The sequence below is a fragment of the Anarhichas minor genome, unplaced genomic scaffold (assembly GCF_050575085.1).
Source record: "Anarhichas minor isolate MPS153535 unplaced genomic scaffold, ASM5057508v1 ptg000030l, whole genome shotgun sequence".
Classification (NCBI taxonomy): Eukaryota; Metazoa; Chordata; class Actinopteri; order Perciformes; family Anarhichadidae; genus Anarhichas; species Anarhichas minor.
The window spans coordinates 3,591,160-3,713,055 of record NW_027466476.1 but is presented as its reverse complement, the minus strand read 5'-3'; the positions used below and the strand labels follow the sequence as shown (position 1 = coordinate 3,713,055).

The following is a 121,896-nucleotide window of genomic DNA, read 5'->3' as shown; positions in this document are numbered from 1 at the left end:
GGTGACTGGATGTGAAAATAATCATTTTCCTGAAAGTGACAAAATTAGAATTAATCAAGCCTTGATTAAATTACTGCATTCTGTTTTCCACTTCAGAGGAGAAGCTCTGAGTATGGAGAACAGATTCTCCCAGGACTGTTTGTTTGCATTTTTGCCCATGTTTACATGAGGGCTTGTGCATGTGCTGTACAAATGTGTACCACTGATTCCAAGCTCAGAGACCTGTGTAGGCCAGTGATGCACTGCTGCCACCTAAAGACTGTTTGAATCAACCATTTTTTGGTCTGCAATCATACAGAATACTGTACTTTACCTCACATAATACACACACAACTGCAGTAAAAGCATTGAAATGATTCCCATCGTATGTATTTGTTCATCATAATTTTAATACATTTTACACACAGAATCTCTAGTTTGCATGTATTATTAATACAATAGGTACAGTAGGAGCTTCACATAAAGCGCTATCATTAAGGGTACCAAAATAGCTGTAAACAGAAACTGCATATTCAGATTTTCTTGTTACTGAACATTGCTTTTTCATTAAAGTCAGTTCAAAAATATCCATTGTACAATGGCATTACCATATGATGTGTTCAAAATTAGACACACAGATGTGTTAAAAATGATGTCTTTTGTAAGAGAGCATATAATTCAACAGCTCTCATAGCGAGCCATCTGTCACCAAACCCAGACACGGCAGGGGTTTGTTTGCTAACAGGACAAAGGCGACTGTTACCAACCAGATGCTGTCAGAATAATGAAGTAGTTGTCAAAAAAAAAAATGCTGCTGTCTTAGACGAATGTGCCATATGGACAAAGTAAAACAAAGGACGAACTGTAATTGGTTGGTAAAATATTTTGTTGGTCACATTTTGTCTGTAAGAACATCAAACAAAAATGCCAAATGGTAATCAGTGTCTTTATCTCTGGAAGAAGCAGACCTAATGAAAATGGTCTGTTATTATGGTTTGTCAAATACATGACGGGACATGTTAGTAGACTGGGAATTATGATCTGTGAACAGTGTTGCCAGATCAGATTGACAGTTTCCTGCACAATCACAACTTAAAACCCTCCCAATTCAATTAAAGTCCTAACCTTTCTTGAAACCTGTAAAGCCATTACGTGCTCAATAGAAAACACATCATAAGCACACAAAGCTTCATATCTGCACCAAATAACTAAATTATCTTTGTTGCAAATAGTTTACAAATTTTTAAAAAATCTATATATAATTCCGATACCCCGTTATGCCTCAATAACAAACTACTGTTCAAAGAAAGAAGAAAAAAGCCTCTGCATCAAGCTTACCAATCTCTATCATTGTTTATTTAGTAACTGAGTGATACGCTTGCTTGTTCATTTATTCATTCATCTTTTTTTTGAGTTCTAAACTGGATAAATCTTGTTTTGTTCATTACATTGTAGCTGCAGGTTAAGGACAGAGCGTCAAGAGGAACCATCGTTGCCCTCTTGTGCTTTAACGGGGAACGAAAACACCGTCGGACTGACGCGAATGACGTCGGCGTGCGGGAGGCTTCCGGTTTTACGATCGTACAACTGGCGTGAGTGTCTGAGTGAGTTTATAACGATTTACCTTGTTAGTAATTTATCTCAAAGACTTGAATTCATGATTTAGGAAACGAAATGAGTGATACATTTAGCCACCCATGCTAGCGTCCACTGCGACGTTTAACATGTGCCTGCTAAGTTAGCTCGCCAGCGTTACAATATGACGAGTAACGTTTGTCTTAGAACATAAAGTTAGCTAACGTTGGCCAAATGTAACGTTAACTAACGTTAAGAAGAGAGTTGAACGGTGCTTGAGCAGAAGTTACAAAATACATTCATTAAGATTATAAAATATTGTTTGCAGAGTTGCAACGTGCAAGTTAGCGTGAAGTGTCGAAAAACATTTGTCAGCTGACATCGACATCCTACCAACTAGGATAACTAGACTCCAGAGGTACATTTATTTTTTTGTCAAATCTGATGCTTTATTCTATCAATTCTATATTTAATGTATTTGTCAATTTGTTCCAAATTACTTCATATCATTGCTTTCTTTTCTACAAAAAATATATGTCTGCTTCAACACTTGCAGGGGGGTTGGAGCACTTTAGAAGTAGACAGATTAACTGTGCTGTTTTCCTTTTACACAATATGCAAATTATTTGTAATAGTTTTTTTCCTCCAGATTATATAAATTACATAACTAGTAATGTTTTGAGCAGAAGTTAACATTTCCTATGATGGCTGTTTCTTACAGTAGTTTCTTCCTGTGTTCCCCGGTCAGTTGTCGCTCTGTGTTAAATATGTTGGCAGGATGAGGGTTAAGCATGTTGATCTGAAGAGAAGCCTTCGATATGACTTGTGTTCTCTTGTACATTTGTGCTCCAGGTATAGAGTGGAGGAGCCATGCCTTTCCTCCATGGGTTTCGTAGGATCATATATGAGTACCAGCCGCTGGTAGATGCTGTCCTGTGTGTTGTTGGACTGGAGGAAGGAGACGGTACTCACGAGGACAGGTAAAGCGAAGTTTAAACAATCGTCCTGTTTAAATTGTTTGTAGCGGTGTATTTTACTCCAGCTGTAGTACCATAACCGCTGTAACTTCAGAATGCATTGGATAGAAACACAGTTTGTCTGAATCAGTGCTACTTTCTGCTCTTGTGTCCAGAGTCCGAAGCCCCGAGGATCCGTCTGGCGCTTGTGGCTCTCTAGCGGAGCTTCTGGAGCGGGAGTCCCAGTCGGACGTGTTTGTGGAAGGCATCAGCTATGCCCTGTTTAAGGTGGCAGAGCGGGGACTGGTGAACGCAGCGGAAATCCTTCTACGCTATGGAGCTCATCTAAATTTTGAAGGTGAGAAATAATTTGTGAGGGGGCTGTAAATACATAGTACAAAGTTTTAGTAAAATAACCAAGCACCTAAAATAGGATTAGCCATCCAGAGAAACCAACACACTGATATTGGTTACTCTGGCTATTGCACTCCATCCTACTTGACCAATATATGCCGTGTTGGCTAGAGTAGCTTTCATCTTGCTCCAGTTTTAATGGGTGATTGTTAGTCTCTGCTACATTGTCAGTTGAATTCATTACAAACATTTAAAGACAGATTTTTACTTCGAAACATACGTAGACCTGCCATTTTTACTTCTTCCGGCATATTGTAAATTGAGTGAGTTGCCGTCCATATGCACTTGAGAGAATAAGTCTGCCTTTAGCAAATTGCAACGGAAAGTGCGGCATGTCTTGCAGCAGTGATGAAACCTGCCAGGGCTCAGCCAGACTTTGCTATGGTGACCTCTAGTGGGAGTGAAAATGTCTTTCCCTCGGGACATAATTAGGGAAACCTGGCAGAGGCTGCTTCATTCATCTTTTTCATTTCTTGAATGTCTTTTTCAAGAAAGTTAACACTGACAAATTCTCCCTTGTAGCATGCAGAAATGTTCGAGTTTCTCTATTCATTTTCAACTATTTGTCATCCTTTTCCTTCCTGTTTAAGAATAGCTTGTGCCAGTTATCTGACAGGCACTGTGCTGAAGCAAGAGCATATATAGTTAGGATAGCTACTAGTCACATATGTGGAATTTAATCATCTTGACACCTATTATAATGTATACATAAAATAGAATTTGTTGTATAAAGATGCACGCAGGAAGAAACAATCAGTCTGTGTTCCACTGAGAAACCTCAGTCACGTGCAGGTGCAGTTCTGTTGCATGTAAAACTGAGAATTACCTTTTTATTATGTGCTTTTATACTGGATGTAGTATTGTCAGAAATCTTTATCCGTCTGACTTCTATATTTAATCTCTGTGATAAAGAATCATTGTGTTAATATGAATGTGTGTGTCTACCCTCCAGACCCAGTCTCTTACTACAATCCTCTACACATAGCTATTTTGAGGAACAAGCCAAACATGGTGAGGCTGCTGGTCGGGCACGGAGCGAGTGTTGAAAAGAGAGACAGGGTGAGGCGACGGTCAAACTTGGATTCATGTCCTCTCTTGTTGTCGTGGTACCCCGTCTGTTTTCTTAGTATTCCATGTGAATAATATACATTTTACTCTGTAGATCCATGAGAGCAGTCCTTTGGATCTTGCCAGCGAGGAGTCAGAGAGGCTCGCCTGCCTGCTCACCCTGCTGGACCTGGGTGCTGATGTGAATGCAATGGATAAACATGGTACATTTACATTGCTCGGCCGATTTAAACAATATTAATTCTGCTACTGATTCTTTCATTCTGAAAACCGATTGGTTTGCTCTTGTCTCCAAAGGAAAAAGCCCTTTGCTCCATGCATTGGCCAGCAGCGATGGCCTCACTGTGCATAACACAGAGAACATCCAGCTTCTACTTCAGAGAGGTACTGACTGTAAAACACCCTTCATCTTCACTTTGTCCACTTTCAAATACTCTCTCAAACAGGATCGTGGTTAAACCACAACTTGTGTTAGTGTGCATACCTGCCTGCCCACCTGTATGCATTTTGAGATCAAAGTAAACTGTCAGTGGTTGTCAGGCTAAAAAAATGGACATCATGTAGACGTCATGGTCTTGTCTCTTTTAGGTAATTACAACCAGGTCTCGGGTCTTTTCTTTTTCCAAAGCCAGCTCTTTTATGGACAATTTTTCTCAAAAGTTTTTAATTGTTGATCCAGATTTCCAGTCCTTCAAGATACGTCTCTTGACTGTGACCATTTCAAACATAACTGCCTACTGAACATTAGAATCATACACATGCATCTATCTGTCGGTAATGGAAGATATTGTTAAAATATCTAACAGGAGTAAGTGCACCGTCATCTCTCAGCCAGGTGAAATCATTTTATTCCAATGTTCTCAGTATGCCAGTTAAAGGAGGTCAGTAGTGAGTGTGGAACATTCTGAGAAGAGAGACGCAGTTTGGGATACTGGCGTCCTGCCTACTGATGACTGACACCACATGATACTATATCATTTTATTGTCATTTGATGACAATAAAATTAGAACGTCATTGATATTTATTAGTTGTAGATTTGGAAAATAAGGACATCAGGATACCTTCTTCAATTGTTACCTTTTATTTTACCTGTTTCACAAGTCCACCAACTTTATGGAAGTACTACATTGCTGGAGTACCCCTTAAAAAAGGCTCATTAATTATTAAAGCTGTAACCAGTGAAAGCTCTCTGAGCTATCCTCACTAGTTTTGTGAGTTTCATAAAGGTCCGAAACATTTACTTTGTTGTCAAACGAGTCATTGATAAATATCTACGGTACCTATGCTAAGGCGCATATGCTCTAATGTGCATGTAACAGATTTGTTCTGAGTGACGCTTTCTTCACTACAGGTGCCGACGTTAATGCTGCGACTGTAGAAGGTGAAACAGTTGAGTCCTCCTTGGTGTTTCTGGTGAAGGAGGCTCTGGAGGCCAACGAGGAGGACGCTGCCGAGATCGGTAACTTCTGCTTGAAAACCACGCAGCTCCTGCTGGCTCACGGTGTGGACCCCAGCTGCTGTGTGAATGAGGATGGCGAGCCGTCCCTGACGCAGACGAGCCTGGAGCACTTTGACCTGCTCTTCCCTCTGGCTGTGCTCTTAATCCAAAGAGGGGCCTCTTTGGTTTGCTCCTATCACGGCGAGTCCTGTTGGTCAGGTTACAGCCTTCTTTTCCAGCGGCTGCAAACGGCCCTGCTGCAGTGCTCTGATCAAAGTCGCAATTCTGAGCTTCTGGAGCAAGCTGAGGCGTTGCTCGACTTAGCGAGGGTAGACGTCCCCATGCTGCATCTGCCTCTCAGGCTGGAGCTCCCTGTGCCCGGTCGGGACCCTCACCCTTACGCTCAGGCTCTGGTAGACCTGCACGACCGTGTGGTACAGCACGAAGCGAGCCCTCCCGCTCTTCGATGCCTTTGTAGGGCATTCATAAGGAGCCAGCTACAGCCTTGGCCCCTGGCAGACAGAGTCAAAGCCTTGCCGTTACCCGATAGACTGAAAGACTTTATTCTTCCTGAACGCACATATATCCCAAAGCCTGGCTGGGACCGCTTCAAGCCCCAACATAGCCAGCGCTGACAATATAAGCTACTGACTACTTTGTGTTCTACCTAAAACCCAAATCTAATGAATGAACAGGCCTGTAATAATTTATATAACATGTCTGAGCATAAATTAACCTAAACCTAACAAACCATTGAGGCCTTTGTTTAATTATTGTTGTTGTTTGTACCAAATTAACAGACGCATGTTGGTATGTTTACTTTAAGACACAAAGGTATGTCTGTAAAAATGACCCTGTGGCATTTAACAAAGTTCTCACTGTTATGATTAAACAGCTGTACAGTTGAGGGATGTGTAAAGGGATGTGCAATACAAAATAAAAGCCACCAGATGGCAGTGTTGCTCTTGCGTCTCAAAAGCAACTCATGCCGGGGTCAAAGATTTAGTTATTCACAGTGCAGCCTACTTAAGTTGTTCCAGCGCAGTAGGCTCCATCTATATTTCATCTCCCCAACGTGATGGTGGTGTATTGTGGAATTAGTGTATCCCCTGCTTAATATGAAGTTGGACCAATAAAACAAGGCATGCGTCTCACCAACATGTGTCCCGGAAGCCTTATTCTATCCAGAAATACCTGTTAGCCATTATTTTATGTTTGTCAACATGTTACAGCTCGACACTGACCAGGTAGTGGCAGTGCAGCGCTGAATGTGACTCAAACTCTCTGGCTACTTGTTTGGAGGGAAATAATTGTTTCTATATTTACCTCTGCGGTTGTGTTCATACACCAAGCATCAGTTGAGTGAACGCTAAAATAAAGAAGCAGGAATATAAAGCTGCCACACGGCAGGAAGCCTGTAGATGTTTTGACATGGTGTTGCTGTGACATCATGTAGCTGCAGTGGCTGCTGGCGTGGAAAGTTTTGCCAAGCATTCTTAATGCTTATGTTTAAATTCAAATGAATGTAGGGACCCCCGTCCTCTTTTTTTTAAATTTTTTTTTTTTTTTTTTTTTTTTTTTTTTTTTTTTTTTTGCTCTCAAATATTTACAAAACCCATTCTGCACATCCCGTCTTTGGTAATAAACAAACATTGGCTGAGAGAAACATACTATTAATGTACAGGAACACCATAGAGTACATGTTTGCGTCCGTGTGTGTGTGACGAGCAAACGAAATAGGACATTGTGTTACACAACTAACCCCTTCCTGACATTGCTGAAGCTGGAGTGGCTCCAAGGCTTGCAAGCGCTCCAGCTCCTCTTGGTTATCTAGGTCACAGCCTCTGAGGAGAAGAGCCTCCGCAGCAGTAGCAGCAGCAGCAGCCCTGCATGACACACGCTTCACTCTCCTGTCTGTCTCGATCTCTTGACAAAACCTCAACCCTGGTCGAATGAGAAAAGGGGGGGGGGGGGGGGTGTTTGCAGGAGGAAGAGCAGTAACAAAAAAAAAAAAAAAAAAGTTACAGAGACGACATGTGTGGAGTGGTTGTGGGAGCACTCATGGAGGACGCATGGAAATGAAAATGGCAACGTTGGATTACATCTATACAATGCAGTAGCTGTAGGCACATAATCCACCCAACCAACAACCACAACAGTGGAAAAAAACAGCCTCCTTCTGTAGGGTCCAATCCCTGCCTACAGAGGGGGGGAGGGCTGAGGCAGTTCCCTCCATCCAGCATTTATTGGAAAACAGTGCGAGTGAAGCTCGGTACTGAAATTAGTTATTGATCCATTCTCTCCCTGAAGCCCATGGGTCTTTCCCACCACACCTGCTCATTCTCTCATAGCCTTTTCTTTCACTGCAACCCATTGTGTCTTTCAGCCGTTGCTTAGACCTTCTGCGCCTTTTTTTTGATTTTTTTTTTTGCTGGTGCTAGTGTAGATCTTTTATTTTCTTACAATCACATTGTCGTACGGAGAAGTCGTTCCAAAATATGATCCCGATAATCTACTAGAAAGTTTGATATTTACAAACAAAAAAAAATGGATGTGTTTTGGTTGACAAAGTAACACGTTTAAATGCTTCTAAGTTAACAAAGTTTACACAATATTTCTAAAATGTCATTTTGAAATGAAAACCTTATATAACATGCTCGCAGAAGCGTGGACTCGAGTCACCTCTCGAGTCAGACTCGAGTCACAAATTGGATTACTTTAGACTCGGCTTCACAAAATACAGAAAAGACACAACTCGACCTGGACTTTAACACCAATAACACTTGGACTCTACACTTTTGACTTAAAAATACTTGATTCCTTTCCCCAATCCCAAAGATGAAAAAGTACGTTTATGTAATTTAAAGTGTGATAACAATCAATTCGTATCACAAAACGATTCATTCCCAGCAAATCAACACCAGATCTTTGTTTCTATAAGTTCAGTCACGCTTATTATAACAAACTTGTTTTCACAAATGCATTTTAAAAAGCATTCATCATTTGTATATATTAATAGTGTTGGTTAAATTGCATTATATTTGGGGAAGAGCGCATTATGACTTTTTTAAACTTAAAAACTCAAAGTTTAGGACTTGGACTTGAGTGCAAAGACTTAATTGTGACTTCAAAACAATGACCTGGTCCCAACTCTCCATGTTTGGTATGTTGCCCTCTTTATTTGAAAGTCTTTCTGTCAATCAGTTATTTCTTCAAATAACCTGTTTCCATGTTAGAACAACCAAGTATTTCTTATTTTTCATCCCCAATTCTTGGTCTTAGCCGCAGTCCCTGACACCATCATCACCTTCAGCTCTACAGACTATGAAAGCTTCACAGACTATGAACAAAAGAATAATACGCAGTACAAGGACTTTTAATACCACATTTTGAAGGATAGAACCACACAACTCATTTCACTGATATGAATTCATTAAAATAAGAGACACTGGGCTCTTTTGTGAGATAAAAATGAGCTACTGCAAAGCAGCTATGAGCATAAAACCTGCAAAGTGAATTTGGGCAATAACGGCTTTGATTTGAAATTCGCTGGAATTTTTCCCAAATGATGCTGTTTTTGTTGTTGTTCATGTTGTCGGCTGAGTTCCTAGTCTGGCCTTAACCTTTTCATTAACCACTGTGTCACCAACTGAAAGACATCGTGGTCTGTCGCAGGCCTTTTCTTCTATTGAGCGCAGCCTGTGCAGAGTATGTATCTCCTTGTCTTCCAGTAGACATTGTCTAGACACGGGTTGATTGCAGACATCACTGAACACTCAGCTGCTGCCTGAAACCTCATGGGAGTTGTGGTGGACTTTGGAGGGAAATGGCCAGCATCAGTGTGGGGGTGGGGGGGTCACACACACTACCCTTTTAGATTGTGTATTTATGTGTTTGCCCATACATCTACGTGCTCTATGTGTTTGTTGGTGTGGAGGCAAGCGTGGATTCAGACGTGAGTGGGAGAGAGAAGAAGAAAGAGCGAAAGAGAGCGTAGACATTGAAACACAGTGTTCATAACTGCAGATGTGGTGACTTCATCTGAAAGAAATGTGCCCCGTCCTAGTGCTCTGCTTGCGTTGATGGAGCTCACCAAAATCAATCGCTGTTAATGTTAAGGCGAATAAAAAGCAAACTCTCACTTGACATCAACTGCACTTATGCACTCTCCATACAGCATATTTGATCTCACGTAAGATGATTGTTGTTTGGCTCAGGCACTGGTAAATGTAAAGCTGTGACTGGGTGTGGGGATGTGTGTGCGTGGGTTGTGGGGGGTGGGGGGTGTCGGTTGGTCTCTGAGAGATGGTCGCAGGTCGCCGGGCTCTCTCAGGACTAATCTCAGTGTGGTTGGATTGGATGCCGGATAAGTGAATCCTGTTGGGACAGGCCACCTTCTCATTCTGCTCCAGGTGTTGGTTCCTCCTTTAATCTGACACATGCTGACTGTTGTGCTCACCAGCCTTTATAGTTCTCATTTAGCTTTAACGCTTTATTGAGGTTTTTTTTCTAAATATGTTTTTTTATTCTCTCTATTCTGTTGAGGGAAAATATGTCAAGATTCAAATTCAATACTGAGAGATTGTCTTTTCCACAACTACTTTATTTTATTCACTGTTTTACTGTTTCATACAACTCTTCCAGAATGTGTTTTCCTACTTTCCTAGTTCCTTGTTAAACTTAGATTCTGTTCACAATTCTTTATAAAACTCTTTCAACGAGTAAAGTAACCATAGTGCTACACGCTACCTTTAACACAAAGCTGTTCTTGCTCTTTTAAGGGGAATAATTTGAAAGTGTAGCGCACCAAAAAGTTACACTTCCATACTTCGACTCCTATTTTAGAAGCACACAAATCCACCACCCTCTACACTTCTACAACTGACGCCATTTCACAGAAATTCCAGACAGCTGGCGCCTGAGCTCTGCCTCAAGAAGGACATGATGAATAGGACACACCCTTGGTATGCTAGTGAATGGTAGACTATATGGCACACTGCAGTGTTACGGCCTAGATTCACGACAGCCTCTCTCGTCCAGACTCTTTGGAGTGTCGTTTTCTCTGCTTTTCTCCCCCTGCGTTTCAAGCTGCTCGCCTATTTTTAAAAGCTTGAATTTGAGTGAAATGCACTGAGGCACCAGTAAGGCGAGCTACAGCTCTTTCTAGCGCTGGTTTTCTGATCCACCTCTTTGTTGTGGTCTATGCATGCCTGCTCTAGTCACATGACTGCGTTTCTATGGCAACTCGGGTTTGAGTAATCATTTGCGTTACGACCTTTATTCCCTTGAGGAAAGGGGAGGGGGAGGTTAGACTGAGCCTGTAGAAAGAGGGAGCAAGAGGAAAGAGAAAAAAGACAGGCAGAAGGGGAGCGGCGGAGAGGCACAGGGAGAGAAAATAGGCAGAAACAGCGGCTGTGGAGGGGAATTTTTTTGGTTTTTCTCGCCTTTATATTTTGTGTTTTATCTTTTTCTCTTCATACCACGCATGCAACCTCTACCTCACCGTATTCAGTAGTCTGGGAGGGGTGGGGGGGAGGGAAGAAAGCCTGCCACTAAACACTGGGTGTTGTGTGCTTCAGTTTCACCATAATATCTTTTGTGTTGTTGTGACTCACTCAGTGACTAGGACGGGCCAGTGAGCTTGGTTGGAGAGGCAGCAGGCATGTATGTTTCATAAGGGCTTACATACACACACACAGACACACACACTCACACACACTCCTCCCCTTCACTTCTTCTAGGAGGAGAAGCAGTACTGTGCCACATGTGCAAGTCTCAGCAGAAACAGATTCTGTATGTTCCTGTTTCTTGCTCTCCCGGCTGCGTTTCCATGGTTACCGAGCTAGTCCACCAAGGCACACAGCTCCCCTCTCCCTCTCTTCCTCTCCCCTCTCCTCTCTCCCTCTCACCTCTCCCTCTCTCCCTCTCCCCTCTCCCTCCCTCTCTCCCTCCCTCTCCCCCGCTCTCCCTCTCTCTCTCTCCCTCTCTTGCCACCGTTGGCTGATTTAACCCATCAGTTGGGTTGTGTCATCTCCTAGATGGAGTTTCTAGCTCCCACATCTCCTAAATGGAGTTTTTCAGTTTGGATGTGTGTTCCAATTGGATTGTAGTTTAAGAAAATGGAGAAAGCGTGTGTGTGTGTGTTTGTGTGTGTGTGTGTGTGTGTGTGGGAGAGGGTAAATGGGTGTCTTTTGCGGGTGTTTTTTTTTTTTTACCAGCAGTAAGGGGGATCCAGCATTGACAGGCGGTGGGCTTGACCAGGGGGGCTGGTGATAGACACTATGGGGGGTTGTGTAGTGGTTGTGAAGGTGGTTGCTGGCTGCTTCCAGGTGCCTGCGACTGGGGCTGAATATGAATGAGGGGCCCCGGTTCTCCAGAGATGGCGGCTGGGGAGAGAGCTGCTAAAACCAGAGACCGGTGGAGCCTGCCTGGTTGAGAGGCCCCCACAAGCTGCTGACAGGAGCTGGAGCTAGCCATCACGTTAATTAGCGTTTTTACTCTAGCAGCGCAAATAGGGGGAGTGGGTTAGAGAGGGACGTGGGGGTGGTACATGACTCATAGACACAGTATGGTTTATTCATGATGGAGGAAGGGGATGTGTGTGTGTGTGTGTGTGTGTGTGTGTGTGTGTGTGTGTGTGTGTGTGTGTGTGTGTGTGTGTGTGTGTGTGTGTGTGTGTGTGTGTGTGTTATTGAGAGAGAGAGAGAGAGAGAGAGAGAGAGAGAGAGGAAGGAAACACATTTGATTTGCACACAGTTCTCTCTCTCTCTGTGTGCGTGTGTGTGTGTGTTGCCTAAGTAGATCATTGATTGGCACCAAGCCAAGATACTATTATGCCTTGAACATAATACCAGACATTCATTGTTATTTTCATTTAATTTTTCTTCTTTAATTTTAAAATACACACCAAAATCAGATAAGACTAGATATTTCCTGTGCTTTTGTAATACATACATGTAACAGGAAATTGTTACATGCTAAAATAAAGACGATGCGAGCTACAGAACTAGGAGCCGTTGTATTGTTGATTTATTTCAGTTTCTACTGTTACCGAGACATTATTGATCACAGGCTTTTGAGGCCTGTCTGGGGAGTATCAGACTGATGAAATGGGTTAAAGGTGCCTCTCTCATAGGTGACCTGACCTTGTCTCCACTGCCTCAGCCCCTGACAGTGATCCTCACCCCCCTGAGGGATGCTCTTGATCGATAGATTGGTCTTTTACCCACACCAATCACCCACGACTCCCGATCCAGATCGAGGAGAGCTGAGAAGAGCTGCTGCAGTATAAAGAACATTCCAGAAGAAGCGTCTCCTCCTCAGTCTGTTCTTGCTCGCTTCATGCCAGAGCAGGGATGCGAGAGGCTTGTGCGTTTGTTTGTAAGTGTGAGAGCGAGTGTGTGTGTGTGTGTGTGTGTGTGTGTGTGTGTGTGTGTGTGTGTGTGTGTGTGTGTGTGTGTGTGTGTGTGTGTGTGTGTGTGTGTGTGTGTGTGTGTGTGTGTGTGTGTGTGTGTATAAGAGGGTGTAAGGGGGGGGTTACATTACAGCTATGCTATTGTCTAATTGTCTCCTCTTATCATTAGTGACAACCATGAACTCTGTTATTGGCATATCTGCATTCTGCCTGCACTGCAGAGCCTCCACCACACTACTCGCAGCGTTTTCTCTCCCAAGAGCGGCAGGGCCCATGCCTCATAAATACAAACACAATCTCTCCTACACCTCCTGACTGCAGGACAGGACTCCACACATATCTGCCCGTGGAGCGCAGCCCATTTGCATACATATTAAAGTGACGCCTCAGAAAAAAGGAAGAGAGAGAAAGATGGGGGGGAAGGAGGGGAGGGGTGGAGAGAGAGAGCGGGTATATGCAAACAAGGCTTTCATCTAATATGCAAGAACCGGCATTGCTCTGGCATAAATCTGCATCTGAGCTCAGGCAAAGAGAGCGGAGCCCATTTGACAGTAAATGGGCTAGGGATGGCTGTCAGATGCACTGGGGAACATTGTGTTACCCCACTGAGTACAGGGGCGATTGATCAGTATGGCATGGCACATATAGCAAGAACTACAAAGTAACAATAGTACATGCTAAATAAAACCGCTGGAAGGTATTCGAGGAAAGAAATGGGGGATAGGCAATAGAGTACGTCAGAAAAATATGGAATGCTTAAAGGAAAAGTTAAATATTAGCTGTGCTGCTATATGCTTCTTTGGTGTTTGGTGTTTGTACGGAGTAAACAAACAAGTTAATTATTGAACTTTAGAGGTGCTGGTAGTCGCATTTTGTTACCTTTGGACAGAGCTAGCTGTTTCCCCCTGTTTCAACTCTTTATGCTAAGCTAAGCTAACTGGCAGCTGGCTCCAGCATCATATTTACAAGATGAGATTTACAGAGATGAGAGTGGTATTGATCTGATAACAGCAAAACAGCATAATCCCCTATGTCAATAGAAAACATTAGCATGCTGGCATGCTAAACTAATATGATTCACCTCTAAACCGCATAATTATACATATATTAGAATATTAGCATTGTCATTGTTAGCATTTTAGCATGCTAAAATTAGCATTTAGTGAAAAAGCATTGACCTTTGGACACAGCCAATGCCATTAGCTTTGTTTCTTGTCTTTATGCTAAGCTAAGCTAACTGGCTGTTAGTACAGCAACATATTCACCATGAAGACTTTAGAGTGGTATAGATCTTCTCATCTAACTTTCGACAAGAAAGCAATAAAAAAGTGTTTCCCAAACTGTTGAACTGTTCCTTTAAAAAGGCCACACATTTGTTCCAAAGGTATACCGTAGGCCTAATGCATGTACGCTGCATGATCCCATTAACATGCACTGAAATGTATGTATTGTCCTTCAACAGCCAGTTGTTAAGTCCTTCGAGAACAAAAGTAGATCGCATGATGGCAGTGCTAAAGCAAAAAACAAAAACAAAAGTGCACTTGTGAAACTTTACTTACTTTCTGTAAGAAACTGAAGTGCTGCCGTGAGCTCTGGGTTTTCCCCTAACTGTGAGTATTTCATGTTGGACACCCTTGAACTCCCTTTCCTGTTTTCCTGCCTGAGCATGTCGCATTGAAGCCCGCCATTCTGTCTGTACAGGTGATCTTACGCACAGGAAATGGAAACTCTGAATGTGCACGTGTATTATATATATGTGTGTGTGTGTGCAGTGTTAGTGCGTGCATGTATAAGAGCGTTGGAATGGGGGTGGAAGGGGTGGGGGGAGGAGGGGTGAAACAGGATATGTTGGGAATAACACAAAGCACAAAAAGTGTCACATGATCTGAAGCACAGGGTTGATTTATTTGGCTTCAGAAAGAATCTGTTGCATGTGGTTTGGAGGAGAGAATGTTTTCCTTCTTTGCTCTCAGTGTGCTCAGACACAACACATGGAAACATTTTCAGAGAGGCCATGGGTCTGTGAAAAAAAAAAAAGCGCTAGACATTTTATTTCTTCTCTCTCTCTTTTCATAGCTCTTTCGGTTCCTTTTTTTCTTTTTCTTCACTGATTGAATTACATACATCTGCTTGCCACATGTAGAAATATCCCCCTAATGAATATATGTAATGCACTCAGGGGTTGTGACGTGCAATTACTAGATATGTTAATAGTTTATTTTGGTAAGAATCAACTGTCAGAGTGGTGTACCAAGTAGTGGGCTCTTCACTTATTCCCTGCAAGTGTGGCAGGGATATATCAATGAACATCCTATTTACAGCCTCTATTTCAGTCTGTAATAAATACTCTTCCACTCACATGAGACAGTTGCAGGTCTGCTCTATTGTCTGCCATAAATATGCTGGAAGGGTTGGTTAAATATTGATAACACCAATTTTCTGCCTCCCCCCCTCGCCCCACACACCCTCTCTCCATCACCACCACACACACAAACACGTACACACACACATCACACACTCAAACCCCTCCTTTCTCTCCTTCTATCTCGCGGTTATTTCACCCTCACAGTAACCTTGCTTATGCATATTGCATATGTAAATAAAGCACCGCGCCTCTGAAGTAATTGTGTGCATCTTCTACTGAGCTGCATATCTCAGCTCTGTGTTTAAGAGGACGCACTATGGAAAGACTCAATTCTTTGTTTAGCAGGTGATTATTTTCTGTTTGGACTCATCCACCAACTCAGAACTATAGATTTATTGACAAGAAAAGTGCTGGAAGTACAATTTTTACAACTCTTCTTCTCAATTTTGGGTTAAGTAGGAGTTGGTTATGGGCGGGGCTGAGTCCCTTGTCCGGGATTTCAGGCAGATTACTTAAAACACTTCAAATTTTTAGTATGAAGTAACTTTACTATGTCATATTTAGGTTTAACACCAATAAAGAAACATTGCTAAAGAGTTAATTGTTTATATATGAGAATATATAGCCTATATAGTTTTTGAGTTATCAAATTGGCATTATTCTTAATTAATATTGTTTGTTTCAGCTCATAACAAATTGTTTATCAGATGTTCATTTCAAAGTTACAGTGGTATTTTTCCTGTCTTTAAAAAACTCTTTGTCACAAGTGTGAGACAGAAAAAATGTTCAGTGGCCGATGCTGGAACAGTTTGTTGTCCTAACAAAGGCTCACATAAGCCTAAAACATATTCAAATCTAAACAGGCTTTCTCTTTGTCAGTTGTATGTGTGGTTCATTTGTGGTTAAAAAAAAAAAAGATAAGTGTTCTCTTCTTAAAATAGAATATGTGAATACAGCAAGTCTTTGTTATAAAGATCATTTTCTTTATTAAGCAAAAATGTACTGCAAAAATAGAAACGCCTGCACAATGTCATTCATGCATGAAGTACTGCCTACATTACGTTCACTTTTTGGTGAGAATTATACTTTACTTGTTTGTGTATCAACTCCACTCTGTGGTGCGTTATGAGGGTGTCATTGGTGGTGATGCTATATTGAACTACGTTATATTGAAGGTGTTTTAGAAATCTGAAAGCATGAAAAGAATCACAACAAAAGCAGGATTTATTACAGCCTGTTTGTATTGAATATACTTATTATGCAAAAGGTAGTTTTGTGGAAATTACTAGTATAACTATACTATCTGAATTGTACTCTACTTAATATAAATTCTTCTTTGTTTTCTTTGTGAAAACACATCTCTTCTCTTTTATCTAGAAGTTGAAATCAAAGTCTTAGTTTCAGTTTCAGGTGTGTTGTGTGTGGTAATGGGATTGGAATGAAGCAGTACAGAGAGAAAATAAATAAACAAGAACAAACCACCATTAAAATAAAGAACACTATATGTTTAATCTCCCTCAGTTAACATCAAATTGTATTCAAGACATTCAGCTTGACACTTACCTCGTCCCAACAGTGAGACTGTAGACATAGTGTACTATACCAACACTGTACTAAATGGTATAATTCAATTTGTTAGCATCTTGCTGTATTTAAGATTTCATAGAGACCATGACCATATTTGTTTCAGAGATTAAGAATCATGCACCATTTTATTATTGTATTATTATTGTATCGTTTTGCTATGTATAGGTCTGTGCATTGTCTGTTTATGAACCAACGCCATGTTTTAGTTCATGCATAATATGTTCAGTTTATTCAAATTGTCCAAAAAGCATATATGATTTAAGATTAAACACGATTCATCATTAAAATAGCATGTTCATTTCTCTACAAGTATTTTTGTTATGCACACTGAGGTCCATGTGATTAGTAATAAAAGACTGGTAAACATGAATACCTGTATTCTTTCCATTCTTACTGGATGTGTTTTAATATTTAACCAGCAAAGCCTTCTCTGTTTTATAAGCTGGGTAGGATTACTTAAATCAACATAAGTGTGGAAGTAGCCTACAGCAGTGTCTTCAAAACTGAAACTTGATCCATTTGACATTAGGTCTGACCTTTGCCTCTGTCTCTCACAAATTGTAAGTTTTGCTTTTTCTCCAGTGATGCTCAATAAAATGTTCGTCACGGTTATTATTTTTTTCACTGTGACATTTGGCACCTACCTTCATTTTGTCACATTTGCATGCCAGTGGCTTTAACATTTAGCCACCCATAATGCAACACTTAATCCAGACCATGATATACAAAACGTGCATTCTTTTTGCTCTCAAGGTTCTTGTTCCCACAAAAACAAACCAAACCAACATGTTAATATATTTTACCCAAAATGTCACTTTCCCCCTATTATACTTTATTGTACGATACTATGCTATACTTTACTACATAATCTCATATGTCAAACAGTGCTAATAATCCAGAATCTCTATTCCAGTGTGATTTAGATAGTGATAGTAGTGTTACAATATTACCATTAAAGGTGCAAGATCCGAGATTGGGAACATTTTGATTTCCTCTCAACGGCTCTCAACATGGGCAGCTGCTCACAGCTAACAGTGCTAACAGTGCAAACTACAGCGAAAGTACTGACCGAGCAAATAGTTTACCTGAGGGGTAATCTGAGGCTGGGCCCTACACTTCAGCAACAATACTGTCAGTTGCGATGGCATTATCAGCTGTAACCTCTGTATGAGAGCAGGGACGAGTGCCTGCAATGAGCTAACCAGTGGGGCATGTCTACATGCACTAAAAGCAGGAGCTGCCAGCCCGACTATGTCAACAAAGCAAGGAGAAGCTCTGATAATTACTCCACTTTATCTTTACATAGCAAAAAGCTGTTTGCTGCTATATTAATGCTCTAAATGTTAAATGCAACACCTTCAAAGGTACTTGAAATGAAAGTGAACAAATCTATCTATTGTTGTTGTATTTGTGTTTGTTGCTATATGGACTCATGAGCCTTAAATAAAAGTTGAATATCCACTACTACTATACTACAAATTGCTGAACTATACCATAAAATATAATGCTATACCATACCATCCCACGCTGTACCATAAAATATGATATCAATCTGCTCTCTGCCATTTAAACTATCCCAGAGAGAGCACACATGTCAGACTCCAATTTACACCATTATCAGAGCATGATAACCATAATAGTGGCTGTCCTCCTGATTCACGCATTTGGCAGGAAATCAAAGTCTCATCCAGGTGTTCAGGATGATGTCAGCCATCTGTGTGTGTACACACAAACAGATGTGGGGCACGGATGACAGATAATCTCTCTACAAAGAGCTTTTACCCCACACACGTGAGTGCGGTGACACTATTTCTATTGTCAGAGGCAGTCCTAATGACATCATTGTCACATCCAAACAGTACATTCTTAATAATCAACTCTGTGTGTGTGAATTAAACCTATGTACTCTGCATGAGTATTATGTGATTTGGCTTCTGAGGAAAGATTTGTTTCGGAAACAGGTATATTACAGTACAGTACAGCACAGTACAGTACAGCACAGTATAGTATAGAAGGGTATTATCGTACATAATTGTATAGTATTGTGTAGAAGTGAATATTGTTTTCTCCACAGTTTTCCTCTATCTGTTCTGTTCTATTTTGGGGTTGGGGTTTACAGAGTGCTTCTTCATGTGCAATCCCAACCTACCATTTTCAGTCTGCCTTTATGCTGGCTTCTTGTTTCTCCGTTGTTTATACTCTTGTATCCTTCCAGTTTTAAGATCTTGTCGGTGACATATTTGACTTGGCCTTTCTTTCATTCATGGCTCTGAGAAGCTTATTTGAACTGCATGTACTTCTACAAAAATAGGTCTATTAATAATTTTTGTATTATATGCTATTCTTTTACTCTCTGCAAGTCTATTGCATTACTCTTTGTATGTTCTAATCTACTCTATTACTCTCTACAATTCTTTATCTAATTCTTTTCCATCACTCTTTCATGTGGCACGTTCTATTCTGCTCTACATTAGTTTGTGGCACTTATTGTATTTGTATTAGTTTGTTTCACTGTACTTTTGCTCTGGTTTATGCTCTGGTTTATGCTCTTAGATGCATGTTTAAAAAAGGAGATGCACTTATGACTTCTGGTGACTAGTAGTTCTCTTGAATACCGATGTTGAATACACTTATTGTAAGTCGCTTTGGATAAAAGCGTCTGCTAAATGACTGTAATGTAATGTAAAATGTAATGTATTGGTTACTCTTTACTATTATTCTATTTGACTCTGTTCTATCTCTCTCTATGTACTACTGTTATTTTCTATTCTATTGTTCTCTACGCTATTCTATTTTCCATCACTCTCTACTTTGTTTCCATTCTATTTCTTTCTTTTCTGTTCTATTCTATTTCTATTACTCTCAGGGATATTCTATTCTGTCTCTCTACTATATTCTATTCTATTGCCATTACTAACTACTATATTCTGTCTCTATGCTATTACTCTCTACTCTGTTCCATTCTATTGTAATTATTAACTGCTATATTCTACTCTATTCTTGTCTATTCTCTCTCTCTCTTTATATTCTATTTCATTCTACTCAAATCTACTTTATTACTCTCTACTATTCAATTATCTTCCATTCTATTACTCTCTAATACTGCATGTTCTATTCTGCTCTACTGGTTACTCTTTACTGTATTCTATTTAACTCTATTCCATCACTCTTTACTGTGTTGTATTCTATTCTATTAGCTTATCTTGTATGTTCCGTTGTATTCTATTATATTACTCTCTATTGTATTGTATCCTATTACTCATTACTCTAATATGTTCTTTTCTACTATTCTCTTTTATGTTATATTCTATTACTCTCTATTCTATTCTATTACTTTCGACACTATTCTATTATATTCTATTGCTATCTATTCGATTATATTACTCTCTACTCTATTCCATTCTATTGTAATTACTAACTGCTATATTCAACTATGTTATACTTCTCTCTTTCCATTCTGTTTTGTTATCCTCCAGTCCACTCTCTAATATTGTTGTTTTAATATATTCTATAACTCTGTACAAGTCTTTATTCAAATCAATTATATTCTATTACTCTTTACTGTATGTTGTATTCTGCTCTATTGGTTACTCTTTTAGAAATTCTATTCTATCATTATCTACTATGATGGTACTACTGTTGTTTTCTATTATATTAAACTGCTATCCTGTATGCTCTGTTGTATTCTAATTGCTCTATTCTGTTCTTTTCTATTATGTCATTCTCTACTGTACTCTATTATATTACTCGCTATTCTATTATGTTTTATTTCTCTCAACTTGATTATATTGTTTTCTATTACTCTCCATTCTATTATATTCCATTCTATTGCTCTCGACTCTATCCTGTTCTTTTCTATTACTCTATATTATGTTCTATTGTATTATATTACTCTCTATTATATTCCTTTTAGTTACTTTCTGTTATGTTCTATTCTAGTCTATTACTCTCAAGGACCTTCTATTCTATTCTATTGTAATTATAACTGCTATGATCTACTCTAATCTACTCTTATTCCACTATACCCTCTACTACTGTAGGTTATATTATATTATTTTCGTATGTGTTATTTTACTCTATAAAATTATACTCTAGCATGTCCTTCTATTCTATTACTCCCATGCTATTTTATTATATTCTGTCACTCTCTATTCTATTCTATTGTAACTACCAACTGGGTTCTATCTCTTTGCTTTCACTCTCTACTCTATTCCATTCTATTGTAATTACTAACTGCTTTATTCTACTCTATTTGGCTCCTCTGTTTCTATTGTGTTTTGTTCTATTCCACTCTGTAACTCTTTACTATTGTATATGCTGATCTTGTTTGTTTATATTACTCTCTAATATGCTCTATTGTATTCAGTTTGTTCGTTACCACATTATTTTCTTTTCTAATATATTATATTACCCTCTATTATATTCTAATGCAATTACTAACTATGTTCTATCTATTCTGTCCCACTCCTCTTTTTCTATTCTATTCTACTCTGCTCTTTTCTACATGGACAATAATTGTGGTGATTTTTGTCTGCGCCGAGATTTAAAAAGCACAGAACACATTTAGTGAAATGCAGCATGCCCGCTCCTACGTGCATTCTGAATGAGGCTGGTAGTGATATTTGCGTATAACAGAAGCACCGCCTCCCTCCCATTGGACAATGTCTATGTGAGGGCGTGGCAAGGAAAGATGAGAGTTGCAAATCCATGCCCTTACTGGGGAGACATGGAGCGCTATGGACACAGTCTCTACACGAATCCAGTAGGAATCTCAACTAAAGACACATTTCTTCAGTGAAGAAACAACCGATTTGAGAGACTTAGAGGAAAGAACGGCTGGCCCGGTTGAGGATGGAGTGTGCATTTGAAGCACAGAACCTGATCTCCATTTCTTTGAGGAAAATCCAAAGCTCCAGGACGCAGAGAGGAGGCATCAAGCTCCACAAGAACTTACTGGTAACGTACGTACTGAGAAACGCCAGGCAGCTTTACATGAGCAAAAACGTGTCGCAAACGCAAAGGACGCATCAATATGAGGATGTAGCGGCAGTCCGTGAAAGGCAAGACTATTTTGAATTGAGCGGGAGCCTAACGGAGTTGGCTGATGACTTCTACTGCAACTTTACTGGGGTTGAGTCGGAGACTTGGCACTGCGGAGCGCACCAGCCCAACGGCCAGCCAGCAGAAGTGGCGCACCAAGATGCATCTGCCTGCGCAATGCTTTCACCAAGTGACTCTGACCTCATGGTTTCGGAAGCCTGTTGGAGTTGTGCAGACAAATCCTCCTGGGAGTTACCTATCCCAAACCTACAAGCCAACCAAAAGACTGTCCTGGACTTGGACACGCATGTGGTGACTACTGTCACGAATGGATACTTCCACTCAGACTGTTGCGCGCAGTCTAAACAGCCGCAGGGCGCGCAGTGCTACACTAAAAAGCGAAAGATGGACACAAGTTATCATATTGTTGATCCAGAGTTTTACTTGCCAGACTTTGGGCCAGTGCCATGTAAAAGGATGAGAACTGAGGATGATTTTCATTCAGACTCGGACCAGTTGGACAACACAAACATCTCCAACCTGATCTCAGTGCTGGGTTCAGGTGGACTATCTGAGTTTGTGAGTTGGCAGCAGACGGACCTTGAACAAATATTCGCCGCTCAAACAATTTCTTTAAAACATACACTGTTAACAGGCAGTGGGTGGACCAGAGCAATTGAAGCATTTTGATTTGTATGATTGTTTTTCTTTGTATTGTTTTATTTTATTGCTTCTCAAATAAACCATGACACGACTGCAATCCCCTCTCTCCTCTGTTATTGAAAAATGTTGATGAAATGTGATTTTAAAGAGCAATCATGTTCATATTGGAATACTTTTGGACAGTAACATTTCTCGTGCCAATGATATACTTTCTTCACACGGTATACATGAATTGTACCTTTCATTTAAACCTTATTTTCTGGTGATTCATTTGGGCTACTGGAGTCAGTCTTTGGTTTGTAGCCTATTTCCTGAAGAAATTAGTTAACGCTCAGTTTCTCTGGAAAGACGTTGGACGAGCTCCATCATGTGGCCAGAAAAGATCTGTGCAGCCTCGTGCACCATCTCAACGCAGAATATCATTCTGTAAATGTATTATTCATTTCAGAGCTTGCTTTTATTAATCAATAAAACTTACATTATTTAAAAAACATTGATGTATTGGCTTTAAATCGTGACTTCAACTCCTGATGATAATCACTATGCACTTGTTATGTGTGCACAAGAGTAGGTTTATGATAGATACATTTAGGGTGATAGTGACCTTGTATTTTTTATATTGCTATCATTTTACCAGTCGTGTGGGACGTCATACAGGTTGTCTCTATTTCATGACAATGCATTGACTAAAACTAGAAGATAAACACTAATAAGTATTATGGATTACTGGAATTATATACAATTAGGGATTTTTCTTCTCATAAAATAAATACAATGATGAAATAATGCAGCTTGTCACAGCTGAACGATTTTGTGTACAATATTTGGAAACGGCAGGCACGCTTGTGCCTCACTCCACATGGAAAAAAACAGGACTTTCAGTGGAGAGCTCGCTGTTATGTTGGCTCGGTGGGTCCGGTGAGGGGGCGGGTCTCCGAGAATACGCACCGAGCTTGTCCTTGAGACATGACTGCCCGAGGGTCTCCCTGCTATATTCCCGGGACAGCCAAAGACTTTAACGCGTCTGTTTGACAAGATGTTGGGTGTTTTTGTCAAGGCCGCGGTGAGTCTATTGCTTTTTTTTCCATCCTAACTACATGTAGTTTAAGTGCGTATCAACAAACGCAGTAACGTTACGTTTAGCTTTACGGCATCAGACAGAGTGACGGGGGTGGGGCGCTGTACGGGACAGCAACAAGGTGACAATATAAGTTAAATATAACTCATGTTTCACCATGGTTTACTGGCCTGGTACGATATTTATTGTGGAATAGTGTTGATTTAGAGCGTCATTTAGCAGCCCCGCATTTAAACGTTAGCGTTACGCATAACATTAGCTTAGCTTAAGGTTAGCTGATAGCACAACCTCGACTTGTGGCGTATGCCGACATAGTTTTATTGACGACATAGTCATCTTCAGTATTGCCCCTCTATTTATATTCTCTACACAACAACAACACTGCAACACACGGGCTTCATATCGATTTTATTTTGAAAGCGTCTACCGGAAGTTCTTTATTGTACGCCCGTAGACTTGGCACAGATGAACACGAAGCCCGTCATTATTTCTGAATATTCCCACTGTTACTTAATTTATAAACACCCATTTATAAATGGATCATCTTATCATCAATATACCGGATAACTATTGGTCACCACCAGTGAGCACGAGGGCACAGATAGGCCTAGACAACTTGCTCTCATGTGTGTTTTGATGTAGCTAACATTTCAAAGGTTCAACTGTGTCACTCTTCTATTTATAACCTGGCAGAGCTGACGCCACTGGGTCCAAAGAACCAGTTTAGCTGTTTTGCAGTTGTTTTGGTGTCCGTTTTCACAGTTTAAATCACCTCACTGTGGAGTATGTGCCTTTGAAAAATAATTAGAAAAGTTGTTCACAACACTTAATCCTGTTCTTACTTGGAACCATCGAGTCATTTACTATTTGAGGCTTTGATTGCATGCACTTAATATTTTACAACATGTTGACACCTGGATTTGTGAGGCAGCAACTCTTTAGTCCAATTAATGTTAAGGTTCAACTAGAGAGATTATCACTAAACTCTTTGATTATTATATCAAGGCAGCACGTCTACAGTATGGTCACGTGGGCAGTTGAACTATTTGAACAAAGAGCAGTTCTGACAATTATGGATGAGGAGAGTTTGTGCTCATTAAGTCCGTGTCTTCCAGCTGCGGCCCGGCCTGGTGAAGCCATGTCGCCTGGTCAGACCAGTAACACAGATCCCAGAGAGGTCCCTGGTGCACCAGGAGGGTTTGCCTAAGCTGCCCGTGCCGCCCTTGAAGCAGACATGTGAGCAGTACCTGGCTGCTCTGGAGCCCATCGTCAGCGAGGAGGAGCTGGAACACACCCGGCAGCTGGTGAAGGAGTTCCTCACGGGTGGTGTTGGGGAAAGGCTGCAGAAAGGCCTGGAGCGACGGGCACACAAGACAGACAACTGGGTAGATATCCGGGAGTATTTAGCTGAATATTTTGGTGTGTAAGACATCTATATGTCTGAAGTCTGTAGTCTAAACAAGCAATGGAGAACTGTAAAGAAGCATTTTTTTATTCTGCTTTCTGACCACTGCTTTTTTTAGTTGTCAGAATGGTGGATGCAGTCAGCCTATCTAGACTGCCGTATGCCGGTGGCGGTCTACACCAGCCCCGGGGTTGTCCTGCCTCGCATGCACTTCCACGATCGACAAGGACAGATGAGGTGAGAAACCAGGATCCACTGCAAAACCACAGTAACTAAGCTCTTTGTCTTACAAAACAAATCAAATGGTCTTATTCTATGCACACAGTTGTTTCCAAAAAAAAATGATTTCCATTGTGTTGAAGTGCAGTGTAAACGGGCTCGTATTAAACTGGAGTTTCAAGCCGACCTTTGCGCAGGATTCCCTCCACATGCTAGCTATTTAAAGCCCTTTAGCCACTCATAGCATTGCTCAGCTGTTTTTGTCTACCGTGACCTATGGGATACGCCATGGACACAGTGGCCCCAAAGACAAATACTCCAGTGAAGCCAATGGCTTAGGACGAGCCAGGTACAGTAGGCCCACAATTTGTCAGCCAGTGACACTAGTAGGTCATATGGAATGACATGTACTTGTAAATGTCTCCATTCAGAGCTAACTGCTGATAATTGATGTTGAGAATCACCATATTTGTCAGTAACACAATGACGTCTTCTGTGCAGGTTTGCTGCCAAGCTGATTGCAGGAGTTTTGGAGTTTAAAAAAATGATTGACACGTGAGTTTGCCTGAAACTAATGCAAATATCAGACTGCTGATCAGAGCTCCTTATTACCATGACTTTCAGTTGGTTTACAGAACTGCAGATGTATAATGTGAGCTGCTGTGTCGTAGTGACACCCTGCCTATAGAGTACCTGAGTGGGAAGCCGCTGTGTATGGACCAGTATTACCAGATCCTGTCCTCCTGTCGTATCCCTGGTCCAAAGAGAGACACTGTTGTTAATCACAGCATCGGGAAAACACCTCTCACTCATATCACTGTGGTCCACAACTTCCAGGTACTCTAGAATGCACTGTTGTTCTTCTCCTTCATGCAACTCATTTTGTAATATAATCATCACTGGTCCAGTGGCTAAAGAAATACTGGAGCTATGGCTGAATTAACCTGACCTGGTCTTTCCCCCCCAGTTCTTTGTCCTGGATGTGTACCACAGCGATGGCACCCCGCTGACCGTAGACCAGATTTACATGCAGTTGGAGAAGATCTGGAACTCCTCTTTGCAGACTAACAAGGAGCCTATTGGCATCCTCACATCACAGCACCGCAACACCTGGGGAAAAGCCTATAACAATCTGATTAAGGGTGAGCAGAGAAACCAAAACCTCAAGAGCCTGTGTCGAAACGCTGTGTATCGATAGATTTGTTATTTTATTTAGAATAAATCAAGTCAATGAATCTAGGTGAGTATTTGAGAGAAAATATGTCACGGGAAATGTTTATCTTAAAGGCGGTTATATTCCTCCTCAGATAAAACAAATAAGGAGTCGGTCCGTGCCATCCAGAAAAGCATCTTCACGGTTTGTCTGGACGCTCCGATGCCGCGGGTGTCAGACGAGCTGTATCGGAGTCGCGTGGCTGCCCAGATGCTGCATGGAGGCGGAGCTCGCTGGAACAGCGGCAACCGCTGGTTTGACAAGACATTACAGGTGTGAGTGAGACAAATGACTTGACATTCAAAGTGATCAGCTGCACTGTGGTAACGGGTGAGAATTTGAATGTGCTTGTCAATCCTCCTCAGTTCATTGTTGGTGAAGACGGCACAAGTGGACTAGTGTATGAACACGCACCTGCTGAGGGTCCACCCATTGTGTTCCTCATCGATTTCGTTGTTCGATACATGTAAGTTTCTTTCAATTCTTAGATGAGAGTCAGACGTTTTTGAAATGAACTCAAACGGACAAAATGTTTCATATCTTCTCAACAGGTCGAGGAGTGAAATAGTTCGCACTCCTATGGTTCCCCTGCCCATGCCTCTGAAACTACGTTTTAACATCACACCTGAGGTCAAGAGAGACATTGAGAACGCCAAACAAAATATGAACATGTATGTAAAGTGCAGTTATGATTGTTAATATTATTGTCTCATCTTTGATGTCAGTCATTTTGTTTAACTCACGCTTTTCTTTGTTTCATCAGAATGGTTCATGACTTGGATGTGAAGGTGCTTATGTTTTCTCATTTTGGAAGAAAACTGCCACAAAAACATAAGCTGAGTCCAGATGCCTTTGTGCAAATGTCTCTTCAACTGGCCTACTTCAGGTAAGAAATCCCTTTTCAAATGATGCTGGACATGAACATTAAAGGGACACATCATGAAAAACACACTTTTTCAGTGCTTGTGCACACACATCTGGATATCTGGTGTGCCTTCCAACCCACAAACTGTGAAATAGGACAACCCAGTCAGTTGTTTGTGGGCTGTCTAGATCAGAAAACATGTGATTCAACAAGCCATTCAGAACTGGCTTCCCATCCTATCGTACTTGCAGGCTCATTAGAACATAGACTCACACACACACACACACACACACACTCATAGAGTATCTCCACCCTCGGCTTGAGAAATAACTTTGCAAATGTGCGCCATATTTTTCTCGCAAGCCAATCAGAACAGACTGGGTTTATCAGGGGGGTTCAATAAGACAGGTGCTAAAATCAGACAGAGGGTGATATACAGGTATATTCAGGCATATAATCCTGTTCTAGTAGAAACCCCAAAATACGGGTATGAACCTGGAAATGAGCATGATGTGTCCCCTTTTATGTATTAAATCAAATATTCTGTGTCCTGTTTTTGAATCCCAGGATGTATAATATTTGCTGCTCCACCTATGAGAGCGCATCGCTACGGATGTTTAAATATGGGCGAACAGATGCAATTCGTGCAACTACTACAGACTCGTTTAAATTTGTCCAGGCACTGCAAGACCCGGCCAAACAGGTACTGTTGAACCACCAGAATTCTCAATAAATGTATTGAATATGAAGCCGTCTGACTGAACAGAAAATACTGTCAACAGAACACAGAGAGGCTGGCGCTGCTGCAGGCGGCCGCTCGGACACATAAGGACAACATGTACAAAGTGAGAACTGGAGTTTATCAACATAAAAAAAACAACTTAGTTTTTCAATTCATCATCTGATTAACGACAGCTCTACACATTCAACTCTATTTCAGGCAATTCATGGACAAGCCATCGACAGACACCTCCTCGGACTGAAGATGCTGAGTATTAACGAGCTGACCTCCATGCCTGAGATATTCATGGATACCTCGTTTGCTGTGGCTCAGCATTATAATCTCTCCACCAGCCAGGTACATCTGTCCCTAAGACAACCAACAGTCTATTATTACTGAGCAAATGATTGTTTGTCGTCGTGTTTGTTTGCTTGCCCTCATCTTTCCCGTCTCTGTGTCCAGGTTGGCTCCAAGACAGACTGTGTGATGTGCTTCGGTCCAATGGTGCCAGATGGCTATGGAGTGTGTTACAATCCCATGGATGAGCACATCAACATCGCCATCACGGCCTTCAACAGCTGTGACGAGACGAACGCGGCCAAGTTTGCCCAGGCTGTAGAGGATGCTCTGTTGGACATGAGAGCTCTCCTGGAAGACACAGCTACAGCCGAGCAGTGATCCCACACTGGGGCCTGGCATGGTGCTTTTGTCCTGGCGGGCTGTGCGGGAGCTGGAACTGAACCGGTGCGGCGACGTCGCTGGCAGAAAGCCACGCCGACACAGACGCACAATGTACTGAGTGTGCTGGAGCTGAGGGGGGGAACCTGTTATCGAAGGGTTGTGGGAAGTGCAATGCGTGACTGCCTTTGTGATGTGAAGTCATTCTTTATAATGGAAATTCTATATTTTAATACATTGTGTTTCACCTCATTTTACATTAACATAAGTTGTTGATTGTAATGGTAGAATATTTATTCTTGATTTATACTTTACAAGTCTCTAGTGCAGTCTTTAGAATAATACTGTCCTCACTTGACTTTGGTTTGGTTTGTTTATTAGTTATTTCGGGTCAAAATAATTACCACAAATGAAAACTAAACAAGAGAATGTTTTTATTTTTTATTTTAAGTCTTTCCATGAACAAAATAGAAGTTAATATTTGTTGAAAGAATATGTGAGTATTGTAAACTAAAGAAATGTTGAATGTAAATTCCAAAACTCCTCATGCAATAATAGTTAATATTTATTATCAAAGACGAATAAAGGAATATTTGGCTCTGAAGCTCCCTTTGGAATGCAGGTATTCTCCATGAAATTCAATCTCAGCCATATTTCCAGAGGAGTGCCACTGAAACAGCTGTCGGCCTTTAAACACGTTGGTCGCTAAGACGTCCATGTCCCGGATCTGAGCAAGTAACACAAGGCAGTCGTTATTATACTGTAACATACAAACAAACCATTTTGAAACAATAGCAAACAAAGCATGTCCGCACCATGATGTATGTAGACTGGGAGTTGGTGGCGTTCAACACTGCTCCGATGTGTAGCGCTTGGATTCTGATCTTCACTGAGGGAGGGGCGTTGATGAGCACTCGACAGGTGTGGTTCGTGTTGGACGTTGTTGGATTCTCAAAGACGCCGGTTGGCGAAAACAGCTGAATGTCGCAATCTGTGGGGCAAAAGCCATAATACATTTCATCTCAACAAAATATTATGAACACCTGTCAAGTCAAATGCAATCCAATGCAATGGCCAGGCTGTGAGTAGTTCATTTGAGAAGCCCAAAGATGTGAGTTTTAGTTGAGACTGTGTCAGGTGCTGGTTCAAGTCATTCTTTAGGCAGATAAAAGTGCTAAAAGGTTAACAAATCAAAATCCATAGGGGAGGTGAGAGGACACAATAGAAGTACAATACAACACAAACCTTTGCAGCTGTATTATATTGTTATTACGATATTTTCGGCTTCACTGTACTTATTGCAGGGCTTTTGTATTGGATTGCATTAGACTGTGCAAGTGTTCACAATATTGCGTACTCTCTCTAGTTATAGTTTTCAACCTTTATGTTGCAACATTGGGCTCAATTGACTTATAGCTGCAACTATTCCAAAAAGCAAGTAAAGCCTCCTCTCATCCGGTCTTTTAAAATAAAGGAAAGCCTTTTTGGATAGCAAAGGAAAACGAATCGTGCTGAACACACAAGCACTCTTACCCTGATGGTGGCTCTTCTTCGTGTTTTTCTGTGAATTGTAGGTAAACACAACCCCGTTCCCAGGGGTCAGCAGTTTTTGACGCACCAGCAGGATGTTGGTTCTGGTTGTCAGTTCGCTACCCGCTACCCGCTCGCACTTCTTCACAAGTACCAGTCGGTCAAAAAATGCAACAGATTCCTCTGTAAAAGAAAACAACACATTCACAGAGTGACAGTCGTTTATTTAGCTGCAATAGTCACGACATAGGACATATCATTTTATAAAGTAGATAAAACTTACTCTTTTTGCAGTTCAAAGAGCCAGATTCCACTTTAATGTGAATGACCTCATCAAGGGGTCGACCTATGAATACTGTGCAGCGGCCGGTCACGTCTTTCAAATCCACCGTGCCTGATTCCTCCAGGAGTAGCTGTCCACATGCACCTGGTCAAAAGCAGACACTGTAATGATACTCCTGCAGCTGCCTGCAGCGCTCACTGAGAACGGGTAGTTTATGTGTACTCACTGGGTTTAGGTGCTGGGATTGTTGTTGTGGAACGTGGAACGGGGCTTGGCTCTGTTGGACTTGGTGAAAGACGGTCCAATGGGTGCTGTGGCGTAACTTTAGTGGTGACATCTGAGGTGGGCAGAACGCAGCCGCCCAAATAGCAGCCCTGGATGGTTATGGGTTTAGGCATGTGCATACAAAACGGAGGGCTGAGGGGCTCCGCCTTAGAGGGGCCCATGCAGGGCACGGCTCTGGACTGGATCCCGTATCCACACGGTACTGAACACTGGATTGGCAAGATATCACAAAAAAAAACTGATTCACATTAAACATGACTGGGAACAAGAAGAGGAGTTCTGTGTCCTGGGAAATAAATTGCTCTTAAAGGGCCATACCACTGTGTTTGCTGGTACATTTCCATAATAGGCAGCTATTCATATTCTGCATTTTCAATGCACAGATTTTAAGATTTGGATGTTGTTGTTTTCCCGACAATTCCAGATAGCAATTATGGTTATATATGGTTATTAGTTATTTTCATACAATATGAAAATCATTTGGTGTTGCAATATTATTTCATGGTAATGCAGTTTAAGTGCAGACTGATTTGAAAAGTCTTGCATGGTCCTTTAAAATAGATTATTATTTCTGCTTGAAAAATAATTTAGATGTTTAATAGATTGTCAAAAAGTCCCATTCATTGTATGTCAATTGACTTGATGGTTGATCAACTGATTGTTTCATCTTGAGTCTAATCTCGTCTTCACAGTCCAGTCCATGTACCTGGCTCCATGGTTTCGCCTCCCATCTCAAGGTGCAGATCTGCACCAGGCAGGGCACTGTGGTGGCTGGTTTCACAGCTGCACGGCAGCTTTCCTCCGGCACCACACTCTCCTTGCCGTGAACAGATTGGACACAAGACACAGTCCTCTGAGCTACACCCAAATCACAGGACGCCGAGCAGGGCGATGCGCTGAATACCTTCCACCTGGATAAATGGCAGTATTTAAAATAATTTTGCCTTTGCAAAAAAATATATATTTAGACGATGTGTGTTTGTGTGTGATTCACCTTGCTGGGCAGCTGTGGTCGTTACATGAAACCACTGCTGTGGGTTTGAGAAGCACACTGCACTCTGAATCCTCCACCACCTCCTCCTCCCCTTCTGTTTCTACAGCACAGTACAGCACCCTGTTGGCCACCCCTCCTCCACACGTTACACTGCAGACTCCTTGCTTAGAGCGCCACCTGGTTGTTACAAAAGATATTTTGCTGCTGTCCCTATTTTAAACAACATCATTTCTTTCTCTAACATGGATACACAGCAGACTACATACTGAAGACACATAAGAGATTCACTTCATTATATTATACATAAATACTGCATGTGGATGTCAAGTATAGTGTCTCACATGGGGGGGCAGGGAAACGTGTTGCAGGTCTCAGACTGAGGAGGAGGCTTTGTAGAAGCATCACAGTGGATGTCTGTCACCCTGAGTCTGGTCTGGTGGTCCACACAGGAGAACCAGACCTGCAGGGTTCCTACACAAGCATCAAGCTTTGGTTGACCTTATCTGATGAGGCTGTTTCTGAGTGAAGGTGAGCACATGGTTCACTTACCATTATCACAGGTCTTTGAGCACTGGCTGATAACAGGACTCCAGACATACACATGAGCCTGTTTAGAGCGTGGCGACACACCAGACGTTAGTACTGGTTGTTCCTGGTCAAGAAAGACAATGTTTAGACACCCTTCACCTTTTGAAATAAGAGAGAGATTTTAGTCATGTTCTACTTTACCTCTCCCTTAGATTGCCATCCAATGGGACAAACATCTACCACACAGGGCACAGAATCAGTCGGTTTAATCTGCAAAGAACAAACACTTTGATCCACTTCAACATCTTGACCATCTTCTGGCCGGACACATGACACGTTGCGTTTTGCTTCTCCTGGCCCGCACAGTGCTGAACACTCCCCTGGCTCTGACACTCGCCATCTGTAATCACACATAAATGGATTTCTCTTTAAAAAAACAAAAAAAGAAAAACTAACACCGGAAAGCCTTCATACTCTGTGGTCATATGACGTTATTTGACCCATGAACATAATGATCAACAGTACAGTGTAGACTTCATACCTAGCAGGACAGTGTTGCAGGTTACATTTTTCAACAGTATCTGGAGCCGTATCAGGTGGGCATTCAGAATCTGAAACCTTTACCACATTGGCTCCATGTATCTGAACACATCTTACGGGACGCACTCTCTCTCCTCCACCACAGGAGGCACTACAAGACCCAAACGTCCCTGTGTCCCAGCTGTAAAACAGTAAATTATTAATGTATAACCATTTGTGCTGAGCACAGAAGGACATAAAACAGTGTTGAGTATGAACCAAACCTGGGGGGACAGCGGGACAGCTGACAGGTTGTGTGGAGCGGTACGGGTGGAGGAGGTGTTTCACAATTGTGTTCCTCCAAATGGTTGTTGGTGTCTTCATCTACACAGACATATACATGCTTCTCTACACCTGTTAAGAAAGTTAATATGTGTAGAGAGAAATAATTACTTAATGAACACCTTCAATGAAGTTAGCAAGATTAAGGGGGATTTTTAAACCTAAAATATTTCATATTATTGCATTTGTTGCATTGTATGTGACCATTTAGTTAATCAGTTCAGCTGACATTTCATGGTATTTGCTTCTGAAAACATGTGCGATCAGAACAATGACAAATGAATTTGGCATATTCAACACTGCCTGTCCGTATAATAGACAGACACTGTAAGTGTGGGATAAAAGCTGGCTCGAAAAGGTCAATTCTGCTGCACATTATCATACAAATGCCTCGTCTCATTTGTAAAACCCATCGGCTCCTAAAACAAGAGGGCGAAGACTATAATGTGCAATCAGCCTGTGAATTTATAATGACATCTATCATCAAATACATTATTATGCTGGTTTTCTTTTGGTGCTTTTCAATAGTGATTAACAGTTCGTTACCTGATCCACAGGAGACAGAGCAGGGTGTTGTGACGACAGCCCACTTTCCGTTAGGTGAGATGACTGTCAAGTTGCTGTTTCTGATAGGTACATAGAAGTGGTAGCTAATGTTTGGATTAGTCTTCACTCCGTATTCTTTTCCATATTTGCGATAGACCTTTAAAGAAAAACACTCAGATGTTGAACACAAAGTTTTTTCCCATTTTAGTCCTGCAAGTATTTCTTTCTTAACGTTGTTGAATGTTTCTCTCTCCTGACCTGTACTCTTATTTCGTCTGACAGTGGTCCTGGCAACAGCAGCTCTTCCATCTTGGGCAAAAGGTCAGGGGTCAGGTGGAGGTGGTACTCTAGGCGGTTATCATCCAGCGGGGAAGGGTGGGTCGTAGTCAGTGCCATGCTGCCCATCCCGGAAACAATGTACCGATCCCCAACCATTACAGCTGGAGACATAAACGCCAAAAACAATTCCCAGTTTTAGTACCTGTTAATCCTGGTGTAGAAATCTCTTGTAAAGTGATGAGGCGCACCCATGTGAGTGAAGAGAGGTGCCCGGTTGACAATATGAACCTGCGTGGCATTCACTGGCAGAGACAGGAAAGTGGTATACTCTGAATAAGAAAGAAATAAGAAAACATGTCTTACTTAAATGAGTAATAGATTACCAAATTAGTTCTCAATTCATTGAATGTGTTCATTAGCTGTACACTGTTGTTTGTTACCTCTGGCCTGACCGCCCGTGTAGGAGTCAGAGGTCAGGCTGCAGGATGATGCATCTCCACCACACACCCCGCACACATCACTCACTTTCCCAGATTGCAGCATACCATCACAGCCAAACAGCTGATCAGAGACAAACAGTGCATTTAAAAAGCTGTTAGATTGAATGCGAAAAAAATAAAGTGTGAAAGAGTAAGATTGCATCTGCTTTGTCATCTACTCAGTCTTTTTTACCTGGCATTTCCCTCTTAAGCAAGCAGCTGTGGATCCAAAGTGAGGCGGGCTGTCTGACTCACAGCGAGTCCCATCAACAAACTGAGAGCCGCGGCTCACTATGAAGTTTTCTCCTTTTGACTGGCACACATATCTGCACTGCTCATCCCCTGGTTATGTTGAGAAGAGTTCACATTAAAACAAATGTTTAGTTTTGTTTCTTTACGTAGGGAAAAATGAATATGCAGGCCCACCTTGTGCAAAGCCTACAGCAGGGATCCAGGTGTAGAAAGTGGCAGTGTTTGGTAACAGGTAGAGGGGGTTGAGGTCTGTTTGGGAACACTGCTCTGCCATGAAATCCAGCTGAGTGTGCTTACATGGCTGCAACAACATGTGTGGTATGACAAAGAAAATCATTTTTTCTACCTTGATAATGGTGTCTGTTTGCCTTTTCAACCCCCAAACCACTGTAGAGGTATTCGTGGCTCACTTTGACCCAAGCTCAATTACTTTGCCTCTAATTCTCCAAGTTGTCCCCTCAGTACTTGTGTTTTTGGAGGCTTGTTATGGGGGCACAGGCTGCAAACTTCTAACAAAAGATCAACAAACAGTGGGACGATTCTGGGTACAATGATCCACTGAGTAAATAGCATTGACCTACTGTATGGAGGCCCAATGTAAATAGTCAGAAGCTCAGAACGTACTTGCTGGTGACAAAGTTCAGCCTCAATATCCGATTCCTCACAATCATTCCCTCCAAAAGCAGGTCTGAAAAATTAGACATGATACACTTTCAGAAAGTCATCAATAAGCTGTTCACTTTCAAACATCAATATCACATAAAGTACACGGGATGGTCAGCTCCGACTATGACTGATGCTTGCATCACATTTGTTACCTTGGGTTATTGCATTTCCGTGTGCGGTGAGTGACTCCCCCTCCACATGTCCGTGAGCAAGGGGAGAACTCAGACCAGCTGGACCAGGAGCCATGAACCACCACAGAAGAGCTGAGCTCATCTAAGGAAACGCAACGCCCCTTCAGACACCACTGGAGGAGAGGAATGCACCCCATGAACAAACATGCATGGGCCTACTTTTTGGTTCAATGGGAGAACGGTTGCACCTAAATGACTCACTAATAACAGAGCAGTACCTGATAAGGTGCACACTCTGTCCCGTCCAGCAGTGGGACGAGGAGACGTTTGCAGGAGCTGTGATCATCAGGGTTAATGTGACAGGACAGGACACGACAAGCTGGCTGATGGAAAAGAAGACCAAAAAGGACTAAAAATTGGGTGGTGGTGTGTTTATTTTTGATGTGAAATGCCACCTGGTGGTATCAAGCTGCTATTACAGGTGACTAACCAGGTCAGGATTGGTGAAAGAGCAGGCTCTTGCAGTGCTACCAAAGGCTATACGGCACTGGTCATCAACTCCGTAGTATAGACCAGGCTTCCAGTCTTGTAGGGAGCCTTCCAGTGCAGGCAGGTCCTTTACACACTCAGCTTTACCTTGACTGGGAACATGAGTACAAGTGACATCTCATTACCATGTCCAGACGATGGCAGATTTGTATCTAATAATCTTATAAACGAGTCCCAGGTCTGCATGGTGAATGAGAGGCACTTACAAGCACAGCTGCTCTGAACTGGTTGACCCACCTGAAGAATGTGAGCAGCTGCTGTCTGCTGCAGGGAGACCAGGTCAGATCCACACTGTTGTAGCCGCCATCGGAGGCCATCATGAACCCACTCCTGCCGCAGGTGTTTCCTACTCCGTCATGGTTGATTCCAAAACTGGGTGAAAGAAAATTGACACCTTCAATCAGAACACACCTATATTATTGAGTATGCTAATTATAAGGAAAATAGGAATGTCCTTGAAGGAAAAACTTTAAAAACAAAAGTAACATGAATTCATTATTTATCTATTATTGGACATATATGTGTAATTGTATGTTTGCCTGTGATCAAATATTACATCGTTGCATGTTTATCTAACTTGATGTGAACTGACTTAAAGACTGACCAAGTTAAGGCAGCAATTATGTTGAATTAATTAATTGAAAGTGTACCAATTGAATACTGTCTCTTCTTTCCCTATAGTGCCAAATTACATACTTCTTTCTCGGAAATTTCTTTGAAATTATTTTTGAAATTACAGACCTTCAAAAGAAAGTGTTACCTAATAAGATTTAATAGCCGTGATGTAAACTTAAAACCTATATTATAGATATTGCAGATTCCCTGATGATCATGTGTGTGACTCTGCTTTACCTGTGGCCAATCTCATGAGTGATGGTGATCCCCAGGTCAAAGCCCGTGTCCTCTGTGATCACACAGCTCCAGTCACTGGAGCAAGCCCCACCCAGCTGCGCTACACCCCTGACCTGATTGTTCCCATCGGGCAACACCAGGTCGTACCTGTTAGTGATGGTTAGACATAAAACATGGCTTCATAAAATATCAAGAGAACATCTCCTCGCAATACAGCCAGCTACATGTAACACACCGTGTAATGTACAACAGAAGATCAGCGTGTAGTGGGTCTGTATCGTTTGAGGGGTTTATCCTTCGGCCCCAGTCACACACACTTCTGAGAGAGGAGGTGATGTTGGGAGACATTTGGATCTCTGGCTAGAAGAGTGACCACAATAACAAAAGAAAGGTGGTGATAATAAAACATAAAGACGCTGAATTTATGGTCATTTTTACCATTGCTCACACTTAAAGTCAGCCTGGATAACATGAAAGGTACACATCTTGTATGTAGCTACTACTTGATTAATTGAGCTTATAACAGGGAGCCAGTTACCTCTGGCTCTGACAGGATGATCATGCGGACCAGGTGCACCCTCATATTGGCACCCAGGGCCATGTCTCTCAACAGCTCTGAGGCCTGGGTGGAAATTGGAAAAAAAGTCAGATGAATACACAGTATTTCAGCAGGATGTTCAGAGTGTAATGGGACTATAGTATAGCAGTGCACTTTAAACGTCTGGCTATGTAAACATTTCAAGACCTGAACTGATTTTTCTCTTCATCATTTATTCATTGATCTTCATTCAGCCCAACAGTGGTGTAAATTATGTTGGTTTAGGTTTGTTCTACTCAGGGGTGGAAGTAACAAATTCGTTTTTTTGTGTGCGTGTACTTTTTCAAGTATAGTCATTTTGTAGCCTAAATACATTATTTGATTTGATAGATATAAATATTTGTTTCCCCTTTCAAATATGTAAGACAGTAACATAAACGTAGTACATTTTACAATTAATTTCCCCTTTTTACATAAATACATTTTACACAAGTTACTTGAGTAAAACATTCTGGGACTCTTTCCTGCTGTGGTTCCAGTACATGTCCCCATACATTTATTTAAGGCATAGAAACGGCTATCGATAAAAAGTAAAGGCTGTTGTGCTCAGTCTTACAATGTTGAGGTTGGTGAGGATGTATCGTTCTGTGTCCTGCTTGTGGACCTGCTGGACCTCAGGCCCGACCACTACCAGCAGTTCCAGATGTGTGATATCAGGCATCTGAGCCCAGCGACGCAGCCGCCCATTCACTGTCAGCAAGGAGAAGGAGACACAGTATGGACAGACACCAGTAATTACAGTATCACAGAGAGAACACATTCATTGCATTATGTATTGCATTATTTTACAATTCAGCCATAGAGAGACATACCTGAGGCGTCAGAAGATGAAACTATGTCTCTTTGACTGGGGGAGTGATGAAAATGCTTTAAGAGGACACAAACGTTCGTTTTTAGGTTATTTTTAAGCACCACTTTTAGGTTCTTTAGAAACTACAGCTTCAAACCTGTGTAACCAAATTTAGATCCGTCTGCCCAAACACTGAATGAAAACACAAAAGTATTTTAGAGCTTTTGTTTTTTAGTGACTGTAAATCCAGTTATGACAGCTGGTCGTGGGTTTTCACAGGATGATAAGCAGTTTAAAGTTGAAGAGTTCAATGTACTTTGCAGAAGTCCCGAGCAGTGGAATCACTAACCGCCGTGCTCCTGTTCACTCACAGCTTTCCACCTACCTCGTCCAATGGAGAACTCATTAGAGCGGCTAAGCCAGGCCACAGTGACAGCAGACAGAGCACGGTCGTAAAAAACATGTTTCCTATCTTCCTGTGCGTCTACCTGCTCTGCTTTAATACCAGGACAATATGTGATCCTCCTCTTCAGCAGGACAGAGCCCAGCTAAGAGGGTATGAGTGACGTGTGTTTATGTAAACATTAGGGACAAAGTTGATAGGTGGCATACGTCACTAGTTTTTCCCCCCTTTGGGGCCAAGAGGACAGATCTCATTGGTTGGGTTTTTCCTTTTTTGTACTGTGACTAATGTGTACATTCTAGCATTTCGTAACTGAACAATGAAAAGTATTACAATCCGTCAGACTTTTTGTTGTTTAAAACATTTTGATGATAAGAGATCGTCAGCGATGGCAGCTGCATGCTTTATTTAGTAACAAAAATCCACTTTTGGATACAAGCCCTATTTATATTTAGTCCTTTCACAGCTGCAATCACTGCTGAATTAATCCCAATTATCATAAATAATGTTGTGTGCTGTTTCTTGTCTTAGCCATTAGAGGGCAGACATGATCCTGTGGTTGGACTGAATAAGAAATTGGGAGGGAACAGAAGCACATCCTCCACAAGAGTGTAAATATCATCCCTTATGTCCCTTATGTCCATGGCAGACACAAAACCTTGTCTAAAGCTCATTTCTTTATTTCGAAGGCATAAGACTCATAGTGGAAACAATTAAACAAAAACAATAAAGCTTAAACTGACCAGCTTTATCCTTTGGGTCATGGTGAAAATAATTTCCCTGTATTCCTTAATCTGGGCCAGATGATGGTCTATTCCCTCTAGATTAAACAATTTGTAGAGATTTCATTTTAATAACTTGTTGACGGGGAAGTTATTTTAAATATATCATTATACTTTACTTCTTTATTTGCTTTTGATGATACAAACACTGTAAAAATGGGCCCTACAGCTTGAAAACATTTCCCCCCCCCTGCTATGATTATAAATGCTCATAAATAACCAGAATATTTCCACCTTTCAGGAAAAAAAATTCCAATGTTGTTTCACCATACTACAAAACGTGTTTGACCCTCCTTCTGCTCCTCTCCATCCCCTTCCTTCCCGAGCAGGGATAGTTTATCTCCACAGAGCTAGGATTCAAGCCCCATCTGCCGTTAGTCTGCCAGATATCTGCCTGTTGTCAGTCTGAACTAACAGCTGGGTGTCACAGGCATTACACCAGCATCGCTGCTCCACTAAAACCTCAATGTCCTGCTGGATTTATGGAGCACAACAGACTGTGATAAGTGTTGTTGGATCCTCATTACCCATGTCTGTTCAGAGGAGGGTAGGGATTGTATATTTATGGTCCTAAATTATATATATCTAGCCATATGGGATACTCAAGTGGGTACAACAGATGACGCCTCGGGAAAGTGTTGTTTGGTTGTGGTTATCGAAGAAGGAGGAAGTTGCCCATGGAATAAAGTTAATTGTTGAAAACCTTTGATCTCAGTTACTCTGTTAGATACGGCCACATTTTTGTCGTCCTTTCCATTTTTAACATACGTACATTATTGTTAATCTACAATTCAAATTCTTTAAAACCTTCCAATTGTATGCTACTTTTTATAACCTTTTGGATAGACATCAGGCAAACTACATTTTTTATTGTGAAGCCTATTGTCTCAGTGTTTCCTTTTGAGATGCATTTAAGTAGAGTGGCACATGAAAGGATTCTTGTTCATCTGCTGCCCTTCGCCGTCCTTCCATCTGTCACACTGTTGTAAATGATTCATGTGGGCAAAAACTATAAATGTTCACCTGCCTCTTTCTGACAGCCCATCACTTAAACTTTCTTTGTTCAGATAATGTATGGAGGACAAGCATCCTGCTAGAATGTTACTGGTTTGAAAGACAAGTATAAAAAATGTTAATTTCAGTAGCTGGCATAGAAATCTTGCTTTCTAAGCACAGAGTGACAGACTGCTTCTTCTTATCTTGCAAAATATCAATTGTCTTGGTTAAATCTAGCACGCCTTTCATGTGTGACTCATTGAAGCTGCATTTCTGTTAGGTATGTGACTATTTATAAAACTGCTAGAGTGATGGATCAGGTGTTGAACAGAAGTTGCAGCCATACATAAAAATATCACCACTAAATGGTCAAAACATCCGTTTTTCAAATGTATGGATGTTCCCCTCGTTATCTTGCTTTGTTTATGTATGAATGTCTCTGTCTTCAGGTTGTATAAGAAAACCAGTAAACTCAAGAATACGTCCTCTTGCTGATGGAGATTTTACTACCTTCTTGTGTTTTTGCTGCTAATGAAGACAAATATCGTGTTGATGGTACTGTATATTGTCAACCCTGAGGTGTTGACTTTCCAGCCTGTAATGCAATACCTAAGGTGCTAAAACTCAGTGGCACAACAAAATATACAGATATTTTCCAGGAAGTGGTTTCCTCCCAGTAGGCCCCCAGCTGTTTTAGCACATGTCAGCACATCATGGTGATGCAAAGACGCTGCAGGGGAATTTATGATGCCCCTGTGCTGATTATGATTTAATGATCACGGTGTCGGGTTTCTAATAAATGGACAAATATCTCCAAGTAATTGATCTGAATTGTTGAAGGGGAAAGTGCCTTTGTAATGTGCATTTGAATGATAGGAGAGAAAAAAAAGGTAAATATGTGTTTGATGCTCTGCAGTGGAAATTCCACATTTTCTGATGTATATGACTCTTGGATACTAAGCTAAAAAGACTAAAAAAAGGGATTAATGGCAACTTTGACATTTTGTAAATGTGGATCTTTTGGACTCTAGAAACTGTGAAATATGTTGCATTTAGTGATAAAGCTTTAAGCAAACACTTAGAAAACAGCACCTTGAAACACCCTCTGTAGTGACATATAGTTAATTTGGTTGATAATGCAAATATTGTCCAAATTTGTGGAATTAAGATAGATATTGGACATGTTTGGTGGTAAACTGCAAATAAAGTGAGTAATCTATAGTTTAGCTGAGGTTACCCACTGTTTTTGACAACAACCCACAGAGCTGGAGTTGAAGATAACTTATGTTCCTATAAAGATTCACGACTTCTCTCAGGTCTACAGCATAAAACGATTAGAAACCTTCCATTCATTTACCTCATTTTGTTCTGGCCTCTTTCTCCTGTGCTCAGCCTTGTTCTCTCTAATCCTATGAGACATAACTGCAGTTGACTGTAATAAGGGACTGCAGGGAAGGGCACTGAATACCAAGATGGCTAAGCCACACAGCCCACAGTACATTTCGATCCAGCCCTCCCATGACTGGGCAGAGAGCTCCTACTGGGCTGTAGAATGATCGTGTAGCAGCCATTAGTGGACAAATGCTATTACTGAACATCTGTCGGCATGCAGCTGATGGGACCAGAATTTTAATATGCTGCACATGAAAAGGTCTGATTGCAAAGTTTGGACTCGAGCACAAGTAACATGAGTAACAAGCGTGAGTAACCAATGAGACTCGAGGGAAAATGACTTGTCCTTGCCTTCCTCATGTAGCCTAATGAGCAATCAATACCTGTGGAGACTGCAGAACATTCATCTTTTGCTTTGAACCAATCTGAATTACTTTCCTTCTCCTTCAGCAGATGCAGTATCTGAAATCATTTTTCCTCATTCCCATGCTGCAATGTTTTTCAGCTGGCCTTGTGCTCTCTAAATCAGTAATTATAGCAGGCTATGTTTAGATAAACTCAACCTGAATATTATTGCTATGCTTTCTCAATTTGATATCCCACTCTCAAGCGTTTTAGACTTCTCTTTCAGTCTGCAGACTTGCAAGATACCTGATAGATTTTTCGAATGGGAAACAAAGTTATTTACAGCAAACCTCTGAAATAACTTAAATTACGTAATACTCTTAAACCTTACACATCAGTTTAATTGTACTGTAGAGTACAACTCAGCCTGCGACGACAGATGAAAAATGTCTTTTGTAGCTTTTTAAGGTCTGAGAAAATGACACTGATGATGCCATTGTGTGGAGATAATGATGTCATCAGGGGCAGTCTGTGTTAAGACCTTGTGGGTTGAGTTTGAAAGACCTGGGAATTTTACAAACTGGGGGTCTGCTTTAAATTGCATACTAACACAATATTTTGGACGCCAGAAATGACCAGATGTTATATTGGCAAGAATTTGTGAGTGTGAAACGTCAGCTTAGTAGACATAATCAACCGCTCCAAATTGCATTGCGACTCCTCAAACTGTCCAATGACCTTTTTAAAACAATTAACTCTTGGATACATGTATTCAACACAAAAATATTGAATGATTTGAATTTGCCCTTAAAATAATACTGGAAAATATTGAATTGAGTGGAAGTGGTCATTTGAATTTACAATTGCGATAAACGATTTTCATTCAACAGTAGCTCGGACCGGTACAGTCGTGCTGATACTGTCATGTGATGTAGAGAAGACTTATTGCTTGAGTATACTTCAGTGTGAACAGTCTGCTGGTAATGGCATACTTGAAATTGGAATGGAATTTTGAACACAGTCAGGGTCTAACTGAAGATTATTGTGTTGCATTATGGGAATTGTAGTGTTTTGTTGGAGCTTGACCCTCACTATGGACTACAACTCAGGATATCTTGGCTTCTGCTGAATCAATTTAAGCGTTTTAAAGAAAATCTCTTATCTCTTGTGAGAGTTCCCCAATGCTACATTGACAAATAATCCCTTTAAAAGCAGCTTCTAATGAATAAAGAAAGAAAACATGTGAAGTCAACAATCATTATACCTTATGCCCTATAAGGATAACAATTAGTTGTTTTTAGTTTTTACATTAATATGGCTGTCCTCAACCCGAGTCGAATAACACTCATACGATTTTGTGAACTAATCGATAAGTTGATTTCATTGACAGATCTGTAAAACTGAGTTTCTCCACCAAGAAACACTCAGATGTACCACTTTGAATATTGTGTTTGCCAGAGATGTGAGCCTAAGTTTCTTGGAAATGAGTCATCCAGATGGAAAAAGAAGCATAAAAAAATGACCAATCAACTAAAGAGATCTTAGTCGACTAAGGCAAAAAGACCAATTAGTCGACTAATGTTCAAAGAGGGAGGGGGGGCAGCCCTAGACATTAGGCCACAGACCCTAATAATACAGGCCAACTTGTAAAAAAGATGAATAGGTTAATCATACAAATAAATACACACGCTGGTGCTGTGATTTGCTATGTAAAAAAAATAACTCAAGTCTTAACATAATGATGAACAAAAATAAGCTATTTATTAGTGTACTCCCGTCGAAAGACTATCCCAGAACTTACTTACTAAAGACATCAATGTTACACAGGGCACACCAGCTATACCTAAAGTGCCATTTCTGCCTTTAAACTGTCCCGAAAACTGAAACCGAGACTGTGCGTCAAAAAAAAAGTGAGTTTGGGTACATTAATCCTTCACTGCATTACCAGATGACACGTGTAAAGGCTCTTAAAGCATACAAAGAGGCCTTGTATGACCGATGGTACAGCGACGTCAGTGTCTCTCTCCCGGCACTGAGCGGAGTTGGTCGGGGCCAGCAGCAACGTCACTCCCTGACGGCGGCATCAGAGCAGCACGCACGGGGGCCATCCGCGCAGCAGCGAGTCGCTCCGGAACTCGGCGGAGGAAGACTGCGTTGCTCAACGGCTCTGCGCTTTGGGAACTGCCTGGGCGGGCTGAGACTTCCCCGCTATTATAGCTCAGGTAAACCGAAGTTTTATTCATGTCGAGGACAGTTTTATGTGTGTTTTTGTCGTTACAAGGAACAGCGTGGGTGCCAAAACGTTGCGAGTACAAGGACTAAGCGAGCTCCGCGCACGGTAGCTGTTTGTACTGTAGCCATACACTGTGTGTTGCTATGGTACTGCCAGGCAACGTCCCACCTGCTGCTGCGACTCTTGTTTCTTCACTCCTGTCAACCAAAACAAATGTGAAAACATGGAAACGGAGCGCTCCTTCATATGCGTTAATTCAGCCATTCATTTGCCATGAATTCATGTGTGCGTGCGTATGTGTTTTCAGCTGCGCTGTTTTCTCCGAGCCAACTGTTTTTCACAAGACTTGCATGGAGTCGATCGTTCTTCAGACTTAGGCTAGAGTCATTTACATTGTGCTTATTCACAACATTTGATAACAGACATTACCAACACTCCACCCTGTGCCCTGTCTGTAGGATATATTCAGCTGCTTTGGCAAACAGTTTTTCCAGTCAAGTGCCCATGCGTCTGTGGCTCTAGGTGACCACACACTCCATTTCCACTAGAACACAGTAAATGCTTGTCATTCCCTTTGTGACTGCTGTCTGTCTGTTTACTTTCATAGTGTCTAAGTAACACCCAGGACCACAAGGCTTGAGCAAACACAAGATGGTGATTACCAGTGTGGCATCTCTCAGAAGGACATCACTGGCCATGGACACAGAGAACAGATGTTTGCAGTGAAGGTGCCTAGTGCCTAGTTTCCTATTTCGTGGCTTAGACAGCTGCTGCGGTTAGGCGTCGGTGCATGCCAGCGCTAGGCTGGTGGTACAAAGAAATTCCATTATCCCTCATCTCCTGTCTGCTGTGACAGAGAGGAGGAAATCACCATGCCACGCTGTTGTGAGGCCAGGAAGAAGGAGGGGGGGGGGGGGGAATTATGAGTCAGAATGGAGAAGAAAAGAAAACTGCCACTCTTCAAATCCGCCTCTAAGCTTGGTAGACAGCACGCACACTTATTTTAAGACCACGACCAGATCCTTTTTCAGCTGGCATCTAGAACTGTAGAACTACGTGGAGACCTTGCTTCTATTTTGGCCTTCCATCAATTATTGCTGAAACCTTTTTTTTACCTTTTCTTAAACTGTTATGTCTGTATACATTCCAGGGAGTAGAGGTAACGCGTTGAATGCAAAGTGCAGCGGGGTGCATCCAAGGCGAGCTCTGTTCATTGTATTTTAGTGAACACGCATCCTTATCTCAGCTGTCAAGAGGGAGGATTCTTTTCCACAGTAACTTACTCTGAGCAATCGAGATAGTGGTGGGAAAGGAGGGGTGGGAGGAGTGAGAAGAACAGAGGATGACTGTGAACGTGCTTAACCCAGCCGCTGAGTGACTCTTGTTTCCAAGGACGAAGGTAGCAACGCATCCAAACGCCACTCTGCGCCCACGGACTGCTGTGGAGATATGAGGCGCACACATAGGCACTCAGCAGCGCTCATATAGACGTAAGAACCTACCAGCCCTTCTTCACAGGGCCCCTGGGGTCTGACTTGCCTGTCTGGAGTGCCGGGGCTGATGACTGAGCGGATCATGACAGCAGCTAGAGGGAACTACACAGAATGTTAGACTCGTTTAGCTTGAAAGGGAGTTTCCTGCTCTTATTTCACCGGTGTCTTTGCACCTAAACTGGCCCACTTTTGTGTATGTTTTTGGCCGAGGAGCAGACTGGAGAGGAGGTAGTAACAGGTGCTGCGTGCCAAGGTGGACGTGGAGGTGTGGAGGAGAGCTGAAGATCATGGGTAAATCAAACAGCAAGCTTAAACCAGAGGTGGTGGAGGAGTTGACAAGGAAAACCTACTGTGAGTACCTTCACGTCTTTTTCTTTTTGCTTGCCTTTGCTTGACACAAACTCTTTTTTTAGCTGGCCTGTATGAGAATAAAAAAACATTCTGGCCAAACGTAAAAGACTATATATTGTGTGAGGAATCCCTAAGTTTAATAATCCTATTTTCCACCCTGTTCCATATAGGCTGTATAGTATATAACGCTGCCTGCTGGGATATAATGGGATTCTAAACCAGTTTCTCGTCGTCGAGAAAACAGAGCTACAACTACATGTCAGCTGGAATAAGCTCCACCTTTTATTTCAATTTACATTTAAATGTTTTGTCGCGAATTTTGATTGGTTAAGGTCTGGCAGAAGTTGCAATCAGCATCTTTAAATCATGCTGAAGGGATATATGAATATGGAGTTGCTTAGTTTGTTAGCGGCTATCGGAGCTGGGGGGGGGGGGGCGTTTGAGATGAGGATGTGGGGTTTATACGCTGATCATGGATCCTCTGTATTATGTGAATGCAGATATATATATATATATATATATATATATATATATATATATATATATATATATATATATATATATATGATATATAAACAGTCTCAAGTGAAATGGTGTGATCGGATCTGCAACATTGCAAGTACACGGATTTGTGTTGTTCTTGTCGACTTGTCAGGACATTGCAAATTAACAGCATTTGCTTTTCTCACCTTGCTAGCACTAATTCAGTTGACGATCTTTTGCTTAACAAAAGAAATATTTCCTTCCCCCACCGTTTTCCATCAAATTTGAGCAGAGATCACATTTGTACTTACCACAATGATGTCTGCTCGTAAGACACTATATTTATCATTTGTGTGTTATTTCTGGCATGCAGAATTATTATTATTATTTGAGCAGTACAGTGTGCAGGTGTGGGTGGGAGTTAACATTCATTGGCTGCCTAATGACAGTGTTATTTGTGTGATGGGTCTCTCCACAGCAGAACCACGGAAGACTGTTGTGGCAGGAAATTGCTGTGGAGGAAGATTGGGCTTCGTGCTGGGCTGGGCTGCTTGCTACTGTCCTCTACTCCCTCTCTCACTCTCTCACCCTTTTGCCCCGTCTTCTTCGCTTTATCCCCTAATTGCCCTCTTTGAGCTGGGAATGGAATAGTGTAATTAGTATGTTATCTGGTTAGCATCGCTGAGAGGGGCACCAAGCTTCTCTCCCAGCATGATCATTCTCCCTTTCTCTGTCGTTGCCTGACTTGAGACTCTATCATTTCTGCTTCCCTTCATTCTCTTGCCTCTTTCTCTTTCTCTCCCATGAGAAGCTTTTTCTGCCATTGTAGTCTGCGCTTACCTACTCTTCTTGACAGATTGGGGACTACGTACATTTCTCTGTGCCTATGTGTCTTTTTCTTTCTTTCAGTGGAAGAAGAGTTTGGGTGGTTTTTTTCCCCCCAGCAAATTATGCCGTCTGTGTTGACAGGCAGCTGACAAGGCCAGGCCCCGAAATAAGACCTGTTCAGTTCATAAGATGTCTGCCTTCCGCTTCGTTGTAGGTTTGAAAATGCGTCCTCTTCAGAAGAACAATTTTATGACTTTGTATTTCAGATAAAACCCTTTCTGGTCAAAGACAGCATTGAGCTGTACCAAGGCTCTGGCTAGCTGCTGTTTTTCCTGTTCTTAGTGAAACCTGTGAAAAATGGTTGCAGCCTCACTTGTACTTAATTCAAACCAGAAAGCTTTCTGTTCTGGCATCACACGGAAATGCCAGCAGTCCTACTAAAATGTCTGCAGGATGTTGGCTAGGTCCATGTGATGGCAGGAGGATTTTGTAAGTTGTCAAAGCAGTGAAGGGGATCACAGTGAGCAGTGTTGCAGAGTGCAAGCTGGATGTGTTCTTGCAGACCCTGCAGGATCAACCAGCAGAGTTTGCCCCGCACTCTCCTGCAATGCTCGGATTGTATTATTGCCCATCGCTTCCGACTTACTTATGTAATAAAATATTTTATTAACTCGAAGCCATGAAAAATGGCCTCAATTTTTGACTACATTGACTTTTGTGGCCAATTTAATGGTTGCTTGGCTTGGTTGACAGTCATGAGATTGACCCTGACATTCATTGCCCAGGAAATGGTCACATGATGGGTTTTCTCGGTGAAATGATGAGCAGAACAAATTGAGGCCGAGCTATATGCAGGCGAGGGCTACCTGACCTGGCCTTCTCATCGATGGCCTCTGTATGATTCTGCTCCAGCGCTGCAGTAGTCACATTAGGGAATACACATGTGGATTTCATGGCAAAGAACATATTTGTCGTTAGTATATATTTTCATTTCCCGACCAGTCTTCTGCAATATCAGGATGTTTGATAATGCCACAGTTTAATCACCTAAAACGTTTTATTTGTAACAAGTGCATGACATGAAGCTCCCTTTGGTTCCTCTGGTTGTATACCTTTGCAGTAACCATGACTATGAGCTGCTCAAGATTAAACATTACAGTAGAAGACATTATCGATTAACTAACTAGCTGTTTATTGTACAAATGAGGCTATTGCTTTGCCCCAGGCTTAACAGAAGCGGTACAATAGTAGTCAGCATCTATCCTCAGACTTAACGTGGTATGAATCCAGAAAGTCTCTCTCAACCTGGTTCAACTAATGCTATTGATTTTCAGCCCTTGTTTTCATTAGCTATCCCAGGTGCCGAGAGGCTGAAAATTGCTGTGGTTAAAAGTACAGAGTCAAGGGAAAGCCATAAGGGATTGGTTGATTAGATACTGGCAGAGAATGGTGTTTGTGTGGGAATGATAACACATCCTGCCTCCTAAACTCTTCTCTATGGCTGACCTTCATTCCCTCAGTCTTGTTTTATCTTTCCGTGGCTCCCCGGAGGTTTACTCCTACTTGTCCTCTACTATCCTGGCCAGCAGATATCATTAGTCGTCTCCTCTGATCGTATGCTAGAATCGATGAAAACATTACAATTGCACGTTGACACTGTTGAGTGTGAATGTGTGAGAGGATTGGGCCATAATGATTAACGATGCAACTACTTGGCTCCTCTAACGGCATGCTACTTTTTTTTTTTTTTTTTATAGGACAGCCAAAGTTTTCCTTTTAAGCTAATGTCACTCTTTTTTTCTCTTACAGTCACAGAGAAAGAGGTGCAGCAGTGGTAAGTGTGTGCACTCATTTCTAATTCGATGTGTTTTCCATTCGTGATGTGAAGCTAGTCATATATTAGCTATTGTGTTTTTAGTGGCAAACTTAACAGGAATCAGAGGTGGGGGTCTTTTCTTGTCTAAAAACTTGCAAAACCCACGTTGACATACTTGGTTCCTTGAGTCGATGGATATTGTATTAACATTTGGTTTCATGGTTGATTTAAAGCCATCTCTCTCCCTATAGAGAGATGGCTTCTGAAAATAGAGTGACTTGGAAGCATTACTGAGACCGAATGACTTTGAAGGCTGATAACACTGATGCAAACATATCCACGATGCATTCCTCAACCTCTCTTCATCTAAATGCGAAAAGGATGTCTGATAACAAAAGAATGGCCTGATGCATAAGGTTGTTTCACTTTCAGGCACTTAATCACTACATGGCCACAGCGCCGCCATAAGGTTGCCGATTAGTAATCCTCCCTGTCGGATTCTGTACCTATTATTCATTGTGACCAGCACCGGCATCATCTTGCAGAGGTCTCACCTTTTGTCTGATCCCAGCCTGAACTCCCAGCGCTCTAACACGTACTTACATACATCAAAATGAAGCGTATTCATGAAAGCGAGACGCCTCAGACCATGATAAGTTGCAGAACTGAGGTGAGAGGGATCATTACTGCTAAGATGTGAATTTCTGAATGTCTTTCTGAAGGCACAATTTTAAAGTCGCTGGCACACTGACAAGAGACAATGCATCTTCATTTACAGAGACGATTCGAGCATGAGCGTCGTCATCGCCTGTGTTTGCTGCATGCGGTTTCTTTGGAAATTAAAAGCAAAGAATAGTGTATATCAGAGGAGGGAGTGCTGCAATAAAGCGATCACTCTTCCATGTTCACACTTCAGTCCTCCTGCTTTGGTTTTGCATTTTATGGCCTAATTCTGCATGCATGAAAAGAGCTCTGTCTCCGGAGCTAGTCGCTGTCTTTGTCCCCTGTTAGGGTGTTGAATGTTTACGTGGGCAAGGAGCCACCTTCGCAGCCATTCAGCAGCAGCAGCAGCAGCAGTAGTAGCTGCAGCATTAGATATCCCTGAGCATCGGCAGGTCAAGAGCCTCCAAGGTGGCCTGTCTCTGGAGCTGACTGAGTGCACTGGGGCGGAATACCCCCCACCTCCCTTAAACCTCCACCCCTCCTCCGGCTGTGCAGCCAGCTAACTCACCATCACTCACGCTGTCTTTCACAGCAAAGTTTGCATGAGTCCTCACTTGAAGATCAGCAGCAATCAACACGGCTGAGTGTGAGGGATGAAAGGGAATTTTACCAGGGGAAATGCCAGATGGCGTGTAATTAGAGCACAGACATAGAAGAATTAGCGGGGTTAGATAAATGCCCGTGTTGTGCATTAAATTTGTCCCCCTTTCTAATTCTCCTCTAAGGAAACGTCATTAGTATGCTCGAGGCTCACCTGAAATCAATAACAAAATGCCATAGCTCAGTGATGTCCCTGCCAGAAAAGGCAGTAGCAAGAGAGACATCCTGCGCAACTCTTTAGCAAACCACCATGGCAGATGCCAATGAGTAGGTTGCCAGTGCCAGTAATACATACTTCATGCTAATCTTCATGCTGGCCCCCCACTGTGGTCTGATGCACGATGTCACGTCTGCTATGTTCCTGCAAGTACAGTGTGTAGTTGAACTATTGCACTACTTAGAGTTCAGTGTGTATGTGTCTTAGCACCAGTGTCACTAAGTCAGATTTCTTGAACATGGTGTGTTCTTGGCAAATGAAGGTGATTCTGATTATGACTCTGACGAATAGCTGACACTGGGCAAACATGTTTACACGAGGGCAGTAGCTTTGTACTGTAGATGTGTCTCCTGCTTATGTAACTCCACTGGTAGTATGTTAGATGTGGTAGTCAGCCTGACATGTTTATTACTGTATGCCCAATAAACCACATTCATTCGACCGTCGGCTGGCTGATGAGGGAAAATAAGTATCCGAGTCAAAACTCAGTGCGCATATTGAAGAATTTGACTGGAGCCCTAGCCCCATATTGAGATTTGGGGTCGGTGAGTCTAGTTGCATTGTGGGTAATGTATGCGCCAGGTTTTGAGAAGTAGGAAGAATGTGTGGAATCACTTTTTTTAAAAGTCTCCATCGGGAGTCTGACAGATATAGAAGTGCAATGCGAAAATGATGAGCTCTCTTTCATCATTTTTAAGTCCTTAAGGGGGTCTTAAATTAGACTAATATTCAGGCACTCTCAGGCAAGGAAAAAAGTCATATTAAGTGATCTAGTATTGAACCATAATGTTCTATGACGCATAAGAAGCAGATTAAAAAGCGGTCATAATCAAAGCAGCAGAGGCCAAGATTTCCTTTTTTTGTCTTTTTAACCTGAACATTTACCATTATGCAACTCAAGAGTGTCGGCCATAGACCTAAATGCCCACTCCCAGTGTCACTCCTCATGACAAGTAAAAAAAAAAATGTGCTGATATTTGACCCACCTGAAAGTATTGAATAAGACAAAGATAGCCTGTCCTCGTAAACCTAAAAGTTAGCAGCTAGAAGTAATGAATTTGGATCAATATTCCCCCATTTGATGACAGCTTTTTGTTCACTGTGACTGTACCTGCGACACAAAGAATGTCTTTAAATACTATATAGATACACTGTTCTGTTTTTTCAGTAAACAATCCATACTCGTTACAGTACAGCTGTTACAGTAGCCTTTTATGTTGGTTGCTGGATATAATATCCCATAGTGGCACATTAAAATGACTGAAGAATTCAGGTGAAATGGGTCTGCGTTGGATTATTATATGCATTGTGTGCTCTGCACTTTGAATACCAATTAGATTGTATTATGCATTGTAGTGGTTAAGGCTTTCATTTTACAGCATATCTTCAGATAATGCAAATGTGGCAATCGGATGGTTTTGCTTTCTTCTTGCTGAACTTCTTCTCAGCTTCTCCTCAAAGCGTCTCTCCATCTCTTTAACTATTTGGAGCTGGCTTCATTATCTCGAAGGCAGATTAAAAGTAAAGCGTTTTAAGAGGAGTGAGGAGCCAGAGAGTGAGTGGAAAAGATCTGTCCTGGCCTTCATTCCTCACCAGAGCACTCTGTCTCTCTTTATCACTGGCCGTAATTACAGCCCAGCCTTATTCTGAATCAGAGACGAACATGCAGTGCTCCCTTGTGTGAACGTGCGTCATTTTTGCCGTTGATCAAGAGCAAAAGCTTTTTGCAATTCTTTTTATAAATAGAGTGTTATTATTTCTCTGCTATTTCCTCCTACTTCTCATCTAGCATTTATTTTTATAAAGGCTTCCTAGCTCACTTCCTAACTCCCTGACCTGTTACAGTCTAGTTAGACTTTGTGGCTGCTGTGTTCCTTTTATGAAGACATACAAGGAAACTGCCTACGTGTGAGTGACTGCGCTTGAAATTGCTTATGAGATGCTTCTATATATAGGCTAATAGAGGTATTAAGTCACTCTCTAGATGTGTCATTTCTAGGGGCAAGAGGAAGCTCACAGACTTATCCATCAGCCTAGCATATTATCAAAAGAGACTAGAGAGTAATTTGATTAGAGTTAACCACTCGTGGCTTGCTATTAGATTAGGGCGATCGTTTTATCTGTGAATGAGGCGAATAGCTTTGCCCTTTACCTTTTTGATCTTGCATGCTGTAGAGGTGACTTCAGTCTGTCATTGTTTTCCAGTCTTGTCTTGATTATGTATTCTCATCCCATTATTAATGCTATTTTAACAATCTAAATACTCTATCTGTGCTTTATTTTGCAGGTACAAAGGCTTCATTAAAGATTGTCCCAGTGGGCAGCTGGATGCCGTGGGCTTTCAGAAGATATATAAGCAGTTCTTTCCTTTTGGAGATCCCACAAAGTTTGCCTCCTTTGTCTTCAATGTCTTTGATGAAAATAAGGTTTGTAATCAATTTCGTATGTTTAATTGTCCTATGACGAGGCAGAACAAATATTATAATAATAATAATAATACAATATAATTTAAAATGAAAATAGTCAATTGACTTTGTTACTTTGTAAAATGACAAAGAAATAGTTTGACAGTGGCCTTTTGTCTGGCATTGCTGCTAGATAAGTAATATGATGTTAAAAGCGACAGAGGATGGAGCTAATCTATTTATCTCAGCCAGGGGTTACACAGAAGAGCAGAGCAACGTGGTATAGGGATCCTATTAATGTTTCTGCTTTTATTATTCCATAGCCCTTTTTGCTTTTTTGAAAGAAGGAAATTGCCTGCTATCAGGTTCGTATACAGAAAATGATTTATTCAATCTCTTTTGAATGAAAGCTGTTTCAGACATTTAAATTGTATTGAAATTCTTCGCCAAAGTGTTACAGTAAACGGACATGTTTGACATTCCATGTTTCGTAAACTGTGTTTCGTGGAGTGGTCAAATTTACAGAAGGATTACGCGGCTTTTGTGGCCGCTAAACCTGCACATGACAGAAAGAAGCTGTGTCATTTTTAAAAGAACCCACAAACGGTGAAATGCACCCGTAACTGTGCAGCCAAGCAAATAGCGTCTCAGTGCTCCTTTGCTATATACACTTGTTTAAATTTGGTAAAATGCATATTTGGCACATAATTGGCCCCTTTCTATGCAAATGAGCCTCAAAAGCCTCCAATTCACAAAGTCCAGTGCTAATGTTAGCCACACTCAGTTACAGTGAAATTAGTAACGTTTTTAAAGAGTTGGTGGTAACTGAAGGACTGACAAACTGGGAAAATAAAAAATGTTGACCATGTTTGCGCTGTAATATTATTAGCGCAATAAAAAAATATAATATTTCTGACCTTGAGATGGGGGTAGATATTGGTAGGTGATGGTGCCATCAGCGGCCATCAGTGCCCGTCAGTGTGTAGCTAAATGATTGCCATATTTTTGTGCATGTATTTTTTATTGCCTGTAAGGTTAGTAGACAAAACCCTATTATATTTCTCAAGTGTTAAAGGATTTTTACATCAAAACACTTCATAGATCTTTTGAAATAATTCTCTGCTCACAAATTGTCAGTCAGTATTTCAACAGCGCAAATGATTCAGTCCCATAAAAAAGATGAGTCATTACATTAATAGTAACACATAATCGTAACTCTTAGTTTTGTGCCAGAAATCAGTTTCCAAGAGTGTACATGCATCTTTTTTTTTTTTTTTAATGAAATCCTGTCTCTGTTATGTGGGCACATCTTCTAAGGATTTGAAGATATGATGAGAAAGCATGTTTGAATGAGGCCTGTTAAAACTGTTAAAAGCAACATTTGTATGGAGTAATCCACCCCATTGCAGCTGTACGAGATTATTCAAATTGTGTTTAGGAAGACAAACTATGGATGAACGGCTCCTGGGATGGTGGTGAGCCCCTGGAGGTTTATTGACTCAGTTAAGAGGCTTTGTGTCAGGAAGATCAGACAACCCCTCCGTCTGATGTTTATCTGTAACCTTCATTAGCGTTAGGCACCCCGTAGTTAGTGAATGCATTGATCTTAACAGTATTTATGACTTATATAATCAGCAATGCATGACTTCAGCATTGTCTGGCTGGTCAGATGTCTTGTAGATAAAGATAAATTTGGCTGACCCCAGGGCCATGAAAAGCTCTCGTCTGTCTTCTGTAAGTAGAGCTGTGGCTGACCGTTACAGGTAGGCAGCTGCTGTAGCAGAATGTCGGAAAAACCTTTTTGATGCAACACAATCCTTTAGTATCTGATGAACTGACCAAAGCCTGAAGGCTCCACTACCAGGGCGTCGCTTTATAAACATTTCTTGTTGTCCAGAAGCTGTTGTTTTCACTGTGTCAATGGCACGTCTTTCATGCAGAGCCTCTTAAGCATTTAATTTGAGTACGTCTCATGCAGTTGATGATGGCTGGAGGTCATAACTTGGTGAGTCGGTCTGAATTGGCAGCGTTTGACCCACTTCAAGCCTTTCTTTATCCATGTTGGCAGACATTTCTCTCTGCCGCACAGAGTGTGGCCTCACAGAGGAACGCTGAAGGCCACAATTTTGGGAGGGTAATTGGAAATTGCGAGCTGCTGTGGTTATATGCAGAGCATGAGATTCTAACAAAGCTAAGAGGAAAAGAAGAGTATTTTCTACCTTGTCAGACAGAATTATCTGCCATGCCCATTCGCGATGTGGAATCGTTGAGAAAATGTGAAATATTAGTTCATTAATTCACAGTGGTTGTTTGTGTGCTGTAACTTTTGGACGATGAGCCAGTCGCATCCATCTCACTAATGACCAGAGGGGACATGTTTCTGCCTCAGGAGAGAGCCAGGTGTAGGGCTAAAATAGCAGCTGACGTGGAGCAAACGTCTGGCCCCGTTTTTCAGAAGAATACAGCAAGGACTTCATGAAAGAACAGCAAGGAAATCATGAAAGAACTACAGCAAGTGTGAAGCAAGATCCTCATCTTGTCTCTGGGCCATTTTCTCTCTCTCTCTCTCTCTCTTTCTCTCTCCCCCCCCCCCCCCCCCCCCCCCTCCCTCTTTCCACCCTCCCTCCTTTTTTCTCACTGTAGGATGGACGCATCGAGTTCTCTGAGTTCATCCAGGCCTTGTCAGTGACTTCCCGTGGGACTCTTGATGAAAAGTTGAGATGTAAGAAGAGATGTTTTTGACATTTAATTGACAGGATTTGCTAAACAGCAGCAAATAGGAGATTATTATGAATATACAGTAGGCATGAAACCTGGGGGTCAATATGTTGCCAATCTTTTTCTGAAAATACAACACCAGAGAAAACTTGCAACTTTAGCTGTAACCATAAGTTTTAAACCTGAAACAAAGTGTATTCAAATATGCAATTACTGCTGTCACTTTTGAACTGGTAACCACCAAACTTCACTCAGTTTTCACCACTTCCGAAGTCATTTTGAACATGTGTGCTTTGTAATCCATGAAAAATATATAATTTAATGAAGTCACAGTAGCTTCCTGATCACAGTATGTGCTCAACTACCAAAATGTATTGTAACATCTTTCTCTATACAGGGGCTTTTAAACTCTATGACCTTGATAATGATGGCTACATCACCCGAGATGAGATGTTGAACATCGTAGATGCCATATATCAGATGGTGGTAAGTTTTATCAGACATCAGACGTATAAATCAGAATTGTTTGAATGGTACAAAGTGTTATGAGTTGATATTGCAGGGGAACACCGTGGAGCTGCCAGAAGAAGAAAACACACCAGAAAAGCGAGTGGACCGCATCTTTGCAATGATGGACAAGGTTAGTGTTTTATTATTCATAAGGCTTTTATACGAGCAGCAGGAGAATGACAGGAAGTGGGGGGGGGGGGGGGGGGGGGGGGAGGGGGGAGAGAGTTGGGATGGCACGCAGTATAGTGTCATAATTTAAACTGGGCCGTTGTCAAGGACTCAGCCTAAATTGGGCGCCCTCTACCAGGTGAGCTAGAGGTCACCCTAACATTAGTATTTTAATATCAAAATAATATCAACAGACTGATGTGATAGAAAGTGATAATGCCCAAGTTTCTGTACCATTTGATGTTGCTGTAGTATAACATCAAAGTTTGACTGACACTGATACAAAGTGCAGCAATGATTATTAGTTTACCTTTAAGAGGACTGAGTCGGCCTTTGTTGCCACCCTCAGGGCTTTGACATGGACACTGTTAACTTTAGAGCTGTTAGCTGCGACCATCACAGCGTCACTAACACCGCCTGCAGTCTATAAACATCATATATATAGTCTCCTCCACCACTAGCCCTCGGTGCTAATGCCTTTCCCCGCAGCTCCAAGAATCTACTCGGCTTTAGTGAAAGATGAGATGCAGCCTGCATGGGTGTGTTTGTCAGCCCACCACTGCCAAGATCAGACCGTTGGTCTAGCTGTGCAGCACAGCAGCACTTAGTGATTTGTATTGGCAGAGAGTGGCTACCATCCAAGTGCACTGAACCAAAGATCAGTATAGAACAGGAGTAACATGATTTAGCTTTAGAGCCTGTTTTGCCCCCTGCTGGTAACTCCGTATTAAAGCATTGAGGGGCTTCAGTTTCATCTTGTCTCATGTTCCTCTTCCAGAATGCAGATGGGAAGCTGACTCTGCAGGAGTTTCAGGAGGGTTCAAAGGCAGACCCTTCTATTGTTCAGGCATTGTCTCTCTATGATGGACTTGTATAGGAATGTAAGGTGAGTGGGTATTAATGAGCTAGTACATGCATGCTTCTCTGCTTGGGCGATTTTCAATCCCAGGTCATGCTTCAACTCAAGATAATACTGTCTAATTCTTAGTTCATCAGAGGAAAGAATAAAAAAGGAAAATTCAGTCTGTGGGCTGTAACCAAAGTGAAGAAACCACTTTCTGCTCACAGTTTGTTTCTATGAATTATTCAAATGGCCCACTTGTTTGCTGGCAATCAACTTGTCTTGGAGTGCTGAGTGAAGAGCGAAAAAGCTCTCACTGCTTAATGTAATGCACCGGCCACTGCCAATTGTTGCTGACATCCTGCTCAGCGTTTTGTCAACTGCGAAGTGAGCTCGCAAAGACATATTTTAGTCATGCAGTAGCTGTTAGGGGATTTATCTTGCATGAACACACCCACGTGTCATGACACCACTTACTGTCATCTATTCAGTGGTGATCATTCTTATGACTTCTCAGATGGATCCATCTCTGCATCCACACGCCAATCCAACACCATCACACCTGCCAGGGGAGGAAGCCACATTTAACTCGCTTCATCCAGATGTGGACTACGAACTTTTTGTTGCACGGCCGTACGGCATTCGTGTCAAGTAGCTGTTAATCTACATTTCCCGTTCGGATTATAAACAAATATATCCTCTGATGTGACGAAGAAGTCGAACATGTCAGCAAAGCCCTCATTTATCCGTGCTTCACTTGGTGCCGCGTACACCCTTGAGTGTTGTGGACTGTGTCCGAGCATTTCTGCAAACGCAGTGTTGTGGTTTCCCCATGGACAGTCAAAGGGACTGAATTCCCCCTGAGATGTTCGCGTGTGCGTCTTGTTCACATATTGTAAACCAGGGATGCACATAAACCGCTCAGAGGAACTGTGCTGCTGCTTCACCACCAGATGCAGAGACTCTAAACCCGGGAGAATCTGGAAAAATGTGTGACTTGGTGATAATGTGAACTCTAATTTAAAGTTACGAAGCAGTATAGTGTACATTGTATAATGTAAATAGAATGGTAATTTATTTTCTGCTTTGCTGCGTTTATGGGACTTTCCTCATAAGAACGGAATGAAGTTTTATTTTTTAATCAAGTGTTAAAATGTATTGCACTGTATTTGTCCTTATTGTGGGATTGTTTTTTTCTCACATGCTGAGGTTTCCTTTTCCTGAGAGAACAGGTTTTTATTTGAAGAAGAGTGTTGAAGGAGCCGGGAGTCTTCTATGGATCATTTTACTATGTTTGCACTCTCTGCATCCTATTGTGTTTTCACTTCCCCGTTAGCACTAGCGCCTAGTGTTGCACATCCTGAACGACATGACCAAGCAACACAGCGACTTCTCACAGCTTGCATCTGAACCGAGGCTCATTATTTCTTTTGAGAGCATCGAACTCCACCCTCAGTCAGCACACACACTAAGGCCCTGGTCATTGAGAGGCACAAACAGACATCAATTCTGCTTGTAAAACTTTTTTGCGAGCTCTGTGGTTGCAATTGTTTACTTTTTTTTTTGTCCTGTGTGAGGCCAAAGCATGTGATGCCACTTCTTTCAGTCTTGAATTGTTTTAGTTTCAGCATTGAGATGTTTTATCAGCTTTACTGATTTTATGCCTGATGCAAATGCTAATTTACTGAATGATAAATGTAATTTACCTGTTGATTAACAGTATAAGAGCACAGAATAAAATGCATTTAAGTGGCAAGCTTTTCTATTACTGCATTCTTGGTCTTTGTACTTGAAACTGATTAAAAAAAGACTAATGTGGTTTATATATCACTTCTCAAGACAACAATCACACACCTGGTTGCATAGTATTCATAAAAGATGATCCCTCCAGGATTGCACAGAGTTGCTTCACTAATATAGAATACTGTCTTGTTGAGTGTGTGTGTGTCATACTTTAAAACACAGCATCTTAAACTTGCTCTTTGATGTAAGTCTGCACTTTTTGTTGTGTAATGAAGTGCATAAAACGGTGATGTCTTGGCATTGATTGGTGGGTTAATGAGGCTCAGTGGCTTTTGTGTAGAAGCCTCTGGGTCTGTCTGCTCACTGGGCCTGCTCAGACCTGCTTTCTGTTTTCTACTCGAGGACGGATTCAAGTGATATCAAGAGGAGGTCAGGAGGGTCCAGAGCATTGATCCAAGTCGTATTTGAAAGAAGTAATATCTGTTTACTTATTGCAGCAAATGGAGAAGTTTTGAAGTTAACATCCATCTTCTAATCTCAAATACTCTGGGGCCCCTGCCACTTAAACTTTGGAAGAAAATACTGAATTATTTACATTAATACAATCTAGGCTGGATTCCTCTGTGAGGTCTGATCTCATATGCCATAGCTAGACATAGAGTGAATACAATTGAATCATCAATAACCCATTTATATCCAGATTAGCAACACCGTAAAAAGTGTGACACCTCAAGCTTTTCCACCCATTCATATGCCAATGGGAGATTTCTCAGGGTGGGCTATGTATAAAATTAGATTGGTGTCAGCTGAATATAAACGATGGCTATTTATAAAAACGAGGCTGTTACTGAGACAATGTTCTCGGCGTGTCCAAAATACAGGCTCCAGACTTCGCTGGTAATGTGCGCAAAGCTGTTAAAAACCGCGTCTCTAGGGGCCCACATCGATTACGGAGAAAATTGGATTGAAGGGGGAGCGCTGGATAGGGTTAAAGTCTGGAAGTCACCGTGGGGTCGAGGTAGACTCACACAAGCACGCGGTCTCACAAAAAAAAAAAAATCAGGTTGAGTCTCGGGAACCTTATAATACCCATCCCGCCCCCGTTTGAAGCGTCAGAGCACCAGCTCTCCAGGGGCACTCCAACACAGAGCCAGTCCACACGCTCCTTCAAACTTTACGCACGGATGTACTCCTGTGGAAGTATTTTACTCTGGATTTGCAAGTGTTTCAGCTGAGCCGTATTGTTCCACATATCGTTTCTACCGATTGGAAGCAGTCCCAGACTTAGAATAGTTTTGAAGTCTAAACTTTTAAAAAGTTTACAAAACTTTTTTTTTTTTTTTTATGTGATTCGCCTTATTCCGGCAGACAGATGCAGTAAATCTATAACCAAAATGACCGGTGTCTTATTAAAGTGCCTAGTCTTGGCGCTGTGTATCGGCGCGCACAGGCTCTTGGCAGTCCCCCGGGCTGAGGAGGATGATGGATCCGGTGACAGCGCCTCGACCCTGGCCTTTGTGTTCGATGTTACCGGCTCCATGTACGACGATCTAAAACAGGTGATAGACGGCGCCTCGCGGATCCTGGAGAAGACCCTCAACCGGAGGACCAGACCCATCAAAAACTTTGTCCTGGTCCCCTTCCATGACCCAGGTACTTTTTGACCAAACACACTTTGTTCTCAAAATAATCAGCTGCACAATAGGCACCTATTGCTGTAAGTGTTTAATCTTGATTTTTAATATGTTTCTGAATTAATGCATGGAATAAAGATGTTTGCTTTTAACAAATCAGCCAAGAATGGCCAGAGTGTCTTACCAGGTCCAGGCAACACAGCAGCCTGTAGCCTTCTTTTTGCATTATAAGCAAACTCAGCACGTAGGGTACATTGCCCCCGATTCGTTTGTAGCTATCATTTATATAGATTTACTTGGAAAAGATCACAGCAAACTGCAACACATCTCAGGACCTGTTACACATGTTGTTAGCTGTTTCAGAAGAAGTCCATTTGGACACAGAGCAGCACATTGAAGTCAAAGACATCAAGCAGGAATATATACAGTATATGTGAGCTTTTAGAATGAGGAGTCTGTGGGACAGGTAAGGCTCTTCACCCCCGGCATCTACCCTCATGAGAAAGCTGCAGCTTGAAAATAAGAGTGCTCTAATGGGGGAGGGTGTTTGAGCACTGATGAGAAGCATATGCTGTCTGCTTGTGTGTAATTACCCCACTCACCCCACCCCTCCAGTTTAGCCAGTCAGGGGGTGTTAGGGGGCTGCACTAACACCACACATTTTGTCTGTGTTTAATGTGCCCTGCCCTTGGGTACCTTGTAAACCTCCAAGATTGCAAAGAAGCCACGGTGGCTGACGAAGAGGCGTGACAGTGCTGTCAGTGTTTTACAGTCACTCATGACGAGGAGACAAGGACTTAAAAGCCTCCCCTATTGGAAAATAGATGAATGAGTTAGAAATGTCATCAACTTGACGCATTGTCTGCAAGCTCAGTATCATTAGTCTCACAAAGATACTTCAGAATAGTATTTCGGCAGTCGGAATAACAAGCGCAGACACACACAGAAATCATGATGCTCCACCCTACCTGATAAGGGTCTAAAATGAAAGACTTGTGTTTATAGACAGCAGTGTTCTATAGCTAAATCAATGCGTCCTCTGTGTATTGGTTAATGTTTACTGTTCCAGCATTTGGCCCCAGAAGGCATCCAAGTAAGTGTCAGGCCCTGGCAGGTTCTTATCCATCATACTGGAGTCTACTGCTGCTTGAAGAACTCTAAAGATGCTGACTACAGCTGCAGAAAATTGTTATCCGAACTTTGGCCAGATTGTAGTGATTTGTGTGAAAGAAAACCTGAACATTGTAATTTTGTCAGTGCACCAATTTAGCCACTCTTGTGCTGTGTGTGATTGATATTCATGTCTCGCACGAAAGCTACATGGCATCACTCTGGTTCTGATAAAGTAGACTAGTCTGTGGCTTATTTGGGCTTTTGATGCTGTAGATGCTTTGTCTCTGGTCACAGAGGCAGAACAACTGCATCCTTTGTTCTCATATAGTTGATTTGTTTGAAGAAACATTCAGAAGAGTAGACCTAAGCCCTTACTCTGTTGGGATGAATATTTTCTGGCATACGGTATTGTATTGCAACCAAAACATCTCTCTTAAGCTGACCAGATTCAATGTTGTTAGAGTCTCTTTCACGATATACGATATTTCTAATTTCGCAGATATCGGCCCTGTGTCCATCACCACCGACCCAAAGAAGTTCCAGCAGGATCTGCAAGAGCTGTTTGTCCAGGTGGGAACCAGAACACATGACATGATTATTATATTGGACCTGGGACCATTGTATTGTTCCACACTAATCCAAGCTACAGCTGTGTGAACTGCCATTGCTTAAAGCAAGCCTATGTAACCTCTACCGAACAGCAGCAACTGTGGCCACAAGGGACAATAATGTAATAACGGTATAACGTAGTGAAGAGGAGAGTCATAATGTCAGCAAACTGGCTCAGGATTATCAGTTACACAGCAACATGTATCTTAAGTTTGGTAACATTAGCCATCATACGCCACTGGTCACACCAGACCAAGTAAGGCTGTAGTGGTAAAACCCCTAAGTGAATTGAGCAAGAGTGTGTTTTTTTTTTTTTATTGTGTATATGAATCCAAGTTTTCATTTCTAAAAGGCATATTGTCATATTTCTTCTTTCAGAAGTTACTTAGTGTTGCTTAAATTAGTATGTTTTTTAAATATGTGTCAATGTTAGCCAACGCTGCGTCCCGCTTAAATGGGACACTATTCCAAAAACTGAGGTATGATAGAATTGTTTGAGTATAAAATCAGTATGAATGCAGTTTAAAATAAGATATTTAGACTTTATTTCTTCCAGCAGTATTTGATCATGTGTGATTCACTCATCCAGGGTGGGGGTGACTGCCCCGAGATGAGCATAGGAGCCATAAAGAAAGCCTTGGAGGTTTCCCTGCCTGGATCCTTCATCTACGTGTTCACAGACGCCAGAGCCAAAGACTACCGCCTAAAGAGAGATGTTCTGCAGCTGGTGCAGCTCCGGCAATCGCAGGTGCAGTCCTAGAAAGTGGACCGGGCTGTGAGCGTCTCACGAACCAGGGCTGTAGAGATAATGTTGGCAGTTTACTGTCATTTATCCCACATATGAGGGAGGTTCAATACAAAAACATGTATTCAAACATTTCATTAGTGTTGTTTAACTCTCCCATAATGATCTCAATGCTGTTTAGGTGATGTTAACAGGAAAAGGGTTAAATCTGAAGGTTTAAAAACAAGTGCTGGCCCACAGAGTTTTGAGTATCTTTGCATTTATCACACGCTGTAACAAAAGGAATACAGTGGCATGCTGGGATAGATCTACATTCCAATGAAGCTTCCTGACGCTCAGCTAAGGAGGGGAAAGTCTCTTCAAAGTTACTTTAGTCTCAGCCTCTACACATCAAGTATGACAATGAGCATTAGCGTCACTTTGGAGTCAACTGAAAAGCGAGATCATAGAAAACAAACACTGAACTGTAGTAATCCTCTTAACTCTTCCTGCCCCCTCACTCCACCCCACCCCTCCGTTCCCAGGTGGTATTTGTGCTGACTGGAGACTGTGGAGACCGCTCTCAGCCTGGCTACAGGGCATATGAGGAGATCGCTGCCACCTCCTCTGGACAAATCTTTCACCTGGACAAGCAGCAGGTCAACGAGGTAAGAGCATGACGGGGCACATGGCAGTGCTATGGCTGTTACCTTCACCAAACCCTCATTAAATCTGTATATACATAATAAGTGTATTAATATCAAATACATCCTACTGATCCGACTAATATAAAGTAGAATACAGTTTATATGAATAAAGCTTATATCTCCTAATAATGAAGGACTGCAGAAGCAGAAGAGAAACAACCCACTATTTGACCCACTGATGTAATAATAGCAATTTCATTTGGTGTAATCAAATGATTACAAAGCTGATATTAAGCTTCCTGTTCATATGATACGGTTGAGTGACTGATTTATGTTGGAAGCAGCATGTAACAGAAGCCCTGTCTAAGAAGCCAAAGACAGCAGGGCTCACTTCCTTGGCAGATGTAAAAGAAGCCAGAGTTTCCTCTGGAAGACACACTGGTATCCTGCATGTCAACACAGGAGATAGCTGGGCAGCAGCGTTGAGCTGGAGCCAACAGCTCTGCTCACTGGTGGCCCACTGACCCTCTGAACTCAGATGTGTTTAAGTGTGTGTGTGTGCGTGTGGGGGGGTCTGTTTCCTGTTAAATCATGCATGCATGTAGCTATACAATGCCGGTGTGGGGGCAGCTCGGTTCATTATCACTCCATAATACTGCCAGCTGTTTAAGGAGTGTTTGAATGTGATATTTGTGTTGCTGTATTAAGGGAATAGGAGACCAAACTCACTTCTGCCCTCACACCTCCACCCCAGATGACTTTGTGCTAAAGCAGCCTTTGGCATGTTCTTAGTGTACTGTTACATGTAAACATGTGCACACTTGTGAATACATTGATCTTGGATCCACATTGAATTACTGTATGCCAGTGGGTTTTCTAGACCTGTGTGATTATAGCTCTTGGGTGGCATGCTTTTACCAAATTAATGCAAATCCTTTAATCCTTAAAAACCTCAGAAGTACTACAAATCTAACCAAAATATTCCCTCTTAAAAGCAGTTTAATAAAGTGCGGCCAAATAAAAATATACAAAATCTTTTTGTGGTCTCTGGGGGGGGGAAGAGTGGAGAGAAAACAGACTGCTTATTTGAGTCTCTAATCCCAGGATACGATCTGTCACGGCTTCCCTCGTTCCAACACAGCTGCCCAGTGGAGTTGGCTCCAAGTCCTTAAACAACAACTCATTGTCAGTTCTACATATCGCACTGTTTATGCTCTGTTACATTTGACCAATTATGATCAACTAGAGTATCCGCTAATGAGTGTAGACGAAGCCTCGTTAATGTACTGTCAAACTTGGACCATGCGTGATCTGTGCTTTTTATGGTAATGATGTCATCCTTAGGTGATGTTAAGCTTCCAGATAATGTCTCCTGTGATGTCTGCTCACGGATAAACAGGGTTTTAAATATCCATGTAATGTAGATGCGGTTCATGACATAGGATATGACCAGTGGTTGTGTGTTTCTACATGACAAGCTGCACATACACTCAACTCAAGTGCCTTGAAGAGTCATTTACAACATGGCCCTTATGGTTTTCTCATTACGGGGATGCAGTAGTAAGTTTAGGGGCTGGTAATGGTTGTCAGACATAAAATCCAGAAGCCCAGACAACATTTATCCTCAGTTGTTTTCCTGAGTGCGCTAAACAAAGGCACCATTTTTGGTGTAGTTGCCTCCTCTAAAATAAAGTGCCACTTGTGACGGGCAAAGCCTCGGCAGGTGTGTCGAAACTCTCACTGAGAAGAGAGCATGGGGTCCATCTGGGCCTGATTCACACTAATAGCCTTGATTTGTAGAGGTACATCTTCCTGCAAATGTCAGAAGTTGTGGTGTTTAAGCCTGAGTAAAGACTAAACTGACCCCTCGCAACTGGGAGGTCTGCAATCAAGCTGTTGTGCTTAACTACTGCACGGCCACGTTTTTGTTTAGCAGGTAAAGCACCTGGACGAGTGAGGGGAATACAGCATCACTCCAGCCTTAGTGAACCCTTCTTCTCTGGCCCATCTGCCATGCTTCTATGAATAGCAGAGGGGGTCCTTCCTGTAAGAGCCCTGTAAGTTTAACTGAGACATGCCAGATGAGGTTTCACAGGACTTAAGATCCTCTGCATTCCCAGTGGTTGAGACAAGGAGTGGCTGCAGAACTCAGCGTGCTCCTCTAGTCCTACCATGGCCCGGACAGCAAGGCGTCCCCTCTCTGCACTCCACTTCCTTTTATCTGTGGTCTGAGTAATGCCTACTCCTCTCTGCTCTCTTGCATAAGAAGTGGACTCTATCCTGAGACAGCTGCAGGTCACTTCTTCGCAGTTTCCTGCTCTGCTGGTGATGTCTGCACATGTGGCAGGCATTACAGCTGTTTCCAGTTGTAAAATGGCGAGAGGAACCAGCTGCTGTCAGCACCCAGTCGACCTGATAGACAAAAAGCGGAGGGCTGATAATTAAGTCTTTCCTTGTTTCAGTTTTTGCTCCTTTTTGTAAATGTCTTAAAATGTGTTGCCGTTGGCTCCGTCTCCAAGGGCCCCGCTAAAGAAATGTTTCCAGATTGTTTCATTACAGACGCAGCTCAGCCATAATGCCTCTCCATATGAAGTCAAAACAAATACTAGACAGCAGTTGCTTGTTAAGCATTTAGAAGATGGAAGACTTTTGGTCTAGTGCGGCCTCTGGAATGAGGCTCTTCAAAATACCAGAAAAAAAAAAAAAAGCTGGGCTTTTCTGCTTCTGTTTTCGTTTTAGAGAAAACAAAAGAAAAACTGTATTCGTACTCAAACCATGGTAACGATTATACCAAGAAGGTCAAGCACCTGTCAAAACTGAAATTCTATATCGTCTGATATTACTCTGGAGAGCCTCTGAAGGACATTATAGTCTAAGTCATGATTGTTTTTGCCATTAAATATAATCAAACTGTCCACTATTATTTCAGTTTGGGTAATCTTTGCTCTGAGTTTTGGAATGACTCATTTATGAGCTGAATCTCCTGTAATCCTAATGTGTTGCCGTCTGGCCTCATCTGGCTTCTTAAGTTTTATTCGATTCCACAGAACAGCTGAGAAACAGCCAGCCATTTCTGTCCGTAAATGATCCAACACATTAGTCAGGTTTATGCTGTGGAAGACACAGTTAAAGTGTATTTCTAAAACAAAGGCACCACTGCTTTCTATTCAGAGGAACAAGCCTCATGATTCATGAAAGCTGTGTTGCAGGAGGGGGATTGGTTGACAGACTTCCACAGTGAGAGACAGTCCTCTGGGAATACATGCATGAGAGTGCAGAAAACTGTATGTTATCAGTTTGACAGTTGCACTGTTTCACTTTTCCTTTGTTTAGGCAAAATCCCTCAGAGGAATACTTTTGCGATGAAAGAATAGTCCGAAGACAAAGAGCAGCCTGCTGCTCGAGCAGGGAAGGGGTTGGTGGCGGGGGGGAGGCACAAGTGCGTCCTTCCTGTCCTCGTCCTGTCTTTAAGTTGAGAGGCGATCCCCGACAGTTTGCATTTGATGGATCCCAGCCTCACCCAGCGATGAAAGTGTCTCCTCCAGCGTGACATGTTGCTCTGTTTTTCTCCTGCTGTCAGGTTTTAAAGTGGGTAGAAGAGACGGTTCAAGCCATGAAAGTCCACCTGCTGTCCTCCAACCATGACAGTGCCCAGGAGAACAAGTGGGAAGTGCCCTTCGACCCCAGCCTTCGAGAGGTCACCGTGTCACTCAGTGGACCAGCACCACAAATCGAACTCAGAGATCCTTTCGGTAGACAACCCATTATTACTGTTTTCTTTCTTGCTATATTGATTAACAATATTTTCAGTGCACCCAAACAAGGGAAGATAATCTTACGTTGAAAAGCTCCTGTTCTTGTGTTGTAGGTCGTGTAGTTGGTGAGGAGCAGGGCCTGAAAGAGCTGTTAAACATCCCCAACTCTGCTCGTGTCGTCAACCTGAAGTTTCCCAGACCTGGGGCTTGGAAACTGAAGGTACTGCTCTGCTGAAATAGCCATGAATATGTTTCTTTGACTATTTCAAGACAATGGCCTAATTTAATGCTTTACTTTCTTTCTATAGGTGAGCTGCAGTGGTCGCCATACTCTGAGGGTCACAGGAGTCAGCAATCTAGACTTCCGGGCCGGCTTTTCCAGTATACCCGTTTCAGAGTTCAACCACACCAGAGGGAGGCCAATAAAAGGTGCCGAATATGTTTCTGTTAGCTTCTTTATTCTTATTTGACTGAAAACATGTGCAGACGACGACATCACGACATGATCTGTCTTTGTCTCTCAGGACTTCCAGCCCATGTTTTGCTGAAATGTACAGGCCTGAAGCCTCCTGGTCTGCTAAGCCATGTGGAGCTCATGTCAGGCTCAAGCCGCTCCCTACGCACGATCCCCGTGCCTTTGCCCTCTGACCTCGGCCAACAAGGACTGTGGAGTCTCCCGGAGTTCCGCACCCCCTCACAGAGCTTCTTCATCAAGGTGACGGGCAAAGACGAGGAGGGCTACCGCTTCCAGAGGCTGTCCAGTGTCTCCTACACCAACGTCGTTCCAGGCAAGACATCCCCCTCACTGCAGACACATTTCGCCAAAGCCACTCAGTAGTGTAGTGTCTCTCACACCTCATCAATCTTCCTGCTGACCTTTATTCTTTGTTTCCTCCCTTGTGTAGATCCCCCAGCTGTAAGCATGCCTGATGTGGTGAAGGGCTTCTACATGCAGCCCGCTGTGATTGGCTGCTCGGTGGAGAGTGACATTCCCTACAGGCTAATATTCACCAGAAGTGGGATTACACTGGGAGAGGAGAAGTTCTTTCAGTGAGTCTTTCCTCTGTTAGCTCGGCACTCTCCAACATTTGGCACATCTTCCAGATTTAGATTCCTTCAAATGCTTCAGCTTAATTCGCCCATTACCTGCTGTAAATAGGCTAATTAGGTCACTCACTACTCTAACCAGTGAGCATGTCTGTAAAGCATTAGTGCTGTTGTTGAGTTTTATGGGCTCATCTGTCAGGAAACATCTATACAGTCAATTTTGTAAACATTACGTATTCGATTGTGTCATCTTAAAAAAATTAACAAAGCGCCTATTCTTTCTCTGTGTTGACGCTCTGCTTTGAATTACATTCATGATGTGAAGCTGACTTGTGGTGAAAACTATTTTTTTTTTTGTGTGCGTGTGTGTGTGTGTGTGTGCCAGTGATGCTAATTGAATATGACGTGAAATGGGATCTTGTTGCTATTGTCATACTCCAGTCAACGAACCAACCGTGTCTTTGTATCAGGGGTTCTGCCGTGGCATCATGGGAGATTGCCCATGCTTCAGTTGAGGATGAAGGCCTGTATGAGTGCATAGTGCAGAGCAGCGCAGGACAGGGACGTGCCTTAACACAGTTGACTGTTAGAGGTATGTTACACACACATGTACAACAATGCAAGCACACACACTTCCTGAGTTGTCTTGCTTGCATGCATCACAGTCACAGCAAGGCTTTGAAATAAGTTCCAACCATTCTTTGTCTTAGATCCATGGCTAAAACACTGACACGATACAAAGCATGCCAGCGCAAATGTTTGTATTTAAGAGTAAACTATTTCTGGACTGTTAGTTCACCGCTGATAACACAAAGTTTGATGGTTTGGTTGTGTTTCCAAACTAAAACAGAGCCTCCTCCGGTCTTGAAGCCCGCAGTGAATGCGACTTCCTCTGTGGGAGGTGTGGCTGTGCTCTCCTGCCAGGTGGAAGGCTCCATGCGCCACAACTTGACCTGGTACAGAGCAGGTCGTACCATCCGGGCCCGTGCGGGGAGGGTGATGTTGCTGTCCGACGCGTCCCTGCAGATCAGCGAGGTGCGGACTCAGGATGCTGGGGAGTACCACTGTGTGGCCACCAATGCCCACGGAGACAGTAGAATCACCGCATGGCTTCTCGTCCCAGGTACGGCAGGAACGATACCCTGCAGGTCATCTGCTTAAACACTTAACACTCCGAGAGGCCTCATAGCTCCTCTCTGGCCCCCATCATCTGTTTTCCATAACCTCCTCGCTGTCGGATTGAGCCACTTCCTAGTCAAAAAATGTTCATCAACAGCGAGAACTAATGCTTGTTGAAAAGTGTGGCTTCCACTGTGGGCACACTTTCAGATGTTTGTTATGGATTTCAAAAATAGCAAAAAAATTCTGTACCAATGATGTCAGACATAGTAAGTGCTGGTAATATCATTGTAGCCCACATTGTTAGAAGTCTGTTGTTGTTAAACATGTAATGGGGAAGTTGTAAATTACATCATGCAGCACTGACAAGGCCCTGAGTCACCGACAGCATTTTACCTCTGTTTGACTCCAATTGTAGAGGCTCCTTCTGTGGTAGTTCACCCTCAGGGCCAGGCTTTCTCCCGAGGGGACGAGATCCGCCTCGTCTGCTCAGTGTCCGGCTCCCCTCCTCCCCAGCTCTTCTGGAGCCACGGAAACATGTTCCTTACTAATCGGCCGAGGTAAGGGAACTCTCAGGCCACTCAACACCTCTGGCACAGAGGACTCAGAGAGTCATTACATTCCACTTTAACTACATGCGTAATTGCCACATCTTGTTTGCATCACTTCGGATGTAAAATCCTTTTTCCAAACCACAAGGACTTAATATGCCTGTGTAAAATACATATTCAAAGAAATATTTCTCTCATGATACCCAAGAATGGCAGAAAGGGTTAGGGAGGAATTGCCGTTTTACATCTGCAAATATAATCACGAAGAGTCAACAAACATGAATTTTGTGGATTGCATGATACAGGTTGAGTCAAGACCAACATGGAGTTCTGACCATTAGAGGGGCCCTCCCAGAGGATGCTGGGGACTACACGTGTTTGGCAACCAATGAGGCTGGCACTGCCTCTCAGTCTGTGTCACTTACTTTTGCAGGTAAGTCAAGTTATTGCAACAGATGTTAAGGGTGCCATTGTGAAAACATGCTGTTGTTGGAATGATCCTTTTTACCATTTGTAGTTTTTTTTTTATATATACGTCCTGAAGAATCATTTCTGGTAGCATTCATTTTAAGACTATTTTTTTGTCTGTGTTGTTGACTATTCTTCAGAAGCATTCGTTTTCAATCAGTGTGTGAATGATATCCAGTGTGAGTTTGGCCACAACAGACTCACACAACAGAATATTTCTCTTCTTGTTTTGTGAGTGCTGACAGTTGTTGGCCTGAAGTTTCAGTCATGGCATGTCAGCTAGTGGTTGACAGAAACCTCAATACTGATGGACTGTGGCAGCCTCTTCCTGGGGCGTGCTGGTCTTAGACACACTTTTGTCTCTGAATGTAATTTTTAACAACATTGATCTGTCAAGGCAGCGAGAGCCTTGTGAGATAGATCATCTCATCTTTTCAGCTTGGCTGTCTGCCTGTTCCATAGAGCATCTATCCCTGCTCTGTTGAGACTGAATGTGTGTGAAATGTAAGCTTCGTTTTCTATCTTCACCTCAGGTCTTTTCTGCAGCCTTTATTGATTCAAGCCAACATTACTTTGCTGTTTAAAAATTGAATGCACAATCAAATTGCTTCGTAAGCTTTCTTTTCTGTCCCCCAGAGATGCCTAGAATAACAGTGGCACAGCAGGTCGTACTCGTGTCTGTTGGTGGTGATGTGACCCTGGAGTGCCAAGCCACAGGCATTCCTCCTCCTCTTGTCCACTGGTTTAAAGGTAAGTTAAGGTTAGAAACAATGTGTACATACAAGCAAATTAGGAAATATCTAATAAGAGACCAATGGGCTTGTTTTATGTGTGTTTCCAGGTGAGCTTGAGGTGGGCTCCGCTCCTTTCGTTGAGCAGGATGAACACCGCGGGACCCTGCACATTAAAGGGGTGCAGGAGGTCGACGCTGGTCAGTACAGCTGTGTGGCCAGCAGCTCTGCTGGAACCTCCGCTGGCACCGTCAGTCTGGAGGTTGGAGGTGAGACCACACCTTGGTGTTCCATATAAAGCTTATTTTTCTCTCAAAATTTACAAAAAGGAAAATTCACTCTCCCCTTAACAGCGGGCCCATTGTTCTCGGAGGCACCGGTTGACGTTACAGCTAACGTAGGGGAGAATATCACCCTCCCCTGCACTGCCCGAGGTTTCCCGCAACCGATGGTGACCTGGCGCAGACAGGACAGCAGACAGATTCTTACAAGGACAGACAGCCACAGTAGAACAATGCAGCTGGAGAGCGGACATCTTCTAATCCAGAGTGAGTTATCCATGAAACACTATCGCAGCACAGAGCTTTGGTCTGCAGTGCAAGCTAAAACAGCTTCATGGTTGCCTTGCACTGACTGGCATTTTCTGAGTGATTATATATAGAAGAGGTGCAGCCTTTCATATTACATTCAGCTTTTCTTAAGAGAGGGGGGCGGCAACAGAATGCCATTGCCATCAGTAAAAGTACAGTATGTAGTCAGTATATATCACAAAACATTACTTGTCTATCCTGCTAAAATCACTTCTTCTGGTTGGTGAAAGACTTACCGAAAACAAAAAGTACCACATCACCTTGCTGCTGTTAAGTATTTCTCCTTCATTGTGGGATTGTATTCCCATCAGGGCAAAGAAGAATTTAAAGTTGTGAACTCTGCAGGACTTTCAGACTGCAATATGACTAATCTTGGCCACTGAAGGTGATCCTTTGTGCTCCTGAGACTAAATGTTTATAGTGTGCGTAATATTTTATTGGAGAAGACCAGACATATGTGCATGGGCTGCTTCTGTCACGGTTTCCATTTCTGGCTGCCATCTGACCTAATTACCTCAATCTGTTGCAGATTACTTTTTTTTTTTTTAACCTGCCATTGTTTTAGAAAATGTCTCTATCCATATTGTGTCACGCACAAATTCCACCAATCCCTCGCTCTTCTGCTCCTCACTTTTTGCTTTAATGCTTAATGTCTTTTCATCATCTATTGAAACATAGGCCTGACTATCCAAACACAACGTGAATCATATGTTGATGTTCCAACATGTAATCTCGAGGGAATTTACTGAGTGGGACATGTGTGTTAGGGGGCTGGCAGCTGAGGCAAACCCATTAATCCCGTTATTTTCTATTTTTAACTCTTAATTACAGCACAGTCTTACTCTTATTAACTGCTATCAACATGGACTTATTGTTTTCTTTCTCAGCAAGAGTGGAGCTGGTTTATCTCGGATGTAAAGACTGTGCTGTGTTTCTAAAGAAGTTGATTTGAGTTTGCTCAGTGTCTGTTTCCTGTGTTTGACTACAGGTGTCTGGCTAGATGATGAAGGGCTGTACATCTGCGAGGCCAAGAACCAGTTTGGAACCATTAAAACGGAGGCCAGAGTTGGTATCACTGGACTGGGTAGGCTTGTCTAAGCTCTCTTTTCTTTCTGCACTACCATACATTTTAGAAACAATAGCAGCAACTCCAAACAGACTGTGGCCTTAAAATACATACATTTTCTTTCCATTTATGCTCTGACCTTTTCCTGCAGAGCCCCCTCTCCTGGCCCAAGGTGCCCCAATCATCACCACTGGCATCGGTCAGTCCCTCAGTATTCCTTGCATGCTGTTGGACGGAATACCTCTTCCAGAAAGACACTGGTCCCAAAATGGAAAACCTGTAAGACTGACTAGTATTTAGCTTTCAAATGCATACAGTACGTTTTACAGATAATCTCCATGTTCCTGTGTCTGTTGCTTTTCTCCTGCACAGGTTCAGCTGAATGGAAGGATGTTCTTGAGGAGTGATGGCAGTTTGTACATTGAAAGAGCAGTCCCACGGGATGCTGGGACATATGTCTGCACTGCTGTGAATGTAGCAGGCTCCATGAACATCACTGTCAGCCTGGAGGTTCACGGTAAGAGCACATGTTAAAGGATATGTCAGACATGTTGAGATTAGGTGTAAAGAGCAATACCTCACCCAAGCTGGAGAGTGGTATAAATCTTCTCATCTAACTGTCAGCAAGAAAGCAAAAAGGTAACTATTCCTTTGAGTTCCAATTCCTGAATTCAGTTTCTCAATGCTAGAGACACTGGCAGGTTTGGACAGTCAGGTCAACTATGTGCTGACTCAGCATGGAAAACAACATTAGGTCTATAACTTAACCTGCTGTCATCATAGTGAGAGGGTTCATTTATTGCATGCTTTGATGAAAGGGTCATTTTGTTCATAGGCGCGTAATGACAGGCCAGATTACAGTTCATCATCAGTTTGTAATGAAGAAATACCTTGAGCGCTGACACTGCTGGCTGGCTAAGACTAGTGATAATTCTGTGGGCACCGTTCTTCACGACCAGTCAAGCAGCTGTGTTTTGTGACCTACTTCTTCCACAGTGCCTCCTGAGATCAACGCTGGTCCATACCACTACATAGCCAATGAGGGCGTAGCCATCACACTATCATGCGAAGCCAGCGGAGTTCCCAAGCCAAAAGTTGTGTGGTCCAAGGTAGGATGTTACACTCGTCAAAATCTACTTTTCTTGGTGATTGCTTTGGCTGCATAGTTCTTATTCCCACTACATTATCTCGTGAGGATCACACTTGGCATTAATTCACCTTAAATGCTTGTTGAAGTGGTAGCTATATCAAGCATGTTACAATCAAACAAAAGATCAGCATGCAGTTCTGCAATGGTGATGGGATCTACAGTTTTCTACTGGAAGTGTTGAGCCAAACCAGCTTTTAATGTAATCAGCAGTAGCATAATCACAGTGACGGTAATGGCCACCATCTTCATCTAATAATGCATTCTCTTAAGATTTACTACTTAAACTTAAATCATGTCAAAAAAGAAAACATCTGGTATCCGTGGCTGTAGCAGACCTGTAATAAACCCGTCCAATCATTTCATTCCGCTTGCATGAAGTGATTTGATGGTCTACCTATGTACCTGCCTGCGTGCACTCTGCCTGTGCACTCATTGAGGTAGTTGAATACGGTTAGTGATGATGGCGCTCTCGTGGACTCCAGCAATAGTCGGGAAGTGCGCATTTGTGTGCTATTGGGGAGTTTTGGAGGGAGGCCTAAAGTTTTGATTGGTCACTTTGAAAATCTGACTTACTTTCGCTGGTTTCTCCAAAGTTGCCAACCCCAGCTTTACGCCACTATCTATCACCGAATGAGGTAACACAAAGGAGATTGCGCCTATAGCCCATTGATGAAAGCTCTTGCATTTGTGGTATTTCAAACTGGGTGTCTGGAAAAAATCCCAAGCAGTGATCTTTGGGAAGTAAAATCCCAAAACATACCTGCAATTACCACTTATCGCCATAGGTGTTGATAAAGAAATCGAAAAGGAGATCCTCAAGGTTGTCACTTTAAGATAACATTTTATTTAAAGAATATATATATATATAAATTTTCCTACTAGCATATTAATCCCACAACATGGTTTCTCCCTCTGGCCTTATTTTTCTTAAAATACCACCAACAGTAACGCTTTGTATTTCAATCAAGATTTGATTTAACTTGACCAGGAAGTATAAAACCATGGCAACCGTACCATATTAGTGCTTGACTGTGAGGAATCACTCAAGATTGTATTGTACCTAAGAATCTATTTAAAACATTTCTTGCAGCACCTTCCATTGCAACACTTGAGTAAAAAAGACATCACAAGGAGAAATCCTCAAAGATTATATGCCACCAGGCAGAACCGCTGTATCAAATCACTCCAGAATAAACACCCCACACTATTACAGTCAGCTTCACTGAGGGGAGTCAATATACATACTGTTGAACTGAGCCAGTTTTGTTTTCCTTTCTATTTTCAGAGGAGTACTCGAGAATGGAGTAAATTTTCTTTTCTTGTCAGATAAAAGTGAATCTGTAAAAGCAATTTTATGTTCAAAGCAAGTGCATGTGCAGCAGGCTGCTCTCTTGTTTCCGTGCATTGGGGACAGAGAGTGAGTTACTGGCGTGCTCTGTAATTACATTAGACATCAAAGGTTTGGCTGTAAACCTTAAACCAAGCTTAGTGTCCCTGCGCTGTTGTGTGGACAGCTTTTATCTAGAGTATATTCTGTCTTATGCCTGCTGTTCCTCCAGGGGAGGCAGCCTCTGCCCAGGGACCACTCCTCTCTTTGGTCCGAGCCTGATGGATACCTCCTCATCCCCCACCCTACCAATGAGGATGCAGGCATTTACATCTGCACCGCCACCAGTCCTGTGGGCTACGCGAGCCGAGAAATCCAGCTCAGTGTCAACAGTAAGGCAAAAAAATGTTACACCACAGTCACCCAAACATATCAGTGTTTGGTTTAGCAGAGGCTGACATCTGTCTACACAGACTGTATGATGTTGGACTATATGATAAATCTTCCTGTTCAGGGAAGGTATATACATGGTATTCTTACAACTTCTTTCCCTGTTTTCCAGCCATGCCTAAGATAGTGGGCGTGAGTGGCCATGACAACACAGTGAAGATGGCTGCAGAGGTGGGCACAGAGGTTGTTCTCCCATGTGAAGTCCAAGGCAGTCCCTCTCCACTTGTCACATGGAGCAGAAATGGACATCCAATCCCCCCCGTCACAGCTGGGTAAGAGGAAGTCTTACCTCATTCTGGAAATGATGGAGTGAAATTAGTTAAACATCTTGTAACAACATTTCTCACCATGCCTTACATCTGACTTAGCTAACATCTGACTCAGCTTTTACAAGGGTCACTGACTGAAGCTAGCTGCCATTCAAAGCTGCTGCTAATGTTTGGAGTTAATTTGGTGATGATTTTTGAAGGGCAGCTAGGCAGAGACAGCAACAGTCTGCCAGAGGGAGATGTGTGCGGGCTTCACTAGTTGAATAAACTGAGGAGGAACATCTGGTATAACATGGTTCGCTGATTCCCGGCTTTCATGTGTGGTCACTCTGGGTGCAGACAGACTGGGGACAGATGACAGACAGACTCTCTGGGCCAGACACCAGACCGAATGGTTTTGGGGTAGATAGAAGAATGACGGAGTGGGCTGAAAGCTGCGGTGACTCAGATGCAGTATGACTTGTGTGGGGCCAGGAAGAAGGAAAGGGGTGGGGGTGGAGTGGAGTGGGGGGATGCCAGGAAGAGGGGAGGAAAACGAACTGACAGAGGAAGAGATACAAGCCCTGTCTGCCTGATGTTCGGATTCCCTGGGGTGCTTCAGCAGTAAAACAACATGCTGACTCTTTACTAGTCCTGTCTGATGAGAATAACACATCGCTGTGAACAGCCCCCACATAAGCCCTGGCTTTGCATATGCAGGACCTGCAGAAACAAGCACTCTGTGAAGGAGGGAGATTTATTACCTCCAACTACACTCTGTGGGGTCAGAGGAAATGACCAGGGGTGCTGATTGTTATAATAACTGAAATCAGTGGGCAGTAAGATTTCAGCTATAGCTATGTAATAGGCTTGCACTAGCAAAAAGAGGGAGGGTAGGTCAAGACACAAAGCTATTCAACCCTCTGGGTTTATTCCCTCTACACGTAATCCTGATGAGGCCAATTTGTCCCAGTTAGTCTTTGTGTCAGACTGTGTACACAGATGACTTGACACCAATGTGGGGTGTGATGGATGGGCGGCAGGGGTTGTTTGTGTCTTGTGTGCTTGACCTTGTGTCAGCCTTCACTCTTGCATCTGCAGTCTGAGCAGCTCCGATTGACCACATTTGGTTCCAATGTTAGATGTTGCTGCCTCTCCTAAGGCTGTTGGAGGAGGTGGGGGAGCGACGTTACACCATATGTGCAGCTGAAATAGAGAGCTCTTTGTGCTTCAAGCTCATTCCCACTTACACAAACATGTTATTGTTAAAATGCAGTTGCTTAGCAGACACACTTATCGGATAAATCACAGAAGTTTGTTTACATCTGAGCATATTAAGCATTTATACAGCTGGATGGCTTCTGGTGCTATTCAGGTTGCCACACGCCCCTTTAAAGTTGCTGACCTACATTTAAGTACTTTTAACCTACATGCCGCTCGTGTTTTTGCTACAAATCATGTTGTTGGAGTGGGTGGCAGTACATGTGTTCGTCTCCATCTGTCTACTTGTTTGTCTGTGACAAACATCTATAACTGGAATGGATGGTTTGGCATACATTTTGCTTTCCGCACGGATGTTCTCAAGATAACGGAGATCTGTGTAACCTTCCATGTGACTCCACCATCAAGACGACCTTTTGATTTTCAAATCATCTGTATTTTCTGACCCCTTGGTGAAAAACACACAATAGCTGCTGTGCACATTTCTGTGCATTGATTTTTTTTGAGCCTATGACCTTTTCTATTTTGACATCACCAGTTCAAACTTTGGTTACCCTTTCACACTGTAATTACCCTGGACAATGGTAACTGTGATAACAACTCGCAAGAACTCACGAGGGAGAGTACGAGGCCCTGGCTAAGGTCCAGACTCCACAAAGTGCTTTCTTGTTCAGAGCTTTAATCCATCACTAGATCCATATATCTTTCAGACAAACAACACAAATGCAAAGACGCCATCAACAGCCTCCAAATGTATTTCAAGTCTGTATTGCTGTCACTATTTCTCATGCTTTGTTTTGTATTTTGAACTTAACTTAAAAGTACATTTAAAGTAAAGAAAACACAATACAAGGGATAATGTAGCGTTATGCTCCATTCTTTTCACAAATTGCTCAAAATGTGAACATATTATCTAATTAATCTACATACTAATGAAGCACTTTATCAATGTGCTTCTGGCTGTCGCTGTACTGGGAATTCACTGTCTGAATCTGTTTTTACAGGAACTGTTTTCATCAACTCATCTCCTACTAAAAATAGTAACAGAAGCAAAACTGCAACATGAAACTTAAAATGCTCACAGACTATCGAGGCTTACCAATACTATAAACACTGGCCAGCCTTTATACATATTTATCTGCTCGTATAGATTCATTCATAGTATTCATTCTCAACAATGTAAATGCAACACTAGAGGAAAATATCACTTCAAAACAGGAACACTTATCTCCCAAAACACAGTGGCTGTAGATCTTCAGTGACTCATAAAGTGTTGCGTTTTCTCCATCCCTCTGCCCTTGACCCCTAACCACTCTCCAGGTTCACTGTCCTGTCTTCAGGCTCTCTGAGGATCACTGATGTGCGCCTGATTGATAGTAAACTGTACACCTGCACTGCGGAAAATCCAGCAGGCAACGTGTCCCTCAGCTACAATTTACACATTCAAGGTAACTCTATGCGGCTTCATTAGAAAGTTCTTAGAAACTTTAAAAGTTATGTTTTCAAAATGCTGTCAAGTTGATAGATTCCAATTAGAATATGCCTCCTCTAACAAAAAATGTGAGATTTGTAAATAGATAGAGGTGTTTAAGAGATGTGATAAGACATGCATTTAGGATGTTTGTTTTTGTACTCAGCTAAGCCTAGAATTCAGCCAGCACCTTCCCTCCTGAAGGCCCTGATTGGCCAAAGAGTGACTCTGCCATGTGTGGTCCAAGGACAGCCAAGCCCAGAGGTCAGTTGGTTTCACAATGGACGTCCTGTTGGGGTCAACAACACTACGCCCCTCAGGATCCAACAGGTCAGCCTGACTGACCAGGGCACTTACCAGTGCGTGGCCAGGAACAGCGCTGGACAGGAGACCTTGGAGATCAAGCTGGAAATTCTTGGTGAATATCTGCGGTTCAGCTCTTAAAACCCGTTTTGTTCATTTTGAGAATAATTAACACAACTCTGCAGTATAACCAGCATATTGTGAATTATGTAAAACCTATTTAAACCATTTCCTAGCATTAGTAATATGAAGATTTATATATACTGACAGTGTCCCAGTTTTAGGCTCTCCCCTGTCTATCTAGAGGTACATTCTCATGAGGCACAGTAGCTACATGCTGCATGAGGATAAGGTGTCATTTGTACTAGAAAATAAATGTTTCATACGGCGAATTGTCCTACCACATCAAAAATTGAAAGTGTTTATAATTGTTCTGAATGGCTACACTCAAAGGCAAGGAGTTAAAAGCTGACCTTCATAGCGGGGGGGGGGGGGGCGTACATGAAGACAATCATAGTGTTGCACTCGGCTATTCACATAAATAGTGACAGATTTTGTTGCAGTAGTAGAATGAAAAGAAGACAGCTAGAGAAATAAATTCAGACCCTGGCTCCGTTCCCACCTCCGCACAGCTGGCCATTCACATTGTGGAGTAGGTGTGGATGCCACATTGTCGCATTCACACAGCCCCACCCATCTAATCCGGCTTCGATAAGGTGTCTGGGAAAAGGTTGTTCAAAGCTATTCAACCATCTGACAAGCACGTTCTGACAGAGTATCCTCACCCCTGAAGCAGTCCTTTAAACCTCTATGAACTTGTGCCATCACTTATGGGGTGCCACAGAGGTCTGTTCTTGATCCATTACTATTTACTTAATACAAAGACAACATTATTCTTTCTAATCATTTCTTCAACATCCACTTCTAAGCAAATGATAGATGTATAGGCCCCTGGTTCCACCCCAACCCAGGCTCCTAATGATCTTCAGTCTGCCTTTGATGCTTTCCGGATATCAAAACCCTGAAATGCCAAGTACATGTGTATGTACTAACCATGGCAGAGCTAGTATATAAGTTACATATATTTTCTATTCCACTTGGAGCCTTTAAAGCTGTATCATCCTATGTTGTTATTAGTTTTATTAATTCTCTTTGTCACTTGATGATTGGCCAGAGAGTACAAATTCTCAAATCTAACACCCACATCAGTCCCTCAGATGCTCTTAAGGCTTCTCACTTACTCATTTACCTAAACTGAAATCTCCATCATTAATCTGTTTAAAATTCATTTCACTTTGGGATTTAAGGGTCCCTCTATCAACTGCCCTTGCATTTGAACAAGCACATAACATGTTTTTCTGTCCTCACAGAGGCCCCATCCTTTGCAGAACCCGGAGATGCCATAATGGAGAAAGTAGCGAACAGCAAGGTCATCATCCCTTGCCCTGCTAAAGGTACGAAATGATTCACAGTTGAGTTAGGCTCAGACAGACCGAAAAGAAAAGGGCAATCGAAGGTCTGGAGTTTAGAAGAGACACAATTTACAGTGTGTTTTTAGAGAAATTTCTCTTGTTTTTATGACACAAGAGAAATTTCCACTTTAAATGTAGGACAGATATGCGTATTTGTGCACCATCAAAGGATTGTTTCACTGTGAATGTAGACTTTTATTTGCCAAACCAGAAAAAAAGATCTTTGCCATCTTAAAAAGGCGCATCCTCTTTTTATCGCAGCACCCAGATGTACGCTGTTGTCTCTATATTTTAAAACCTCTGTGTCTGTCTGAAACAAGGTAGCATCCTGGAGGGATGTAGAAAGCTCCCTATTTTATCAAAACACAGTGAGTGTCTGGGAATATCTGCGGGTGCACTGATGGATACTTAATGCTCTGACAGCCCATGCAAACAGGTATTGTATTGTGTGTAGCTGTGTCATGGTTACCAGCACGGTGAGAGGAGGTGAGGGCCGTGTCCAATGTAGAGCAACAGCTGGGACATCAGCCTGCATGTTGCCTCAGTGAGCAACATCTGCTTTCCTCTGCATTGGGGCCTACTGGGAGAGGAATCCTAATTACAGGCTGCTGCTTGCAGATGAAGGACAGATATGTCTGAGGCGCACCTTGAAGCACAGGAACAGGAGGATAAAGCTACACTAGCCCTCCTTCCATCCAAGTCATACCGGCAGCCAGGCAGACTGTACCTGGCCACAGAGGGCTCACATGGAAATGCTTGATGCTCTTGACATCCTAGAGAGGCAGCCGCAAGCAGGAAACTAGGATCACCTCATTGTTCTCTTGAGATCCATCTGTATGAGGGAGATAAAGTGCAGTCTCTGCCAGAAGGATATTATTAATTCACCAACAAGCGCATCACATTTGATAGAGGTAATTATTTGAGAAACACATGGAAGAGATAATCTATGACTTCGTCAGCCACAGCAAGTAAATTCACAGTCTACTAATGAGATCTGTTGACATCTAAAACAAAACATCTGCAGGCATTTCCTCCCAGCAATGAGATAATGAATTTGCTTCGAGCTCCTTAACTGTAAACATGTGTTCAGAGAGGCAACGGACGATAACATCACCTTTTGCTGGTGCTGCGTCTCATTCGGTTAGTATTTTTTTGGATTGAGGAAGGGCGCAGTGTTTGATTTCGCTTCCGGGTCTGTGGTGTTTGTATATGTAACACCTCTGTAAATAGACAGAGCCATGACATTTGGATCACTCCGCTGCACTGATCTTTCTTTGCAACTTGCTGGTTTGTCCTGTTGCTTTGGGTATGAAATTCTCCGTCTTTTCCCCCATTCCACCTTTCTCCATTTGACCATTATCACATCTTTCCCACCCAGTAATCCACAGAACGCATCTGTTTCAGGCTCCTGAGTGTACGCACCAGTGCCTTCGAACTGCTTGTTCGACCACTCCTATTTTTAGTGCTCAGGACTGTGTCTGGCAATAAATCTTGATGCTAGTGTTTTAAGCCGTGCATCTTACATCTCTCCAGCATACTGTGCCTTACTTTTTAATGTGACCTTGAAGTCTTAAGCTCGCAGGCTACAAGGACCCATTTTGGCAATGTCTCCCCTGCTCTCCCGCTGTCCAGGAGATAAATGTAGAGCCATCTTTTTTTCTAGTCTGGGCCGCTTGCCCATTAAGTTCCCCTGTAGAGAAGCAGAGAGATGGAAGTAACTTTTCTTTCTGTCAGACGTGATCAATAAAGCTCAGTTTATACTCCCTCACAATCCCTTTCTTGTCTCCGCACATGCAGGTACACCTCATCCCAAGCTGCGCTGGTTCAAGAATGGCCTGGAGATACAGCCTGAACAATCAGAGCTTTCTGTGGCGAGGGATGGAGCTCTCGTAATTAGAACAGCGTCTGCCAGCCACAGCGGGGACTTCAAGTGTGTGGCGACCAATGAGGCAGGCTCTGTGGAGAGAAAGACTAGGCTGAAAGTAAATGGTGAGAAATGAGTTACCCTCATTTTTTTCCTCCTAACAAAATATCTTTAACTGAACTCAAATAGAGTGCAAACTCAAATCTTCCTTTTTTCCTTTTGTACTTCTGTAGTTCCCCCAGAGATCCAAGATGACGGGCAGCCACTGAACCTCACTGTCACCTTGAAGCAGCCTCTCACTCTGGGCTGCGATGCCTTTGGGATCCCCTCCCCTACTATCACCTGGACTAAAGATGGTCATCCAGTGAGTTCTTTCACCCTGAATTGCCACTTTCAGTTAATGTAAAACTTGGGCTGCATGTTAATATACCTTGTTGATATCTAGCTGTACAATGCCATCAAGTGGCCATTGGTCTAATTACAAAAAGACATCAAGGATGCACTAAACTGATTTTTGTACGACCAGGTGGACAGTCCTGGGGTGTATCTGCAGAATGGAAACAGGCTGCTGAGAATCTACAGAGTTCAGCCAGAACATGCAGGCAGATTTGCCTGCACAGCTCAAAACTCAGCTGGAGAGGCCCGGAGAGAATATCACATTGTTGTGCAAGGTGAGCTCATAAACCAGCTGTCACTGGCTGACACTGGTATTTACTATGTGAAAGAATAGAGGGGGGGAAAGACCGATGTAAGGATACCTACTCCATCAAGTACAGAGTTAATAGGGATGTTTTTCTCTTTTTCTAAAGTCTCTTGGAACAGTGGTCTAAAGCTCCCAAAGAACTGTTTAATTAGACTTTTGATAATACAGTTAATGTAGCATACATCCTGAAAGCTGTCATTCCACCAACACCTTCAAAGACTATCCATCACAGTTAATGCAGATGACCTCATTATGTCCCTCCTTTAATATATCTGTTTTAACCTCACAACAGTGATTTTGAATTTGAAGTGATCATTATCTCATTCAGATTTCATAAATACCAAATAGTGTATTTCTGGTGTATGTGCACATACTTACAGCTCCGCCAGTGATCTCAGGAGCATCCCGACTGCAGGACTTAACTGTGGTACTGGGCCAGGAGGTGGAGTTTCAGTGTCGGGTAAGCGGTCGACCAGCACCCAGAGTGGAATGGAGCCGCGACGGAGAGTAAGCATCACTCGCAACAGTTTAATAATGTGACATTCAGCACCACACACCCATAGCATTGATTTGATCCACCACTCCTTCCTCTCTTAAGGGTTCTGTCTCGCGACGGAGACCCCCATGTTGAGTTTCTGGAAGATGGCCAGGTGTTGAAGGTGAAGTCAGTAAGACTGAGGGACCAGGGGCTCTACCAGTGTCTGGCCAGTAACAACGCAGGAACTCAGATGCGCCAGTTCAGACTCACAGTGCAAGGTCTCTACTTTGTCTAAGACGCATACACTTGCAACCGGCCTGAATTCAGCTTGTACTCTCATTTATTTTCTTTCTCCACAGAAAGAAATCTAACAAGGAAGACAAAAAAAGTCCTTTAAAAGTCATCAGGATATTGAGTGTTGTCTGTCTTTCTCCCCAGCTCCCCCCACCATCAAGGGCCCCAGTGAGACCTCAGAGGTTTCGGTGGTCCTGGGTTTCCCCACAGTCCTCCCCTGTGATGTTGAGGGCTCACCCACACCCAGCATCACCTGGTTGAAGGACAACCAGCCCATCGTGTCCAGTCCCCAGTCGACATACACCCGTGGCGGACAGGCGCTGCGACTGGGCTCAGCACAGGGAGACAGCGCTGGCCTCTACACCTGCAGGGCCACGAATCCAGCCGGCACCGCCATCAAACATTATTCTCTGAGTGTTCTGGGTAAGAGACATCTATGCCACTTACACATTAAAGTGGGTGAGACAGAACTTTTAATGAAACCCCTGTTTTTTTTTTCATCAGTCCCACCACAGATAGAAAGCGACTCTACATCCTTAAAGTTTGGTGGTCAGGGAGAGAAAGTACGGATCAATGGGAGTTTAACTCTTTCCTGCCTGACTAAAGGTTTTCCAGAGCCCACGGTTAACTGGTTCAAAGACGGACAGGTTGGTGTTTCATCCTTACAAGCTCTGCATCTCTTAAAACCACAAACGTACTTCTAAGGTGAGAGTAAAGTTGTAATCTCTATCAGCCTCTACTGGCAACCAGTAAGAATTGCAACGGCCTCAACAGAATTTACATCCTCTTGCACAAGCCACCTCCACCCTCCAGGTTTTTGTGCTGTGAGTGAGCCAGTTCATCATAACAAAGATGTAGAAGAAGAATCCAGGGATTTGAATATCATGTAAAATACTGTAATGAAACTGCTTTGCCCTGTGTGTTTGTTCCTTGACCTACATGTATTTTTATGTGCAGCTTAATATTGTTAAGCTGCAACAATATCTTTTTTTCTCAGGGGGCTACGTATTGTCTTATTGCATGTATTTTTTGTAAAACACAATACAGGTGGGAAATTGTGTTTTAAAAGCCAGACATTTTATCCCTTGCCAAATGTTTTATTGAGTTAGTAGTACTTGTTATCTAGCCTTTCAAACCCACATCTGATATAGACTGACTACAACACGATATCCATTGATGTATTTTCTTTGTCTTTAGTTGCTGACTGGAAACCTCCATGCCGGTCTTCAAGAGAGTGGCTTCATCCTCCACATAGAGAACGCCATGCTGTCTCATGAGGGGCAGTACACCTGTGTGGTCACCAACTCAGCAGGAGACGACAAGAGAGACTTTCATGTCACCATTCAGGGTGTGTTGGGTAAAATCTGCGTATGATATAACCAAATCAGTATCATGATTGGGCATTCAGTTCAAATTGAAATGCCAACTGCTTTTCACATACTATTTATAAGGTAAATTATTTGGTATAGTGTAGATTTTTTATTGTATAATTAAAATATTTTGGAATAAATCAAATATTCAGTAAATAGAAAGTGAACTGACCCAAAGATGCTCTTGTCTTGCTAGTTCCTCCGATCTTTCACCGGGTGACTAACAGAGAAGCAGCCTGGGGTCTCGGACACGAGGATGACGATAATGAGGACATGGTGGAGAAGCGGGAGGTGGTCCTGGGCCATCCAATCAGCCTGTCCTGTGAGAGTAATGCCATCCCCCCTCCCAAGCTCAGCTGGTACAAGGATGGACAAAAACTCACCTCTGCCGATGGAGTGGTACTGCTTCCAGGTCAGAGGGAACTCCTCCCTGTGTGATCTCAGTTAAAAGCAGTAGTGTGGTTGTTATCTATGACGGGGGCATCACATTCATAGATAAGTCTGCCGTTGTACGTTTGTCCTTTCAGGTGGACAGGTGCTACAGATCACCCGAGTGCAGAAAGAAGATGCTGGAAAGTTTACATGTCAGGCTGTTAATGAGGCCGGAGAGGATCGCATGTACTTTGAACTGGAAATCTTAGGTAAGCAAGCACTTGCACAAAATGTAGTTGTGAATAAAACATATAAATAATATGCAATAAAATGTGTTTATTTGGAAATAATCCAAAATCATTTCTGACACGGATGTCTGTTGTGTTTACCTCCTCAGTCCCTCCTGTGATCATGGGGGCATTAGAGGAGTTCATGGAGGAAGTGGGAGCAGTGGTCAACAGCTCTGTGGTCCTTCATTGTGATGTGACTGGACACCCGACTCCAGTCATCTCCTGGCTGAGAGACAGGCAGCCGGTGCACACAGACTCACAGCACCAAATCAGTGAGGATGGGACTCGGCTCCAGGTTAATCATTTGACTTTGAGACAAATACCAGCTTGTAAACAGATCCAACCGTGACATGTTCTATTGAGGAATAACACTTCAATCCCATCTTTCAGCTCCTAAGTGTCCAGGTTTCAGACATGGCTGGCTATTTGTGTGTAGCTGAGAACAAAGTTGGAACAGTTGAGAAGCTCTTCAGTCTGACAGTCCAAGGTAAGAAAAGTCCATAAGGGCTTTACCACTACTGTATATTCAATTTCCCATCAAGGGGACCAATACATGTGTTTTGGGTTATTTATAATATACGTTATCGGATTTCCTTTTTTTTGATTCGTCTTTTAAGTCTACAAAACATTGTTGTATCTCTTTCAGTGCCTCCTAGAATAATAGGCGTTAAGGAGGAGGACGTTAGTGTGATTGAGGGCCACATGGTGTCAATGCTTTGTGACGTCCAAGCGTACCCTCCTCCAGAGATCACCTGGACCAGAGATGGGCAGGTCCTCCACTTCAACACCGGTATCCACATTCTGCCAGGTCAGATCACGGCCACCCGTGATACCCAAATAATTCTTAAGTCAGGAGCATTTCCTTTGTTTGAATCTAATAATGGCCCAGATGGAACATTTCATATCATTATATATCTATATATTATAGGCGGCCAGATGCTTCAGTTGCCCCGGGCAAGACTGGAAGATGCTGGGCAATATGTATGCACAGCCACCAACTCAGCAGGCCAGGACCAGAAGAGCATTCTCCTCAGTGTTTACGGTGAGCATACATATGGTGACCCATCTGCACAATTCAGCTACATATACAGATGATCAAATCTCAAACATGGTCTTGGCTGAAAAAAAATCTGTTTACCGCAAGCCAGCTGTGGCCGAGGATAGTTCAGGAGTGAATCATAGCGATTCTGAATGAATCAAACTGAGATCATGGCCCTGTCTTTATGTGCTTCAGTCCTGCCCACCCTGAAGCCCCGTCTAGATGTCGAGTCAGACTTGATCACCCCGCAAGTTGGCTCCTCGGTCACCTTGCGATGTGAAGCACATGGTGTTCCTGAGCCTGAGGTCACATGGTACAAGAATGGGCTGCAACTGGCCGCAGGGAACGGGCTGAAGATGGATCCTCACCAGCTGGAGATCATAGGAGTTCAGGTCAGGAGAAAATGCTTTTACGTCATACGTTTGAGGCTGCAAACAAAGTCTTTTAAGGACTCAAAGTGGCTTTTGACAGTACTGATTTTCAGACTTTCCACACAACATAATTACCTGTCTAAGGCTTACGCACATTCATTCCACAAAATACACAGATTTGAAAAGACTAGGAAAACTGGAGACTTGGCTGCATTTGTGACGAGGTGCAGCACTGGCCCTTTCTCTGATGATGTCTATTCTAAGTTGGTTTACCAGATTTAGAATGCATGCACCAGCTAGCATAGCAGGAAGGAGACACTTTTTTGCCCATAGCTTGTACTCAAAATGCACCCTCTGTCACCACACTGACCTTCTTTTTTGGTTCCTAGATGGCAGATGGTGGCACCTACACATGCAAAGTATCCAATGTGGCTGGACAGGTGGACAGGGCATTCAGACTGACCATTCATGGTGAGAATATTTCTTCTATCGAACACTTTAAACAACTTCGTTCAAAAGGGAGTGTTTTTATTCTTCAAATATATGTCCACAGTTCCACCTGTCCTGGACGGGCCTCTGCTGGAGTCCCTAAACTACACCCTTGGCTCCCATGTGGCCTTGCTGTGTGAGGCCTCAGGGGTCCCTGTGCCCAGCATCACCTGGCTCAAGGATGGAACTCCTATTGGTAGGAGGGAGGCAATGATAGTGGGATTGGAATAGTATGTGCCATGTGTGACGGCGAGTGTAAGTGATTGTGTTTGCTGTCCAGAGAGCAGTCTGCAGTGGCAGTGGTCCGTTCGAGGGAATAGGCTGGAGCTGGGGCCCCTCACTCTGTCTCATGCTGGAACATACACCTGTGTGGCCAAGAACAGAGAGGGACACACACAGAAAGACTACACACTCACAGTGCAGGGTAAAGAGAAATAAAAAAAATTAAGAACAAAATGATACTCAACCTAGAAAATTCTACATTCTATTCATAAAAGTAGTGATTTTCGGTGGCATTTAGCTGTTATCTTTGTCCTACTTAGTATCGCCTACCATCTTGGACTCTGAACGCCCATCTGATGTGAGTGCACCCATGGGCGAGGAGCTGACTCTGGAGTGCAGAGTAACTGGAATCCCCACACCACGTCTTAGCTGGTTGAAAGACGGAGTGACTTTAGACGGATCAGACGCCCGTCACATCACGTAAGTCATTCACATTCCCCATTTACTGCCGGGGCTTTAAATGCACACAGAATGGTATGAAGCAACAGTACTGATAATAATACATTTTATTTAGCACATTGTGCTCGTTCAAAGCTGCTGAATTAGTTTCACAAGCATCACATGGATCAACGGCATTCCCTATAGATTTGGAAAATAAGATATGAATCATCGTCAAAGATAATGTCCATGAGCGAGGGATGTGCGGACAGACAAATGGAGTCGTTTATAGTCTCTTGGCTAATTTCATCATGAGGAGCAGCTGTTTTTCAGCTGTTCAGCAGCTTCTGTGGTCATTGCAACTGAATCAGCCAGAGAAAGTACATTTCTGTCTGTGTGTTTGTGTGTTTGTGTGTGTGTGTGTGTGTGTGTGTAAAAATCGTGAGACGATGATATAATGATGATGATGGGAAAATAATAACGTTCAGTGAAAATAACGACAGGGAAAATGAATCAAGTAGCATGGTGTTAATGTGAAAACATCTGTATTTGTAACCTGGCAGTGTGACCTCGGATGGCAGCACTCTAACATTACTGAGGCTGACTCCCGAGGATTCTGGGACATACACCTGTTTGGCTGTCAGCCCGGCTGGACAGGAGAGCAAAATCTACACCCTCTTCGTACTAGGTCAGTTTGAACATTTTGCAGATGTGTTTCTGTGTTAGTGTATAGGTTTCTGAAGATTTGTTTTAATTTGATTTGACTCGTCACAGTCCCACCATCCATCTCTGGTGAGACCACTGTCCCCAGAGAGCTGCAGGTCACACAGGACAGTGTTGTGACTCTGGAGTGTCAGACAGCAGGAAACCCTCCCCCTCAGATCAGCTGGCTGAAGAACGGACGTCCTCTGCTTCTCTCTCCTCGTACACGCCTCCTATCTGCTGACTCTGTGCTGAGGTCAGTTTAGCGAGAGAAAGCCAAATACAAACGAGATCAATGGTAAAGAGATAAATGTTTATAGATGAGATAATGCTAAGTGTTCCCTTTTCCTTTATGAAAAAGGATTTCCCTTGTGCAGCTGTCTGACTCTGGACTTTACACATGCGTGGCACGCAGTCGAGCTGGTCTTGCCGAGCTCAGTTATGATCTCCAGGTCCAAGGTACAGTAATAACATACCACGTACTGATTTTCCCTTGAACAGATCTTTTGGATCTGAGGGTTTTATTCAGATGTTATGTGTGTGTGTGGTCCGCAGTGCCCCCTGGTGTGGATCATGTTGAACCAGTGGAGCCAGTTACAGTAGTCCAGGGGTCCTTGGTGACGTTAACCTGCGAAGCGCGCGGCGTTCCCCCTCCGACACTGAATTGGTTGAAGGACGGCCAGCCACTTTCTCTTCACCGCAACTTGCTGCTGGATGGACAGGAGACACGGCTGCAGCTGCCTGATGTAGCGCCTTCAGATGCGGGCCTCTACAGCTGCGTGGCTAGTAACCAGGCTGGAAGCAGCACAAAGAGCTTTAACCTCACTGTGCTCGGTAATCCCAAACACAATCTGTATATTAAATGTAAAGTGTTAAAGAGTGTAAACTCCTTGAACCACTGAGCCAAAACACTCTGCTTTTTAATCCAGAGCCTCCAAAGATATCCAGCTCCAGTTCTCCAGAAGAGCTGACCATCGCAGTAAATAGTCCACTGGAGCTGGAGTGCTCGGCTGTGGGAGCCCCACCTCCCACCCTCAGCTGGCTCAAAGATGGCCGCCCTTTGGAAGGAACTGACATTGTTCAGCAGGATGGACACTTTGTCAGGATACTCAAAGTTCAGGTAAATTACAAACGGACAATATCTGATGATATTGCAAAGTTAAAGCTGCAGTAGTCAATTCATACATAGAGTAGCTGTGAGCACATGCACTATTTAGAATAAGGAATAATTGTGTAACTTTCTGCAACGGTATTTTCAGGATAAAGCAGGTTGCTGAGGTTTTTAGAAATCACCTAATGTGCCTGTTGCAGCATTAACATGTCCAGTCTTTTCACAGAAAGACGAAAGGCATGTGAAATGAAGCGAAACGATTATGTTTACTTGTATGTAATTCAATGTTCTTAATAGGTTGTTTATATGTGTGGTGTACATTATAGCTATAAAAAATATGCACAAAAGCATGAGCTTTAATCTGTATACCTAAAATTTAAAACAATTGCAAGAGTGAAGTTTTAACAGGATCAATCTACGCAAATACAGCATTGTTATGCAAGAACCACTCAAGCTGATTAATGTTGTCTCTTTAAAGGTTGAGGATGCAGGTCTGTACACTTGCTTGGCCAGCAGCCCAGCTGGAGAGGATGGAAAAAACCACTGGGTCCGAGTCCAAGGTGACACAAGCTGTTCTTTCACGTTGTTCAACTTGGAAGACATACATCATGCCCCCCCCCCCCCCTCTCTCTCTCTTAACTTCCTGTCTTACTTGCACCTGGGACTTGATGGATAAAGCTCTGTGTACATTCTAAAGTAATAATCGGTGTTTGCACAAAAGTAAAAACAGACTTGGTCTGGCATTAACATTTTCCAGCTACGGTCATGCACAGTTATGCACGCAATATGAGGTATATACGTACATTAAAAAGCCATTTTCATGTGTGTTGATTGATGACACAGACCGCTTTGATTTATGATACATTGTGCAGCATCCTTATCCCATTTCACCATTTGTTCTTGCTGGAATAAAATGGTGCCTCTAGAAATATAATAACACGCAATGCTGTTGAGACATACTGCTGAGATTAATGCTCCAAGTAAAATTCTTAAATTCATGATGTAAAGCTCTTTCTTTGGATTGTTATGACATACCCAACTCAGGCAACATTAAATCATATGTAGTGAAACACATTTCTTACAGCACATCCGTCTTTATAAATTCTGCACTGTGTGGAAAGCTAAGGATGTATTTTTCAGTGCAAACACAAGGGTTGGCTTCTGATCTACTGCCTGACTTTATCTCTTCCACATGTCTTTAAATAGCAGCACTTATAGGAGGAATTGTTCGTCACATTATTCAGTCTGGGTGCTTAAGCGTGTGTCACCACTGTAAACGATTTGTAAATTGCCTGAGTGAGGTCCACCGCTTTTTAACCAGTGGTTGTGTTTCAGTCCCACCCACCCTCCTTGGCTCTGGTGATGTGAGGACATTGACAGTGCCAGTTAATGGACATCTGACCTTGGAGTGCCTGGCTGACAATGACCCCCCTCCCGATATCGAGTGGTACAAAGATGAGGCCAAGCTGCAGGTATGGAGTCAAAATCAAAAACAGGTGTTGAACTAGAAACTATGTCCTCTGACTCACACATTTTCCCTCCCTCCTCTTGTTATATCAGCTTGGTAGTCGTATCCAGCGACTGGCAGGGGGTCAGTACCTGGAGATACAGGAAGTCAGGCCTGAGGACAGTGGCCAATACAGCTGTGTGGTCACCAACATAGCTGGAAGCACCAGTCTGTTTTTCACTGTGGAGATTCTCTGTAAGTCGGCCTGTCAATAATGATCTTCTTTTGAATACATCTTTTAAATAGTTCTACATGCTAAACCAAAGCACCTACATGGATCTGTCACTTTTAATTTCTCTAGTGCCACCAATTATAAAGGAGAGCAGCTCAGTGGTGACTGTACATGTTGGCCAGGATGCGGTTTTACCTTGCGAAGTTGAAGATGACACTTCAACTATGATCATGTGGAGGAAAGATGGCTTCCCCGTAACTCAAGATAACGATAAGTAGGTCCTAACGTATTCCTGCGCAATCTGTCCTTGTTATATTTTACTTTTCCGCATGTAAAACGAAAAACATAGACACAGCTACACACTGTGGTGTGTCTATCCATTCATTTATTTTTATTTTTATTGTGTACTTGTGTCAGGTACACAATGTTGTCAGAGGGCTCCCTGCGTGTGCATGTGGTTCAGTTGAGTGATGCTGGTCGCTACTACTGCACTGTGTCCAACCAGGCTGGCTCAGACCACCGGGGAGTGGATCTACGGGTGTTTGGTAAATATAGCAAAGAAAAACAAAAAGTTACTCTACAACTCTGGAGGTGCTTTTCCCTAATTTTATCATCACACATGGGTCTCTGTGTTGGTTCTGGTTAGGATTATAGTGCAACTGTCTTGCTTAAATACTTTTTAGGATATCTTATAGTGACTATAAGCACACTGAAATACAGGACTCTGGTCAACATACGTGAATCTGTTCTGTGTCCTATCAGTGGGTCCTTCAATCAGTCCGGGTCCATTCAATGTGACAGTAACCACAGGGATTAGAGCTGTGTTGAGCTGTGAGACGACAGGTATACCTCCGCCTGAAGTAACCTGGAAGAGGAACGGCACTCCCCTCGATATCAGCCAGCAGCCTGCTGCATACAGGTAAATACAAAGCTATGGTTGGACTAATTTTGAATACAAAATATGCACACATTAGGAATCACAGCCTTTACAACTTAAAAGCTGACCACATTGTGCTGTTCTGTCCAGGCTACTGTCCTCTGGGTCCCTGGTTCTTTTGACACCGTCCGATGAGGATGAAGGTTACTTTGAGTGCACCGCTGTCAATGATGTTGGGGAGGAGCGCAGGGTCATTGAGGTCATCCTGCAAGGTATTGATTTGGGTCTTTGTACAATAAGCAGACAGTAGTGAGTCATTTCAGATGATTGAATTGATGAATTTGCTATTTTCTCTTTTAGTCCCACCATCTATTGAAGACGATGTCACGACAGTCACGGCTGTGAAAATGTCTCCTGTGGTGTTGCCTTGTCACGTACAAGGACGCCCTCAGCCCACTGTCACCTGGACCAAGGGCAGTGCCAAACTGGGTGCCAGAGGAGGAAGTTATCGTGTCCTTCCCACTGGTAAGACAACATGTCTAAAGGCTTTTTAAATTAGTATGCATCATGGTAAACTGGAACAAACTACCACAGGGCATGGAATATATTTTTGCTCACTAAACTATGTATGTGATTCATTGCAATGCAGGAGTGTTGGAGATAACTGCTGCCGTGCCAAGCCATGCTGGCAGGTACACATGCTCGGCCCGCAACCCAGCTGGAGTGGCTCACAAACACATCTCTCTCTCTGTGCAAGGTAGGCTTTAATAGATAGCCGCATGTTACTGTGTAAACACTATGTGTTTGAACACATACAGTATGACAACACATGTAAATATATGTATATAACAAGGGATTTGTTCTTCTATGTATTTAGAACCCCCAGAGATCAGGCCAATGGCAGAGGAAGTACAAGCAGTGTTGCATCATGGGACCGTTCTGCCCTGTGACGTTCAAGGCTTCCCCAGACCTTCCATCACCTGGCAAAGAGAGGGAGTTCCCATAGCAACAGGTAATGACATATAAAACCCAAACACAGCACTTATTGTACAAACGTATTGTTACGTTACGGTAGATGCTGGCATTTGATATCTGTTTAAGGAGTTTCAATGAGGTCTGTGGCTGTTTTCTGTGAGAACATTCTTAATACTTTCGTTATTATCAGATCCCTGTGATCCCTGTGAGCAGGTCTCACTGTAATTCAGGGGACATGATCTGATTGTCATGCTCATGTGATGTGACTTTATTGCTTGATTACAGGTCACAGGCTCGCTGTGCTCTCAAATGGAGCTCTGAAGTTCTCTCGTGTCACACTTGGTGATGCGGGGACTTACCAGTGCCTGGCAAAGAGTGAAGCTGGAGTCGCTGTTGGCAGGACCACACTAGTCCTTCAAGGTAGTTATGGACTTTCAATCTCACAGATTGGAACAAAATGGTGATATCTGTGTGTTTGTTTCTAGTAGTCAAACTGGTTGTTCCTAATTCCTAAAAAAAAGTATTTTTGACATCTATAAATTAATTAATATAAATATATAATTAATCTTGTGTTCTCCCAGTGCCCCCCGTTCTGAGTGTGCCTCGGGTCGAGTACACTGCAGTGCTAGGCCAGCCAGTCAGTCTGGAATGTGTGGCTGACGGACAGCCGCAACCTGAAGTTGCTTGGCTCAAGGAGAGAAGGCCTGTGATTGACGGCACTCATATACATATCTTTGCCAATGGAACCTTGGCAATTACTTTTACCCAGCGCAGTGACGCAGGCCTGTACACATGTACTGCCAAAAACATCGCCGGCAGAGCCAGCCACGACATGAGGCTGGTTATTCAAGGTAAGTTAAGAGAGCATTTTCATATCATTTAAAGACTGAATATAGCAGGTTTATGTTGTATTAAAAAAATAAAACGATGTTGTTGCTTGTTTCAGTCCCGCCCATGATTCCTCCTGCGCAAACAGACCTGTCAGTCATTCAAGGATTTCAGGCGCTGCTGTCTTGTGCTGCTCAGGGTTCACCAGAGCCCAGAGTGACATGGGAGAAGGACGGTGCCATTGTGCCAAACCTTCCAGGCAAATTCACTGTCCTGCGATCCGGAGAGCTAATCATTGAGAGGGCTGAGGTTAGCCTGAGTATTCTTCACTGCATTACAAACCACCGTCTCTTTCTAGTTCTGGGCATACAAATCACTTCTGGTTGCTTTCTTCTCACAGCCAGGGGACGCTGGCGTGTTTACATGTGTAGCCGCGAATGCAGCAGGCTCTGCGAGACAAGACATCCGCCTGTCCATCAACATGAGGCCTGCCTTCAAAGAGCTGCCAGGTGATGCAACGCTGAACAAAGGGCAGAGGCTGGCCTTGTCCTGCCACGCTCAGGGAACACCGTCTCCTGTCATCTCCTGGACTGTCAACAACACTCCTTACACAGGTATTCTCTTGCTTTACCTGGTGAGCTTCACTTAAATATTACCGAAGTATTACAGTGCGATTGTGAAAAAAAATCACATCAAGGTGGCATCTTCTGTAGATCGCAGTAGGATGGAATAACAATCAATCTTGTTTAATCTGAACCGTGTTATGCACTGACTGATGAAACACGTTCCAGGTGCCACTGTAGATGAGGCTGGCAGGAGCTCCGTGATCGTTGAGAATGTGACCATGACTGACGCTGGGACCTACGTGTGCATAGCAGAAAACAGCGTGGGCTCCATCCGAGCGCTCTCGTTTGTTCGTATCAGAGGTGAGCTTCTTTTCAAGGATTATTCGGGGCTATCCGTTTAAAGGAAAAAGTGTGTGACATTTAGGGGGATTCATTGGCAGCAATGGAATATAATATTCATAACTGTGTTTTAATCATCGTAGGGTTTTCACTAGCTTAGAAATACAAAAGCAAAAAGCAATTATTTTGTCATGTAGAAAAGCAGAGTATTGATAAGAGTAGCTTCTAGTTGTACTAAAATCCTGAAGATAACTCTCCCAAACCTGAAGGCCGCCGTAGTTCTCCAAAACTCTTGGAAAGGGAGGGCTGAGCTGAGGGATATTTAGTTGGGTGCAATCTGCAACACAATACTGCATGCACCTAAATCTCACACACTGGGCCTTTAACTTTCTACAGATACTGTACTGATATCACCTCGATGAATATGTGCCGTGTGTCTCCAGAGCCTCCGGTGTTGAAGGGTGAAGCTATCATGTCTCAGACGGTCATCCAGGGCGGCTCTGCTGTGCTGGACTGTCCAGTCCACGGAGACCCCAGCCCAGTGCTCCGCTGGCTTCGGGGTGGAAAACCATTACTCCGCTCCATCCGAATGCAAGCGCTTCGCAACGGATCCTTGGTCATTTACAGCATCGCTGTAAATACAGAGCTCCCTTTATGATTTGTTGTGTATTTCCTACAATTTAAAGCAGCTCTCTCTTGACAAGTTTTGTTCAACCAAGTTTGAATGATTGAGCCCCCTTGAGCAAACTACTTGCATCAAATATTTCATGTCTTGTAGAACAATGGAGCAGTATTCCTCCTATCCATGCTTCATCTGCAGTCCCCTTGGGTGGATGGACATTGTATGACTGTCCTGCAGCGTTCCCACTTAAATCAGATTCAGTTCAGTCAGAAAGGCTAACAGCATTAGCAACAGAGGAAGGAGCTGAACAGAGAGCTGGATGTTCCCAGACTCTCCCCCTCTTTCCTTCGCCTGTAACCTTGTTAGGTCTCTAAATGCTGCTGTAATTGCAAAGCCTGCAGTTGAGATTTTCTCACAGACAGATGACCGTCCTTCCCACGGAGCACTCTAATGTGAAATTTCCCCTCTCCGGCCCAGTAATATCTATTATGACAAAGAATTCAATGGAATAAAGTCTCAACTGGCCAGTAGAAAAAGACAGTTTTTTTTTTTTTTTTGCTTTAATGTCAGTTTTCTGTCACCGTGAAACTATATGTGATCGAAGACACAGTTTTGTTTTGGAGCTTTGTGGCCCCATCAGGGGGGGAAATTGTTCCTCAGGGTGCCAATTAAGCCAAACTCTCCTCCTCTACCTGTTTGATCTACAGGCTGCAGATGAAGGGGAGTACCAGTGTGTGGCTGAGAGTGAAGCTGGAACAGCTGAGAGGACCATTACGCTCAAGGTTCAGAGTGAGTTCTGTGGTTATAATAACACACATTGTCATGGGATATGAAATTAATTAGAAAGATATACACAACTACACATGCCAGTAGCCTCTCTGAGGTTGGCTGGCTTCCCTTTCTAATAACTATTTCAAATAACTAGTTTTGCCAGACCTCCACATATTCATGCATTTTGTCTTCTTCTCATTGTCAAATTTTGGTTGTGTTTTTTGTCACTTTTTTTCCTACCTTCTTAGATATTTTAGAAGCTCATTGTTTTTTTTTTTTTTACAAATGATCTAGACTCAAAGCTCTGCTGTCTTCTCTGCTTCTCTCTCTCTCTCTAACACAGTCAATGGAGGCTACTCGAACTGGGAGGAATGGGGCCCATGTAGTAGCACCTGTGGACAAGGCTTCCAAGAACGAATCAGATTATGCAACAACCCAGAACCAACCAATGGGGGCCGATCATGCAGCGGTCCCGGTATCGACTCTAGGAAATGTCAAAATGGTCTCTGTCCAGGTATAAATACATTGGTGTTATTATGTTTTTGGAACATCCATCCGGTCCATTCTCGTAAACCTCGGGACACCTGGAGGGAATTTCTTTAAATTTGCCACAAACGACCACTAGGTCAGGATGAACTGAATAGATTTTGGTGGTCACAGGTCACTGTGAACTCACAAAACACGTTTTTGACCAAAGTTCAAGAATTTATCAGGTCATTTTGACAATTTCACACAAATAGGATAAATTGACGAAGTGATACAATTTTGAACAGACATGGATGTAAACTGCAACTTGACAGGATGTCGGAGGCATACAACTGCTAGGTTTGTCCTCATTCACTTTTGACAGAATATTTTATTTAACTTCATTGCTTTGTTTCATAATTTATAACAACAATACGATCCTGGTCAAGCTCTTGTGTGTACGAATGAACAGAATATTCTGAAAGTTACCTTACAGACAGTGTACACACATCAAAAGGACATTCATGAACGTGGGCTATTATTGCAGTATCTGTAAAGAGATACATGGCACATTCATTTATTTTATTTATTTACTTATTAAATAGGGACAGAGCACGTTAATAAACATCATTATAAAATACAAGATTTGAAAGGATTTTGCTGGAATTAGCAAAAATGCAGATTTGCATCCGTCGTCCCTAGGCAGGTAACAAAAACAGTCCATGTATCAACTCAAAGGTAATGTTATGAATAATTATGAATTATTCAAGTGCATGTCTTTTTGGTGATGAAAGGAGAGACTCCTCGCAGGACCAGAGGCAGCCTGATCGGCATGGTGAACGAGAGAGAGTTTGGTGTGTCCTTCCTGGAGGCCAACATTACAGACAATGTTGAAGAGGGGAGCAGCACTCTGCAGGCACACCTGAACAACATCCCTCCCAGTGTGGGTGAGTGATAGCACCTTATGGCCCCAGGGTTGATGTCACATGTCTAGAGAGAAAGGTCTCTTGAGTCATTGTAGTGCGTGTTGTAACAGTCAAGTGTGTAAACTAAATTGTGGGACAATCCAACGTGTTCTTGGAATAGAGTTACTCACTTTTTAAATTTGCACAGTATAGGTTCGATTGAAATAATAGGATGCAAAATAGTAAACTCTACTGATCTAAAAAAGGTTTTTTACTTAGACGTTCAGTTTCAGGGAAACTCTGGAGTTTGTTCTGTCTCTTTCCATGATTTTTGTAAATAAGAAGTGAAAACAGGAGATTGTTTTTGGGATGTGGTCCTAATCTTGTGTAGACTGCATGCACTGTATGTCTTTGGCTTTGTTTGAGGCCAAGAGCTGAACCCGTTTCGTTGTAGGTCCCTTGCTGCGAGTGCTGGTGTCTGCGTTTGCTCCCATGTACTGGACCACTGTGTTGCAGAGCGGAGCAGCCAGAAATGGCTACTCTCTCACTGAGGGCCAGTTCAGGCAGGAGTCCCAGCTGGAGTTTGAGACTGGTAAGTTCTGCAATAAATCAGTTCTACATGTATAACAGGTTTTAGCCAATGGATATTACAAGCTTATGATTTATTTAAGGTCATTTATATTCCAAGAAGGTTTTTTGAAGCTTGGCCAGTTGCTCAACTGATCTGTTACATGATGAAAATATTGCATCTAAAATCATGCAGATAGATATATCACTTTGCAAGCTACAAACAGACACACACTTAAGAGTTTTAGTCAGATTTGTTTTATCTGTGATCAATGATTCTCTCTGATTGTTCTTTGTAGTTTGCTAAACAACCAGCAGATGGCACCACTGACATTACTTTAGTTTACACATGAAGGCTATTACTTGTAAATAGTTTAATCACGCTCTTGTGTGCTTGTAAATTTCTTATCTCTTTAAACAGGGGAGATCCTTCGTCTGACCCACGTTGCCAGAGGTCTGGATTCTGAGGGAGTTTTATTAATTGACATCGTGATTAACGGATTTGTGCCTCCTTCATTATCATCATCTCATCTGAGCCTACAAGTGAGTTCACTGCTGTCATTACGATGTGAATTTACTAGACCTCAAACATACCTCACTAGAGAGTATGATGACGTACATAAAATCCTCTCTCATTTCTCTGACCGTATTTCCTTTGTGTCCCTCAGGAGTTTGATGAGTCATATGTGCAGACGGGCCAAGGGCAGCTGTACTCGTGGTCATCGCAGACCCACCAGAGAGGAGGAAACCCCATGGTGCTGCGCTGCAATCACACCATTATTTACGAGGGCCAGGAGGAGCGCCAGGGCCCTCTGCTCCAACTGCTCAAGGTCTCCGGGATGAACAGCGTCTACAACATGTTCACTCTCACTTTGGACTTCCATATCACTGCCAGCCTCCTCATTCCAGGTCTGGGGAGAATTGCAATGATTTAAAGTTCATTTAAAACACTATTGCTTCATCACATAAAAATGCTGGATCTGAATATAGAAGCAGCTATGAACTGAACTGAACTGTTCTGTTTGCAGATGGTTATGGAGACACTTGCCCTAAAGGTTTCACTGTTGACACAGCCTCCTACTGTGCTGGTATGCTCTTTCCTTTTTTTTTTTTCTTTTTTTTTTTTCTTTTTTTTTTTATGTCTCATACATCTTTGAACAGCTGTCCGTTTACCAGTTTTAATATTATGATTCAATGTGTCCTCATTAGATGAAGATGAGTGTGCGCTGCAGTCTCCCTGCTCCCACTCATGTAACAACATCATGGGAGGCTTTTCCTGTGCCTGTCCCTCTGGCTTTACCATCTCTACGGAAACCAACACATGCCAAGGTAAGACAAAAAAAGTGTTTTGGGGATAAATTACCAGATATACAATGGTAATGGTATAAATTATCTTCATCTAATCCATTTGGCCTTACACTTGTGTTTCACTTAAAACCAGATATTGACGAGTGTTCCCAGGGCTCACACATGTGCCACTACAACCAGCAGTGTGTCAACACAGTGGGCACATATCGCTGCCAGGCCAAGTGTGGACCAGGATTTAAGCCCAGCATTACAGGAACCAGCTGTGAAGGCAAGTCACTCTGAATCACTGTTAAAACTGCCTGTACAACATTTCATACATAACATAACAACTTATCTTCAACTGCAGCTGTTGTGCACGTTCCTCTTTTTTTTGTTGAATCCAATTATATTTGTTTCTGCAATAATCCATTAAGACAACTGTCATTTCCACGCATACAGTATGTTGTACAGTATACCGGGTGTCCACAGCAGATTGATGAAGATGTGTCAATTGTGTGTTCCAGATGTGGATGAGTGCCAGGAGTCTGCTCTCTCCCCATGCCAGCATCAGTGTCTCAATACTCTGGGCTCCTTCCGCTGCATCTGTCACCCTGGGTACCAGCTGTCAGGACATCGCTGCCTTGGTCAGTGACCTTAACTTGGTGGGACTCCCACAGGTTATTAAAGGGACAATTCACAAAAATAAACATGTTTCCTCGTACGTGTATGAGTTGCCTAACTGCTCACAACAAGGTCTGTGGATTATCTTGAGTTACATGGTCATGATTTCTGGAAAAAGACATTGCTGTTGTGTTTTCCAAATGTATTTTTTTGAGGCCTAACAGCTCTGTTGCAATGATTGCACTTTCACAGACATCAATGAGTGCATGAGAAATGTCTGCCCGGCTCACAAGGAGTGCCGCAACACAGAGGGAGGATACCAGTGTTTCGACAGCTGCCCAGCTGGCATGACCAAATCGGAGAATGGAGCCTGCATGGGTTAGTGGCTTATATCCACTCTCTTTAGTTGCTAAATGTAGCATTAATTCATGATTTCATTCACTTTGAGAAACAGCATGAAGTCATTTATGTCTTGAAGGGCTCAAAGAAGACAACTCTTGTGAGTTAACAGATTCATTTATCCTTGGACATTGAACATATGACAGTTGGTAGAATAAGCTGAATCTTGGTCTTGGTCTAAGCTGGTCTTGTCTGCATTATTATAATCGGCGGAAGCCAACAGGTCTGCTGGTGATAGTAGTGGCAGCTTCTAAAGACCTCTACACTGCATTTTACATTGCGTAACACCAGGTCAGATTTCACAGGATTACTTCAGGGCACAAAACAGCAAGAAGTCGCTGCTTGTTCTTCACAAGGAAAGCTAAAGCTTTTGTATAAAAGTCTATTAATTGGTACTTAGAGAAAACCCTTGACCGAAGACGTAAAGATCCTCTTTATAACAGGAAGCAACACAGTTAATGATAGTGTGGTCTTCATTTGAGGAAACTCTATAGTCCCAATAGCACCACTGGTATGAGATAGAGGCTCCCACCATCCCAAGTTACTAAAGGTATCACAGTTAAGGTCAGTCTCAGCATTTTAAAAAGTTGATAAAGTTTATCAAAATAATTACAGGAGAGACAAATGTAATGCTGAGGTTTGGTGGTGATATATTGTTGTTTACTGATTATTTTTCAGATGTTGACGAGTGCCAGGATGGAAGTCACATGTGTCGCTACACTCAGATCTGTCAGAACACAATCGGAGGTTACGGTTGTGTGTGTCCCAGAGGTTACCGATCCCAGGGAGTAGGCCTGCCATGTCTGGGTAAGACATCGATGTCTGTTTTATAATTCAACTCTCCAATGACACTCACACATGAGAATTTACTTGACCCGTGTTCTACTTTGTAGACGTTAACGAGTGCCAGCAGACACCAAACCCTTGTGCCTACCAGTGCCGCAATGTGCCTGGCAGCTTTAGGTGCCTGTGCCCTCCCGGTACTGTGCTGCTTGGAGACGGGCGCTCCTGTGCGGGGCTGGAGAGAGGGCAGACCTTCACCAACGGCACCAGAGTCAGAGCAAGACTCCGCCCACAGCTGGTGTCGTCTGTCGGCAGGCCGATCCTCTCCCGTTCTCACGGAGTGTCTCGCATCACCAGACAGAGCTGTCCTGTGGGCTACACCAACAGAGGCGGCACATGTGTTGGTGAGTGTGTATCAAAACTATCAAATGCGGCATAAGTCCACATCATACCGTCTTGTCAACCTCTTGATTCTCACACATTATTCTCCGTACAGATGTAGATGAGTGTCTGCTCAGAAAGCCATGTCAACACGAGTGCCGAAACACCATTGGCAGTTTCAAGTGCCTGTGTCCCCCTGGTTACCAGCTCTTACCCAATGGCAGGATCTGTAAAGGTAAGAGCTTCATTAAACTGTAACTATAAACTTCTTCCTCCCTTTACATTATTGCAGCTAAGGTCCTATCCCCTTTCTCTACCTCTAGACATTGATGAATGTGTAGATCAAGGCATCCAATGTGGACACAATCAGATGTGTTTTAATACCCGAGGGGGATACCAGTGCCTGGATACTCCCTGCCCTGCATCCTATCAGAGTGGACGAAGCCCCGGGTAAATTGCATGAATTGCAAGTGTAAATACAATAATTAGGCTGTACATGCTGCAATTATGACTGCAATATTTTGTAGCTATAAAATATTTTTAATACTAATGTGTCAGTGGCACTTTCCTGTTGACCTTTAAAGGACGTGCTACAGGCCCTGCTCTCTGGACTGCGCCGCAGGAGGCTCTCCTCTGCTCCTGCAGTACAAGCTGCTCACTCTCCCCTCTGGCATTCCGGTCAATCACAATGTGGTACGACTTTCGGCTTTCTCAGAGTCAGGCGTCCTGCAAGAGCGTACGTCTTTTACCGTACTTGAGCAAGAATCGGTGACAGGTGTAATGGGCCGGGTGTTTGGCATCAGAGACGAGGCAGGCAGGGGGATCATCTTCACTCTGCGGGCTCTGAACGGACCAGGACTAGTGCGCCTCAAGGTGCAGGCCACCACCATCTCCCTGCAGGGCCGCATTACCTATCAGAGCATCTTCATTATCTACATCTCCATCTCGACGTACCCATACTGAGCCACTGCGCAGCTTTACAGATGACTCTGCCTCCCAGTGGCCTTCGGATGCCTCTTACTCACAAGGCATTTCCCCCCCAAACCCTGTGCCTCGGACACATTAGGCCACGTAAAGAAGCTCTAACATACAAGAGAAGGTGGACATGGTTAGTAAGTGGATCTCATGAAGATGGATACCCTCATCTGTGACTGAAATGTCATGGTGGAAAATGTCCTGTTAAATGTTCACTAGGTTCTGTTGAATTAATCATAGAGCAGAACCTACTCTGTTGAAGAATTCTGAACTGAGAAACATGCTGGATGAACAAAATATTTTGTTTATTCCCTAAATGCCCTATTTGAGGAAAACATATTTCTAATCATTATCTGAAAAATGCAGAATGCAAAAAAATGTAACGACAACCAAGCTCTGAAGTTATTTAGTATCCATCAGGAACTACCAATTTATTTTTGTTCTGCTTTCTATCATTGTGTTTGTTTACTTTACAATGTTATCTTATTCTGGGACAGATTCATTCTTATATGAAAAAATGTTTGCAGCTGGCAATACAAGTCTTTCAACAGTTATGAAATTGTAAAAGTTTTGCCCCGCTATTTTAATTTATTTAAGTCATTTGTACACATCAGTCTTTCTAGCTAGCGACATTGATTCATCTGTCGTTCGTGTTTTTGTACTCTTTTTATAACATTTTTATCACGTGTGAAAGTTTAACGGTGCTAATCTGAATGTACTTGAGTGTTTTAAATACTCTCCACAGAGTTGGACTACACTTACAGTTTCTGCAGTGTAGCATTAGCTATAACATGGCACGTCTTTCCTGCATTCATGACGCTATACACTAGAGCTTTAACGACTAGCTGACCAATCGAGTAGTTAATCGAAAGAACAGCAATCACCAACTATTTTGACAATCAATTAATTATTAAAGTAATTTTTCATGCAAAATGGCAGAAGATGCTGTTTTCAGCCTCTCAAATATGGAGTTTTCCTGCTTTTTCTGTTTTGTATTATATTAAACGTATTGTTTTGTGGTTTTGAACGGACAAAAAAAGACATTTAAATACATCACCTTGGAGTTGGATGAACTGGGATGGACATTTTTCACTATTTTCTGACATTTTATAGACCAAACGACAAAGACTAAATTTATCTAGACAAACAATCTGCAAATTGATTGATAACGAAAATACTCGCTAGTTGCAGTCCTACTATACACAACATTGTAATACTCATTTCAACATTTGAAATAGTTCAGTAATTAGACACGTGCCATCAACATACAAATATAAATGATCTGAAAACCATAAAATGCCGACAATTGCTGTATAAATGTTTGCTCTAATCCTGCAGATTGAACAAATGTGTCCCTGTTATTGTAAATGAGTCTCAAATATGTGTAGAAATAAACTGGACAACAATTTGCTATCGTCTGTTACTACCATACCATAGTCTCAGTCAGTCTTAGTTATATCTCATTGTAGAACCTGCACTAACCTTTTGTAAACAGCATGTTGCAGCTGACAAACAGTACTACTGCAAACATGTATCATTAACCAGGGAGAGAGTTTACGCACAACCTACACTTTGTCCATAATGCTAATGAATGACGTATTAACCCTGAGATAATCTGAACATTGCGATCACTTCTACCCTGGCCTACTCCGACCCAAGCTTTGAGTAAATCTAAAATATTGTTCTTACTCTGTTATGATTCTTGCTCTCTGTCTCTGACTTATGCTCATTCAATCGGTTGTCTTTTGAAGCAAATTAGTATATAAAATGTTCAGTCTTTAAAATCTTGCTTAGCATCAAAGCCAAAAGCGGCTCTGTATTTGGCAGGTGAGAGGTAAAGACAAATCTGTGCATAATATATGGAGGTTGACTGATATCTAATTTTATAATGTGCTTTAAATCAAGAACCTTTTGCATTGAATACTAGCCAGGAAGTCCTATCACTTATTGACTTTTCTTCACTGTAGAAACATCTGGAGTAGATGGTCATTGTAATACCTCAGCTGCTCAGTAGATGGAGCAAGCTTTAGGTTGTTGTCAAAATGTCGAAACCGACTGTAAGATCTGAACTGTTGGGCCATCGGTGCTCTGTGTGTATTGTTGCTCTCTTAGCTGTCATCACTGTCATATGTTGAGCTGCTGGTTGTAATAACCAATAACCTTGAATAGATCAATCTCTGCAGGAGGGAATTTCAACATAACCTCATTTATGGACAAAAATGTCCACCTATGGGTTTAGGTTATTTTTTTAACAATTTAACTGACAAGGTTGAAAATAATGTACAGTTTGACATCTGTAATACAGAACTCTTTTTTTGTTTGTTGTACATTTCCCTGAAATGATTAACAGAGGAGGTCATGGAAAGCTGACCTGAGCAGAGCTGGGTGGGTGTGTTTGTTGATGCTTCAGTACGTGTGTTTGGGGGGGAGGTAGCCTCCAGTTGTTTTGATTTTTGCTGTTTCTGTGATGTGGTCATTAGCCAGGATGTTAGGAATTACAAGTGATTGTGAAAGAACAACTGTGTGGGTTTAAATACTTGTTAGTAAGTTACTACTCAAAGTTGTTGTATAAGTCGGCTAAACTAGTTTTCACTTGGTTTACATTTTTGTATTATTCAGCATACCAAAATACCACAACGAAATTCTTATAATCTTGAAACAAATATAATGTAGATATGTATAAAGCAAATTATTGTTACGGTGGCAGTTCAGCTGGGCCCTGTATAATATATGTAACATGTTTTGCATTAATGTAAACACAGAGAGGATCTCTAAGCTACTCAGTGTTTCCAGACAAACAGCTATTAAACATTATTCCTTTGGGTATATGTGAAGCTAATTAAAACAATATGGGCTATGTCTTTAATAAGTCTGAACCATTGGCATGAACTAGCAGCAGTTCCTAACTTTTATGGATACATGTGAATAGAAAAAGCAATGGATGCAAATAATTAGAAATAGCATTAAAAAGGAAAAAGAAACGAGCATTACATTCTGATAAAAACAGCAGGACTGCACACCAAACTGGAAGTTAGTCATTCATTAAGGTTTCATAAAGCTTCACAAATTCCCTGTAATACATGTAAATGCACTGTGAGGCAGACTGGAGGCCTTTTCCTCTTTTCTATAAAACACAAAGTATTAGTGGGAACGACTGCTTACGGCTGAGAGATGGCTACCAGTCCTATCTCCCCTACTGCTTTACACAGTCAGCATGCCAGGAGAAATGGGGACTTACTGTGCTCCACTCACTAATGAGCACAACACTGCTGCCTATTAGTAGGTATAAGCAATGGAGCTCAGAGCGTAACCATTATGACCAAATTAAACCTTCAAACAAAAGAATTCTTCAAGTTAAAGTAGTGTCAAACATTTCACTATGTCCTAGATTCTGCCTGAGATCTGATGCCCCTTTACACGCCAAATGAGGCATCGTTGGACCACAGTTTTCTCTCACAGCAACACAGAATATTCACAAAGATGCCAAGTTACAATATCAACACGACAAAACGTTATCTAAATAAACTTTACATGAGGTCAGTTTTACTGAAGAAGTTGGATTACATTTATTTGACACTGCACAAAGGGATGTCACTGAAAAAGACGATCAAACTCTTTTCTTATTCTTTTTTCATCTGGAATCCAAACCAGTAATGAATACGAGTAATGCTGCCTCAGCTTCAAGCTGTCCTAACTCTACTGTCTGTGACTAAGTGTGGGGAAATTGAGTAATACTATGATGTGGTGACCGAGAACTAATGCTGAAAGTGTAGTGGGGGATGTGGAGAGCTTGTCAAGACTCCAAGGTCGAACGTATAGCTTCGGGCAAAATAGTGAGTGTATCTATGTTTGCATCTTTTAGTTTGTCAGTTCATCGCCAGATTTTTAAAAAAAACGTCTATTTCAAGTTCAGAATTGGTTCATTGAAGTTAAATTGAGATTTGAGTACTTTTTGGACTGACTGATTGAGGAACAACCACAGGTCCTGCATCCTTCAACAGTCCTCTACAGTATGTGTGTTTGTGCAAGTCCTGCATCCTTATTACCTCACACAAGATGAGGGTCGCCTAATGCCAGAAATGCAAATGTAATCAGGCTGCAGACTGCAGTGACTTGTGTGGGAGTATAAAAAGACTTTGGCCACATGTTTCAAAACCATTAACAGAATTTACTAGCACACACTTCGTCTACATAGCACTCAACTGTGGAGACAAATTTATGAAACTGAAATATATTTTCCAGATGACATATTGCGTTTCTCGCTTCATACGGCTGCACTGCCAATAAACTTGAGAATCAACATACGTATGCAGCGCGTTTTTCTTACCCAGAGCATTACCCCATGCCCTGCTGGAAATAACTCGTGCACAGATGAAAAGGATGCGATGCTAATATTTACTTGTCACCATGGCAGCAGTGTTACATACAATATATAAAATCTGGCCGGTGGAAAAAAAAGTGTGGAATAATGCAGACACGGCAGACAGACCATCATTTGAGGTAATTTGTGTGTTAAAAGGCTGGAAGGTTATTGATAATGCATGTGCACTGACATGTCACATTTGTGTTCTCTGTTGCAATATTGAATCTGTGTTTTTAAGCCTTTTCTTGAAGAGGCTGATATCTGGGGCAGAAGTGTCACAGTCTGCATGAGCTCATGGAGATATGCATTACAATTATGAAACACTGCTAAAATGAACCACTGCCCTCGAAGCACCTCTCTCAGGGGAGCAATAAAAAAACAAGCACACTGTGTGGTATCCGCCTTGACATCATTCTTTTCAGCCAGCTTGACGATATTTCCTGCACACGTAAGGGAACAGCTTGCCAATAACATCAATGACGTTTTGGACCAGTGTTTACCTTTTACAGCCGTGTATAAGACTTCATATGTCTGTAGAATATGCAGCCAATGATATCATCACTAACTGTTGCGGGGTCAAAGACGCTTCTGCCAACCACCCACAACGCTCCCTCATTCTAATCATTTCCTGCAGGAAAGCAGGAAGACACCTTCATGTGTTCTAAACATGTTGGCTGAAGTGTAGCTGTTGTGTGAGTGCATGCTCTTGCTTCGCTTTTAATGTGGGCCAGACGCTGATCTCATCGCCACATTGCTCACCACAGTAGTTCCATCCATCCTGCTCCACAATCTGCCAGCCAAGCCCTGCTTCCTACCAATACTCCCCACGAATGCCAATGGGGGGAAAAAAGGTACTTGTATCAAATCCTAACATTTTGTAGCTATGGAAAGAGGTAAGAAGACCACCACAGGCTTAAAAAGAGAGAGAGCCCGCAAAGTTCTTTGGTTGCATTCCATACAGTCTCAAAGCTACTGTTTTGGGTTCGGTTCTGCGGTTGATATCATTCACATCAGCCCCGGCATTACAGCAAAACTACAGACCCCAGAGTCGCTTTTCCCTCGCACACAATCTTTCCGAGCAAATTGAGTTTCCAGGCTCAAATGAATAAAAACTGTTGTATCAGCATTAACATACAATAAGACAGTCATAGCAAGCTGGTAGCAGTGCAAATGCTGAAATATAAATTAAGCATGCATAATTTAGTAACTACTCTGTAAACTGGGAATTAGTTTGAGACGTGATGCTAAGAACTATTAACACAGCTAAAGCTGCAATAATCAATAACTGGTTCACCCTCACTCAGCATACTGTCTGTTTTAATGTTTTTGCTGAAAAACAACTGCCTGCCAAATGAATGCTAAAGATGCTCCGTGTCTGTTAGATGTAAAAATCGGTTTCCCATATGAACATGAAAGGAAGGAATATGTCAGTGTTGTGTTTATTAGCTTAGTTCCCCCACATGGCCAATACATCTCTTAATGCAGGTTTAAATAATAAGCTCATAATAATATGACTATTGCATCAGCAACTCTGCAACTTGCCCCTACTCCACCATGCTTAACATTTGACTCGGCAAGCATGTTTGCTGCCCCCTCAGGATATTTGGTGTCTGCTCCATTAGTGAGGCCATAGCCTCCATTTTCCAGACCTGCTCACTAATCACTCTGCTGAGATTTATTGCCGTGTTGGACAGGTAATTGTCAATCCTGCTCCAGTGATTTTCTCAGACACAACCCATACTGTGTAGGACCGGTGGTAAAGAAGTATTTTCTCACGCCAAAGCGAGAGCACCTTAGGCTATCTACAAAAATACCACTGTGGCAAATAGTCACATAACTACACCCCAAGTTAAAATAATGTTCTGTAGCAGGTAAACTGTTGCCTCTGTATGTCATTTTCCCAATTCATATTATGTGGTGGGTTCTGTGTAACAGACAATTAGTATCTAAAATTAAGAGTACAAATCAAGTATCTCTAAAGTACAACTATATTTCTGATTGTCTTACATATGCTATTACAAAAGAATGAAAAGGACCATGAATGTAAAACAGGGACGAGATGGAAACCATGCTCAAAACTTGAAAAGAGGGAAACCAAACCACACTTGCGTTTCCTGTTTGCAACCAGATGCCCCGTGAGCCCCTGTCTGTAATCACACGGTTGTAAAATGACTTTTTAAGTTCAAGTTGTTCATTTTGAGTGTTTTCAACAGCTGTTCTCCAATCTGCAGACGTTTGCGTTAGTGTTTCTCAACTGCAAGATAAGCTTCAGAACATCAAAACCAACAAGTCGCAACTTGCTTGAGTGCAACACACTTCATTCACAGGCCTGGAATGGGATGAGATGGAAATATCATGGTCATAAATAGTTTTGCAACGCAGAGGTAAAATGAAAGCCAAATACAGCCCTGCAACTGTTTCGATCCCCCCACACAGCGGCTATGGAGTAACTGTGGTTCATGACTTTGAGTGACCTGTCACATTATGATTTGACTCCCATCATTATCAGGATATATTTTACACAGTTTCAATAAACCATTTATAGCAGGAAGTCTCATTTCCAAAATAAAAACTGATAATAAAATGTTGCAGTAATTGTAGCTAATCCAATAACTCTTCAAAAACTCTACTTAAGGAGCAACAGTTGTGGCTGTAACTGGTTTCCTACCTCTGATAAGAAGTCAGGCACTACACAGATCACCATCAAATCTGTGCAGTGAATATCGACTTAATTGCTGGGTAATTGCAAGCACAGAATGACCTCACAAGAAAAGAATGAGCCTTTAAACTTTGAATAGTCCAATAAAGGCATGTTCTACCACTTCTAAGAGTCAGTCAATGCAGTATAGTTTTTAGCAGAAGACTTTTGGTTTCCCTAATAGACACCATCCCACGCTATGAGCACACTATTTGCCTTGGCAGAGTCATCATTTTAGCGCATTTCCAAAAGTCATATTTTCTGCTCCGGCCCCATTTGACAGTTTATAGTGTCTAGAATGTATTGGATCGGAGTTTTTCTTCCTGGAACTCAGTGCGCTGGTGGCTGACTTCCAGAGGGACGTGACCTCCGGCGGTGTTTGACCCCAGGAAATGGGGTGGTACTGGAGGGGCTGACAGCCATCCATCACAGCCAGTGCCCTGGGACTCACTGTGGAGCACGGCTACAGTGCGCTCTCTGGCTTTCCTCTCAACTCTGACCATTTCATGCTCCTTGAAATCCAATACACACTTATATTTAGCTTGTCCCCTCCGCATTTTACAACACGAACAGAGCCAACAAAATGCCCTCGACTTTAGTTTGAGACATAAGAGTTTGTTTGTGAAATACTGCAGTCCATGGCAACAAACTGTAACTAATTTGCTGTATCTTTGATGCTGCAAATAACACGTATACTGGCATGCTTAGTGACCACAGAGATGAATAACTAAAAAAGAATGATAGATGAAAGTCAGCTGTGGATAATAAATCAAGACACTCGGGTAATGATGTTGGAATTTTATACTTTAAAGAACCAGTTAATATAGCTCAAGCCTAGAACCTTTCACCAGCTCTATCATATATCATATATCAAGGTCAGCCCACCAGTTCTAAGCACCAGAATATCTCTTGAAAACAGAGAAGCTCTCTGTTGTACGATGTGTGCATGCATGCTTTTTTTTCAGCAACACACAATGCATTTATCCTGTTCCACGTAGCGAGACTTTGCATGTTCCTAGTTTACCCCCCCCCCCCCCCCCTCCTTTCCTCATTGACTAACCACTGGAGCAGCTGTGGATCGAGCACTAAAGTGAATCACTACCATTTTGGATGACCAGTGTTTGATCTATGAGAGTCAGACTATTCATGTCTACTGATAGAATATAAACTCATGTATTTAGCTCAATGGCATTCATCCAAAGCAGCAGTTATTAGAAATGAGCTGCAGTGTATGTTTAGGGCACACAGTCAATCATTGAGGGCGATACAATGGTAGGTTTAGGGGAACATTTAGCACTAGCACCAGGTAAGCTTGAGCACATTGAGACTCTGTAAGCTTAGTTAAGCCTCACAGCAGACAGATGCTGGAGGGAGAATTTCAGTCTGAAACTGGACACTACCACCTTGTTTGTAACAGTACATTAATAAATTAAATTCCACCGACACTGGCCAACATCTTTGATGAAGTCGGACAGCTAAATACATCTTTAACAAAATTACGTTTAAGAAGAAATCATCCTACCCTCGGACATCCTCTTCTCCTTGTTGGTTATACTATTCACCTCAAAGGTATTTCTATGATCCCATTACTGCTCCTTGTTCCCCTCTCTCTCTTTTTACAGAGGGCTACAACAGGATGCTGATTCATGAACATATTTTTCCTTTTTAACTTATATTTGCTGTTGGCGAATATATTGTGTGACAGAACAACTGTGAAGAATAACAAATGACCTGATGATCGGAGATTCATTTACCTAATAACAGCTACTCGATTGGTTAGTTAGAGAATCCAAAATACCTCTCGTGGACATACTGTAGATTTGTACTTGACATCATCAGTCAATACATATTCCAACTTGGAAATATTTCTATGTACCATTTGCAAGTGGCTTAACTTAAAAATCTCTGAATTAGAACATTTTGTAAATTTTAGGTACACTTAAAAAGTAAAGAAATGCTTGTTACACAATCCTAAAGCCCAAGTTGATGTCTACAAATGTCTTGTTTGTCCGATCAACAGTCCAAAATCCAAAATTCAGTCTACAATTGCCAAAGATGAAATAAAACAGTGAAACTTCACATTTGAGAAGCTGAAGCCATTGAATTTTGGACGTGTTTTCTTAACAGAGTTACCGAAACAATTATCGGTAATCAAAATCAGAGCCGATTCGTTTTCTGTTCTTCGACTAATCAACTAACTTATCGTTTCAGCTCGAGTGCACTCCACTGTAAACCTCATCCTTTGCTCAGCCAGTTCAGTAAAAGTGGCCCACCTTGAGGACACATGTAAGAAAAATAATCTGTAAAACCTGATACAGATCTGTTTTAGCCAAGAATGATTGTACTATCCCCTACAAGTCTGTGACTCAACTTAACTACTCTAATTGCCTGAAGCTAGGTCCTCTACAGTCATTTAATATACACCACAGCTGCTGACACAAGCTCTGCTCTTTTACAAGCTCCATGCCAGTTAGTGCTGAGTCCCAGCTCCAGTAAGTGAAGAAATTCAAGCTTCTTTTGTGTATGTTTAAAGAAATGGAAAGTATTAGGTGTAAGACTCAAAACAAACAGGTCAAGTACTCTGACTTTTACTTAACTCGCTGGGACATTCCTCTAAAATGACCTCATAGGGGACAGCAGGCTTGGAAAGCAGTAAAATCTGTCTCACTGAAGATGACTTTTCCATCAGCTCCCCGGCTTTCATTGTTCAGGGCCGTAATTCAAACCTGCAGTCTGGGACCCCATGTGGCAGCTTCAAGGATAGGGGGAATAGGTTGTAACAACTCAGGTATAGACTCTCACATCTTAAACTTAAACTCTCCGTTATACTCACTACGGGCTAACTTTATAGCCGGTAGCTAAAAGGCTTGCTACTGCAGGCTGTTTCAGTGCACAGCAAAGGTGAGCTACACATTGTGGCTCTTATGTGTCAAAAGAATGGGGACAATGGGAATGCAGGAACCAATCTGAACAATGATTATTTCTATAAATATATATACATATTCAGCTTTAACAACTAGAGCTTTAATCTATTCAATCTTTTTATGAATAAATTAACACATTGTCACTTTAATTTAATTTGATTTGATGATCTTTATAACCGAACACATGTTGCAGATGGAACAGTAGGTATTATTCCATCGCGTGCAGTGTTTTTCTTCTGCCCCGAGTGTGTCTACAAAGCTTCCTTACCAAGGTTTGCTCTGCTCCGGTGGTGTCAGCACATGGCGGTTTGCTTGTGGAAGAAGTAAAGAACGTGTGCGTGCTATAATTAACTAAACATTCAACTACAAGGATGAAATCACAGAGTAACTTGGCTGAACAGCCATTCAAACAGCTCCTGTTCAGCGACTTCCTCGTGGACCAATTCTATATGATGAATCGGTCAAACAGCCACTAATAGCGTCCGTCTAAAGCCAAAGGGTGCACACTGGAAAAACTAAAAGTAATGGTTGGCAAAAGTGGGCCTAACTGTCAGCTTGGTGTGCCTGGGTTACCTTAAATGACGAAAAGGGAACTGGGTTTTAGAACATTTAATAAATGAAGTTACTGCAAGGGCTGGCAATAACAAGTTATTTAAGTGCCTGCAAATACACCGGCAGTCTTTTTGTGAGGCAGCTATAACACATACAGTGGATAATAATTAATTTGTATCACAATGGGGATATTCAGTCAGAGTAGGGCCTCTCTGTAAACTTTAATGGCACATGTCCAATGTTACCTGTGTAAGATATAGACATAATCAGAGAGGATTCAGACTTTGGAATTCATCCAGAGTCAGAAACTAGCCTTGAGCCTCATCGCACTGATGATGAACATTCAAAGTTACATGGTGACATAATACTCACACTGTTACACACCGACTTTACATCATCTGTGAACGTTGACTGGATAGAGTAGTGCAGTAATGTCTGTCTGGGGCTCTGGCCCTTTACTGGCAATGCTTCGTCTGGCCAGTGGAAATAGCTGGCCAAATTGTCAAGACTAAATATTGGCTGAAAGTACATGGAAGCTATGACCGACAAACATTAGGTAACTGTGGTTTTTCTCTTTCAATGTAATGTATTTAGACAGAGCGGTAACATAATACAAGAATAATGCTCAGCTTTTACAATAATCTTTAAGGAAACAGTTCACCAGCTTATTTTTCTGTAATTAATATACTGTGTTCTTATCTACTAATAGGTCTGTAATCAAGGACGGCATCTACCATAAATAGCCGTGCAAATGAGCACTTAGGTTTTATTAACTGTCTGACTAGAGCAAACCTGAACCTGTGCAGAACAATAAAGCTTTTGAGTGAATACTTTGCAAATTGCTACCTGAATATCATCCAGGCAGAGGCACGAGAACAGGGCTCTTGCAACGGAAAGCATTGCTCTGGAGGAAAAGCTTATGTTATACAGTTTTACTTATGAGACATTTCAGTTGACAGGCATACTATTGTTCCAAAGCAAAACTGGCAGTTTTGCAAAGCGAAACTAATAAAATGTTTCATTTGATTGCTGTTGCCAGATGAATGTAACTTTGTGGTAGATTCAGCAGGCATTTTATGTCCCCACGTCAAGTCCTCTGCAATGACATGTGACATTTACAACGATCCGTCAAATGGACAATAATTAGGACTTCGTGCTCTGCCACTTGGAGGAAATGAAACACATGACACTCTAAAGTGTGCACTGTACACATTCATCGGCAGGGAGCCAGTGGCACAGGGGGAGCATTTCAATAGTGAACAGTGACCCCTGTTTCACATTATGTCTCACCCTGATGAATGTGCATTGGCCTTGGGCTGCCTTAGGGAGGGTAGGGGGCAATCAAGATAGGTTTCCCAGGCCTCGATTAAAGTAAGGCCCAATGATCAGTTACTGTTGTAGTCAATTAAAGAAATATTTTGTCCATGCGTCTTGTCTGTTCGGTTCAAATGCTCTAATCAAAACAAGATCTGAGGGTCATCTCGTTCACGGCAACCGAAGAAGTGGAAGAACTAAAAGCCTGAGCTTACATGTTCAGAAATGTTTCCAAGATAAGTTTACAAATTAAATACACAAAGATTGCTGGTGGTGTCCAAAATAGGAGTGCAGGACTGGTTGTCTGTTGTCGTCTGACCGTAGAGTACGAAGAGCCTGAAGACACTCATCCAAATCATGAGCTCAGCACTGGCCTCTGAGAGCAGCCTGCACACCAAGTGTACACATGTGTTTGTTCAGAAGTGTCGGGTTATAAAGTGTCTCATTCTCTGATGTGGTTCAGGAAATGGCTCACTGCTCCACTTAATGCATGTGTAGGTTATAGTAGTAAACATTTTGTAGGCAGATTTCTCCACGCTATAAGAATCGTGGTATAAGACCTTTATAAAGGGTCCAGAAGCTTCTCGCTACTAACTGTAAAACGTTCACATTACGTCACTGCAAGCTGTTGAATCCAATAAACTATAGGAGGATAGGGCCAGCTCTCCCTCAATAGCTCATTTCTCAGAGCTTCCAGATATGAAACTATCAAGCAGACATTGGTTCTCTTAATAAATGATTATTGAAAAAGACAAATAAAGCTCTAGTTTGGCAGCTGAAACCCGGTTACAACACGATTCGCACACATTATCTCTTGTGCAGTGGAAAAAGCAATTCCCGTTCTGTGGTTCCTTTGGCTTCCTCCTGTGAAATTGGGGTCTGTCTTTAGAGTAAGGGCAAGAAGCATGCTTTAGACTGGAAAATATTACTGGGGGTGGAAGAACATGGGAAACAATAACAATAGAAGGATTCCTCTTCCATCCTTAAGGGCTCTGTGATTTGGAAATATGCTTTCGTCTGCAATTTTAGCTCACCACAAATATCCACTTGGCCCCTTTCCTTTGCTACTCTTTTCCACCACCCTCTAAAGTGGGCTTTTGTCTTGGCTGGTGCATGAAGTAGAATGGCTGGAGAGCAGCTCAAGAAGAGAGCAAATCCCTCAGGTAACAGTTTGGTCAGTGTTAGCCTGCACTACAATAAGTTGGCTTTCCCTCCAGATCATTTCAAAGATGAATGTTCACTCAGCTTTGAGCTTTCAGGTGACTCTTCCTCCTGCCAGTAGAGTCTTGATAGATGACACTGGTGTGTTATGAGGTCCGGCTGCTCTGCGTGGAAAGCTTTCCCGTGTTTAGTCAAGGACTTCCTCTTCACACATGGAAAAGTAATCAAAACATGGAGGCAAATGGAGCAAGTAGGTCTTCCTTCAAAGCAGAATGATTCCCTTCTGGTTTTTACATTGAGACAGCAGAACCTTCCGGCAACTGATTAACTGCTGTTTTCACAGAGGAAACCATAACAAATGATTTGTAAGCTGTTGTCTAACAAAAATCCCCACAGGGACAGTAAACAGAAAATCTCATCTGCATTTGCTTCCTGCTGTGATGAGTTGTGTAAAATACCTCGTAAAAGTGTGAGGCTACTGAGAGAAGAAAGATGTCATACAAAGCAGATGAAAAGCCCAACAGTTACAAAAAACAGGTAAATTATTGACTGTTAATTACAGGGGTGGAAGTAATGAATTCCATTGGGCTACTGTCTGATAAACGGTGTGAGAATTGAACAGAAGACAGGAGATAAACGCGATAAAAGCAACTGTATAAGAGAAGAAGGTGCAGGTTTGTCTGTGGCCGCAGGAGGGCAGAGCTCCAGAGAGGAGACTCTGCCCTCCGGAAATTATAATTTATAAATGTTTGTGTTCACGGCGGGCCGCCAAGTTCACAGGACGGGCTCACATCAAGCACAATCAAATTAAGGATCACATCGGGGGTTTGGTTATAATTAGTACTATTATACCTAGACACAGCTAGAAAAATGTTAGATCTATCATTACTGATGACTGATTTAAAAAACACCACCGAGCTAGCACGCTAAGTGACACACCCACCATGTCCGTGACCTTTAGGCTACAGTAGGCGCATGCTGGGTCTAGCAAACATGCTAAATGCTAACATGCTCATGTGGATCCTCCAGCGGTGACTTCTGCGTTAAAGAACTTTTACCTTCAGTGAGGTGTTTGAGGACCTTCTACTGTTTGAGAGTGTTCATCCCTGATGTGACAGTAGAGCCTCATTCAGCTCCAAACGTTTTGAATTTGAGGAGCGCAGTGGGACCAGCGAGGCCGAGTGAGGGGACTGGTTATACTGGGACACAGAGGCCGAGGCGACTGGTTTTTATTATGCCTTTAAGTTGAATCAGGAGCAGATTGTGGAGGACTTCACGATGCCGTTCAGAAAGGTGCGCGCTACGCGGTGTGTGAACACTGTACAGTTGCTCTTTTGCTGAAGTATGTGTTTCTGGCTGCAAAGTTTATATTGTTTACATGTTCGCGTTGTCTGCTTTGGTGAGGTTTTATTGTACTGTTCACTCTAAAAGCAGTATCACAGCTCGTTTAAACAAGCTACTTATTGTCGACCATTTTTGTTTTTCTGTGAGGCTACATCAAGGATGGCAGTCGTATATCTGTAATTGTTCAGATGACTTATTTTGCAAGGGGCCTTGCTGATGTTGTTCCACATTCAATGCAGTTTATTTTGTAGCCTGAAGAGGATTTTTGATTTAATAGTAGTATCATATATATTCCCCTCCTTTTTTAAATGTAACGCAGTGACCTAGTTTACTCAGAGTACCTTTTTTAACTTTTACTTAATTACATTTTTCCTTTACTTTTACTTGAGTACAATTTCTTTAAAGTAACAGTATACCTGCTTTTACTCGAGTACAATATGTGTTGCACTCGTGAAGGTCCATAGGATTTAACGGAGGTGATTATGATGTGTGACGCCTTGGTTTTGGCTGGCCTGTTTTGAGAAGTTACTTTATACTGAAAGGTAGCAGAAAATATACCATAATAAACATCTCCATTAAAAAAGCATAAACACTAAAATATAAGAACTAATTAACAGGCTGCCCACAGAACAACCAACAACATGGCATAATGCACTGCCTGATCCACATATGACGTCGGCATCTATACATAGAAGCCCTAACAAAAGATTGTTGTGGGTCATCGGTTGGGTTCGGGAACATTCTCTGAAATTGTATGTTGATCCCATATTTGCACAAAGCAGCGATTTGTGATGGTGACATGCTTTTCAAAACAAAGTCTGGACGTACTGCACTTTTATTTATGTGCTGATTACATGTGTGTTACTCTACCTTGATTGGGTGAACCTTATGTATCAAGCGTAACTTCAGAAGACAAATATAGCAAAATGAAACAACTGAATACAAAAAGTTTAAAAAAATGATACCATACACTGCTCCGACATGAGTCTTTGGTATGAAAGGGGGTATTATTTTACCAGCGCTGTACTGTACTTCCTATCGGTTTCCTCACACAGGAAATGATCAAACAGAACTTCTCTGTCAGGCTCAAGACTCTATATAAAGAATAAAGACACACTCTATGATCGTATTACTTGCACAAAAAAATCAAATTTTGAGATGTACCCACTAGCACAATTTTGTTGGTAATTCATGATTCCTTCTGAATTACTTGGGTTAATGTCAGGCAGTAAAGTATAGCAGTGTAGTAGAAGTGTTGCCATCAGAAATTCCATAAAAAGTAGAGGAATGAGCTGTGGTCTGCTTTTAGTTAGGGTGTCGTTCCAATCATTCCGCAGCTGTCCTTACCCCAGGACATCAGTCATTAAAGCTAACAGACCTGAACCTAAATACACAGCTACCGAATAGCTGTTTTCCTCATTCTACCGGCTACTTAACGCTTTATATCTCATTTGTTTAATTCATACAAAAAAACTGTCAGATTGTAATAGATGTTGTAGAAATGCGGGCCTCTATTGCTCAAACACATGGCCGATGTATCCTGTGCACTGTGCAGCTCTCGCTAGTATGTAAAATCCACAGCTTGCCAGTCATGGTGTGTTTATGTGATCCCCATCAACCCGTTAAATCTGGAAATATCATGTGGCCATGTTATATTTGCCAGGTGCTTGCATTCAGGTGGTCAGCAGTCACTGGTAAACAGATGAGATGAAATCGACCAATAAAAAAACACTGCAAGATGTAAATGATGCAGGCCTGGCATAAAATACGCTGTTATTGTTAACAGCCTGGGCATGTTGTTAATAAACACACATGCAGTTACGTAATTTAAACAGATAATAATATGGATATGTAGTTACACTTTGGAATAAAGTCTGTTTTACTAATCTTTACATCCAATTCGATGCATACATCGCTCGTTGTTAGTTGGCCCACCTTTATATTTTTGGATGGTGTGTTTGGCTAACCGCTAACAGCTAATGGAACTACCAGTACACACACTGCAACTCAGCCGCTGCTGTGCGGGCAGACATCTTGGAGAGTTTGATTTTTTTGTTTTTAGCAAGATTGTATGATGTATACGACATCATACAATGACAACTTTGAGCCGATTGCTTGCATACATCACTGCTTCTTTTTGAGTTTGAAAAAAGTGTTTTTTACCACACCTTAGAGCCCATTGGTGTCCAGACAGGTGGTTAGCCAATTGTGTGTTGTATTCATTCAGTCACACAATACAGCAGTGGTCATTGCAGACACACCTGGTGGAGGTGTGTATTCTACTAAGCACCTTTCTAGTTATTATGATAGTACCATATTAAGTTGTGTATCATGTAGTTTGCCCACATTTACCACTAATACTTAGCCTTTAGCCAGCGGTTTGAGGTCTACTATCCACAGTTGTTAACGTGGAAATTCCTGATTTCACAAGTTGTCAAGGCCCACCAAATGCAACATTAGTCCTGGTCTGCGAGGAGGCAGGAACTCCAAATGATGGTGAATCTTCTGTAGACCGTATTAATCGGGAGAAGGCACTGTTTAAGCCCACTTGTGTTCAGTCTTCGGAAGGCTTCACAAAGATAGTTTGTGAAATGGAACAGCTGTTCTGGAGGCTCAACACCTTACCGAGACACGTTATGCTGATTTCTGTCCTTATATTTGTCACCTGATGCCGACTCTAAAAAGTCTAGGAATAAAAGGAATACATGAAAATTGATGCTGTAACTTGTATTGTCAAGTGTTTTAGAGCTCATTAGCAGAGTTACTGATTAGCCTAATAAATTCTTGGCAAAAATGTTGGTTCAATATTTATGGCAGGGTCGAGCAAACACAAGCGCTTTGTTGAAATACAGGGATGGGAAAGGCCACACTTGACTGAATTTGGTCACATAAACTGGAGCACCCTAGGAGTTTCAGGTCAATGGTTTTCACTAGGAAACCTGCTCATTAAGTGAGAATTTTGTAATAAAATGCCAAAATGGATGAAATTGAGAACAGGAGAAACAGTTCATGGATCGGTTTTGATCTATTTTGCATGATCGTTTCAGAAAATACTCTCAGAAATCACGAAAGAGATTTTGATGAAGGCAGCACAAAAGATGCATCCCAACATGCTGCTGTTCATTACGAATGTTTACTGCCTTTCATCTATCCCATAGATTCTATGGGACAGTAATTAAAGGTTTACTTGAAAATATTGTTAAATAATTGTATTTAGCATGCAATGCATTTAGGTTTGTACTTGTAAACTGTTTGAAAAGTCTAAACAGATACTTCCGAAGATTCAGTTCTATGCTTTAACGCTTATTTTAAATAAGCATATTCTCAGAAAGAGGGAACAAGTTAACTTAAGTCTGTAGACTTTGAGAGACTGAACTGACTTTCAATATTTTTATTTTTATCCCAGTACTGAACCTCTAAAACACTTCCAATCAACAGACCCACATTCCTGTTCTGTGTCCAATAAACCACAAAGAAAACCAACATCAAGGTCAGGGTTGGAGCTTAATGTGTAATCCCCCCCCCCCCCCCCCGACAACGCTGTAAACTGCAGTACACGGAGCCGAGCAACAGGCCCATTCTGAACGGGCACTCCTTCATCAGCCACTGCACTAGTTTTCTACATAATACCTAAAACTCACCAAAAATGAGTCTTTGGCATATAAGGGGTATTACGTTAGCGGTTTCCTCACACAGGAAATCATCAAACAGA

At 42.3% G+C, this 121,896-nt stretch overlaps 6 protein-coding genes across 10 annotated transcripts; 5 read left to right on the top strand and 1 right to left on the bottom strand.

Moving 5' to 3' along the window:
* The first annotated feature begins 1,507 nt into the window (after positions 1-1,507).
* On the top strand, positions 1,508-6,589 carry asb6 (ankyrin repeat and SOCS box containing 6). Of its 3 annotated transcripts, none has more exons than XM_076104674.1 (7): positions 1,508-1,571; positions 2,407-2,534; positions 2,687-2,868; positions 3,877-3,983; positions 4,087-4,195; positions 4,290-4,376; positions 5,345-6,589. In XM_076104674.1, the coding sequence occupies exons 2-7, from the start codon at positions 2,425-2,427 to the stop codon at positions 6,064-6,066; spliced, it is 1,317 nt and encodes a 438-aa protein (XP_075960789.1). In that variant the 5' UTR covers positions 1,508-1,571; positions 2,407-2,424; the 3' UTR covers positions 6,067-6,589. The 3 variants fall into 3 exon arrangements, with proteins under 3 accessions (XP_075960789.1, XP_075960787.1, XP_075960788.1); XM_076104672.1 differs by having other exon boundaries at positions 1,508-1,583; XM_076104673.1 differs by lacking the exon at positions 1,508-1,571 and adding an exon at positions 1,816-1,972.
* Positions 6,590-21,078: 14,489 nt separating this feature from the next.
* LOC142964376 (immediate early response gene 5-like protein) lies at positions 21,079-22,597 on the top strand. The gene has a single exon (XM_076104671.1). It carries the CDS (start codon positions 21,649-21,651, stop codon positions 22,525-22,527), a length of 879 nt encoding a protein of 292 aa, XP_075960786.1. The 5' UTR covers positions 21,079-21,648; the 3' UTR covers positions 22,528-22,597.
* Positions 22,598-23,423: 826 nt separating this feature from the next.
* LOC142964349 (carnitine O-acetyltransferase) lies at positions 23,424-29,283 on the top strand. Its single transcript, XM_076104635.1, has 14 exons — positions 23,424-23,563; positions 24,694-24,963; positions 25,102-25,220; positions 25,704-25,757; positions 25,874-26,039; positions 26,170-26,344; positions 26,510-26,688; positions 26,781-26,881; positions 26,967-27,086; positions 27,179-27,301; positions 27,848-27,983; positions 28,063-28,125; positions 28,221-28,358; positions 28,464-29,283. The coding sequence occupies exons 1-14, from the start codon at positions 23,537-23,539 to the stop codon at positions 28,677-28,679; spliced, it is 1,887 nt and encodes a 628-aa protein (XP_075960750.1). The 5' UTR covers positions 23,424-23,536; the 3' UTR covers positions 28,680-29,283.
* adamts13 (ADAM metallopeptidase with thrombospondin type 1 motif, 13) lies at positions 29,251-38,765 on the bottom strand. The gene is made up of 29 exons (XM_076104633.1): positions 38,688-38,765; positions 38,325-38,379; positions 38,069-38,202; positions 37,453-37,536; positions 37,150-37,274; positions 36,915-37,061; positions 36,300-36,434; positions 36,004-36,154; positions 35,792-35,896; positions 35,535-35,686; positions 35,341-35,404; positions 34,891-35,017; positions 34,658-34,806; positions 34,426-34,546; positions 34,234-34,314; positions 33,965-34,146; positions 33,707-33,863; positions 33,103-33,232; positions 32,841-33,020; positions 32,501-32,699; positions 32,321-32,423; positions 32,113-32,242; positions 31,772-31,948; positions 31,484-31,688; positions 30,719-30,986; positions 30,493-30,636; positions 30,213-30,392; positions 29,495-29,670; positions 29,251-29,406 (listed from the first exon to the last, which is right to left on the bottom strand). The coding sequence occupies exons 1-29, from the start codon at positions 38,763-38,765 to the stop codon at positions 29,251-29,253; spliced, it is 4,095 nt and encodes a 1,364-aa protein (XP_075960748.1).
* A 5,523-nt stretch (positions 38,766-44,288) lies between these two features.
* ncs1b (neuronal calcium sensor 1b) lies at positions 44,289-59,371 on the top strand. Of its 3 annotated transcripts, none has more exons than XM_076104601.1 (10): positions 44,307-44,442; positions 45,061-45,181; positions 46,163-46,297; positions 49,418-49,442; positions 53,252-53,390; positions 56,013-56,091; positions 56,485-56,573; positions 56,650-56,727; positions 57,544-57,651; positions 58,124-59,371. In XM_076104601.1, exons 3-9 carry the CDS (start codon positions 46,234-46,236, stop codon positions 57,640-57,642), a joined length of 573 nt encoding a protein of 190 aa, XP_075960716.1. In that variant the 5' UTR covers positions 44,307-44,442; positions 45,061-45,181; positions 46,163-46,233; the 3' UTR covers positions 57,643-57,651; positions 58,124-59,371. The 3 variants fall into 3 exon arrangements, with proteins under 3 accessions (XP_075960717.1, XP_075960716.1, XP_075960715.1); XM_076104600.1 differs by having other exon boundaries at positions 45,061-45,943; XM_076104602.1 differs by lacking the exon at positions 45,061-45,181 and having other exon boundaries at positions 44,289-44,442.
* A 782-nt stretch (positions 59,372-60,153) lies between these two features.
* On the top strand, positions 60,154-103,816 carry hmcn2 (hemicentin 2). Its single transcript, XM_076104936.1, has 81 exons — positions 60,154-61,002; positions 62,596-62,666; positions 63,295-63,453; positions 63,975-64,097; positions 67,657-67,828; positions 67,945-68,051; positions 68,140-68,260; positions 68,356-68,619; positions 68,737-68,881; positions 69,349-69,470; positions 69,729-70,001; positions 70,416-70,557; positions 70,854-70,981; positions 71,653-71,766; positions 71,858-72,016; positions 72,101-72,295; positions 73,326-73,421; positions 73,555-73,682; positions 73,776-73,920; positions 74,400-74,512; positions 76,113-76,272; positions 76,443-76,602; positions 79,120-79,247; positions 79,437-79,688; positions 80,944-81,027; positions 82,843-83,034; positions 83,143-83,273; positions 83,436-83,580; positions 83,993-84,119; positions 84,211-84,368; positions 84,529-84,807; positions 84,889-85,031; positions 85,582-85,732; positions 85,951-86,166; positions 86,282-86,395; positions 86,524-86,711; positions 86,807-86,903; positions 87,063-87,224; positions 87,345-87,458; positions 87,651-87,847; positions 88,216-88,297; positions 88,380-88,511; positions 88,596-88,739; positions 88,858-89,017; positions 89,539-89,663; positions 89,750-89,933; positions 90,039-90,136; positions 90,233-90,511; positions 90,607-90,797; positions 91,267-91,348; positions 92,124-92,260; positions 92,349-92,490; positions 92,597-92,741; positions 92,885-93,012; positions 93,230-93,386; positions 93,495-93,616; positions 93,705-93,869; positions 93,994-94,101; positions 94,222-94,356; positions 94,605-94,739; positions 94,901-95,170; positions 95,266-95,456; positions 95,548-95,761; positions 95,939-96,073; positions 96,496-96,686; positions 97,382-97,463; positions 97,789-97,959; positions 98,705-98,857; positions 99,270-99,407; positions 99,804-99,925; positions 100,051-100,291; positions 100,411-100,470; positions 100,592-100,711; positions 100,824-100,958; positions 101,194-101,313; positions 101,543-101,668; positions 102,368-102,496; positions 102,583-102,876; positions 102,969-103,088; positions 103,177-103,303; positions 103,438-103,816. Exons 1-81 carry the CDS (start codon positions 60,744-60,746, stop codon positions 103,814-103,816), a joined length of 12,603 nt encoding a protein of 4,200 aa, XP_075961051.1. The 5' UTR covers positions 60,154-60,743.
* Positions 103,817-121,896: the final 18,080 nt, after the last annotated feature.

What these genes read in the sequence shown, in the direction of transcription:
- hmcn2 (XM_076104936.1), top strand. Translation starts at nt 60,744, where the DNA reads ATGACCGGTGTCTTATTAAAGTGCCTAGTCTTGGCGCTGTGTATCGGC. An exon ending in TCAGGATACTCAAAGTTCAG is followed by an intron (nt 90,798 to 91,266) that starts GTAAATTACAAA and finishes GTCTCTTTAAAG; the next exon opens with GTTGAGGATGCAGGTCTGTA. An exon ending in CATTGAGGTCATCCTGCAAG is followed by an intron (nt 93,617 to 93,704) that starts GTATTGATTTGG and finishes TTTCTCTTTTAG; the next exon opens with TCCCACCATCTATTGAAGAC.
- ncs1b (XM_076104602.1), top strand. Translation starts at nt 46,234, where the DNA reads ATGGGTAAATCAAACAGCAAGCTTAAACCAGAGGTGGTGGAGGAGTTG. An exon ending in TCTTGATGAAAAGTTGAGAT is followed by an intron (nt 56,092 to 56,484) that starts GTAAGAAGAGAT and finishes TTCTCTATACAG; the next exon opens with GGGCTTTTAAACTCTATGAC. An exon ending in TCTTTGCAATGATGGACAAG is followed by an intron (nt 56,728 to 57,543) that starts GTTAGTGTTTTA and finishes TTCCTCTTCCAG; the next exon opens with AATGCAGATGGGAAGCTGAC.
- LOC142964349 (XM_076104635.1), top strand. Translation starts at nt 23,537, where the DNA reads ATGTTGGGTGTTTTTGTCAAGGCCGCG. An exon ending in GATCGACAAGGACAGATGAG is followed by an intron (nt 25,221 to 25,703) that starts GTGAGAAACCAG and finishes TCTTCTGTGCAG; the next exon opens with GTTTGCTGCCAAGCTGATTG. An exon ending in CTGTGGTCCACAACTTCCAG is followed by an intron (nt 26,040 to 26,169) that starts GTACTCTAGAAT and finishes TTTCCCCCCCAG; the next exon opens with TTCTTTGTCCTGGATGTGTA.
- LOC142964376 (XM_076104671.1), top strand. Translation starts at nt 21,649, where the DNA reads ATGGAGTGTGCATTTGAAGCACAGAACCTGATCTCCATTTCTTTGAGG.
- asb6 (XM_076104674.1), top strand. Translation starts at nt 2,425, where the DNA reads ATGCCTTTCCTCCATGGGTTTCGTAGGATCATATATGAGTACCAGCCG. An exon ending in GTGTTGAAAAGAGAGACAGG is followed by an intron (nt 3,984 to 4,086) that starts GTGAGGCGACGG and finishes TTTACTCTGTAG; the next exon opens with ATCCATGAGAGCAGTCCTTT. An exon ending in GAATGCAATGGATAAACATG is followed by an intron (nt 4,196 to 4,289) that starts GTACATTTACAT and finishes TTGTCTCCAAAG; the next exon opens with GAAAAAGCCCTTTGCTCCAT.
- adamts13 (XM_076104633.1), bottom strand. Translation starts at nt 38,765, where the DNA reads ATGTTTTTTACGACCGTGCTCTGTCTGCTGTCACTGTGGCCTGGCTTA. An exon ending in CAGACGAAATAAGAGTACAG is followed by an intron (nt 33,864 to 33,964) that starts GTCAGGAGAGAG and finishes TTTTCTTTAAAG; the next exon opens with GTCTATCGCAAATATGGAAA. An exon ending in GAAGAAGAGCCACCATCAGG is followed by an intron (nt 29,671 to 30,212) that starts GTAAGAGTGCTT and finishes TTTGCCCCACAG; the next exon opens with ATTGCGACATTCAGCTGTTT.